This window comes from Engystomops pustulosus, chromosome 7 (assembly GCF_040894005.1).
Source record: "Engystomops pustulosus chromosome 7, aEngPut4.maternal, whole genome shotgun sequence".
NCBI classification, from domain to species: domain Eukaryota; kingdom Metazoa; phylum Chordata; class Amphibia; order Anura; family Leptodactylidae; genus Engystomops; species Engystomops pustulosus.
Window position 1 is genome coordinate 78,753,715 of NC_092417.1, and position 144,179 is coordinate 78,897,893.

At 43.8% G+C, this 144,179-nt stretch overlaps 3 protein-coding genes across 6 annotated transcripts; 2 read left to right on the forward strand and 1 right to left on the reverse strand.

The window, feature by feature from the left end:
• Positions 1-25,352: 25,352 nt before the first annotated feature.
• WFDC1 (WAP four-disulfide core domain 1) lies at positions 25,353-48,212 on the forward strand. Of its 3 annotated transcripts, XM_072117030.1 has the most exons (7): positions 25,353-26,697; positions 39,820-40,015; positions 40,130-40,213; positions 43,101-43,241; positions 44,831-44,872; positions 45,346-45,409; positions 47,837-48,212. In XM_072117030.1, the coding sequence occupies exons 1-6, from the start codon at positions 26,575-26,577 to the stop codon at positions 45,405-45,407; spliced, it is 648 nt and encodes a 215-aa protein (XP_071973131.1). In that variant the 5' UTR covers positions 25,353-26,574; the 3' UTR covers positions 45,408-45,409; positions 47,837-48,212. The 3 variants fall into 3 exon arrangements, with proteins under 3 accessions (XP_071973131.1, XP_071973133.1, XP_071973132.1); XM_072117032.1 differs by lacking the exons at positions 44,831-44,872; positions 45,346-45,409; positions 47,837-48,212 and adding an exon at positions 43,359-43,557 and having other exon boundaries at positions 26,453-26,697; XM_072117031.1 differs by lacking the exons at positions 25,353-26,697; positions 44,831-44,872; positions 45,346-45,409; positions 47,837-48,212 and adding exons at positions 33,447-33,496; positions 43,359-43,605.
• A 7,738-nt stretch (positions 48,213-55,950) lies between these two features.
• Positions 55,951-121,232, forward strand: ATP2C2 (ATPase secretory pathway Ca2+ transporting 2). The gene is made up of 27 exons (XM_072117033.1): positions 55,951-56,256; positions 71,624-71,734; positions 73,665-73,781; positions 74,192-74,281; positions 74,399-74,434; positions 75,029-75,090; positions 76,501-76,609; positions 83,830-83,979; positions 99,365-99,433; positions 99,596-99,671; positions 101,421-101,487; positions 101,563-101,687; positions 103,070-103,167; positions 103,337-103,438; positions 103,627-103,716; positions 104,750-104,851; positions 106,466-106,622; positions 110,357-110,527; positions 110,809-110,906; positions 110,988-111,038; positions 111,153-111,319; positions 113,433-113,501; positions 114,421-114,537; positions 114,657-114,804; positions 115,192-115,287; positions 118,235-118,376; positions 120,879-121,232. Exons 1-27 carry the CDS (start codon positions 55,954-55,956, stop codon positions 120,995-120,997), a joined length of 3,042 nt encoding a protein of 1,013 aa, XP_071973134.1. The 5' UTR covers positions 55,951-55,953; the 3' UTR covers positions 120,998-121,232.
• Positions 121,233-123,429: 2,197 nt separating this feature from the next.
• MEAK7 (MTOR associated protein, eak-7 homolog) lies at positions 123,430-133,932 on the reverse strand. Of its 2 annotated transcripts, none has more exons than XM_072117034.1 (8): positions 133,800-133,932; positions 132,082-132,230; positions 131,517-131,750; positions 131,190-131,337; positions 130,642-131,076; positions 130,406-130,524; positions 129,626-129,805; positions 123,430-123,906 (listed from the first exon to the last, which is right to left on the reverse strand). In XM_072117034.1, exons 2-8 carry the CDS (start codon positions 132,217-132,219, stop codon positions 123,790-123,792), a joined length of 1,371 nt encoding a protein of 456 aa, XP_071973135.1. In that variant the 5' UTR covers positions 132,220-132,230; positions 133,800-133,932; the 3' UTR covers positions 123,430-123,789. The 2 variants fall into 2 exon arrangements, with proteins under 2 accessions (XP_071973135.1, XP_071973136.1); XM_072117035.1 differs by lacking the exon at positions 133,800-133,932 and adding an exon at positions 132,506-132,527.
• Positions 133,933-144,179: the final 10,247 nt, after the last annotated feature.

Sequence of the window (144,179 nt, forward strand, 5' to 3'; positions counted from 1 at the left end):
GAGGGACTGATCTGGCAAGCTCTGTGCAGCGCTGCGTAATTTGTGTGCACTATATAAATAAAGAATTATTATTATTTTCAGTCTAGAACATGGCCAAGGGACGTTTACTTCTGTACCTTGGATTTAAATGTAATAAAGATGCAATATTTAATTACAGAGTACTTTGGAGTTTCACAACTTTTATAATACATGATATGAGTCTCTGTGTCCAGATGTATCAGCAATACGATTATAAACCATGTAGAGAATTCATTGCCGGATGAACCTCCTCTTGCTAATTAAACTGAGTCTCACAGCTGGCAATCTACTCTTTAAAACACAATTCAAAGTCGAACAAGGTTAATGTTAGATCAACACTAGGAACAATTCATTATTGAGGGCAACAATTACGGTAATCTGCTACAATGCAAGGAATGGCAGGTGAAGGAGTGCTACCCTGAATAGCAGTGGGACTTTCTCAGCAGTGGCATGATTAGACTAGATTTAGATTGTTACGAGAAGCCGGACAAGTTTATAAATTAATGGCTTTTAAAGCCATCACAGAGAAGTCTACAAGTTGTGCCCCTTTTGCACCATGATCATCTGCTCCTCCATGATATATGTGTCACCAGTCATAAGCCATTTGTCAGTTTCACAGTATGAGATTACAGCTAAATATGACTTATGTTACATGAACTTGTGTCTCATAATTTAGATAATGGGGCAGATTTACTTACCCGAGCGAAAAAACTCTGAGCACTAGTGGGGCGCTAAAAAGTAATCCAGGAACAAAGTTGTGCGTCCAAATAAAAACAATTTATTCTTAAATCCGCATAAAATAAACAGGCATTAAGATACAATAAAATGCCAATAAAAATGAATATAAAATGTCCCTATAACGCGTTTCGGGTACTATGACCCTTTATCAAAATTACGGACAGTAATCACTGTGCTGTTCTGTGGGTTTTGGAGCATCTAGGCTTCTGGTTACTAGTACGGCTCCTTAAAGTTGAGTGGTATGACAAAGCAGCCCTCGGACCAATAAAAATTGTGCACCCCTGGTCTAGAGGTTCTCACTGCGGCATTTGCTTCTCTTGTCCTGACCTTGAGCACCTAGGGGCTGGACCTTGGGCTGAGGCGAATCAGTGGCTCCAGATGTTTCCTATATTCTCAGCCTCTATAATTAAGCATGAAATGTACAGAGCCATATGGAGAATAATCCTGCACAATCCGGTGTTTTGCTGCTCTAGTCATCCCGGACATAATGGCGAGGACAGGGGCACAGCGCTTCATGTATCAGCACCAAACTGTTACAGATGCAGTAATGCAACAATTTGTCGGTAACATCATCTGCTTCTGGAATCACAGCTGCTGCTGCCCCATTGTGATCACAAATGTTAATGAAAGGATGCAAGAAATATATCTATGAAGGATAACTAAATGCTTTGTACTAATCCTGACCTACACAAACAAGTCAACTGATTCTGATTTACAGGCAGTCATCCTGTTTTTAGCCTTCCACACCTTGTGATTCAAAGTTTTCAGTATGCAGAAGAATTGTTGCTAGGTGGGATTGCATCAGAGACATGGTGGGCTCAGGGATTGTGTCGCTCAATCAGCATCAGAAGCCTACTTTACTGGATACAGTATTATTACCCCCACACTTCATAATATTGGATATAATTAATAGGAGGATAACTAAATTCTCACAGGCCACAGTGATGCTTACCTTTGGGCCACCACACTACTTTGGGACAGCCGCTGCCAAAACATTTTAATATTTTTAAACCTGTCCAAAATGGTAACTTTATCAAAGACCAACAATTTTGCAAATGTCCCAATCAGGTCCAGGGCTCGTAGGCGAGATAGGTCAGACTTCCACCTTCTCTTCATTGTTTGGGGGATAGAAAGCTTGACACAAAAGGGTTGCATGCGACACATATACCTACATATACACACATACCTCTTAAAGCAATTTGCTCTGAAAAGAATGTGCAACGTACGCAAGAAAACTGGCCTAAGCACCTTTTTCTTTTATCATTACTATAATGATTATTATTTTATTATAGTTTTTATTATTTCTTTGCTTATTTTTTTTCAATGTTTGGTTATTATTTTAAGTACTTTTCTTAGTCTATTGTGGGCAGGGCAACTTCCATCTCACCAAATCTCACCATTCTACAGCCCTCTAGCCCTTACTAGCACCAAATTTTTTGGCCGAAATTCGGTTGAACCAGTTCAACCCGAATTTCAACCAACCCGCTCATCTCTAATTACTGGTTTATCATGATTGATTTTGATGGTTGTTTGGGAGAGTGGGTACTACTATGTTACAATCTAATAGAAGAAAGTAGTAAAGCTGATTGTATATAGCGGGTCTAGCATTTACATTGGAGGTCTGGATATAATTGGATGCACTGTTTTATAGAAGCACCTGAAAAACTAGTCGAATTTTTGCCATTATTCACTACACTCTTATCATACAATTGGATTGTACAATCATCATACATTAATATAATACAATCCAGTTATAAAATAATGTTGTTCCCTTTATACAGTCATTAAATTCTGTCAGACAGTGATTCTGGGCTGGATTTGTCCCGCAGATCTACATGAAGGTTTATGGCGAAGAAGCTGTGATACATAATTTACATTTGAACAGAACTTTGAACTGGGAAACCTCTCAGATCAATTATAAATGATCCCCTAACACTGTCCCAATGCCCCCTGCAGGATGCCACCGGCACAGATGTCTTCAAACACAACACTGCATTTCTTATTCCCAGTCCTTATCTTTGTAGAGAGATTCTGGATAAAGCATGAATGGATAAAAGGTGGGAACACAAAACCATTTCTAACATTAAATACATCAGTCTTTTACCAAGCAACCGAAAATGTCTGAACCTCCAATAATTTCCCCTAAGGTTCCTATACATGAAAAAGATTAAGCAGACAAATCATCAAAACCCAACTTAATGCGACATGCAACCTTCCGTTGGTTGAACTTGATGGACAGTACTATGTGCATACCGTTCAATTTCTGGATACGGTCAGGTGCATTTTTTATTCCTTTTAAAGGAAATCAACCATTGAAAAATCAAGCATTATAAGCCAGGGAAGCTTAATCATAGATCCAGGCACCATGACACTTCCTTCTCACTGCACGAGTGCCGAGGAAGCAGGGGGGAGGGTGAGACGGTGCAATAGTCTGTAAAGCCAGAACACTGAGGGGCTAGGGCAGCCCTTCAGATTCATTAGCATACTTTTAAAAGTTAATTTTAGAATGACAGAGGCAATTTAATAATAAATATTGAAAGATTACCACAGTCACGGTGCCTGGACCTCTTAATAACTGTTCCTGGTTTATCATGCTTGATTTTGATGCTAGATTAACCTAAGCCCCTTTACGAAGCTGGACGTAATTGTACTGCACATGCGGCAGGTACGTGCCGACCCCTGCAGTACTATTACATCCTGCTTCTGGCACCGACTCTGATGAGGAAGGGCCCATCTGCACCACTTGCTGGGGAGTCCGATCCTCCAGCAACAGCCTCCAACCTTACATAACACATGTGCAAAACACGTGTTGGCTCAATAAGAGCTTGAACAAGCGATCAGAGGGTCACTTGTTCAAGCCAAGCTGTAAGAAAAAAAGAAAGCTTAAAACAATTAATAAAGGCTTTTAAATAAAAAGAAATAATTAAATAATTAATAAAGTCCCCTAAACACCATCATTCCCTATACACTTTGAATAAAAAGCAAAAAACACAAAATCACAAATAAAACCCACATATTAGGTATTGCTGCATCCATTACAATCTGTACAATAAATCTGAAATACCGTTTATACTTGAGTATAAGCCGAGTTTTCAAGCACAATTTTTGTGCTGAAAATTCCCCACTCAGCTTATACTCGGGTATATAAAAAAAATATAAACTCAGTAGTCAGCATTCCGATGGGCCAGGCAGCTCCGCTTCCATCTTCATGTGCGCGGCAGGTCCACGACAGCTCCATCTGCAGCGCCTCTTCTTTCTTCAGGCCGGCACCAGGACCGTAACGGCTCCGAGCGCACAGCCTGGTCGGCGCACTCTCTGATGTCAGCAGCGGCTAATTATTAGTTATCAAATTATTTTGGTGTTAACAAAAATCAAGAATTTTTCCAAATTTTCAGCAAAAATGCAAAACATTACCCAATTTTTTAATTAACATGAAGTACAATGTGTATGTACATTATGTTAAAGCGTTCCAAAGTTATAACCACTTATAGGGCACATTTACTAAGGGCTCTGCGGACTTTGCACGTTCTTTAAGGTGCAAATTGCTTGCACAGGTATTTAAGAAGTGTCTGCACCCCATTTGTGTCGCACGTGACCTTTATGTGGCGCAGATGCACTATGCTTCCCGCAACACAAATTTCTGCACTGAAGGGGGCGTTACGGTGCTCATTCAGACATCAGATTTAACATTCAGGCACCAGATTTAACACGCAAAGTCTGACAGAAATGTGCTGCACGCCCCATGTTGAAGGTACACCAAAAAAGTGGTGCACTCTGTTCGGGCAGTGCAGGGAGTACCAGATTCATTCATTCAAATGTATAATCTCCCTATTGTGGTACCCTTATTTATAATACCCCTTGTTTATACCCTTTAAAAATAAGAGTTAGCCTTTCTGGGGTTTCCAAGCAAAGTTATCTCTGAGGCCCCCCAATGAAGAACTCCACTGTAAATTGCTTCTGTTGGCATCAATATATTCAGCATCCCTTTACTCCCAAGTTACCCCTGCTAGCTCTTCTGTCATATGTAAATCCACTCTGGCCTTTACTGATACATTGTAACAGCACATCAGCTTCACTCTGATCTGAGTTTCTTATTATTAACTTACATATTACATTAACATTCCCTTTTATTACAGCTACAGGCAGTCCAACTTACAGACCCCTAGTTACAAACAGACCTCTGTATGTTGGTTATTTACTGTACTTTAGTCCTAGGCTACAATAATCAGCTGTAACAGTTATCACATGTGTCTGCAATTCTTTTGAAAACCCCACATTTTTTAAATCCATTTATCAAAGATAATAATAATAAAATAACAATTTTATAATAACAATAATAAATTTAAGCTAATTTGAAAACTAAAAAAAATATATACTTTACATTACAAAAAACATTTTTTTTACTTTAACGCCACCAAAAACTAAAAATTAAAAAAAGGTCCCTTAACTTTTTCATTTTTAATTATCCATAACGCAGCAAAAATTTTAAGGTATTGCACAAAAAAAGGAAGTTATGGCCCTTAAACCAATAAGTGTAAACATTCCTTTGAAATGCTGTGGTCAGTAAAGCCTTTTAAGGCCTGCTCAGAAAGTAGTTAAGATCTTGTACATAACAAGGGGACTACCTGTAAATTTCCAGCACTTATAAGCATACATTTTTTATGTATAAAAGGTCTGGACCTCATAATCATAACCTTTGAAGGAATCTAGAACAGCGACTCCTAATTAAACTACTTCAAACACAGATGAAAATGCAGCCTTAGTATTGTAGGGGGAAATATGTTCACAGCACTGTGCTGCCCTCTAGTGGAATCCTTACTGGTTGCAGTAAAAGCAGCATCTCTGGAGTACCCTATAGCACAACTTACATCCCCTATTATTATTATGTATAGACCACTATTAATTTCATGGTGCTGTATAATCAGCAAGGAATTCACATGCATTACATTAAGACAGGAACAAATGCAAGTACAAATACAAAAACTACAGAGATCTGAGACAAGTGGAAGGAGGACCAAGAGAGGGGTCACATTCTATATCCCCTACACAAATATTTCCTTAGTGTTTATAAATGAGTTTGTATATATATATATATATATATATATATATATACATTTTATTGAAAAAATAAGCAGAAAATTGTAATGGAAATAAACTTGCGTGCATGTAATTATGATATATGTAAGTGATCACAATATGCAGGGCCGGTTCTAGACAAAGTGGTGCCCTGGGCAAAACTAAAAGTGGGGCCCCAAAATAAAACTATTTTATGACCAGTCACAGTCAGCAAGAGGCTCCCTTTAGTATGGTAAAACAAACTGTAATTTTGCAGAATTTTATAGGAGATAGCTGATAGGGAGATTGATGGGCAGCACGGTGGCTCAGTAGTTAGCACTACAGCCTTGCAGCGCTGGTCAACATCTGCAAAGAGTTTGTATGTTCTCTCTGTGTCTGCGTGGGTTTCCTCCGGGTCCTCCGGTTTTCTCCCACATTCCAAAAAATTACTGGTAGGCTGATTAGACTTGTGAGGCCCATTGGGAAGAGGGACTGATATTTTCTGAAAGCAGACACTTGCCCCATTTTCAAAATAGCATCAAAGAGTTTATGGACATAGACGCCTTCATGCAACTTTGATTCGAAATGAAACATTTTACAAAAAAATTCTTAAAATTTGACTTTGATGGCAAAAAAATGTGCTCCAAACAGAAACTATTTACCTTCACATCTCCTTAATGTAATAGATGGACATGTGTAGAGTTCACAAATGTCCCATATTGATATGTTCACATAAATAAATCATCATAATATCACTAACACTGTAATAACTAGATATCTGCTTTTCAGCTACAGAATTCACACAGATCTATCATTGTATGTTCCTTACACAATGGTCACCCAAATAAATAACTATATATCCATAAACCGAGCTAATGAGATAATAAAGTCACTTTTAGATGTGCGCCATTGTATTAGCTGCACAATAACAGAGCCCTCCGCGGATCATAAGAAGGAGAGTGAGAACCTCATAACATAGGTGTAAGTAATGGAGGATGGTGGGAAATAAAAACTTTATTCCAGAACATGTGTGTGTTTTTGGTGTTACATATAACTTTATGGACATGTTCTGGGTTTGAATGTTCATTGTATCAGTCAATTTTCCCAACAACAAAAAACTATCACAAAATAAAAGGGAATAAGAGAGAAAGTGTGTTCTTAGATAGTTCTGCATAGAGAAGGGTTAAAAACATGAATATTAGTTCATATTATCCCTTCTCAAAATATAGCAACATATAAAGTGAATATTTCCATTATCTGGGAGGTGCAGCAGCTCCTGTGTGCAGCAAATGCTCCCTGCAGCCTGATGGCTAAGAATCTGGAGGGGGGGGGGGGTACATTTCAGGGGGCTGTATCTCTGGCTCTGTGAAACATAGAACCTCACTTCTTTTTTCCTATGAAAGAAGAGAGTCTCCTCTTTTATATGAATCTAAATTTGTGTTTCTAAGTTTTAGGAAAATGGAGATAATAACTGTTGAACTGCTGTTGGCAGTGATTTTTATATATAAAAATGGCACCTGATATTCTCACTTTAAACCTGAATATCTCTGGATCCATAGCACCTAGAAACAAAATTCATTTGAAAGAAGAGATTCTCCTTTGCCAACCATAGCGCCGGCCCTGACAATATGCAGATCGAAAGGATAACTTTATTGGAGAAAATGTGGGGGAAAGCTAAAGTGTGGATACAAGATGAGATACAGTTGCGCATACAGGCATAAAGATTCTCTGTGTTATCCTGCGGCACATTTGCCCACAGATGTTTTCGCTTGGCCTGTAGATCCTGCGCACTTGTAGGTTACAGAATATCGTGTCCCAGCTGGCCTAATAAATGCATGATTGCCGATAAAACTGGCAGATAAGCAAGCCGAGAAAGTATTACAGTCTGGTGGAGACATTCCTGGAAAACCCTTGCTGTGTGTAGACGCACATTATCCTGCTGAAAAATTCCACTTGAAAGCCCAGCCGTGAGATGCAATGATATGGCAGCAGGATGTCCTGCAGTTTTCGCTGAGTAGACAGTATCCCTGTCACTACTATAGGTGACTGACAAATGCAATGGTTCCCCAGATCAATAGAGCAGAATGTTGACTAGGGTGTCGCTCACCAACTAAGGGCACATTCACATGTACGTCCCCATAGACGGCAATAGAGGCGCGGCGCAGATGCGGTGCCACACATGTGTTGCACCGATCCGGCCCGCACACCGCAAAAAGATAGAGCATGCTCTATCTTTTGGCGTGTGTGTGGCCGTGCGCCGCTATTCTCTATGGAGGGAGGAGGGGCCGCCTCCTCCTCCTCTCCAGCACACGGCGGTATGCCCGCACGGAGCTGTGTGAATGTACCCTTAAGCAGAAATAAATTCCATACCTTTTTCTTGCCTGACCTTTAGAAATCCGAAACAGAACTTAGATGCATCATTCATTCTGATACAATACTATTCCATAGTCCATGTTTCTCGTTTACGACAGCACTATGTGTCATAGTGACTGGCTTTAAGGAAGACACATTGGGGCACATTTACTTACCAGTCCCTTGCGCAATCCCCGCTGTGCGTTGTCTGACAATCATGGACTCCAGCGCTATTCACTTACATTGTGTCGCTCCCCGCTCAGGTCCGCCGGAGGTCACCTTCTTCCCGGTGCATGTAAGTGCATGGCTTGTGACACAAATTCAAATGTTAAATCCTGCGCTCAGTCACGTGCGCGACTATCCCCTTTTACATGAGGCGCTAAACGGTAATCTTCGGAATATCCGCCGTTTGTGCGGACCCTTAGTAAATGAGCCCCATTGGCCCACATTTATTAAAGCCCATGCACCAGTTTATAAAGTTGGGTAAAGTTGCACTATACCTGGTACAGTGCATCTGAACCTGTGGTAGCGGTTTGGGGTAATAGGGGATATAGTTGGCAGATTAAGATCAAGATCAAGATTAAGGACCTCCTACTCGGGGTAATGTTTTATACAGTAGAAGCAAGATAATAGATAATAGATAATATCTCGTGCATCTTATTTGCACACGCTGCTCCTCCCACTTTGACCACGTGACCCGCGACGCCTTGGACATCACATGATCCCATGATTGACATTGTCCATAACGGCATCATGTTTATTGTCCCTCCCATTTTCTGATCACCTGGTCCATGACGTCACAGAGCGGATGTTTTAAAAGTCCAGTGTTCATTTGTGCATATTAGATCATGACTAAGGCAGTTCCTGCCGAAACGCGTTGATCAATGTACAGCTACGTGTGTCTGCATGTATTTTAAGATCTCAATAAAGGAAGTTTGATTTACTTACCAACCGTCTCCACATATGGTACAGAGTGCTGGATCCCCAACTTGTTTCTACTGTTCGTTTTGGCCTGTGGACAGAGGCCAGCTTCCGGAGGCACCTGCCATGGTTTGGAGTTCGGACGGATTTATTGACACCAAGGATACGGGTGAGCCGGCATTTTTTCTTTATATTTTTTCTGCTATAATGTTTTATACAGGTTCATATATATATATATATATATGTATTTGTATAGGTTATCTATCTTAATGTTATATAATTGTTATGTTTGAAAATAAAATGGCTGCTGGGGCCAAAATGTATCCAATGAGAACACTGGTGCCTGTGTAATTTTGTGGGAGGTGAGGATGAAGATGGAAAGGTCATATTAGCTGGGGGAGGACAAGAGATGGGAGTTTACTATGGACAGAGCAGCTTGACAGGTGTCATGTTCTTCTGTCTGACGCTATACTGAGCTGAGCTGCTAGGAGTTAAAGATGACCTTTATTGTGTAAACGATAAAAAAAAAGCAAACAAACAAAAATAAATTTGTGCCCTCTGTCAGAGCAATGCAGGGGTTGCCAGATACATGAAGAATGTGCACCACAACTCATGAATCTGGTGCACCATGCACACTCCACAGGGAAACTGTACCTAGTGCAGTTTGCACTGTTTTTGATAAATGTACCCCATTATTTTAAAGGACACCTGTCATCAGGTCTCTGTCACCATTACTAGCTCAACACCACTTTTAACCTGGGTTAAAGGGGGCATGGTGAGCCGGGTAGGGGCGGGGGTCAAGTGAGCCACTGACTCACTAAGGGGAGCCGGCTCCTGTAGTTTGCGCACGACACATCACTAATCTGTGTGTAATGTATGGGCTATTGGGGTGTGGAGTAGCCTCCGAAGGTAGTTTACATAAAGACACAATAAAGTTTATTAAACTTTTGGCAACTTGCTAAGAAATTTTAAACTATGTCCAGGGATGTTGCACATATGGGCTATCTACCTCTGGAACTACTGAAAAAAAAGTTGTTTACTGATGGAAGATTTCCATTTCATTAAAAAATATGAACTGAACTGAAAGACAAGGGGTCATTATCGGTGTGTAGGGGTTGTTGTAGAAAAAGGGGTATTATAATATACCTTTTCTGTAGGCATCTTCTTATCAAGACATTAAAAGAGGGCTACATAAAGAGGGGCACTATAGAGGGGGGATGGAGGAAATGGGACATTACATGGGTTAAGGTTAGATATAGAGCATTTGTTGGGCACAGAATTTTTTTTCAAAGACCATGGTAAAAGGGTTAACCGGCCTCTGTACCTGGAAAAAAAATAGGTTCAGCCAGTCTCCCAGATACAAAAAAGTTAGGGAACAATGCAATACAGGACTATGAAGAGTGGCAGATATCTCTCCTGCGCAGGTTTCCTGGAATGTAAATATATGCATGCATAGTGGTAGTTGGGAGTAACACTGTCCTGGTGGATATGAGGGAAGATGCCTCCTGTGGAATGTGAGGAATTCTGCAATCATCCTTCCCTCTATCTTATCCTCTTTCATCTTTCTTTACACTTGAGGCCTCAGAGGACAAGAAAGACAAAACCTCTGTACCCCGCGAGGCCCCAGCTCCAGCAGAGACTTGGTCACCAAATAGGGGGCTCCCGTCTATTCCTACATTGAAATGCAACTCACAGAAGCTGAATGATTGTCCCTGTGCTCACCACAAGTAATTTTTTTTAGGAGGAGAGACAGCTCTCCCGTATACCTGTGTCCTCTTAGCATTGCAATGCTGGAGCCCTTCTTGAAGCTCTATGGTATGCTGTTCCTATTTTAAGCCCACTGTAAGTTTATGACTAACATCTCTTGTCAAAGTTGTGTGTCTTTGCCGAGTTTGTCACAATGTCACTATATGTATGGATGCCCCTGCCAAAACTAGATTTTCAGATTCTTGATATAAACTTCAATGACTACATTGATTCAGGGAAGTAGGGCCCCCTTCCCGCTCAAATAATATACATATTAGTTTACACAGACACATTTATGCACATACATATACATTTATTTACTTATACAGTATTGTCCAAGTAGGGAGGTAGACAGTAGGCATTAGAGATGAGAGATACCAAGTCCTGTTGTTCTGCTGCCCCCTCCCTCTCCCCCAACATTTATGAACATAGCTTTATGCTATGTACTGCGGATGATGTACATTGTTATTTACATATTATGCGGTACAAGTATAATATAATATGTATATGATGGTGTACATCCTCCATTCTTTAGTATGTCTGGTCAGATGCCAGGGCCCCCTGACACTGCGGGCCCAAAGCAGCTGCCATGGCTGCTACCCCTGGTGTTACACCACTGTACTGATTCACAACAAGTGTAGATCTTAAAGGAAACCTACCACCACAAATCTACCTATAAAGGTAGATCGGGTGGTAGGTGAATCAATGGGACGTGAGGATAGCCCTTTTAAGGGCTAATCCTCACGTCCCCGCACTGTTTTATAAACTTTTATTACCCTAATATGTTAATTTACTTATGCGGCTACTGGGGCGTGGAGTAGCCGCATCTGAGGTTACACGAGGCGGCTACTCCACGCCCCGGTAGCCACATTACCCCTCCTACTCACCATGTTCGGCGCGCAGCTGCTCGTAGCTGCGCGCCCTCGTCCGCCGATCCTGCCGTCTGCGCATGCGCAGAACAGCAGGCCCGCGCCTGCGCAGCCCCGGCTTCAGAGCTGTGACCGCGCAGGCGCGGGCCTGCTGTTCTGCGCATGCGCAGACGGCAGGATCGGCGGACGAGGGCGCGCAGCTACGAGCAGCTGCGCGCCGAACATGGTGAGTAGGAGGGGTAATGTGGCTACCGGGGCGTGGAGTAGCCGCCTCGTGTAACCTCAGATGCGGCTACTCCACGCCCCAGTAGCCGCATAAGTAAATTAACATATTAGGGTAATAAAAGTTTATAAAACAGTGCGGGGACGTGAGGATTAGCCCTTAAAAGGGCTATCCTCACGTCCCATTGATTCACCTACCACCCGATCTACCTTTATAGGTAGATTTGTGGTGGTAGGTGCCCTTTAAATATACTTAGGAATTCAAATACATATGATGTTACAAAGTTGCAGAACTTTATGTTAAGTTTTATCTAGAAAGGTTTTCATATGACAGTTGGACATAATGTCCAGCAGCACCAGATAGCTTTGGTTCGGGGTCAGCAGATATAGATGTAAATATGAATCCTGCTGCCAAACTCACGAGACACTGATCCTGCTGTGTGAACTGCTCTAATAAGAAGCATATGATGATGATGATGAATAATGGCCACTGGCTAATGTTGGCGTGTCCAGGGGGGTACAGAATTATTACAGTAAATCATCCCTCTCATTCGTGTACTGCCCAGGGAGCTGGAAGAAAACAGTTTAAATAAGAGGAAAATGCTGCCATATGTGCAGGAGGGACAGGGGGGCGAACGTATGCTCCACTGGAGCTTGGGAGACCTGCAATTTCTTTAATGAGTGTGCGTTCTTTTCAGAAGCAGATTAAGGCTTCCATGGACCCTGGGCAGTATGAATATTATAGCCCCTACAAGTCAGGAAATCACCTCCTATATTTGGTATTAGAATCAGCTTCTTGGAGAATGGAGGATGTGTCCCTTATGCCTGCTTTCAATCTGTGGTTTCAGTACATTTGGAGGACCTTCAAAGGTCCTGAAATGGCTCTGATGTATATGTGTATTGAGAACAGAAACAGATGTACAAAGATTTCATGAGTGAAGGTTCTTCTCGGTGTAAAATTTGGTGTCTGGTTTGTGTGGCCATGGGCCCCCTAGAAGGCTTGGGCCCCAGGCTACTGTCCAAACAGCATGTATTATAATCCCCCACTGGTTCTTTTGCTCAAAACTGAAATATATACCTATATACAGTGACTCCTATATTTTCCTGTATATAGTGGATCCCTTATATACAGCCGACTTAATGTAGTGGTTCAGCTTCTGCAGGCCCCATCTGCTACCCTCACACTAATGAGGTTTCTTGGTAATGAGGCACAGATGACGTTCCCACAGGTCAGAATTGGTCATTACATCTGGTTCTCTATTACCCAGAACAGTGCAGAAAATCTAGAGACAACCAGAGTCGCTCTGGGGGAGTTCAGAGTGGATGTCACATTTTGTACTCACTGCATAAGGTGCACTCAAGGTGCTTGTTTGCTGAGTAACAAATTGCACTTCATAGTGATGGTATTAAATATTCCATGCCATGTACTCGGAAGCGGAAAAAAAAAATTCCAAATGCAGTGAAAATGGTGAAAAAAACGCATTTGCGACATTTTCTTGTGGGCTTGGATATTACGTCTTTCACTGAGCGCCCGAAATGACATGTCTACTTTATTCTTTGGGTCGGTACAATTAAGGGGATACCAAATTTGTATAGGCGCTAATAACTTTTTCTACTTTGGTGTACGGAGCTGTGGGTGGTGTAATTTTTTGCAAAATTTGATAATATTTTCAATGATATCATTTTTAGGACTGTACGATCACTTTTTATAGATTTTTTTATATTTTTCAAAATGGCAAAAAAGTGCCATTTTCGACTTTGGGCACTATTTTCCGTTACAGGGTTAAACGCATTGAAAAACCGTTATCATATTTTGATAGATTGGGCATTTTTGGACGCGTCGATACCTAATGTGTTTATGCCTTTTACTGTTTATTTACATTTATGTCAGTTCTAGGGAAAGGGGGGTGATTTGAAATTTTAGGTCTTTTTATTATATATTTTTTTTAAACTTTTTTTATTTTTATTTTTACTATTTTTCAGACTCCCTAGGCTACTTTAACCTTAGGTTGTCTGATCGATCCTATCATATACTGCCATACTACAGTATGGCAGTATATGGGGATTTTCCTCCTCACTCATTACAATGTGCTATGTGCTATTCATTACAATGTACCCAAGGCTACCATGGAGACGGATCGCCGCTCCCGATGACGTCATGGGGAGCAGCGATCCCAGGTAAGATGGCGGCGCCCATGCGGCGCTATCTTTTTGAGGCTGCCGGCAGCTTTGCCGGCAGCCATCGCTGTGATAACACCCGTGATCGGTGCTAGCACCGATCGCGGGTGTTACCGGTAAGCCTTTGCTGCAATATGCAGTAAAGACTTACCGGCTATGGAGAGGGCTCAGCCCGTGAGCCCTCTCCATGCAGCGCGACCCGACCGCCGCCGTGAACACACGGCGGGCCGTCGCGAACTGGTTAAAGTATAGTAAAAGTTGTGGTGTACATCCTGGCAGCTCTGAGTCATGATCATGACTAAAAGCTGGATGGAAACAATATTAAATGGAGAAAAGTCTCTGGCGGGCACAGTCCCAATGATACCGCCGACAGCCCAAAGCGTGGCCCGACTCTCCAGGGGCAGGGGTGATCACGGCAGGACTTTCCAGCGGTGCTCAATCAATGTATATAAGAAGATATCCATACATAAACATAGAAAGAGATGACGGCACTCACCGGTTCTAAAAGCATGAAAAGCGTCCTTTATTGGTGGGGAAGCATGCAGGGGGGTAAACAGACAGGTTCCAGCAACGTCTTTTTATTGCCTTTGGATGTACACCACAACTGTTAATGTGCTTTAATAAAGCTAATTTTTAATCTACATCGTTTGGAGTGTTGGAGAAAACAACATTTAATGTATGTACCTTACTGACACGGGTTCCTTTGCCTCCTCTCAGCATTCTTGAATATATTTGAACAATACATATGTGGATATGGTAAGCTTACTATTTTTTATACCTTGTTTTTTGTACTATTTGGCTTCAAAAACTGGTCATTTCAGAACACTTGCGTTTCAATGAAAATGCATATGCAATCTGGTAAAGCCCTTCCCGTTGCAGTTTCGGAGGCAGTCAAAGAGTGCTGTTAGATGGAATCAAAACGGAATCAAAACGCAGGGGGCAGGCCATGAACGCATAAGGGTTTGTATGCAAACGCATGCGACCGGAATCCAGCACCCAGTGTCTTGCATTGTCAAAATGCTATTGTCTGACAACATCTGAAAAATACAAAGTGGGAACACAGCCCGAGAGTCTGTACTATACCATGTATAAAAAGGCATATGCCTTAGGGCTTATGCACACAACTTGTCACATTGCACTTTGGGCTCATGCACATGCAGTCCATTCCATGGCCCCTTGGGCGGCAAAATATAGGTCAGGTCCTATTCTTTCCTGTATTGCAGCCTGTGCAGATTTTTTATTTTTGTCATCGGCACCCATGTAAATAATGCAAAAAATATTTGGTGCCCGTTACTAATGCCTTTCAGTTGTGATCAGTCCGAGCTTTTGCTTATTGTGTTTGTATAACTTTTCAAAATCAAATTCAAATGCCATGTGTGAACACAACCTGACTACATCACTGATGTGTTAATGCCATTGTATACAACTTTGTTCAGAGAATAAAACACAGGCCATGTCCAGACATATATTCCAGACCAAACACTGTGAGAGAAACAAGAATCAATGGCATCTATGCAGCTTCCCATGAGACTACTGTCCTGTCCTGTAATGATGTTTTCAGTACAAGACAATAGTCCCGATTGGAGGCTGTGAATCATAACATTATAGTTGTCCATCATATTGTGAGCCAGATCCCTCCTCCCAGTTGAAGAAACAGAGCTAGCACACAACAGCCCCGAGGGCCTTAGGTTGGGGAGAGAAGGGATGTACTTGACACACTTTAGCTAATGATAATCTAGAGGAACTAACCCAATATACAGCTTAGAGCAATTCGGCACTATCTGTAATCTTCCTCCGTACAGAGCCCAGGATCACTTCTGCAATGAGGCGGGATGAAATTCCCACCTCAGGCGGCAGATCGCGGACCCCTATTAGGGCAGCAAATCACCAGTAGTATGGACTTGTCATAAAGACAATTACATTGGTGCCCGTAAGACATTAATGCAATTGAGAGGCAGAGCGGTGCATCACAGACTCATGGTGCACATGATGACATCAGCACATGCGCCGGCCTGTTTCGTGTGGGAGCTGTATATACTGGTGTGCGAGAGCTGTATATACTGGGGGTGGGAGCTATATATACTGAGGGATGGGAGCTGTATATACTGGGGAATTAGATCTGTATATACTGGGGGTGGGAGCTATATATACTGGGGGATGGGAGCTGTATATACTGGGGAATTAGAGCTGTATATACTGGGTGTGGGAGCTGTATATACTGGTGTGCGAGAGCTGTATATACTGGGGGTGGGAGCTATATATACTGGGGGATGGGAGCTGTATATACTGGGGAATTAGAGCTGTATATACTGGGTGTGGGAGCTGTATATATTGGAGGATGGGAGCTGTATATACTGGGGAATTAGAGCTGTATATACTGGGTGTGGGAGCTGTATATATTGGAGGATGGGAGCTGTATATACTGGGGAATTAGAGCTGTATATACTGGGGGTGGGAGCTATATATACTGGGGGATGGGAGCTGTATATACTGGGGAATTAGAGCTGTATATCCTGGGTGTGGGAGCTGTATATACTGGAGGATGGGAGCTGTATTTACTGGGGAATTAGAGCTGTATATACTGGGTGTGGGAGCTGTATATACTGGAGGATGGGAGCTGTATTTACTGGGAAATTAGAGCTGTATATACTGGGTGTGGGAGCTGTATATACTGGAGGATGGGAGCTGTATTTACTGGGGAATTAGAGCTGTATATACTGGAGGATGGGAGCTGTATATACTGGGAAATTAGAGCTGTATATACTGGGTGTGGGAGCTGTATATACTGGAGGATGGGAGCTGTATTTACTGGGGAATTAGAGCTGTATATACTGGGTGTGGGAGCTGTATATACTGGGGGATGAGTTCTGTACATCCTGGGGGATGGAAGTTGAATGTACTAGTGTGTGGGAGCTGTTTATACTGGTTTGTGGGAGCTGTATATACTGGTGTGTGGGAGCTGTATATACTGGGTTCCTGGGAGCTGTATATACTGATGTGTGGGAGCTGTATATACTGGGTTTGTGGGAGCTGTATACACTGGTATTTGGGAGCTGTATAATATGCAGAATGGGTGTGTATATACTGGGTGTTTGGGAGTTGTATATTCTGGGTGTGTGGAACTGTATATACTGGTGTGTGAGAGCTGTATATACTGGGGGGTGGGAGCTGTATTTACTGGTGGTGCTGTATATGCTGGGGATGGGGTGTATATGCTGTGGAGGGGCTGTATATGCTGGGGAGGGGCTGCATATGCTGGGGAGGGGCTGTACATGCAGGGGAGAGGCTGTATATACTGGGGAGGGGCTGTATATATTGGGGGTTGTATATGCTGGGGAGGATTTTGGTATATATTGGCTACAGAAATAAATGGGTCACATGCATCTGCTGTATAATGGGACCAAGGTGTCTGCTTTCAATACTGTATACTGGGGGTTGGGCTGTATATACTGGCTACATGGCTGTATATGCTGTCTACTGGGGTGGTGTGGCTGTGTATACTATCCAAGAAAGATCTGTATATAGGGGCTGGATTATAATTGAACCGGGTGGCCTTATATGGAGTATATATAATAGTACTTAATAGTACTTTTTCTCAGGCAGAAAAAAAGCCACGCTAGTGGAGACTCGATTCTTTGCATTGATCTTCCCTGCAAAACAGCAACTGTAATCATCAGTTCTTTCATCAACAGTTTGGTACTGCTGTTCCCCAGTCAAGCAGGGACATATTTTGGATCAAGGGTTTGAGTTAGCTAGTGCTGGTTCCTGGAACTGTCCCCTTCACAACTCTCAGTGCCCACTTACCTTGGAGGTGGCATAAGGTTGAGAATTCCTGGCTGTGAACCAGAAATTGCGACTATTTCAGAGCTTGTACACCAAAAAAAATTCCATCGAAGCCTGATAAATGCTGTGCATTTTACTGGCCCATTTTTTACCGCCTCAACACAATTCATTCAGGCTGACTTCATCTAGTGTTGATGTCTGTATCCAGTCGGATCACTTATGATTCCTTAAAATCATTGGAAGAAAATTTTAAGACTGTTGGCTGACAACAAGGGACTTATACATCACACATTTTTTATTTAAAATTAGGGTGGCATTTTTAAATTGTGAGAAATCCAGTCACTTCTCCACTCCATATCTATTTTCAAGTCATCGGTGACATGATGTTCATGTGACCGCAGGACATCAGTGCAAGCCCTTTAATCACTTTGTGCCAAGGTCACTATTTAGGCTTGTGATTGGTTCCAGTGGTAAAAAGATGGGAAGGAGAAAGCAATGCTGAAATTAGAGGAATGGGGAAAACTTATTTCCCCCTCATTGCAGTAAAAATCATTTGCACAGTGAAGCAATGACATTAAGAGAAGTCATCTCTCTACAAGATACATAATGGCTGGTATCATTCTATGTGGATGTTATGTATGTATTTTATACAGCAGATCAGCAGCTGGCAGCCTCTTATCTTTAATGGTCCCGGACTGTGACTCCTATTATGTTGCATCTGGCACTGGTTCAGATCCTGTTCCAAGGATTACTCTCCAGCCAATGGCCTTATATGGGTCGGGGCAGTGCAGTCTGGAACAGTCTCAGTTTAGTGCCAAGTTTTAAGCTTGATGTTTGAAAGTAGAAATCTCCCCTATTAAATCAACTGTGATTGTAAAACTAGGAAATAACATTGGCCCCATAAGAGCAAAAGCAAGAAAAGTATAACGTGAGAGCATAGTAAAGAATATGAGACTGCATTTTTCTGCACTTTCCTGATATAATCATATCATCTGTTCTACTCCAGTAGAAAACCAATATGAAAATGTAACTTCTCCTCTACTATTGCAGGTGCCCCCAGTTTTTAACAAGTGCTGTCTTTGTTCTGCAGGAAGCTGCTGGTGTATTTGTACTTTTTTTGCTTTAAAATACAAGCACAAGAGCATACAAATTTTTACTCCGTAGGGAGCTCCCTCGTTATCAAATGCAGTAGCCCCTAGTGATTAGATAAAGTCCTATATTAAAGTTGATCAGTGCCCCCCTTGTAAGGCTGCCTTCACAATAACTGTTGCAGTGCTGGTGCTGCTGTTGGGCTGGCAGACAGGGAGTCCTTGCATCATACTTCAGTCCATGGGATCTGACCCGCACACTGTTCTGATTCCACAGAACACGTTTGGTGGGAAAAAATAGTGCATTAACCCACATGACTTTTTCTGCTAATTAATAAATGTAACATAACAGGAGGTAATCTTCATCATATTGAAGTCAATGGGTATTGGAAGACTTTCCCCATACCTTTTGTTTTTTGTTTCCCTTATGCTCCCCTATAAACAGATAATATAAAGAAATCCACCAAAGCAGGTGTGCTGTTCATGGGCTACAAATTTGTGGTCCGTTTTTTGTGGTTCATATGTTTTTCGGTGCTGGCAAATGATGTACTAGCTTTACCTACCTCTTGAAGAGTCACAATAGACATTGTAGGGCATTTCTTATTGTCTTTGGGCCAGTTTTGGCGACCATATGTATTATATGTTGGCATCACAATTTATCTTTTCCAACACTCACAACTTTTTTTTTCACTCAATTTGGGTGCCACTCTTTAATCCTGACAATTTTTTTCTACACTTTTTTGGTGCAAAATTAAACCAACAAAAAGCAAGTCTACCAACTTCAAAGCCTCTTCTTGTATGTGGTTTGACATTTCTAACACTCATTTTTCTTCTTTCTGGGCACAAAATACATTAAAGGGAACCGTTCACGAGGAATGTCATTTTTAGCTGGTGGCAGGTTCCAATAGCCTCTGCTATTAAAAATGCCTTAGTCATCATTCTGAATCATTTAAGTAGTTTATAATAGTTTATTTTACATAACCTGACTCCCTGCATGCGGTGAGTCCCAGGGGAGGGGTAGCTGCAGCCTTTGTCTCCTTATGCATTTTTCCATTATTGCACACCATCCCCCTGCCTCCCCTGCCTGCTCAATGCACATCACAGAATGCCCCCCAATGGTAACGCAATTAGGCAAATCTCCTCCCTTCAGCTGTTGAATTGCCTTTCAAAACACAATGTAAACACCATGGGGCACATTTACTAAGGGTCCACACACCACATTTCCGTTGGGTTTCCTGACTATTTCCGATTTTTGCTGCATACAATAGGGGTTTTTGGCGCACGCGTTTGGATTATGGCGCAATCGCAGTGACTTTCATGTGACACAAATCAGGGGGGTGGCCGATTCAGAATAAGTGCAGGATTTCAAATTCAAATTGTGTCGCATATAATGCACTCACATACACCGGGGAAGAAGAAGGTGAACTCCGAGGGAGCTCAGCGGGGAAGCGACACATGCAGGATATTGGGCACATGATCTTAGAGAATCGCACCAGACTTCATCCTCGGCGGACAACACACCTCGGGGATAGCAACAGGACCGGGTAAGTAAATGTGCCCCCATGTGTGACCGTACTTTCAGGTGCACATTTACTAAGAATGTAGGAAACTGCAGTAAAAGTGCTCTGCTTGGGGGACATTAATCATAGTGGGTCTCAGGTTCGCCTATTTTTGCGCCTGGTTTGCTCTTCTTTTTGGCTCCTGATCTATGATGGATCTAGTTCTACCTTAGTAAATTCACTTTGGAATTGTCCCAGGTCCGATTCATTTGCGCCTAAATTAGCGGTCTCAAATTGTTAGATCTCATTTGCGAGCAATAATGAAAGGAGACTTAGAAAAGGTGACAGAACGTTCAGGGCTTCATCTCTGCACAAAAAACCTATCATTGTGATGTAACTGCAGGGACTAAAAGTTGCAGAGATGTAAAAAAAAAATTTCTTGCTGAAATGAGTCTTTGCCTTTTTTATTATAATTTACAGTAAATGGAGACTGATAATATTCTCAGATCTGTACAATAAGACAATAATCACTCACAGAGATGATCCCATAGACAATGATGAAGTCGTTACTGGAGAAATTTTACATTTTAAAACTGCTCCGAAGTATTTTCCATGTTGCATAGAGGTTATTCTTCATTTGGGAACCTAAAATGTATGTTTTTAGTAATGAAAAGGGAAGTTTTTTGGAAGTGCACCTGCTCAGAGGAGGTGCATTTTCTGCGCCTATTTTGTGCCTTTTTAGGCGCACTTTTGTGATAGATCCCGTGCAAACATCTGTTTAGGACGCACTCACTATGTCAGATAAGGCGCAGGGACTCAGAACCACTAAGTGCCGAACTTTGCCGTGTTGCCAGAAAATGGCGCATAAATGCGCCTAATTAACTAGATGCACCAGATTTTTGCGCTAAAAGACACTCAAAACAGTCTAACAGACTATGATTAATGTCCCCCCTTGTGTATAATGCTTGATGCGCCAGATTTATTAAGAATGCGCGCCAGAGATCATAAATCTGGCGCTTCCCTGCACTGGCCCAACAGAGTTCACCAACTGTGGTGCACCTTTAACATAGGGCATGCGACAGACTTTGCATGTTAAATCTGGCACACGGTCTGACTGAGCGCCAGAACGTCCCCTAATTTGTGCCACATGGTGACTAGCACAACTGCGCCACTAAATGGTCGCGTGCGACACATTCGTAGTGCAGACATTTCTTAAATACCTGTGCAAGCAGTTTCCACTAGAAAAAACGTGAGAAGTCTGACAGAAAACTAGCACAAAGCCCTTAGTAAATGTGCCCAATGTGTGGTCTGTGTTTTCTATAGCAATGCATTATTGAAGCTTCCCCATAAACTTGAATAGTGTGCTTTTCATTCAAAAAAATGCATGTCTGAAAAAGGCCATTGACTACAGACTTAAGAACAACCAACTTACAGACGACCCCTAGTTACAAACAGACCTCTGGATGTTGGTAATTTACTGTACTTTAGCCTTGGGCTACAATAAACAGCTAGAACCGTTATTAAATGTGTCTGTAGTTAAGCTTTATTGTTAATCCTGTTTCTTATGACAATCCAACATTTTTAAAAATTGTGACAGAGATCGAAAAAAATTTGGTTGGGGCTACAATTATAAAATATACAATTCCGACTTACATACATAATTCAACTTAAAGAGGACCTGTCACCCCCCAAAAATAGCCCCACCAAATATGCCCCCCATAATCCTCTCCCCAGTCAGTTTCTATTTATGCCATTTAAAAAAAAAAATTATGTTGGAAAAGTATGTTTTAATAGATCTGACCTCTTACCAAAAAGAGGTCGGATCCTCGTATCCTGGGCGCTGCAGTCGGCGTTATTCATGAGGGGGCGGCCGACATTCCCCCTCCACGCCCGTCAGCAGAATACCCGGCAGCAGCGCATATATTGCGCAATTGCTGCTGGCTCTATGCGATGCGGCACGCTGACAGCGGCCGCACCATGCTTATTCACAGCACCGGCCCAATGATTATAACATTCAGACGGTGCTGTGAATAAGCACGGCGCGTCTGCTATCAGTGCGACCGCATCAGAGAGAGCCGACAGTGATTGCGCAATATATGCGCTGCTGCCGGCTATTCTTACAGGTCCCCCCTAACAGGGGTGTGCCGGGGGAGTGTCGCCCGGCCCCGTCATGAATAGCACCTACTGCAGTGCCCTGGATACAAGGATCCAACCTCTTATTTGGTAAGAGGTCGGATCTATTAAAACATACTTTCCCAGCATAATTTTTTTTTTAAATGGCATAAATAGAAACTGGCTAGGGAGAGGATTATGGGGGGCATATTTGGTGGGACTATTTTTGAAGGGTGACAGGTCCTCTTTAAGTACAAACCTACAGACCCTATTTTGCATGTAACCCGGGGACTGCCTGTATATACTGCTTTAGTGTTCCCTGAAAGGTCCCACACATCACAAACTCGTGCAGAACGGTAGGTCATTTCCCATTAATACAGGGTATTGCAGGACGGGAATGAGCCATGAGTAAGGGTTGCACCAGAAATGCATTGGAGTTGTCTTAATGTAATCTATTTGGATTCAATAAAAAAGCCTCCAGATTTGCCAAAACTGGGTCTCAAAGTCAGTTAAATCCTTCGTAAGAGCCAGGCAAGGGTCCTTTCCTTTTTGGGACTTCTTGTCTGAAGTCGGAATCTTATAAAGTCTAGCATCCTGAGAACATTTTTCAGAAGCCAAATAATCAGGTGGAATAAGGAGACAGGAAATTGTAATGGTACGAGATATTTTCAAAGCCAAAAGGGTGGTGAGCCACTAACATGCCAATCTGCCCCAGATTAGATTGTTATTCTCATAGTTTGCCCTATGAGGATGGTAGAAATAATAATATATTCTATAAATTCTATAGCGCTTTAAAAATCATAGGAGACATAAACAAATATAATATTACATTACAGAATACAAACATTCATATGGAACAATAGGAGTGAGGGCCCTGCTCACAAGCAATTACAAACTATGAGGATGAAGGGAGAGAAACAAGAACCTGTATAATGGTCCAGCCATTCTTTATAAGGGAACAGTATAAAATAATTTAAGAAATAAAAATTCTGCTGCTTGAACCAGCCATCAGCCGTCATCTTATACACACGGTCCAAAGTGAAAGTGACTGCAGAGAAGCCTGGAGCTTGGTATATATCTGGTGTTTGCCGAATAACAGACGGGAGGAGGACACAGGACGGGTTAGTAAAGGGAGAGTAGACATTTCATGCAGTTAGCGAGTGTGATAGGCTTGGGAGATGGGTTGAAACTTTGGAGGTTGGGTATTAGTCTGAGAGTCCAGGGAAAGGAATTCCAGAGAATTGGTGCAGCTCGGGAGAAGTCCTGGAGACGTGACTGAGAGGTTTGAATTAAGGTAGAGATTAATCTAATATCACAGATCGAAGAGCACAGGTTGGGCACGCTGAGATGAGAGAAGAGAAGTAGTGAGGTACAGCATTATTCAGAGCTTTGTGGATGAGAGTAGAAAGTGAAAATTCAATTAGAATATCTTCAACTGCTGAATAAATACAGTGGCTCCAATGTTCAACAAGTAACAAACAATGTAGTAAGAAAGATGTATTGTTTTAGTAACTGTATTATTGACTGGAGATTGTCTATGAGAATTCAGAGAAGCCTTACTCATCAGAGCCCATCTTTTCTATCGCAAGGTGCAGATGGGGTTAATCCAAGTTTTGGCCAAGAAGGCAGAACTTGTAATTAGTCTTCATTCTGCCAACGCCCCTAACATCACCCTGAACCATTGACTCAGATCGAATTAGATTGATGCCTTCAGTGCAGGAATGTGCCCAAGCATGGGGAGACACCAAAAGAACAGTACATCAAAATGCTTTGCTTTACCATCAGGGCCACAGGAGAAAATCTTTACAGGTATCTGATCGTCGCCCCAAAACCCCAAGAATATAAACTGGATTCTTTGTAACAATGCATGCCCCTCATATTTTAAAACTGCCACTTTCAAATACATAGAACAGACCCTTGTCCCAGTATGTGTAGCACATGCCCCTCACCCAGATTATAGCATCATCTTTTCTATTCTTAAAATATAGAGCACATTCTTCATCCAAAGAATGTAGAGGACACCCTGACCCCAAAACATTAAGAACCCCCGGCATCTCATAAGTTTCCTGCAAACTGAAGATCAAGAGTTAACTGGAGCTAACAAGGAGACCCTGGTTATGGCCCCTGATTGTAGGATCCACAAATAGCCAGTTTTCAGGGGCAGATCCCAACTTGTCATGATCACTGTGTGGATGATGGGGGAAGGGGCCTGTACCTAAGTATTAGGCTGTTTCCAGTCTTGACCTTATTGCTGTCATTTCCTCAATGCTGAAGACCTGTTATTAGTCTGGAGAAACCTCCAGAAATTCTTCTATATGAGACGGGGCTCATAATCCTGGGGTAAAACTGACTACAGACAGAATTCCTCAGGTTAGAACAGTAAAATAATAGTAATGTAACACTGGTATAAATCACTGTAGGTATTTACCAGGCACACCTACCTGTTCTGTAAACTGTACAAAATAACAGCTAGCCATTTTGCTTACAAAGTCTCCCCCATAATGGTCATCCACTGAGAAACAGAATAACCAGATAACCAGAGGCTTTATCTCATCTCTGCCCCAGATGAAGATTTATAACTAACAAATTTCTTCTGAACCATCATCCTACCAACAGAAAGCCATTACTGGAACAGGAGTCCTCAGCACCTTAATCTGCCCAAACTCCCAGCTAACAGTCCACACTCCTGTACCCTCCTCGTTATCCCCACAAGCCGTCCTGTACAAAGCCTCTTCTGCACACTCCTGTAATGTAGAGAGGCTGAAGGATGGGAGGGGGGTATCTGGTACCATCCCACTCCCCTCAGCTGCTTCCAGGCTCCAGGTCTGAATGAAGTTCAGATCCCAGATGTGCAGCAGCTGCCGGAGGAGACACAAGAACCTCGCATAACCCAGTCTGATGCAGGAGCTGACTGCAGAGACCACCGCAGGGGCCCAACGACTGCATCCATGACAGGAACCCATCTACATTAACCAGGACAGGGTCTCACTTACTGCATTCACTGCTTACAACAGCAACTAGCAGAAAGGCCTAACTGCTGCATTCACCTCAGTGGCCCCACTGTATTAAAAAGCACAGAGGCCAATCTGCTGCACCCACCACAGGGGCCCACTGTATCAACCACCACAGGGGCCCCACAGCATAAAACACCGGAAGGGCAGATCTGCTGGACTCACCAAAGGAGACCCACTGCATCAACCACCACAGGGGCCCATCTGCTGCACCCACCACAGAAGCCCATCTGCTGCACATCCCACAGGGGCTCCACTGCGTCAACCACCACAGGGGCTGCACCCACCACTATAGGAGCCCTTCTTCTGCGCCTACCACAGGGGCCCATCTGCTGCACCCACCACAAGGTCCCATCTGCTGCACCCACCACAAGGTCCCATCTGCTGCACCCACCACAAGGGCCTATCTGCTGCACCCACCACAAGGGCCTATCTGCTGCACCCACCACAAGGGCCTATCTGCTGCACCCACCACAAGGGCCTATCTGCTGCACCCACCACAAGGTCCCATCTGCTGCACCCACCACAAGGGCCTATCTGCTGCACCCACCACAAGGTTCCATCTGCTGCACCCACCACAAGGGCCTATCTGCTGGAACCACAGGAGCTCCACTGCATCATCCACTTCCAGGGCCACCTGCCCCTACCACAGGGGGCAACTTGCTCCATTCATCAGAGGGACCTCAAAGTTGCACGACTCAAAGGGACAATACACGAGACAACTGCTCCAGGGGCCCAGCCACCATCCACCCACCACAGGGGCCCAGCCACGGGCCCCTCTTATTTGGCCATTTCTTACACAGACATGTGCCAGCATACAATATAAAAGCCGCACTACGTTAGACTGTAACCCACCCACTTCAACCAAATCCTAACATTACAACCTCCCCTCACCCCGGAGCCCGCACTTGGCCGGGCAGCTGTTCCTAGAAGCCCCGGCTCGCTCCTCCTCGGTATCGCCGCCTCCGGCCGCACAGCTAGGATGTCCGGGGATAGAAGCGCCCTGCTCGGCTGCCTGCTGCTCTGCGCCCTGTGTGCGCCCTGCGCCGCCCGGAGCCTGAGCAAGAGAGCGCTGCACCTGAGAGTCACCGACAACAAGGACGAGGTGGGTGAGGGCGCTGCACCCTATGTATGCATGTTCTGTATGTATGACCTCATATGCACAGGAATATATCACTTATAGGGAGATCAGGTGCACCCACTGTAACTTCTATAGTATTATTTATCAGGACATTATACCAATCATAGCTATGACTCTGTATTACTTTATGTATCTTTGGCATCATTCTGGAAGAATTTTGCTTCAGTTTACTAAGGTTTGGGGGGTATATTTATACCCAGCTTGCCATAGCATTGCATCATCTGGACTGCGTTCAGGCAATGAGCATGGATTTTGGAACACAATTTTAACATGTCAGAAGTAAGTCTGCCAAATGTATCTGCCGAAGGGGGTAGATCCAAACCTGTATGTATTTGGCGCATTTCAAAACGCAATTCATGTGCACCACATAAATGTGACTTCAGTGGACCATTGTGGGATACGTTTCCAAACAAGCCATTTCTGTTTGTTCAGTTTATTACTATTTCTAATGTCATGAACATTTTACACGCCAAGTCCACATGTCAAGGAAATAATGATGTGTGCTAACCGTACTTTCTACAGCTAGCACACTTCACTTCTATGGACTCATGCACACAGCAGGGGATTTCACAGCCCTATACATAAGCCAACTGTGCTAGACGCAGATGGTAGAGCAGGTCCTTTTCTTGCTAGTTTTTGTACCCAAGGCAGTAATTTTCAGTCAGCTGCCGATGACACACTTGCAACAGTCCATGGGACCCTTCTCTGCAGGTAGGCTAAGTCTTACCTGGGGGGAATTTGCTGGGACATCCACTACTGAAAATATTATCACCCGCCTTGTGAATAATCAGCCTCTCTGTAGAGTAATGAGCTTCAAATAATTTGGAAATGGCCTTGTGACCTTCTTCAGCTTAATTACCAGCAAGAAATGATCCTAAGCATTTTGTTTACACATTCCTGAATGCTCCAGTACAGCAAATTTCCAAAACTTCTTCTGTTATATAGGTGGTCACACTTTCTGACCATTAACAGAGAACTTTTGATTAGCAGTATCTTGCAGCTACTAAACTTTTTCAGTCCTAGGAAAAGCAGTAAGGGTAAGGGGATTTTATGCTTAGATCCAAAGCATTTCTTAATATGTGGCAATAGAGCTCCTTTTGGCACCCAAACTCTGTGTTTTTTTGACTGAGATTTTATATTGTGGTGCACAGCATTATAGCGTAACTGTGATTTCAAATAATTTTTAATATTGTGTGGGGGAGGTGTTGTAAACATTTTTCTAATACACTTCATTAAGAAATTCTGCTTTGTGCCCCTTACTTACAATATTATTTCTACTTTGCTAGGGCAAAGCTGTCTACAGGATTGAAGACAGGTCTCTCTATCCTCTCTTCCTCACATAGCTGTGAGTGAGTTATCCCTTCCTGCCTATGCTAAGTTATCTACTCTTGTTCTGTATATATGGACACTGCATAGTACCACTTCTCTTGAGAAGTGGTACTGTGCAGTGTCCATATATACAGAATAAGGACAGATACTGATAATTACACCCAGTATACAGGACAAGAGAAGTGGTACTACTTCTCTTGTCCTGTATACTGGGTGTAATTCTCAGTATCTGTCCTTATTCTGTATATATGGACACTGCACAGTACCACTTCTCCTGTCCTGTATACTGGATGTAATTCTCAGTATCTGCTCTTATTCTGTATATATGGACACTGCACAGTACCACTTCTCTTGTCCTATATACTGGGTGTAATTGTCAGTATCTGCTCTTATTCTGTATATATGAACACTGCACAGTACCACTTCTCCTGTCCTGTATACTGGGTGTAATTCTCAGTATCTGCTCTTATTCTGTATATATGGACACTGCACAGTACCACTTCTCTTGTCCTGTATACTGGGTGTAATTCTCAGTATCTGCTCTTATTCTGTATATATGGGCACTGCACAATACCACTTCTCTTGTCCTGTATACTGGGTGTAATTCTCAGTATCTGCTCTTATCCTGTGTATATGGACACTGCACAGTACCACTTCTCCTATCCTGTATACTGGATGTAATTCTCAGTATCTGCTCTTATTCTGTATATATGGACACTGCACAGTACCACTTCTCTTGTCCTGTATACTGGGTGTAATTCTCAGTATCTGCTCTTATTCTATATATATGAACACTGCACAGTACCACTTCTCCTGTCCTGTATACTGGGTGTAATTCTCAGTATCTGCTCTTATTTTGTAGATATGGACACTGCACAGTACCACTTCTCCTGTCCTGTATACTGGATATAATTCTCAGTATCTGCTCTTATCCTGTATTTATGGACACTGCACATTACCACTTCTCCTGTCCTGTATACTGGGTGTAATTCTCAGTATCTGCTCTTATTCTGTATATATGGACACTGCACAGTACCACTTCTCCTGTCCTGTATACTGGGTGTAATTCTAAGTATCTGCTCTTATTTTGTATATATGGATACTGCACAGTACCACTTCTCCTGTCCTATATACTGGATATAATTCTCAGTATCTGCTCTTATTCTGTATATATGGACCCTGCACAGTACCACTTCTCTTGTCCTGTATACTGGGTGTAATTCTCAGTATCTGCTCTTATCCTGTATATATGGACCCTGCACAGTACCACTTCTCTTGTCCTGTATACTGGGTGTAATTCTCAGTATCTGCTCTTATTCTGTATATATGGACACTGCACAGTACCACTTCTCTTGTCCTGTATACTGGGTGTAATTCTCAGTATCTGCTCTTATCCTGTATATATGGACACTGCACAGTACCACTTCTCTTGTCCTGTATACTGGGTGTAATTCTCAGTATCTGCTCTTATTCTGTATATATGGACACTGCACAGTACCACTTCTCCTGTCCTGTATACTGGGTGTAATTCTCAGTATCTGCTCTTATTTTGTAGATATGGACACTGCACAGTACCACTTCTCCTGTCCTGTATACTGGATATAATTCTCAGTATCTGCTCTTATCCTGTATTTATGGACACTGCACATTACCACTTCTCCTGTCCTGTATACTGGGTGTAATTCTCAGTATCTGCTCTTATTCTGTATATATGGACACTGCACAGTACCACTTCTCCTGTCCTGTATACTGGGTGTAATTCTAAGTATCTGCTCTTATTTTGTATATATGGATACTGCACAGTACCACTTCTCCTGTCCTGTATACTGGATATAATTCTCAGTATCTGCTCTTATTCTGTATATATGGACACTGTACAGTACCGCTTCTCTTGTCCTGTATACTGGGTGTAATTCTCAGTATCTGCTCTTATTCTGTAAATATGGACCATGCACAGTACCACTTCTCTTGTCCTGTATACTGGGTGTAATTCTCAGTATCTGCTCCTATTCTGTATATATGGACACTGCACAGTACCACTTCTCCTGTCCTGTATACTGGGTGTAATTCTCAGTATCTGCTCTTATTCTGTATATATGGACCATGCACAGTACCACTTCTATTGTCCTGTATACTGGGTGTAATTCTCAGTATCTGCTCTTATTCTGTATATATGGACACTGCACAGTACCACTTCTCTTGTCCTGTATACTGGGTGTAATTCTCAGTATCTGCTCTTATTCTGTATATATGGACCCTGCACAGTACCACTTCTCTTGTCCTGTATACTGGGTGTAATTCTCAGTATCTGCTCTTATCCTGTATATATGGACCCTGCACAGTACCACTTCTCTTGTCCTGTATACTGGGTGTAATTCTCAGTATCTGCTCTTATTCTGTATATATGGACACTGCACAGTACCACTTCTCTTGTCCTGTATACTGGGTGTAATTCTCAGTATCTGCTCTTATCCTGTATATATGGACACTGCACAGTACCACTTCTCTTGTCCTGTATACTGGGTGTAATTCTCAGTATCTGCTCTTATTCTGTATATATGGACACTGCACAGTACCACTTCTCGTGTCCTGTATACTGGGTGTAATTCTCAGTATCTGCTCTTATTCTGTATATATGGACACTGCACAGCACCACTTCTCTTGTCCTATATACTGGGTGTAATTCTCAGTATCTGCTCTTATTCTGTATTTATGGACACTGCACAGTACCACTTCTCCTGTCCTGTATACTGGGTGTAATTCTCAGTATCTGCTCTTATTCTGTATATATGGACACTGCACAGCACCACTTCTCTTGTCCTATATACTGGGTGTAATTCTCAGTATCTGCTCTTATTCTGTATTTATGGACACTGCACAGTACCACTTCTCCTGTCCTGTATACTGGGTGTAATTCTCAGTATCTGCTCTTATCCTGTATATATGGACACTGCACAGTACCACTTCTCCTGTCCTGTATACTGGGTGTAATTCTCAGTATCTGCTCTTATCCTGTATATATGGACACTGCACAGTACCACTTCTCGTGTCCTGTATACTGGGTGTAATTCTCAGTATCTGCTCTTATTCTGTATATATGGACACTGCACAGCACCACTTCTCTTGTCCTGTATACTGGGTGTAATTCTCAGTATCTGCTCTTATTCTGTATATATGGACACTGCACAGTACCACTTCTCCTGTCCTGTATACTGGGTGTAATTCTCAGTATCTGCTCTTATTCTGTATATATGGACACTGCACAGTACCACTTCTCTTGTCCTGTATACTGGGTGTAATTCTCAGTATCTGCTCTTATTCTGTATGTATGGACACTGCACAGTACCACTTCTCTTGTCCTGTATACTGGGTGTAATTCTCAGTATCTGCTCTTATTCTGTATATATGGACACTGCACAGTACCACTTCTCTTGTCCTGTATACTGGGTGTAATTCTCAGTATCTGCTCTTATTCTGTATATATGGACACTGCACAGTACCATTTCTCCTGTCCTGTATACTGGATGTAATTCTCAGTATCTCCACTTATTCCGTATATATGGACACTGCACAGTACCACTTCTCTTGTCCTGTATACTGGGTGTAATTCTCAGTATCTGCTCTTATTCTGTATGTATGGACACTGCACAGTACCACTTCTCTTGTCCTGTATACTGGGTGTAATTCTCAGTATCTGCTCTTATTCTGTATATATGGACACTGCACAGTACCACTTCTCTTGTCCTGTATACTGGGTGTAATTCTCAGTATCTGCTCTTATTCTGTATATATGGACACTGCACAGTACCACTTCTCCTGTCCTGTATACTGGATGTAATTCTCAGTATCTCCACTTATTCCGTATATATGGACACTGCACAGTACCACTTCTCTTGTCCTGTATACTGGGTGTAATTCTCAGTATCTGCTCTTATTCTGTATATATGGACCCTGCACAGTACCACTTCTCTTGTCCTGTATACTGGATGTAATTCTCAGTATCTGCTCTTATCCTGTATATATGGACACTGCACAGTACCACTTCTCTTGTCCTGTATACTGGGTGTAATTCTCAGTATCTGCTCTTATCCTGTATATATGGACACTGCACAGCACCACTTCTCTTGTCCTGTATACTGGGTGTAATTCTCAGTATCTGCTCTTATTCTGTATATATGGACACTGCACAGCACCACTTCTCTTGTCCTGTATACTGGGTGTAATTCTCAGTATCTGCTCTTATTCTGTATGTATGGACACTGCACAGTACCACTTCTCTTGTCCTGTATACTGGGTGTAATTCTCAGTATCTGCTCTTATTCTGTATATATGGACACTGCACAGTACCACTTCTCTTGTCCTGTATACTGGGTGTAATTCTCAGTATCTGCTCTTATTCTGTATATATGGACACTGCACAGTACCATTTCTCCTGTCCTGTATACTGGGTGTAATTCTCAGTATCTGCTCTTATTCTGTATATATGGACACTGCACAGTACCACTTCTCCTGTCCTGTATACTGGGTGTAATTCTCAGTATCTGCTCTTATTCTGTATATATGGACACTGCACAGCACCACTTCTCTTGTCCTGTATACTGGGTGTAATTCTCAGTATCTGCTCTTATTCTGTATATATGGACACTGCACAGCACCACTTCTCTTGTCCTGTATACTGGGTGTAATTCTCAGTATCTGCTCTTATTCTGTATATATGGACACTGCACAGCACCACTTCTCTTGTCCTGTATACTGGGTGTAATTCTCAGTATCTGCTCTTATTCTGTATATATGGACACTGCACAGTACCACTTCTCTTGTCCTGTATACTGGATGTAATTCTCAGTATCTGCTCTTATCCTGTATATATGGACACTGCACAGTACCACTTCTCTTGTCCTGTATACTGGGTGTAATTCTCAGTATCTGCTCTTATTCTGTATATATGTACACTGCACAGTACCACTTCTCTTGTGCTGTATACTGGGTGTAATTCTCAGTATCTGCTCTTATTCTGTATTTATGGACACTGCACAGTGCCACTTCTCTTGTCCTGTATACTGGGTGTAATTCTCAGTATCTGCTCTTATCCTGTATATATGGACACTGCACAGTACCAATTCTTTTATTCTGTGTGCTGGATAGAATTCTTATTCTGCAGAAGCAGCACAGTTCTACTTCTTTTCTGCTGTATCTATGAACACTTCACAGTATCTTCTCTTGCTCTGTATGCACAATATTACTAATACTGAATGTATGGACACTGCACAGTATAATCATTTGTATAAAAAGAAAACCCCATATGTACAAAATAAGTTAAAGATTGTAGTGAGCCGCATGGATCCAACAGGAAATGCGTCAGTGCTGGGGGGATCGCGGCACGTGCGGACTGGACATCTGTTACTTATGACGGGCTGGTATGCGCTTCTCCCCGGTAACTATTTAGGGCTCATTCGCAGCTGCCTGTTACAGATCTGTATTAAGCACTTATTTATCTCTGAAATAATATTACCAGTACATTTGAATACATTTATTTCAGTCTGATAATGGGGTTATAGATCACACTGTGAGGTTTAGTCATCAGACCCATAGTCAGCTGCATAGCTTCAGGCTTCTCAATGAGACCTAATGTTAGCATAAGTACATTTTGTGCAGCCCCCCTTATCAGGCAGAAAGGAAGGAGTTAAGTGCAGCATCTGCAGTGTGTCTGTCCTGAGAAATGAACTGTAATATACAACATATATGAAGGCTGTATACAGTAAATCAATGTTGTGTACATCCAGATATATACAGAGAGCCAAGGGGTCATAGGGGCTTACAACATATGGGAAACATTCTGGCTATGTAAAGGCAGTCCTTGAGTTATGTACAAGATAGGTTCTTCAGGTATATGGATAATTATAGCTCCAGACAAATTTTTTTTTTTGCCCCACATGACAATTGGATTTTCAAAATTTTGTGTTTTCATGGGAACAAGGATTATCAATGAAGCTTCATTACAGACACATTTGATAACTGTTACAGCTGATCACTGCAGTCTGTATGTGACTAGGGGTCGTCTGTAAGTTGGGTGTCCTTAAATAGGACCTGTCAATTTGATTTGGGACCCTAAACCAACTGCAGATCCTTATGGTCCCAAATCAACCTGTATGTCATATTTGCATGACCTCAATAAAAAAAAATAAACATTTATACTTACCTGGATGTGAGTCTAATGAGGTACCCACACCAGCAGATCCCCCGCCGGCACCTCCTCTCGCGTGAAGTGAAGCTGGGACAATATCCTGACTTCATTACACATGCGCCATACCTACAGCACTTGCATAGTGTAGCAGTGGTGTACTATGCCGGCTTCGCTAGCTGCAATACATAGGCCCCGGGAGCCTCAAACAGAAGGTAAGTATAACTGTTTGGGGGTTTTCTGTGCGACCATGTAGGGAGTGACAGGTTCCCTACAAGTCAGGGACCACCTGTAATGCACACACTACTATCTAGGAAGAGGCTTCATGGTTCATGAATAGAATGCCACAATAGTAGTGGAGTTAGATTGATGTGCCATTTATTCTGCAGAAAGCTAGATGACGAGACATTATGTCCTCCATCTCCTTTATATTTTTCCCCTGTTCTCCATCCTCATATTGTGGCCCCTGCCCTCCATCCCCCTAATATTGTGGCCCCTGTCCTCTATCCCCTTTACATTGTGGCCCCTGTCCTCAATTCCCCTCATATTGTGGCCCCTGTCCTCCATTCCCTTCATATTGTGGCCCCTGTCCTCCATCCCTCTCATATTGTGGCCTCTGTCCTAGATTAGAAGTGGCTGAAAGGATTAGAAGTGGCTGAAAGTATTCACGATTAGGATCCTCCTAAAAGTCCTCCCCCAATAAGACCAGGGGCCTTTTTAATTTGTATGTTGTATAACATCGTGTTTAGGTCAGACAAGAGGTGGTGGACAATGTTCACTTTTTTACTGTTTTGTTAGGAGATCATCCGGCATTAGCTCTGCCTGTGTCTGTGATCCTTCTCCCTCTCTCAAAAGAGTTCAGATAAGGACACGCTCCTGGTGACATGAAAATATTGGTAATCCTGGCAGTGCCAGGAACCGGTTGGCAGGGCACAATTCTGTGGGGCATCCGGCCGGCCAAGTAAATACAAAAATTTTCCATATGTGACCTTAGTAGCTGACTGGTAACATAACCCTTTGTCTTTTTATTGCAGCACTGGGCAATTAGTACACAATTTGAGAATCATAAATTCTTTGCATTCAGTTGGAGAAATTGCACTCCTTCCACCATCTTGGGTTGCTTGAAGCAGTATCTATTTTGCACTTGATGATTTTTTTTATTGGTTTACTTTATCCATGGATACTTTATCCAGATATCATTACCAAAATCATGTGAAAATAAGTTGAGAAGGATCACCTACGCCACAACCATCCTGGTTTTGCAGGCCAGTCCCAGTTTTCTAAGGCTATCTCGCCATCCTGGGCGGTTGGGTGATACAGTGAATCCTAGATATCTACTCCAGGAGGCAGGGTTATTTCCTACTAGCACCACACATGTCTGCCTTTCTTCTTCAGCAGACATGTGTAGAGGAAACACCTCCTTTAGGCTGGCTACACCCCCCCTGATTCAGCTTCCCCAGCAAAAGAAGAGGAAGCAGGACTCCTGTGGGGGAAGGTGAGAAAGGTAAGTAACAAAGGGGCCATATAATATAAAGGATATGGAGGACAGGGGCCATAATATAAGGGGGGTGGAGGACAGAGGCCACAATATGAGGGGGATGGAGGACAGGGGCCACAATATGAGGGGAATGGAGTACAGGGGCCACAATATGAGGGGAATGGAGGACATAGGTCACAATGTAAAGTGGATAGAGGACAGGGGCCACAATATTAGGGGGATGGAGGACAGGGGCCACAATATTAGGGGGATGGAGGACAGGGGCCACAATATGAGGATGGAGTACAGGGGGCCACAATATGAGATGGATGGACAATAAAGTTTGGAGGACAAGGGACAGAATGTAAGGGGGGTGGAGGACAGAGGCCACAATATGAGGGGGATGGAGGACAGGGGCCAAAGTATGAGAGGGATGGACGATAAGGTAAATGATATAAGAGGGATGGAGGACAGGGGCCACAATATGAGGGGGGTGGCGGACAGGGGCCACAATATGAGGGGGATGGATGACAGGGGCAATTATATGAGGGCGATGGAGAACAGGGAAACTATATAAAGGGGATGGAGGACAGGAGCGACAATATGAGGGGGATGGAGGACAGGTTCCACAATATGATTGGGCTGGAGGACAAGGGCCCTAATATAAGGGAGGTGGAGGACTGAGGCCACAATATGAGAGGGATATATAACAGGGGCAATAAAATGTAGCAGGTGGAGAACAGGGACCACAATATAAAGGGGATGGTGGACAGGTGCCATAATATGAGGGGGATGGAGTACAGGGGCCACAATATGAGGGGGATGGAGTACAGGGGCCACAATATGAGGGGGATGAAGGACATGGGCACAATATGAGGGGGATGGATGACAGAGGCCACAATATGAGGGGGATGGAGGACAGGGGCCACAATATGAGGGGGATGAAGGACATGGGCACAATATGAGGGGGATGGAGGACAGGGGCCACAATATGTGTGAGGATGAGGACTGAGGCCACAGTATGAGAGGAATAGATAACAGGGGCAATAATATGAAGGAAGTGGTGAACAGGGACCACAGTATACAGGGGATGGAGGACAAGAGCAATAATATGAGGGGGATGGAGAACAGGGAGCACAATATAAAGGGGATGTAGGACAGGGGCCATAATATAGTGGCGGTGGAGGAAAGAGGCCACAATATCTGAGGGATAGATAACAGGTGCCATAAAAGGGATGGAGGACAGGGACCAGAATATAAAGGGGATGGAGGACAGGGGCCATAATATGAGAGGGATGGATGACAAGGACAATTATATGAGGGGGATGGAGAACAGGTGAACAACATAAAGGGGTGGAGGACAGGAGTGACCATATGAGGGAGATGGAGGACAGGGGCCACTATATGAGAGGGGTGGAGGACAGGGCGCATAATATAAGGGGGGTGGAGGACTGAGGCCACATTATGAGAGGGATAGATAACAGGGGCAATAAAATGAAGTAGGTGGAGAACAGGGACCGCAATATAAAGGGGATGGAGGACAGGGGCCATAATATAAGGGGGGTGGAGGACAGAGGCCACAATATGAGAGGAATGGATTACAGGTGCAATAAAATGAAGGAGGTGGAGAACAGGGACCACAATATAAAGGGTATGGAGGACAGGGCCATAATATAAGGGAGGTGGAGGACAGAGGCCACAATATGAGAGGGATGGAGGACAGGGGCCACAATATGAAGGGAATGGAGGACAGGGGCCACAATATGAGGGGAATTGAGGACAGGGGCCACAATGTAAAGGGGATAGAGGACAGGGGCCACAATATTAGGGGGATGGAGGGCAGGGGCCACAATATGAGGATGGAGAACAGGGGAAAAATATAAAGGAGATGGAGGACATAATGTAAGGGGGATGGAGGACAGGGGCCCTTACTATGAAGGGAAAGGAGGACAAGGGCCACAATATGAGGGGGGGGGGTGGACAGGGGGCCATGATATAAACAGGATGTAGGACAGGGGCCACAATAAGAAGGGGATGGAGGACAGGGCTCTTAATATGAGGGGGGTGGAGGACAGAGGTCACAATATGAGCGGAGTGGAGTGCATCGACCACAATATGAAGGGGATGGAGGATGTGGCCACAATATGAGGGGGTGGAGGACCAGGTGCCACAATATGAAGAGGATGGAGGGCGGGGCCACAATATGAGGGGGGTGGAGGACATGGGCAACCATATAAAGGGGATGGTGTACAGGGGCCACAATATAAAGGGGATGGTGGATAGGGGCCACAATATAAAGGGGATGGAGGACAGTATGAGGGGGGTGGAAGACAGGGGTTCATGATATAAAGGGGATGGAGGACAGGGGTCCATAATATAAAGGGGATGGAGGACAGGGGCCACAATTGGAAGGGGATGGAGGACAGGGCTCTTAATATGAGGGGGGTGGAGGACAGAGCTCACAATATGAGCGGGGTGGAGGACAGCGACCACAATATGAAGGGGACGGAGGATGTGGCCACAATATGAGGGGGGTGGAGGACAAGGTGCCACACTATTAAGTGGATGGAGGACAGGGGCCACAATATGAGGGGGATGTAGGACATGGGCAACCATATAAAGGGGATTGTGTACAGGGGCCACAATATAAAGGGGATGGTGGACCTGGGCCACAATATAAAGGGGATGCAGGACAGGGGCCACAATATGAGGGGGACATTGGCAACCATATAAAGGGGATAGTTTACAGGGGCGACAATGTAAAGAGAATGTGGGATAAAAGCCACAATATAAAGGGGATGGAGGACATGGACCACAATATAAATGGGATGGAGACCAGGGGCCACATTAAAAAGAAGATGGATGAGAGAGGTCACGGTGTTAGAGAGGGCTCATGTGGAGGAGGAGCAGAAGAATTACAGAAAGCTAGGCCATAATAAGTGTGTGTGGGGGGGAATAAAAGTGTTCACTAAGTGAGGACCAAAACCAAAGAAGGAGTGGGTACCGAAGCAGTTGTAAGAATGGTAAGCCACAGAAAGGGGGCATACTATTAAAGGCACCCTGTCAGCACTTGTACCTCTCCAAATCTAAAAACAGAACCTTGTCCCGCAGGTTGGAACTAATCAGAGAATGTTTTTATAAGTGGGCAATGTTGCTTCATTTCTCAAAAAAAAACCTGTTATTCTTTCCCAAGATGCAGTCAATGAGAAGTGGTAGCTCGACCATCCGCTGGCCGTGCTAAGGACTTCCAACCTGCTGGACAAAGTACTGTTTGTGGATTTGGATGGGTAAACATGGTGACAAGTTCCTTTTAAGAGAAGGCCTTATATGTTGCTGAGTTGTATTAGTGGGTATTATACGGTTTGGCAACAAAAAGGGGGCATTATACTATGTGGGGATCCATTAAGGTTGATATTATACTATGCTTGGGATGAGTTACTTTTAGAGGCTGCAAAATCTGACTTGTCTCTGCTCATTTTCACATAACATTGGATGAGATTTTTTATTGGTAGGAGTTTGGATTAGATTTCACATAAAAGAGGGAATTCTAGGAAGGACATTTAGAAGTGAATTTGTTGGTGTTTGTATTTCATTTGATTTGTACGCCAATGGATGTCAATAGCAATTGCTGCCTCAGGAGTATTGCTGGGAGGTGGAATGGCAATGTGCACCTGTATCCCCATAACAGGGACAGTCCTGCTGCTGATCCCAGAGTTAACAAAGTAGTTAGTGTTCCCAGCAGTGTCCAGGGTGAAAGCCAGCCCTCTAAGCCCTGCACAATTTGAAATGTTTTCCTTTGGAATATTAGGAGGTAATGTAAATATAGCCCATCCAGAGCAGATGGTCCCATCCTGTCATGTGAAATTCCTGTGATGTTACTGGTAACTTGTTCTACAGCACCATCTACATGACAGTTGTGGGAGTGCAGGCAGATCTGATCACACAGACTTCAGAATATGACTACATACAATTGTGAGACAACCCATGAGCAAAATTTTCAGTTATAGGGAATTACCACACCCCTGCCCTTTCTTCTTCCTTTGTTGATATCTCATATAAACATCACATCCCCCTGACATGTATCCCCTTTTCTCTCCAGGATTATGAATATCCGCTGCACCCCCATAATACCAACTACCAGAAGAATGACCGGTGCCCTCCCCCGCCACAAACCCTTCCAGAGCGAGCCTGTGATGTTCTGAGTTGCAGATCTGACTCGGAATGTGAACGCCATAAGCGCTGCTGCTTTAATGGGTGCATATACGCCTGTCTGGAGTCCGTGCAGCCCCCACCAGGTACCACACCACATTAAACGCAACTCAAAGTTGGCTTTGCACAACAATTTTGGGGGCTTGTTGACACATTGGTTTATTATTCACTAATAGTATTCACTACTTCTGTCATTGCAGTGCTAGACTGGCTGGTACAGCCCAAACCTCGCTGGCTGGGAGGGAATGGCTGGTTACTGGATGGACCTGAGGAAGCACTACAAGGTACACTCCACACCACAAAGAATTCATGATTGGAGGTGATGGTGTCTGCTGACTTTCATGCGTGGTGACATTAGTTAAACTATTGATGATAGATTATGGTGGATGAAGACTGGTGATGGGTGATGACAGCTGATTGTTAGGAATGACTGGTGATGAATAGTGATGATGGGTGAAAATAAATTAAAATAAATGATGGGTGATAATAAATCACTTACTATCACTTTCCCTGACTCCCCTGTCTCTGGTATGACCCCCATTCCCCTCAATGTATTTTTACCACTATCCCCATAGCAGTATGACTAAGTACTTCCCATTGGGGGTTGCATCCAGTTAATCCTGAAGCACAGGCAAGTGATTTGAAATGACTTTGTCTCCTACTGACTGATTTGGCAAACTCCGTGAAGCGTTGCGTAATCTGTGAGCGCTATATAAATAAAGGATTTATATTATTATTTGGATCATTTTTGGCATAAGCGGGAAAGAAATCAAGGACCCTAGACCTAAGCACTAATGATAGAAGAGTTGGTAATCTCAGGGTAATTTCCTCCCTCCACCCCAACCACAAGTTCCAATGAGAATGATTTTTCCTTCCTGAATACTGGAGAGAGAATGTAGAAAAAAATACTCTGGTTCACATTTTTCAAAAACAGTGCAAACTGCACTAGATGCAGTTTGCCTGTGGAGAGTTCAAAGTGCGCCAGATTCGTGAATTGTGGTGTATTTCGTCATAAATTTGGCACACACCGCACTGCACCGACAGAGTGCACCAACTTTTTTTGGTGAACATTTATCAGAGAGCGTGCAACACAATTCTGTTGGTCACTGCATCATAAATGTGGCGCACAGTCCAGATGCGCACTGGAATACCCCTTTCAGTGCAGAATTTTGTATGGTACAGTGCAGACACTTTCTAAATACATGTGCAAACAGTTTGCACTGAAAAGAACATACAAAGTCAGGCAAAAACTGGTGCAGGCCACTGTCTCAGGAAGTTGAATATCATATATACACCTTTTTGGGACCTCTTTTTTTTCTTACAGAACGGGTGCATAACCCCACCCTTGCTCTATCCCTATATTAACTATATAATCTCTCATCAAGATGGTTTGGTGCAGAGAGAAAAGTCACAACTCTCCCTAATATATGCTCCACCCCTGCAAATGTACAGAAAAATTACTACTAAACAGCAGTGGCAGCCTAGATATAACAGAACCATTAGAATATATTTCACACATCTTCTGTTACACACATCTTTGCAGAGAAATTATGAAGTCCCATGCAACTTTGAAAGTCCCCCTGACTCACCTGTTCTTTATTAGGATTGACCCCCAACTCCGCATGGATGACCATGTCCATGTCTCAGTAATCTCCTTGATTGCGACCCGGGCAAGAATTGGCTTGGCCATTATGAGCTGCTCAATACACCATAGGTCAGTGATGGCTAACCTATGGCACTGGTGCCAGAGGTGGCACTCGGAGCCCTTTCTGTGGGCACTCAGGCCATCACCAGAGATGACTCCAGGTATCTTCCTGCAGTCCCAGACAGCCCAGGACTTGCTGTGCACAGAGCTATTTTAATGTATCAGCTGTACCTGGGACTATTTCCTGCTTTATTGGTGTCCTCAGGTGCCGGTATCAATGAAAACTGTGACAGAGAAGGGAGTATAAATCACAAATTACATTTCTGTGTTGGCACTTTGCGATAAATAAGCGGGTCTTTGTTGTAGTTTGGGCACTTGGTCTCTAAAAGGTTCACCATCACTGCCATAGGTGGTAGTGGAACAGACTCAATGCATCGATGACGCAGGTGCTTCCCACTCGATCTCCACAATGACCTCTCAAAAGGTCATCTTTTTAGGCATAGTTTAAATATTTTGCTACGACCTGTCTGGGTCTCTTTATTGACTCCTCAGGTGTTCAGGGGCACACAGTTTAGAACAGCTTAATGAAGGTTTAAAGTAGAATATGACAGTTATAAACTGCTCCAGAATTTAACCTGGTGCAGCAAAAAACTAGTGTTGTCTGACTTTGCACTTGCAGACCCTGCACCACATTTATATGTCCCCCCCAAGGTGAGCTATCTAATTTTTGCAAACCATCAGGTATTTTTGAGAATGAGAAAAAAAACAAAGAATCAATGAATTCCATGCTAATTTGAAGAAACACTTGACGGATCTAATATTGACACGAAACTGACTGAAAGGAGGCAATTTTTTTTTTTACAGGTACGCAATGGACACACCTTTGCGAATAAGCCCTTAAAAAGCGGTATTCCCATCTGGGCATTCACATTTAATTAAATTCATTTGCCATATGTAAACATTTCTTCAATTGGATGTTATTAAAAAAATGTTCCTGTGTGAAGATAATTTCTCATAAACAATGTTGTCCCTTAGAAATGAGATAGCTTCCTCGGATACGACCACCTCACATTTTGGTAGCCGTTGCCAAACATGCACTATTGAGCTCTGCCTGACCACATGGATTCAGCGATCATTACCACAGGACGGCTATGGGACCTGCAGTAACTCCCAGACCTTTCATATACAAAAACTTTTTGTTTCTTTATGCAATCACCGGATATGAGGTGGCCGTATCCAAGGACACAGTCTTGTTTCTAAGGGACCAAATGACTACATTTACAAGAAATTATCTTCACACATGAACATTTTTTTAATAACATCTATTTGAAGAAATGTATATATATATATATATGGCAGATTAATGAAACTGAATGTGAATACCCAGACGAGAATACCCCTTTAAGTGAACTGGTGTATGACTGATGTGTGACTGGTGATGGTTGTTGATACTGAGTAGTGACTAATGTTGCTAAATAATGAATGGTAATGATGGTAATGGTAATGTTGGTCTTTCCTAATAACAGCGGAGGCCTGCAGCACAACAGAAGACGGGGACGAACCGCTCCACTGCCCCACCGGGTATGAATGTCATATAATCAATCCTGGCAGCCCAGCAGAGGGCATCCCTAATAGAGGACAGTGCATCAAGCAGAGGGGCAACTCTGGTCAGTATGAGAAGAAGCTGAATGATAACAAATATTAGCTGCAATTATGTATATTATTGTTATTACCCATCTTTTCGAGTATCCTGAATGTTCCTTATGTATCACTTATATCCTTAGGTTATGCAGCAGAATATGATAGAGGTGATGTACAGCATTGTTGTTATGGATGGATGTATTCAGGAGGAAATTTGTGTGGTAACTCTTGTGCAAGCTGGATTAGTGGAAATATACACTCACTGGCCACTTTATTAGGTCCAACTACCTGTCCAACTGCTCGTTAACACTTAATTTCTAATCAGCCAATCACATGGCGGCAACTCAGTGCATTTAGGCATGTAGACATGGTCAAGACAATCTCCTGCAGTTCAAACCGAGCATCAGTATGGGGAAGAAAGGTGATTTGAGTGCCTTTGAACGTGGCATGGTTGTTGGTGCCAGAAGGGCTGGTCTGAGTATTTCAGAAACTGCTGATCTACTGGGATTTTCACGCACAAGCATCTCTAGGGTTTACAGAGAATGGTCCGAAAAAGAAAAAACATCCAGTGAGCGGCAGTTCTGTGGGCGGAAATGCCTTGTTGATGCCAGAGGTCAGAGGAGAATGGGCAGACTGGTTCGAGCTGATAGAAAGGCAACAGTGACTCAAATCGCCACCCGTTACAACCAAGGTAGGCAGAAGAGCATCTCTGAATGCACAGTACGTCAAACTTTGAGGCAGATGGGCTACAGCAGCAGAAGACCACACCGGGTGCCACTCCTTTCAGCTAAGAACAGGAAACTGAGGCTACAATTTGAACAAGCTCATCGAAATTGGACAGTAGAAGATTGGAAAAACGTTGCCTGGTCTGATGAGTCTTGATTTCTGCTGCGACATTCGGATGGTAGGGTCAGAATTTGGCGTCAACAACATGAAAGCATGGATCCATCCTGCCTTGTATCAACGGTTCAGGCTGGTGGTGGTGGTGTCATGGGGAGGGGAATATTTTCTTGGCACTCTTTGGGCCCCTTGGTACCAATTGAGCATCGTTGCAACGCCACAGCCTACCTTAGTATTGTTGCTGACCATGTCCATCCCTTTATGACCACAATGTACCCAACATCTGATGGCTACTTTCAGCAGGATAATGCGCCATGTCATAAAGCTGGAATCATCTCAGACTGGTTTCTTGAACATGACAATGAGGTCACTGTACTCAAATGGCCTCCACAGTCACCAGATCTCAATCCAATAGAGCATCTTTGGGATGTGGTGGAACGGGAGATTCACATCATGGATGTGCAGCTGACAAATCTGCGGCAACTGTGTGATGCCATCATGTCAATATGGACCAAAATCTCTGAGGAATGCTTCCAGCACCTTGTTGAATCTATGCCACGAAGAATTGAGGCAGTTCTGAAGGCAAAAGGGGGTCCAACCTGTTACTAGCATGGTGTACCTAATAAAGTGGCAGGTGAGTGTATGTTGTCATTTAGCCTTCCCAGAAACAAAGCAGAGTTTTCTGGTTGAAGAGTGCTGCATAAGGGGTAAGGTCCCTATGACCCACCACCCGGGAATTCTTATTTCATTGTTGTCTATTTCTGCTTTATTTCAGATGGGAGGAACCTGAGACTTAAATATCCCAAAGATTATAACGGTAATTATTAAAACTGCAATCCTTGCTCCATGGCGTTGTCATTTACTGCCACTTTCTTCATGATAATGGCCTGCTGCAAAAACATTTCCATGTTTGTATAGGCTGCATGTTAGTTATCAAAAGACTTTTTAAGGTACATTTATGAAATTGCTTAAAAATAAAAATAGCCTTTTATAGCAACCAACCAAACCACAGCTTTCATAGCCCTGTTGTGATTTGTTGTTGTGGGCCTTTTGTATACAGAGTCAGACAGTTTCATAAGTCTGTCCCTTTGTGTTTCAATTCCTCGCTGTTCACACTTGCATCAGGGCTTTCCCTTGCACTTTCCATTATACAAGAGCGTAGTGGAAGTGTAAAACCAAAGCTTCTTCTATAGACCTTTTGTTGCCCATTGACTTTCTGAACTCTTATAAACTATTATAATTAATGAGGTAATAGTATATTGGAATACATGGGACATCTCTGTGTTTCAGGTGGGAATTATAACAATGTAGTAGTCGCAGTTGATAAACAGACACAGAGGCAGATCGGATAGTAGTAAGTACACTAATTTAATACTCTTTCACTAATTTCAGTTATTTTACTACTTCTTCACTTCATTAACTTGCTTCATTTTGATGTTTGTATAAGAAAAAGTTCAGCAAAAATTAATTTTATGTTTTAATTCATCTCAGGGGTGTAACTAAGGGGCAGGGCCCTATAGCAGACTTCTGTATGGGGCATCTCTTTAAAAAATATGCATATCTGTATACTCACAAATGTGAGTTACAATTACACATTTATACACTCATGTATACACACATTTGTATACTTATATACATGCAGCATATAAACACCATATGCACACAGACAGCATAAACATACATGCAGTATACACAAACCACATATACATACTTACATACAGAATATACACATATACATAGAGTACTGTATAGACACATATTGCAGCTTATACACACATATACATCACATATAGACACACATAAAGCAAATACAAACATACATACAATATCATATACAGACACGCAGCATATATACACACCACACACACAGCATATACACATCCAATACCCCAGATGTTGGGGCCCCCTGACATCGCTGCTAACCCTGTGGTCACGCACCTGATTCATCTCCATTTTCAAAACTCTTTGCTGAAAAACTATACCACTACCTAATACTTATCATGCTTCATCCTCAAACAGTTTGTTATATGTGACATATACTGATATATTGGGGCACAGTTACCAGTCACGATCCCGCGGTGCATTGTCCGACGAGGATTCGGGTCTGCCGGGATTTACTAATATCGTACGCCCGGTATCCAGCAGGTGTCGCTACTGCGCCGAGGTCCACTGGAGTTCACCTTCTTCTTCCTGGTGCATGTAAGTGCGTGATCTTGCGACACAAATCGTTTTTTAAATTCTGCAGTTTTTCCGAATCCGTTGGGTTGTCCGACGGCCACCCCTCCCCCCCCCCCCCCCCCCAATTTCTGCCACGTGAAAGCCAGCGCCAATGCGCCGCCATCCAATCGTGTGCACTGAAATCCCGGGGGAATTCGCCGCAAAACGGAAATATTCGGGAAAGCCGATGAAAGTGTGGTGTACGGACCCTTAGTAAATGAGCACCATTGTATCAATATGAAGTCCAGACTGAGAATTGTCTACATTTGACCTGACTGTAACAAACACTTAGCCGTGTGAAGTATTAGGATGAGTTCTCAGCCTTTTTAATAATATATATATGTATCTTAAAGGGGTTTTCCCATGAAAGAAAGTGATCAAATTTAATTTAATTTTAACCTCTTCACGCTTTGTGTCGTACATGTACGGCGGAGATGTGTGGAGGCTTTATGAATAGGGCTCACGGCTGACCCCTCTTCATACAGAGGTGGGGTTTGCTGCATATTGCAGCAAACACCCACCGCTAATACTCGCTATCGGTCATGGATATAAACCTTTCTGATGCCACTAGCAAAGCTGCTGGCGGTATTTAAAAAACCGGCAGCGCATGGGTACCATCATCTTTGTTGCGATTATCAATCCCCCAAACATCATTGGGAAGCGGCGGTCGGTTGCCATAACAGCCAAGGGTACATCAGACCCGAGGCTGTCTAGTTTCTGCACTTTCGTTGCAATGAGCCAGTGGCTCATTGTAATGAATACTATGCAAAAATGCCATATACTGCAATACAGTAGTATTGCAGTATATGGTAGGAACAATGAGACCATCTAGGGTTAAAATACCCTAGTGGTCTAAAAAATAGTAAAAGAAAGTTTAAAAAAATAACAAAATAAAATTCAATGTTCTTTTGCAAGGGTTGTAATTTGAACTTTTACTTTTTTTTTAAATGTTTTTTTTTTTTTACTTTTTTTTTTAGACCCCCAGAGTGCTTTAAACCTAGGGAGTCTGATTGCTCATCTGATTCTCTTATATGGAGAATTTGCTATTGATCTGGCACTCTGTTATAGATCTGCAGTAATGACAGCTTCTCCAGTCTTATAAAGACTTCAGGCTGCCATGGCAACTGATCGTCGCTCCACAATTATGTAATGGGAGCAACGCTCAAAGTCAATACGGCAGCGTTCAAAGGGTTAACTTTGACTGCCGCTGCAATATGCAGCAACACCCTACTATTATGAAGAGGGCTCAGCCTGTTAGCCCTCTCCGTCCTCCATTCTAGCACTAGTTGGTGCACTTATAACGCTGACATACGATATATATGTAAATATACAGCATCTATTGGTGGGATTTGTACCAGAATTGTGGTGCACCTTGGCACATTGTAAGCCATGCCCCATTTCTACTGAAGCATATTCATACTACAGCATATTCATACTACATATTGCACACAATAATTCTGGGAGAAATAAGTCTAATTTATGTCACATTTAGATGAGATAATATCCTGTGATGTATAGGTGTTGTCAAAGTCTGATTGTTGTCATTTATCTCCTGTATCTCCAGGTAGTCAGTGACCTCCCATAGCGGGAGTATCAGTCAGCTGACCCCGCGCAGTCATCAACCACGAGGAGCCTTTTATTCCTGCAATAATTGTAGTTAATAACCCCGGTGCTACAACTGTAGAAACCAATTACTTCCATCTTCCACCACCAATTAGATGAAGGACAGTGACCTGGAACTTGCATAACTGAAGAATCACAAAACCCCCAAAAAAATGAAAATGATAGAAACTGAAATGCACTTAAAGTAGATTTATATTGTAGTTTTTTTAAAGCAATAACGTCCCAAGGAGGAGACGGGACAATAACCACCAAATATTGTACTTTGTATATGGAGCTCTGCTCCTAATTTGATTAAAGTTGTTATGTTTGGTCATTTTGCCATGGAGTCATGAGTCATGTTTAAATAGGAGTTTATGCATTTAGGGTGTATATCAACAGTTATAAAATATACTGCCACAAAAAAGAGGTAATCCTGGCCGCTACAAATGATTGCAATAAATACCTAGCAAAACGGGCAAAAATTAGTACATTACACAGTGTAATGAGTCACAGGCTTATTATATGTCTCCTGGAAAAAAGATGACATAAAGATGCTCCATATGCCAAATGTCAAGTTATTACTTTTGAGATGGCTGGAAGGGTCTTCTTCCAGTACCTAGGTATGAGGTAGTGCGCTACACTAAGCAGTTAGAGGAGCAGTGTGTAGGTACATCCAGGGTATGGAGTAGAGACCCTGCCCCGGACTGATTACTCGTTAAGTGCAGTTATCTACTCCGCGTTTCTTGTTATTAATTAGCAAGCAGCTCTGAGCAGATTAAGCTTTATTATGCAGCAAGCAAATATCATAAACATCCAGCAGATGTCAGCAACACTAACATGTCCATAATACTCGCTGCTGCATGACAATTCAGAGCCATTACAATTACAGGCAGTTACGTACAAGATAGGGTCTGTAGGTTTGTTCTTAAATTGAATTTGAATGTAAGTTGGAACTGTATATTTTATAAATGAAATCCCAGACAAATATTTTTTGGTCTCTGTGTCAATTGGATTTTAAAAATGTTTGCTTGTCATAAGAATCAGGATTAATACAACAGAATAGTTTGCCCTTTTAGGACTGCCAAGGCAATTTATACCTTATTTACAAATCTGTCCTAAGAAAAAAGCCTCATCGGTCAGGCCTAAAACTTAACTTTTATTAAATATTCAAGGTAAGACTGAACCAAATTATATCACATTTACTCTTAAAATTACATGGTTGGACTGCTGTCATAACTCTTAAAGTATTTAAGGTAGATGTCTCCTCACTGTATTAGTCTAATTATTGGATATCTGCAGCGATCCTATTGATTTAGCTTTTGGCTGCTAAATCAATAGGATCGCTGCATAGATTTGTAAATAAAGAATCAGGATTAACAATAAAGCTGAATTGCAGACACCTTTGATAACTCTTATAGCTGATCATTACCCCTTACCCCTGTTCCTGACAGTAAGATCCGGCCTTGGATCCTGCCAAGGTTCCGCTACCTGAACTAGCTGATCTTACCGCCATCATTGCCCAGCAATCCCAGCAGATTGCCGTACAGGGCCAGCAACTTGGACAGGTCACCGCCATGTTGCAGCAATTGTTGGCTACTCAGCAGCAGTGTCAAGTTCCTGCGGCACCTCCTGCTACACCGGTTAATCTGCCATGCGCAGAAACCCAGGCAGAGACTCTCCATGCCATCCAAGTATGACGGTGACACCAAGTTGTGCAGAGGCTTTATCACCCAGTGCTCCTTGCACATTGAACTATTGCCTAACCAGTTTGTCACAGAGCGGTCTAAAGTGGTTTTCATGATCAGCCTTCTCTCTGGAAAAAACCCTGGCTTGGGCTACTCCCCTCTGGGACAAGAAAGACCTGGTCACAGCTAATATCACCACATTCCTTGCTGAATTCTGGTCTGTCTTTGAGGACCCAAACCGGGCGTCATCAGCTGAGACCACCCTGCTGAAATTGCGCCACAGGAATTGTCTGTCGTTGACTATGTGGTTCAGTTCCACACCCTAGCTTCTGAGCTAACTACCCCTGTTCCTGACATCAAGCTTATTGTGTAGATAGCAGAACCAAGATTACTAAATACATACCAAAACTAAGCTGACAAAAAAAACATTAGTACCAAGCTTACTACATAGACACAGGATCAGAACCAAGCAGAGTGAGGCTGACAATGTTATATTGCACCATATTTAACACATTGGGGGGTATTTTATAGAAGAGCCGGAGAGCATATACTCACTAACTATACACACATAGAGCATTTAAACACATTTATATACATAATATTAAATAAAAACAGAATATACACACCATATATACAGCATATACACACATACAGTACCATATACACCAATTCAGCATATAGTAGCAGCATACATACAGTATATACACACCACACACACACACACACACAACATATACAACAGATGCTGGGCCCTGCTGACACTGTGTGACCCATAGCAGCTGCTATAACTGCTACGACTGTAGTTACGCCCCTGCAATCAAATATCAGCTTTCATTTTCCCAAAGGTACTTATAAAGTTAAAGCTGAGCTCTGATTGGTTGCCATGAGCAACAAGAACAGTCGGTCTTTCCCTCAGACACGTCTGATAAATCTCCACCAGTGTCTAATGCTGGATGATTGTGAGCTCATTGGTAATACCATACTTACTAGAAATCTGGTGACTGACAGATGACATCTTTAATCAGAGAACTTATTTTGTTCTTCTACCTGGCCACTATGTCTTCCAACTACAACTTATCTCTGCAGATTTAGCAACACAAAACTTTTAGCACCTTCTTAATACAAACTTAAGGTGAACCTGTATGCAAGGAGCATTTGCATAACAATATTTTTATGTGTTATAACTTACCTTGCACCCTGACTTTGGGCTTTGGTTTGGATGCATTTAAAAAAACAACATGTGACTTGTCTGTGCTGTAGACTCCTCAGCTCTCAACCCCCACCTTTGTGGTCCGCCCACTGATATCAGCTTACCAGGCTGTGAGTTCTGTGAAGGAGCAGGAAGCAGGAGTTATAAAAGGGCTTAAAGATGGGGGCTAAGAGCTGAGCAGTCTGCAGCATAGACAATTCACATGTTGTTTTTTTAACTGCATCCAAACCAAAGCCCAACCCGTGGGACTACACAGATGATTCTGTCAGGATGCAAGGTAAGTTATAACACACAATGAAATTTCAATATTTCAACTTAGAGAAAGCAGAAAGGCATAATTGCAATGCAGCTGTAATGAGCTTTTGCAACCTATCTTTAGTGAAAATGAGGTCCCTGGTATCAGGTTCCCTTTAATACTGTTCTGCTGATGCTATAGATATCACTATTAGGCCCCTACAGTAGCAAATATAGTTACATTGCCCACTTACTGTAGCCAATACATCAACAACGCTCCCACAGAATCAAATATTTTAACAGTGCCTTTACAGGAGCCAAGACAGGAATTGTGCCCCCAAAGAAAACAATAAATTAAAGGAAACCTACCATTTAATTTCATGCATTATGAAACAAACATACCTTGAGACTGCTGTAGCTACACTGATGCAGGATTATATCTTGGTTAATCCCTGTGCTGAATGGTTTTGACGAAAAAACAGATAAACATATGATAATGAAGCTGTCTCGCTTCTATGGCCAGTTCAGCGCCTCTCCTAGCACGTGAGTTTTTCTCTGCAGGAGAGAATGATGCAATCACTGTTCTCCCTGCAAGAAAGAATAATCAATTGTTGCGTTCATCCTGTCACAGACATAGGAAGGTAGAGTTGTAACAAAATGACGCACAATGTGGTCTATATATAGGCTCCCATTCTGTGTAAGACCTCCCATGTCCGAGACAATAGGACATCCCTTTAAGGTATTCCCTTGTGTATCTTCGGTAGGGCGTAAAAAGTAGCCCTTCTGGGAAATTTTGGTAACATAAAGTCATATTTATCAATAAGACCTTCTCTCGTCCAAATTTCTCTGACAGATCCCAATATAGGTTTCCCTATCCAGGATGACAGTGCCCCCACCCCTTGTATGAGGGTTTGATCACAATACTGTCATCATGGCAAAGGTCCTCAAAATGAGAATTTTAATTAGACATTAGGCCAGTTTCACATATGTATGTTTTCAGCTGACATACCAGCATTTATTAAATACTGAAATACAAAAGACAAAACCCAGAAATCCATAGAAATGCGTAAACACAGAAATTGTGTATATCATCACACATTGAATATAACACAACAAATATAGCAATAGTCTCAAACTACCCTTACCTTTTAGGTTGTAAAGAAATATATAGATATAGGAATATAGCAAAGTCTTACCAAAGTAAAATCTTTTTACTATAAATATTTTCACCTATTTCTAAGTCGTCTATCCAGCAATGTGATTTCTGTGTTTTGTCTTTTGTATTTCAGTATTTGATGATGGCTGCTGCGACAACAGAAAACGTTCATATGTGAAACTGGCTGTATGTCTTAATTAATATTCTCAATTCTCGCATATTGGTGTGCATGGATTTTTTTTACACCTTTTTTAATTTTTATTTTATCACTTTTTAATATTTTTTTTACTATTTTTCAGCCCCCCTAGGTTAATTTAGCCCCTTAACGATCTGTGCAGATCTGTAAGTCACACGTTGTCCGGCAATCTTTGGAGAGGGCAAATGGGCTGACCCCACTTCATACCCGGATGGTGTCTGCAGCATATTGCTCCAGTAACAACCGCGATCGGTGCTAGCACATTGCAATGGTGTTTGCATTGCCATCACTGCCGGAAAAGCTGCTTTTGGCGTCAAAAAGATGGCGGCGCCTATCTTGGTGAAGATCGTTGCTCCCTGTGAGGTCATCGGGGAGGCGGCAATCTGGTCACATGACAGTTTCAGGTCATACAAAGACAAATCAGACAAATTCAAATCACCCGCCTTTCCCTAGAACTGATATAAATATAAATAAACAGTAAAAAATAAACATGTTAGGTATCGTTATGTTATGTCCGATCTATCAAAATATTAAAATGGTTATTCCTGGTGTTTAAACCCATAACGGAAAATAGAGCCAAAAGTTTAAAATGCCACTTTTTTGCCATTTTGAAAAATATAATAAAAAAATCAATAAAAGTGATCAAAAGGCCTGACAGTCCTAAAAATGGTAGCATCGAAAAACGTCATCAAAATTTGCAAAAAATCAAAAGTCAGAAATTTTTATAAATGTATTAAAACATTGTAAAACCTATATAAATTTAGTATCCCTGTGATTGTACCGACCCAAAGAATAAAGGTCATTGGGGCATTTCATTTGGGGTGCACAGTGAAAGCTGTAAAATCTAAGCCCACAAGAAAATGGACCAAATGCATTTTTTTCACCTATTTCATTGCATTTTGAATATTTTTCCTGCTTCCAGTCCACGGCATGGAATATTAAATCCTGTCACTATGCAGTTCAATTTGTTCACCAGAAAACAAGCCCTCACACAGATCTGTACTTGGAAAAATAAAAAAGTTATGGATTTTTGAAGGTGGGGAGTGAAAAATGAAAACGTAAAAACAAAAAATGGCCTGGTTAAGGGGTTTACCCTAGGTTGTCTGATGAGCCTACCATAAACTGCAATACAGTACGGCAGTATTCAGGGATTTCCCTATCATTTATTACAATGTGCAAATCGCACATTGTAATAGATCATCAGGAATGAAACAGGATCAGGCCTTGTAAAAGCCCCAGGCTGTTATGGTGACAACATCATGGGGAGCGATGATCAAGACAAAGATGGCTGCGCCCACACACTATTATGAGAGAAATCATGTTATGTCATATTTCTCTTCAGAGGCCATCGTGTTCACCCAGTCGCCATCTTGTTCACCCAGATACCATCTTGTTCACTGTCAGCCATTTCATGATTGAAACACCATCTTATGTAATCTGTTTAGAGATAGTATTTGTCCTTGCTGCTGTTTTCCTTGTTCTCTGCAGTGACTGAAGGTCATGTTTTGACTAGTAGGGGGCCTTCACAGTACATTTAGTGATAAGATCCTACTCCCTTGAGAACAAGGTTTCTATAAGAAACGATAAATAGAGTGATTTTGGGAAAAGTGACCTAAGGGGAGGTGCTCAAAGTATATTCAAGCTAGCCTATAGTATTTCTGTACTTTATCAACTTTCCACACCATTTGCAAAGTATTTCTGTTTTCTATACACACAGCTACGCAAATTGAATAAGATGTAATTGAGTACAGTTTATCACCAGGTATCTGTGTCTTTCTGTGTTGCTTATCCCAGCGCTGGGAACAAAGACCTATATCATTTTGAGATCACCTTACAACTTAGGGAGGGTAGTTGGAGCCCTGGATAAAATTTCTAACACCACCTTTTGACTGCCACCGGCGGCTTCGCATGTTTGTACCATGGGTGTTAGCAATTGGCGTTTGCTGCAATATTAAATAATGAATTGAGGGAGCCCAGTATATTAAGGTTGTGATCGTAGTGCTAGCACAGGGGGGCTGTGCCTCGGTCTGAGCGCTTTTGTGTTTGCAGTGAGCAATCGCAAGTTTCACTGGAAACACTAATGAGATCAGGAGGGGGCACCGCCCCTGCACTAGCGGTATTTGTGACCGTAACTTAAATTTATTGGGGGCCCAGTATATTAAATAATTAAAGTGGCCAGTATATGTCTGTTTGACGAGAGCCCTCTTCATAGATACTTAACATGCCGTAATAGTACAGTGTAAAGCATTAAGAGGTTACTGGACCACCTTATATATTATATATACTGGGGACACAATGAATTTTATACATACCACTAGTTCAGAGGGCCATGCCTCGGTCTGATCTCATTAGCGTTTTCAGTGAAACTTGTGATTGCTCCCTGCAAAAGCAAATGCATTCGGACCAATTAACGGCCCCCTGCGCCACTGCTACAACCACACCCTTAATACACTGGGCTCCCCCTCAATTAATTATTTAATATACTGCCTCCCATTGAACTATTTTATATATTGGCTCTCAATGAAAGATTTAATATGCTGAGCCCCCCCCCCCTTAATTAATTATTTAATATTCTGGCCCTCCCTCAATTAATTATTTAATATTCTGGCCCTCCCTCAATTAATTATTAAATATTCTACCCCACACCTTTATTTCTTATTAAATATTCTGGCCACTCCTCAATTAATTAATAAATAAGCTTGTCCCCCTCCATTAATAATTAAATATTCCCCCCCCCTCGATTAATTATTAATTATTCTGTCCCCCCTCAATTAATTATTAAATATACTGCCCCCCCCTTAATTACTTATTTAATATACATGCCCCCACAATTAATTATTTAATAATACCCTCCAATCCCCCCCCCAGCAATTAATTATTTTATATATTGCGCCCCCAGACCCCAACATGTTTTTTCTGCTTTTTCTGGGACCAGCAGAACACTGATCACTGGTGCTCTTGGAGTGTCAGATCAGGGGCCCCTGGTGCGGGGCCGGAACAGGTGCTCCAAGAGCGCCAATGATAATCCGGCTCTGAAGATCCAGCTGGTAGAAAGTAGAGCGGTACTGGTCATACCAAAGAGACAGGAAATATGTACAGAGATGTCTCCTATAATCATATACTATGATTATTAATAAGGAGGGCTGGGGAGAACCAGTATCTACCACTATATGGTCACTGTGTGGTGGAATACTGGGACACCTGGGTTTGGGGCCCACTTGGGCGAGCTTTGTCCAGCCTATATGAACCCCTATATGAACCCCTAGCTACACCTCCAGTGTGAGGGATCTACTGGGAGTTCAGGACACCATTGTATAGGGGTCATATATTTTCATTGCACTAAAATGTACATACAAAACCTGTTCACTTCCATATATAATGTATGAGCTATTCATTCCAACTCACAATATTTTTTATCGTTTACTTATACTGTTCATTCTTGATGTCCATTCTTTGTAATATGTCCCTCTGTTTTGATACTCTGCAGGCATGGCCATGTATTATATACTGATGTGATGGAAATGATGCCCTGCACTGGGGCGGATGATCTGCAGACCCCTCCTTGGGCACCACCGCAGCCTCAGTGCAGCCTCCGCACATGCGCGGTGCAGCCGGTGATGAGGAGCTGCTCTCCCGTCCTCCTCCTCCTCCTCCGGGCATGGCTTCCTCCTCCTGTCCCCAGTGCTCGGGTTGCGGGATGGGCAGGCACCTGCTGGAGGAGGGCGGGGCTGCGCTCACCTGTCCCAGGTACAGTCCGGAGACCCCCGCCCCTCTCCCGCCGGACCCGCCGCTCGTCTCCCCGGGGAACATGGGGGGGAAGCGGCTGCAGCGCCTGATGCACAATGTGCGCCGCCTGCCCCATAAATACCATCTGCTGGGGGGCAGCGAGCTGAAGGCAGAGGTAAGGAGAGCGGGGCACTGATTACACCTGCGGTATACACTGTATAGGTTATGTGTATACAGCACAGGGATACATGGTGTATATAAAGGTATACAAAGTGTATGCTATATACAGAACAGGTATAAGGAGCTATGGTACTGATACATTCTATATGGTGATGTCACATATGGAGGTATGCTACTAATACACCTATTGGGAATAATGTAACCTTATACAACCCTCACTGTATACAATGTGTCACCATTATACCAGTGATACATTGTAATTGGAGGGTTATATATAGGTCTATGGCAGTGCTATGTTTGTATATGGTGAAAGAGGTATGCTACATATCAGTATAATAGCAATACAGTGAGATTATATCTAGATCTATAGTGATATGGTGATGCATTGTATACGGTAGGATTACACATTCATGTATTATTGGCATATGTTTTGTGAAATTACATTTCCAGGTACTATAGCGATACATTGTATATAATAAGGTTATACACAGGGAGGTGCATCAGTTGTGTATATGGTGAGATTATATATTATCTTATTTCCTATAAGGGACCTCTTCAGGGGAAGCATTCTTTCTCTTTTTCTCCACTGAATAATTTTGTTTTATTTCCACCGTTGCCAGCCTGGTGCCACATATGGTAGTAGGGTAACAGGGTTGTAATATTTCGGAGTAGGACACAAAGATTTATAATGTATGAGAATGAAGGACAGACAGTGATAGTTTAAAAATAGCGGATAATAGATTTTAGGCAGCAAGAAAATAACAGAGTTATAATGGAGCCATCTTGTTAACACTGACCAAATGGCATAAGGGTTACTTCTAGTGACTCCTGAAGAAAGTGTAATAGTGGTTATATGTGTTATATGTGAGGTTATATATCAGATGATCTGTAGAACAAATGCAATAAACCCTGGATATATTGGGCATTTGTGCTCCAGAAAAGTGGGGGATTGGGTACAAAGTGGGTTCAGGTAATGTCTAAAACACCTCCTTGCAAGCCCCCAAAATATGTATAGTCTTCCGTTCTGCCTCAGTATATTTTTAGCACACAGGAAAGCTGCGTAACAACTATGAGCGATCTTTGTGGTCTGTTCCTGAACGTTGTCTTATGTCACATACACTGGACCAGTGTTAAAAAGCTATGGCTCCTTAATTCTTGTGAAACTAACAATTATCTCTGGCAGACCTAAATGCTGGGGACAATAATATCTCTCCTTCTGGAGCATTATAGCTTGCTGATACAATGCATGTAGCATTTGTGCACTCACCTGAATATTGAAGCAGTATTCACATAATTCATTGTTTATAGCTAAATAATCTACAGGGGATCACTGTGTTCCCCAGGAAAGCAGTATATCCACATATCTGACCAACTTAACCCCTTGGCGCCAGTGGCCTTTTTCCTTTTTGTGTTTCAGTTTTTTGCTACTTTACAGAACTTTGTAATTTTCTATTTACAGAAACGGGTGAGGGGCTATTTTCTGTGTAAAATTGTAAAAAGTGTACTTCCTGGTATTTAATATTCTCTGCAATGAACTGCGAAGCAGGAAAAAAATGCTAATGCCATGAAATTGATGAAAAACGCATTCACGCCATTTTCTTGTGAAGTTTGTTTCTTAGGCTTTTACAATGCGCTTCAAATAACACTTCCACTTTATTTCTTTGATCACAGAGATAACAATTTTTTACAGATGGTATTATGTTTTAATACATTTAAAAAAAATCTTTTGTACAAAAAATGTCTTCCTTTTGCCATTTTCTGATACCAATACTTTGGATATTACAGGGTTTCAGCGCTTCTTTCAGTTCTAGGGAGAGGGGGTGATATGAAATTTTTTGTAAAAGGCATTGAAATGGTTAACACTTTGAGATTGGTGCTGCATTATAAAGCAAACACCCAGAATGTATGAAGAGGACTGAGCCCTCTTAATACAGGCGGTCCCCTACTTAAGGACACCCGACTTACAGACAACCCATAGTTACAGAGGGACCCCTCTGCTTCAGTATAGTCCCAGACTGCAATGACAGCTATAAGGTGTCTGTAATGAAGCTTTATTGATAATCCTTGGTCCAATTACGGCTAAAATGTTTAAACTCCAATTGTCACTGGGACAAAAGAAAAAATTTGTCAAGAACTACAATTATAAAATATACAGTTTCGACTTACATACAAATTCAACTTAAGAACAAACCTCCGGACCCTATCTTGTATGTAACCCGGGGACTGCATGTATACAATTTACTGCACTGTTACGTAAGTGTACATCACATGTCGATAAAGTGTTACTCTACTTCACCCTCAAGTTATTGGCCGATCAGACCAATTTCCAGGATTTCATAGGTCTGCCCCTAGATGCCCAGTACCTGCCAAGTACCATTGCGCTGTTCCTGGCAAGAGGCAGTTTGCCATTGCTATGTCACCCCTGCCATATGTCAGCATGCCTATTACCATAGCCTTAGAAAATGTTATTTGGGTTAATGGACATTCTGTTCCTCATTGCTCCTCCATGTTAGAGGCTCAGATCTGCTGTTATATTTTTCAGATAGATCTGTGGTCAGTGGATAGCTATTGTTGGCATGCTGCTGCATTACTCAAGCTGTTTTGCCTGACGCCCCCTGCCCAGGACTTGTGAGAAAAGCTGCGTTGTGTTTATCTGGGAGAGAATTAGGAGATGTGACAGGTGGCCTCATCCCCCTCAGACTTCTCATGACTGAGTTTTAGCTGGGTCAGGTGTTCCCTGCACATTTTACCTGCTTCCACTACACAGATTTTACTTTCTTAGGGAAAAATAAAAGACATACTGTCTATATTGTCACTATCCACTTTGGAAAGCCCAGCCTGGACCTGGTATTTTGACCCATTATCTAGCAGAAAATCAGTGTCAAATTGTGTGAACTAGCTCTTTGATTGGGTCAGCATTTACAGGGTGCCAGGGCACTGAGAGACATTGGTACATGCCCTACCTCACAGATAATGTTTCAATCCTGTGATCACCATCCATTGCTTTGCCGCGTATAGAGTTACCTGTAATTACCTGCTAGTGCAATAGATCACTGATCTTAAACACTTAACCCTAGTCATGCTTGCATTACGAACCCCAGGGCTCAGATGTCACAATCCATCAACTGCAGCTGGTCTCTAACAATTGCGTCTTCAGTCACCAACTACAGTTCATTCCTTTACAAAAAGTGTGAGTTCAGTGGCACATGGCCATGTTTGGTCCCTGAAATCTGGCCACTGGCGTAAAAGTCACCCTCTTCTGTTTAGGCAACTCGGGACAAGATGGTGGCTCTCACAAGCTATTCCAGACCTCTGAATGGGAATTGTTCCTACCTGTGAAACCATTGGGGGGCAGTATTTCAGATTTGGCTCTGTATTCTGGGCAATGGTAGAAGCCAGAGACGTGTAACACAAAAGAGGTCAATGCTACTGTAAAGATTGTCATTGGCTCAGTGTTTGGCGCTGAGCAACTTCCCTAATTCCATAGTTACTTATGACAGTTGCCACAACACATTGGCAAGATGGAGGAAAGTGGCTGAAAGCCCTGCATCCCCTACTCCTCTAGATAAACCTGTTCTTAAACATATAAAATAACTGTGAGAAAAGACACAGGGAAGGGCGGCCACCACATTTGATGACGTCTAGTTTCCATTTTATTGTGATTGTCTTATGTGATCTGAACATCAGAGATTACCAGGTTATTTATTTTAGAAAATACTTTCACAGAGGAGTTATTAAAGGTTATTTCTTTTTGACGACCAACTCCTAGAGCTCTCATAGGGTTAATCTTTCAGCTATCCTACAGTCCTGGACAAAGACGGAACAGTGCGCATTAAGACCATTAAGGATGATGGGAAAGCTGGGTGACGGCACATTAGATATCTACTGCAATAGATGTTTCACATAACACGTTGGCAGATATCTTATCAGCGTGTAATTGCTCCATAGGCAAGCACAATGAATTTCTGGTTTTCAGAGTTATGGCGTATCCGTGCCATAACCCATTTATGAATAGAGCTGGTGTCCACCATGTATACAAGCCTTTCATTCTAGCCTCAAGTACTGTGGGAAAAGGGGAAAAAAGGGAAAGTGTGGAGTGCTAAATTAGTGATAAATTAACTTTATTATAACTACTTTAAAATGGTTACTATTGTGTGTTAATAAACATGTCCCTGGATGGGAAAAAGGCATTGGGGGTCATTTACTAAGGGCCCGATTCGCGTTTTCCCGACGTGTTACCCGAATATTTCAGATTTGCGCCGATTGTACCTGAATTGCCCCGGGATTTTGGCACACGCGATCGGATTGTGGCGCATCGGCGCTGGCATGCACGCGACGGAAATGGGGGTGCGTGGCCGAACGAAAACCTGACGGATTCGGAAAAACCGCCGCATTTAAGAAAAAAATGTGCCGCGAAAATGACACTTACCTTCACCAGGTATAGGCCGGTGAATTTCAGGGCATTCCAGCGCGCCTCCGGGGAACTTCAGCGCAGCAGCGCCACCTGGTGGACGGCGGAGGAACTACCTTAGTGAATTTTAACACTCCACACTTTCCCTTCTTTTCCCCTTTCCCCACAATACTTGAATCAATTTACAGTGGTAGACACTGGGGGTGTTTTTGCTCTTATGAACAGACAACATTACTTTTTGTCCAATTTCATTCTAGCCTCACATGTTTCATTCCAGATTGCAGTTTGTGTTTGACTTGTGGGTGTTAAGTTTCTGAGAATCGGCATCATCCTTCAGAAAAGTTTTTTCTTTTTGTTTGTGAACAGCAGGTTCCATGTGCCCTGGACAGAATGGAAAGGACTTGGGAGTGCCACCACAAGAGGGTCAGCAATGTCACCTTCTATATTCTGTCACACTATACCCACCAGCCTTTATTTAGTATTACCCACTCCACGTTACCGTTACCTTACATCGTACTTCTATGTACTAACTGGGCCATGACTACCAATTCACCCGGAAACCAATGTTTACCAGCTTTATGGCTCATCATAGAGAAGGATTATGTCTACCTTATTGTCTGTGTAAACAGCTGGATGATGGCGTTCTGCATTGCGTCAGTCTATTTATGTGTCTGCTGTAATTAGTAGTGTAAACTGGGATATGAGAAGTGGTAAAGGGTTAGGTCTTTCGGCCACTAAACTTAAAGGGAACCTGTCACCAGGGACCTCATTTTCACTAAAGACAGATTGTAAAAGCCCATCACACCTGCAGTGCACATCTGCCTCTTTGCCTTTTTTAAGCATTTGCATTACTATATAATTGTGTGTTATAACCTCCTCTTGCTTCCTGACAAAATCCTGGGGTAGTCACAGGGGCTGGACTTTGGTTTGGATGCATTTAAAAAAACAACATGTGGCTTGTCTGTGCTGCTCACTCCTCAGAGCTTGGGCCCCACCCCAAAAAAAACAACATGTGACTTGTCTGAGCTGCAGTCTGTCTCCATGTTTGTGCTCCTGTACAGCTCCTCCTCCTGCTTCTTCTCAGAGGTCACAGCCTGGTCAGCCTGACATCAGTGGGGAGGGACAAGCTGTACAGGAGCACAAACATGGAGGCAGCCTGGAGCTCAGACAAGTCATATGTTGTTTTTTTGAAATGCATCCAAACCAAAGCCCAGCCCCTGTGACTACCCCAGTATTTTGTCAGGATGCAAGAGTAAGTTATAACACACAATTATATAGTAATGCAAATGCTTAGAAAAAGGCAGAGAGACATGTTTGCACTGTAGGTGTCATATGCTTTTACAATCTGTCTTTAGTGAAAATGAGGTCCCTGGTGACAGGTTCCCTTTAAAGCAGTAATGTCAATGGGCTATACAAGTGGAATCACATGATATGTACAACCAAGCTGGTTGACTAAAGATTTCTAGTTTCCTCATGTTTAGGCTACATGCACATGTCCCTATGTATTTCAATGGCCAAATTCACATGCCTTTTGTTTCCAGCAGTGGCGTAGCTTTAAGCTGATGGGCCCCAGTGCAACATGTGTGCTAGGCTCCCCAATTATAATCTATTGTTTATTGTACTAGTCTTCTTATATAGGAAAGGTACTCCATATGGGTCACCTATGGCTCTTGAGCCCAGTTGCAACTGCACCCCCTCCAGTTACACCCCTGCTTTCCAGGGTCCCTATGCAGAAGCCCACTGCCCAACTCACAAATCATAAAGCAGGTCCTATTCCTCTGTATTTCTATTGTTATCAGTGTATGAGAGGTCCTCACCCATCAGTAACACGCAGACCGTTGTTTAGGGTCCAATATTGCACATGTTTGAATGAAGGTAGCCTTATTGTGGACCTAGTATGAGCGGTGAACTGATTTCTACCTCCTTACATAATACACTATAGGATGAGGATAAAACTGCCATGGCCAAGTTCAGTTTCACCTGGAAATATATAGGGGGACATGTATCATAGTTTATTTTTTCCCTTTGGTGTATAAGTGAGACATTTGGCAGCTCTTTTTTGCGCCTTATGTATGATCATGTCTTTTTTCTTGTCATACATTTTCAGTTTTGCCTATACTGGCAGGCGCAAATTTTGGCTTCTTTTTGAGACTTTTTTTTGTAAATATCTCAAATCAACATGGACACAAGCCACGTGAGGGGGTTATACAGGAGAGGACACTACTGTAAATTTTGGATTTGAGGCTGTGTCCTGCATTTTTAAGCACTCTAGTTACACCCCATAGAGATAACGACATATGAGGCTGCAGTCACACATGATGTTAAGGGTCACACGTGGCTTTTTGGTTACGTTTTGAACAACTGACGTTACAACAACTGAGGAAAGGTGATTTGCCTAATTACATTAATGTTAACATGTACATTTGCAAAGCGCACATGTTAACACACGGTTAATGCATGTGTTATCACATGCGTTACCGTCATGTTTACATTTGTAAACACAAATGTTAACAGTAATTTAATTAGGCAAATCACCCCTCCACAGCTGTTGTAATGTGTTTCAAAATGCAACCAAAAAGCCATGTGTGACCTCACCCTTAAATAAAAAAAATGTAAATGCAAAAATGTATAAATTAAAAAAATAGGATAATGTTCAAAATTTTAAACATTTAAAGCATGTAAAATAATTCCAATAAACATGTTAAAACAGGGTCCATGAAAAAAAAACCTTCCTTTGCACCTGCCCTGGACCAGGTGCAGATTTCCGCATAAAAAGTATTATTGTTATTACTATTATTATTATTAAAAAGTTGCAAAATTAAGCAAAAAAAAGTAATACATAAGTGAAAAGTTGCACGGAACATAAGTAAAATACATAAGGCACTGCACAAGGTGCAGACCAAGGTGTGCTGGAAATACAACAGCAAAAGTCGCAAAAATGAGACAATTTAACTAGCAGAAATAAAGATACATGTCCCCCATAGACTCTTCAGTGTGCCCTGTAGTACAGCACATGCGATCACCATGATTTGTGATTCCATTCTATATTAGCATATTAGGGGCTTGTTGCAGATTTTGCTGATATTGTTTCCTTTCTCTACTGTACAGGTCATCTCTGTCTTGGGGGTCTTCATCTTATCAAAGAGGGTCCAGAGTCACAATGTAGTGAATAAATAGACTCACGTACAGCAAACAGTTAAGGCCATATTCATTCCGTGCCAGCTCCAGGAGCAGGAACAATGCCCCGAGTGTACCTGCACCACCACATGCCTGCACAGCTCAGACCTTGTAATTATTTCCCCATTTTTAGGGAAGGTGCTTATTTCCAGGTGCCAATTAAGTGTGAGTGTCAGCACGACACCCCCGATGCTGTATGGTGACAGAAGTAGGTCACCGGCAGGAGGATGTGGGTTGTGATGAAGGAAAAAGGACTGACTGTAATGAGGTTTTATCTGTTGGATCTTCTGACTATCTGCCCCTGGTAGTGCAGGTTCACAGTGAGTGTCTTTGTGGCACTTATCTCATCCCCAGATTATAGCAAGCATAACTCTCATTTTGTGATTTATGCTGAAAGCTTAATGCTCCAAATTTATTAAGAGGGGCATTCTACTCTAGTATATTTCACGTTATAGAAAAAACGGACCTGAGAGATTTCTACTCCAGAGTACCGATAAGGCTTACAGGACACTAGTTATGTGGGGTCATTTATGACAGGTTTGGTGTAAGAGGACAACCCTAGCAATCTATGTCAGACCTGGCAGCAGCTCACTCCCAAGTCTTGAGTAGGGAAAGTAACATTGCAGAACCAGATATGTACAGCACTGCTCTCACAGTAGCGAGTATTGTCCTGCTTCTCACTTTCTTTTATAATTGTTTATTTCTTGTTAAAGGCACAATGCTTCAACATATTTACCCTTCTGTCGTTCTAATGTCATAAATAGTCATTTCAAGGAGGGAGGGCCAGTCTTAATCACTGTTCTGATGCCTTAGATTATGTGCCACCAAGATTGAGTACTCAATGGGCTCCGCCTGCACTGGTTGGAGACAGATGTGACCATCTAAGGCCTTTAATTGTGGCACATGTCACGCCGGCGGTCCTTACCCTGCCAAGGACGTATCTTATACAAAATGGCCAGAAATGCCTTGCAATGAAAGGGATTGAAAGCAGCAATCAAGCACCGGTCTTAATAAACTCGCCACTCTGTGTGTACGTTCCTAACAATTTCCATTGCCTGATTGTTTTAAGTGAATAGAAATACTCATGTTTATATCCAGGCAAATAAAAAATCCTGGATTAGTCCAGCATGTGCGACTTATGACAATGTTACAATACAAAGATAACAATCCAAGTTTACAGTAAAGTACAGTGGTACCACAGTGGATAATAAAAGTTCATCAGTTTTATGTACCCCAAAATTGTGGTTTTAAAAGAAATTCAACAGGACCTCATATGGCTAGAAAAATGTAAAAAGTTGTGTGCGAAGGAGTTAAACCCTTTCCAATGCACGCCATAAGTATGGCACGAGTCTTGGAGAAAACTCATGGCTGAGCCCTCTCCATACCCAGTAAGGCCCCTTCCACACTAGCGTTGCATTTCACGTCAGGGTGCAATGCGTGAAAAACTGATGTTTTTGGCTGCGTTTTTGTTCCATTTTTCCTTGGAGTCATTAGCGTTTTTGCGTTTTTCACGCGCGCGTTGTTCGCGTTTTTTTGCGTTTTTTTGCGTTTTCGGTGCGTTTTTCACGCGCGTTTTTTATGTCAATGGGACTTTTTCAAAGGGACCATGGTTCGGGAATAAAATGTTTTATTTAATTGAAAAAGAATGTCTTCATATAAGTTAGCAGATGTATGCAAACATCTACAATCTATTCTTCACTGTTCCGCGCGTATATTATCTCCCGACAAGTTAGCAGATGTGAAGAACAGTGAAGAATAGAATTAAAACAGTGAACACAGTGAACACAGGATCATTTAAGTGAAAAACACAGTAAAGAACACAGTGAAGAATAGATTACAGATGTTCGGCACATCTGCTTACTTGTCGGGAGATACGCGTGGAGCGGTGCGAACAAAATAGCATGTGAAGAAGACATTGCAGATGTATGGAAACACCTGCAATGTGTTCTTTACACACATATATATTGTTCTTCACATGCTATTTTGTTCGCACCGCTCCGCACGTATCTCCCGACAAGTAAGCAGATGTGCCGAACATCTGTAATCTATTCTTCACTGTGTTCTTTACTGTGTTTTTCACTTAAATGATCCTGTGTTCACTGTGTTCACTGTTTTTATTCTATTCTTCACTGTTCTTCACTGTGTTTTTTTTAATTAAATGCTCGATCTCGAGCAGGGGAATTATTCATGTCACCTAGGAACCCATCCATTTAAAACGCATTGCACTCGCATTGCACTTGCAATGCTTGCGAGTGCAATGCATTTTTGATGCGTCTCCATAGACTTGAATGGGGCGGGAAAAATGCGTGTGAAACGCAAAAGTAGAGCATGCTGCGATTTTGACGCGCGTCAAATCAAACGCAAGCACGCGCGTGAAAAACAACGCAAATGAGGAAAGACCCATTGGAAACAATGGGACAGAGTGCAATGCAAGTTCTGCGCGTCAAAAGCACGCGCAGAACTCGCGCGTGAAAAACGCTAGTGTGGAAGGGGCCTAAGTCTCTGCTGCATATTGCAGCAAACACTTACTGGTTACACCAGCGGGGGGAGTAGCGATTGGTTACCATGACAACTTCGGGTCTTCGCAAAACACAAGGCTGTCTGGTTTTAACCTATTAATTACAAAGTGCACATTGTAATGAATGAAGAGTATGGCAGTATATGGTAGGATCAATCAGACAACCTAGGGTTAAAGTACACTAGGGAGTCTGAAAAATAGTAAAAATAAAACAAATGAAAAAAAATTATATACAAAAACCCTAAAAATTCAAATCACCCCCCTTTCCCTAGAAGTCAGATAAATATAAATAAACAGTAAAAATCATAAAAACATTAAATATCCCGCGCCCAGAAATGCCCGGTCTATCAAAATATAATAACGGTTTTTCACTGCGTTTTACCCCGTAACAGAAAATACCGCCCAAAGTCGAAAATGGCACTTTTTTGCGATTTTGAAAAAAAAAAATCAAAAATTCAATAAAAAGTGATCAAAAGGTCATACAGTCCTTAAAATAGAAGCATTTAAAACGTCATCAAAAGTCTCAAAAAAATGACACCACCAACAGCTCCGTACACCAAAGTATGATAAGGTTATTAGCGCCAGAAGATGGCAAAATTTTTTAAAAAAATTTGTACAGGAGGTTTCAATTATTGTAAATGTAAACATTATGAAACGTATACAAATTTGTTATCCCTTTGATCGCACTGGCCCAAAGAATAAAGTAGACATTTCATTTGGGGCGAACAGTGAAAGCCGTAAAATCCAAGCACACATGAACACAGTGCAAATGCGATTTTTTTTTTTCACCAATTTCACTGCATTTGGATTTTTTTTCCCGCTTTCCACTACATGGCATGGAATATTAAATGCCATCATTATGAATTTGTTACGCGGAAAACTTGCCATCACCGAGATATTTACATGGAAAAATAAAAAAAGTTATAGATTTTTGATGGTGGGGAGTGAAAAATGCAAAAACAAAATAGGGCTAGGTCGTTAAGGGGTTAATAATGACAAGCAGCTTTAATAGTTTTGGACCAATAGTTACTGATAAGATGTAATAGAGGACTGGGTGATAGTTGGACATTTGCAGTCAACCACAACCGTTCCCTCCCCAGCCCACTTGTCTTTCAGGTTTCTCTACTTCTTCTCTAGTTGGTTCAATAAACCAGTTGCATTCCAGCTTCACCTACCCAGAGATCTGACACCATTGATATGTGCTGTGACCTTAATGTAGGATGAGTCACATATGAGCTCAGAGCTTTTGCATTTAGTGAACTAAGGCGGTTCATTGACTATGCTCAGTAGGAACAGATGAAGAATGCAACTTGGAGAAATCATATAGGTCAGTGACATCTGATACAGTCCAGTTATCGGCAGAAGATATCTCTATGTATCTGTTTTGCTACTAGGCCTTGAAATCTGGGATGACCCGATGGTTCCCTGCAACATAACAAGACACCATCATTATAAATGGCCCATAATGGGGCTGCAACCCTGGTATAGATTTGGCATAGAGTGGGGCCCTGGAGGTTGAAATTACACCTCTGGTGGACAGAATAATGTTTTGCAAAATTAATAAATCATTATGTTACTGATAGGAGGTAGAAGAGGCAGAACAATATTCTGCAGATCTCTAGAAAGTGCGGTAATAATCTATAGAATATAACACTGTGTATTTGTATATCACTGATAATCTGCAAGAATGGGAGAGAACACAGCAATGTTCTGCAATCTTGAGAGGTTAGCAGAATAATAGTCAGCAAAATATATCACTTTGTAACAATCAGGAGGTAGAAGGAACATTTTGTAGATTTATAGTTTAAAATTCATTGCTTCTAAACTACAGGGTTATCCAATGGTTAGGAACCATGTCTTGGGCTGTTCTCCAGGTGTTTGATATTTTGTGACTTCTTACACAGTATCAAACACAAAGGATTAGAACATTCCATCATGAGGATCTCCCAGTTATCGCAGTACAGGGAGTGGTTAGAATGTAAGCATTGTTCTGCTTGAATGTGGCATCAGTGGCCTGTATAGAGCTTCTAAATTGATGTCACTAGTTCACTGCCTCCTAATAAAGATCGAATGTACTCTCTATCCTGAGGAATCTGTTTCATGCGCCCACGTTCACACATTGTGCTTTGGAGGCGTTTTGATATGCATTTCAGTAGTAAAACACCTCCTTAAACTTACATGCGTTTAAACCTAACCACTTGAGTTTAGAAAGTAGAAAGACGTGTTTTGCGACCTGTTTGATAGGGTTAACACCTGTTTGTTAGGGTTAACAAGGCAAAACAAATGTTGTTACATACTGTTTAGGTCTAAATGCACATGCATTTGGGAAGGCGTTTCACCCGATGCACTAAAATTACAGAACGGAAGCAACCTGTACAAATGGAAGTCACTCTGTTTAACAGTACAGACTTGTTGCAGGTCTGTAAAAATTTTCACCAGTAAAAAACTTACGTTGAAACCTGCTTTTCATGACTTACAGGTATGTGGCAACTGTTTTTCACTGATCTTCATAAACTATGTCTATGAGTGATCCATGAAGAACCGTTAAGACTAGGACATACTCTACTCTTCTGGCCTGCACACATACACTATGACGTGGTGGAGTCATTTGTTAAAGGGTCCCTCTGCTATGGACATTTCTGTAAAGGGGGCATCTGCTGTGGACATTTATGTAAAGGGGGGCTCTGCTGTGGACATTTCTGCAAAGGGGGCATCTTCTGTGAACATTTCATTAAAAGATGAGCACTGCCATGGACATTTCATTAAAGGTCGCTCTGCTGTGGACTGTTAAGGAGGTCGCACTGGTTTCGGACGCCATCTTGACTACTGTCCGCCATCTTAGATACAGCGGCCACCTTGGGGGGGGGGGGTATGCTTCCCTTTTAGAAGCTATAGAGTTAAATGTTTTAATTCAGCTATTTTTCTCTAATTGTCGGGATCAATAAATTTTAATAATACTCAAACAAACAACATCCCTCACTCCAAGACCCCTAGCAGACGTCTGAAAAGGTGAAAAATCACCAGCCGGCATTTTTCCAAACGTCTGGCAGGACGCCCCAAGCATGGTCAGTTTTTATCCTACAAAGCCCCACAACAGCTTTTATGGTTGCCAACAGCAATCAACTTTCAGGGACTTGAAGGGAATATAATTTAAAATGGCCGCCACTGAAAAATAAACTGACTTAAGATGGCCGCCACTGAAGAATGGTAGGGCGTGTCATCTTCTCTAACCACCAGATACAGGGAGGAGTCTGGATTACAGGGGCCATTTTTCACTCCAAGGAAAATATAATTAAATCTCTTTTTCCTCAAATTCTTTCCACATCAAAAACTTTGAAATGTCCCTTATCGCCTGTCTCTTTCTTCATTGGGCACTCTGAAGGATTCCTGTCACTCTGTCCTGGTCCGTCCTTCAGTCAGAGGCTCTAAGTGTCTGTTTGCAAAGTTTTCTCACTTGTACAATCATCAGATCATCTGACACATCCCAAAACCTTCAAACCTTCAATACTTTTTACTTAAAACCCAAAACTACCAGCCCTTATGTCCGATCATGTCAACTTGCACTTTTCCATGAGTCCTACTTAACTCAACAACCTTTTGTCTACTTACATCATGCCAATCTTCTGTCTACATACATCTCTTTGTCTGCAATGCACTTGGCTCAATTCCAATTCACAACTCATCATAAATGCCTACTACTGCAACACAACCAAACTTGTCCCCACAGACACAGCGAATGCCAACACCTCGATTTACTGACCCCAAAGAAACTAGATACCAGACTTCCACAGAGGACTCTACACCAAGTCAACTCTGACCTGTCACTACTCTTTCACCGACTACACCAAGTCCACTCTCTTACCGACTCTTTACTAAGTCACTACTAGTTCTTACAGTCCCACGAGGCTGTTCAGACTCCCAAAAAAAAGAAAGCTAAACACACACTTGATCAGAGCGGGTCTCCGCTGCACGTGCACAAATTGAGCTCTATACCTCTATGGGCAACCCTATTGGCACCAGTCAAACAGTACTATAGACACTATGATAATCACAACAGAATATCTCCCACTCTCCCACTCTAGCATTGCAGACATCTAAGGGTTACTACTTCCCGTCTCACTGCTTCAGCTAACATCACAGATTGTCTGACCATCCGTCACTGTCCAGTCTCTGTCCAGTCTGTGTCCATCACCTTACAAAGTGGTTCTTTGCCAAAAACTATGAGCTTAGGTTACAGTGAACAACAGTGGCAAATACATAACACAGAGACAGTCTTATCCAGTCCGTCCAACTAGTGAACCAGAAGTGACATATCAAGGTAGACAAAAAAACAGCTTACCCTGAGAGCTCTCTGGTCAGTTCTGTTCACCAAGCCGGCGGGGACCCTTCACGGAGGCTGTCTCGGTGTTGTTGTTGCTTACTCCTAAGCCCACCCAGAAAAGGACGCCAAATACTGTTAGGGATATTTTATGCAGGGCCCCAACAGCCCTCTTGACTTTTGTAAGGTGAGTCCTAATTAACCCTTTGAGGGAGAATGAGATAGCTGCCGGCAGCGAGCTGACAGAGTAAATGCAAGACACAGTCGGTCTTCCGATGCACTCATATCAAACTGTTTATTTCAAACAGATACAGCTATATTTTAACACATAGAGATCAGCATTTGGGGTGTTGATAAGGCACTTAGATTCTATTGGCCATTATGTTTTTTTACCAGCACATTCTGGGAAAAATGACTAGGCCTTGTTTACAGCCATGCTTATCTACACAATGGCTCCTAGAAGCTTCTTCATAACCAAAATAAATAACAAGAATACAGAGGCCCGAAGGACAGTAAGATATTCCAAGGATATTGTGAAAAGGCAAACAACAGTTTAAATGAGAAAAATAGCTGAATTAAAACATTTAACTCTATAGCTTCTAAAAGGGAAGCATACCCCCCCCCCAAGGTGGCCGCTGTATCTAAGATGGCGGACAGTAGTCAAGATGGCGTCCGAAACCAGTGCGACCTCCTTAACAGGACATTCCATTAAATGGGGACCAGTACGGGCTGTAGTGGTGTTGTTGGAGATTAGCCCTCGGGACACGTGGTTGGCTTGAACGTTTTTGGGGGCCCTAGTCATTTGAACAGCCCAGGGCCCATGAGTCACTTGATATGTATAATAGTATATTATTTCTGCCACTTGGTTTCTCTTGATCAGGCGGGATAAAGTCTTGAAGCATTGGTGTATACATGGCTAATTTTCCCCATTACCACAGGTAGATGACCAGTGTGAGTTGAAATTGGTGGGACAAGAAGACGATGTCATCCCGTTACCTGCCAAGGAAGCAAGCCGGTTGGATGAGGACGAGCTTATAAAATATTTAAATGTGAGTCCCTAAATTTCCCACAAATGGTCCCTATGTGAAGTCTTCATCAAACAATCACCCCCTTCACCTAAGCATACTCATCTATAGCGAAATGTTATTTCAACTTTTACTTTTTAGATGTAGAGTTGGAGTTGGTGACAATTTCAAAAAATGGACCAACTACACAAACTGATAATAAGTTATAAAAGTTATGAAATTTTCTATAAATGTCTGTTCTATTTCTGTTGTAAGGATTTAGGCTAAACAACATTTGTTGGTCCAAGGGTCATACTGTCATACTGCCACATCAGTAACCAGCACCCTAGATGCACCAACGAGAACAGTACAGCACAAAATGCCAACCCAGAAATTATAAATGCCACAGTACACAAATAAATACCACCCCAGCAACCAAATACTGCATTCACGTCAGACAATAATAGTACACACCCCAGAGCCCACAATTAATACCGGAGACCTCCAGAGCAGACAAATAATACTGGAGACCCATAGCAGATAATATTACTAGAGATCCCATAGCAAGCTAACAATACTGGAGACTCCCAGAGCAAATACTAACAATGGAGACTCATTGAGCATACAAATACTAACACTGGGGACCCCCAGAGCACACAATAATACTGGAGACCAGACCCCAAGAGCAGACAAAAATAAATAAATCCTGTCCTTTCCTGACTCCTCTTCTGCTCAATGCACCACACTGAAGCTTCTTCTTTCTTCAATGTGCTGCACTGCTTTGTGACCGTGCTAGTTGTATGTGCCGGCATTGGGACCTGGAGCAGAATCACGCCAGGAGCAGGAGAGGGCCCAGAAGCAGTACAGTACAGCCAACAAGTACTTACCACACTGAGGTCTTCTACCGCTCCCTGCATCACTCTGCTCTGTCTCTGTACCCTAACACATACAACCAGTGTCATGAGTCAGGACACAGTGGCAGGAGAGGACATCAGAGAAGTGAGGACTTCTCAGCTACACTCACTGCTACCCAGCCTTCTGCACCAATGATCTTCCATCAGTTATGGAAGCGCTCTTTGTGCTCTTTGCATGTGGCTATAGTTTATGTACATGCCCATTGGTGAAGCTCCTCCGCTACAGATTAAAGGAATAAGGCACTGGGACAGAATGCCTGCTTTCATCTCAGAACTACTGAGGGACCAGGAAAACGGGATTGTGGAGTCGGTGACCATTTTGTGTAGTTGGAGTTGAAATTTGGGATATTGAGGAGTGAGAAGTTTGGATTACCGACTTCACTGCCCTGCTTTTTATGTAAGGTTGGCTGTCATTTTACATGGCACCTTATTTTCATTATTGTCTTTATGTTTTGCCGGAATGTGTTTCACCAGCAAGTAACTTCACCTCAGGAATTGTGGTGTCATAGTTTAAGGTTGTAGAATCAGTAGCCAATTTAAAGGAGAACTCTACGGGGTCAGGGCAAGCGGCAGAGATTGGCAAGTCCAATCCGAGGTCAGCAATGGGAGGTCCAGGCAGATGGGAACGGGAACACAGGGACACCGGACACAGGAACTCAGGAACACAGGAACACAGGAGCAGGAACACACAGGAATGCAGGAATATCGCTGGGGAGCTTTCTCTAAGACGTAGGCACAAAGATTTGTCAGGGTGTGCAGGGAGAGGCAGATTTAAATAGAATCCTGGGAAATGGCCAGCGCCAATTAATGGTTCTCAGGCCCTTTGAATTTTCTGAAGCCGCCCTAGGAGTTGGGGACGCACGTGCACGGACCACGGACGGGGATCCGGAAGGGGGATAGGTGGAGTCGTAGCGTGGGCACACGGAATGACATGGGTGCGCCAAGGATCACGGGAGCACCCGTGACAATGTTCTGCACTGTATTTGCCAAAAATGCACCCACATACTTATATGCTGCTGTGATAACACGTGATAACATTATAATGTCACCTCTGTGTCCAGGTGGATGTTAACACGGGACTGCCTGAGTGCTCAGTACTCCAGCGCCGGGTGAAACATGGTTGGAATGAGTTTAAAGTGGATAATTCTGATCCTGTGTGGAAGAAATACCTGGGACAGGTATGATCTTTATAGCTTCTTAAATAGCTCATAAAATGATAGACTGTATTCCTAGATCATTATTACATCATATTTCTCAGTGCTGGGAGATATTTACATTTATAGTTTTTAAATTCTTTGTTGATTTAAAGGTTATTTACCTTTAAAATTATTCAGCAATAGACACTGACACATTTTTTTAGTGACAATGATATGGATCTTAAAGCTGATGGATATTTTGGCTCTTACTCCATGCTCATCCACATGACTGCCCCCAATCAGAATTCTCTGCACAGAGCCGGTCGTGTTTCAGTTCATGCATTAGTGGATGATAAGAGATGCTCTGCGGTTATAGATGAGCGCTGACTGTCTCCTGAGAACTGTGTGTACAATTCTCGCTTTATACATGATGGTTTTTTTATTCTTTAAAGTTCACAAATCCACTCATCCTGCTGCTGCTGGGTTCTGCACTGGTAAGCGTGATAACCAAGGAATATGAGGATGCTGTCAGCATCACTGTGGTAAGTTAAAGGGGCCAGCATGGTACCATTAAATAACTCTCCCTAGATACCAGGATTGATAGATCTTTTGTCTGTAACGTTTCTTTAAATGCATTTTACTATCTTGCTTTTCTGCAGGCCATATTAATCGTGGTGACTGTGGCTTTTGTGCAGGTATGAATTGCTCAGTTGAGGGTGGGTATTAAATGGTGGGTGCTCCTGATATTGACACACCTGCACACATGATCCCATGATCTCATACTCTATGTTTTCATATTTATTGCTGACTCCTATACATCTCCTTGACCCTACCTAGTGTGCCGCTTGCCCTCACATTTTTATTAACAAATGTCAGAATGTAGAGGCTTCTACGTATAACTTGTTTCCAGATCAACATGCTCCAGAATATAAAGCTTTCTATAGCTTAGCTGCATCCTGAGCCAATATCTTGTCGCCCTTCTGCTTAATTTAGGGGCTCATGTAGTTTACGGGGTTTCAAGTCAAACTGCCTCCGAACCCTTTATCATATTACTCCTATTCCCCGAATGTGAATGCTTCTAAAATGGAGCTGCTGATGCCATAGTTATGTAAAATTTAAGATTAAGATTCCCATAACAGTATCCCCAAATATACAAGTACAACTTCTGTTTATGGCTGTTCCCTTAGAAGAACATAGTGCAGGCAAGGGGTCCTTACTGTACATCATTACACTTGATGAGAGATGAAAGTGAGAGTTGACAACCTGATGTGATTATCTTATGTTGGCAGGAATATCGCTCAGAGAAATCACTCGAGGAGTTAAACAAACTGGTTCCTCCGGAATGTAACTGGTAAGTCCACAGTGAGTCTCAATGTTTTAATAAATTAAAGAACTGGTTAGAAAATATCCACAATGGCCTAAACTTTTCTTAAAATTTTCTAATTTCTAAGATGTCCAAGTGTTGTTAGGATCATTTCACACAAATCCTGCATAGGTTTGTCTAATTGCATTAAAACTCATTATAGAGAGATTTCTCATTAAGCAGGATCTTGTTCAATTTTTTAATACTGTTTTGCACATCCCATTTATCAAAGTTGTCTATACAGCTTAATAACTTTGGCACATCAGGTGTTAATACCTGCAGTGGATATGTGACTTTTTAGCAAAAAATTTTAAAAATCCTATGTTTTATCTATGCCAAGAGAACGCAGGAGTAGATTTGTACCTAAATTTGTGACTTTTTGAGAAGTCTGACATGCCCATCTGGATTCACACAATGGCTCGCATGTATTAACTGGGCTGCATCAGTTTTCTGGAGCAGTTTGCACATAAATATATGTATTTATGTACAGTTTCCTCCAGTATTGTGTCGCGGCTGCACTGTGTCTGCCGTGACACAATTCCGTTCCTAAAGGTGCGTTCCGTTGTGCATTTGCATCAGCTGCCACATTTATGTTGGTAAGTCTGACATAATTGTCCACAGCCCATTAAACTGAGGTAAAAAAAACTAAACTGTACCAGAAAAAAACTGGGCACTTACAGTATGTATGTATTGCGCGTGCAAGGTGTGCCAGATTATTGAAGACCGTGTGCTGGTCCTCATTAATTTGGTGCACTGTGCAAATTATTGGTGCCGTTTGCCTCACTAATAGTAAATGTGGAAGTGGAGTGGAGTTTGGAAAAGTCACAAAAACATCTCAAACCTGACTCAAAATGAGCAGATGGCATAATTGTGAGACATTTTGAAGAAACATCAAAACGCATTGCAGGTGCAATGTATTTTTCCCCAATCCCTTACTGTTGTCAGCAACGACTACATACCATAAAGAATTTTTTTATCCTGTTGGCAACTTTTTAAAAATAAAATTCACTAAAGAACTTAACCTCTCAAATGCCACATGTATTAAAAATTGAAAAATAACTAAGATATATGTGACCCGCAGAAAAGTGGAAAAAGATTTTAAAAAGGCATGCAAACTGAGCCAGACATAAGATGCCAATGTCTCACTGACAGCAAGCCAAGATCTTGAAAATTGTTTAAAGTATATTAGAAAGTTATACAACTTTTCTTATAAGTATCATTTATTTACTAACCCTTTAGTGAACATATGAGGCTTTCCCATGCAGTCCAATTGTATACTTTCTGTATTGTCGACACACACTATTTGCTCTAGTTTGTACATTAGTTGCTTTCTGTCCAGTTGTCTTCCTCTGCAGCAGCTCTCTGTACAGAAGTTTCCTTCTTTTGTATTGTTTCCAGTCTCCGTGATGGGAAGCTACAGCACCTGCTTGCTCGAGAACTGGTTCCTGGAGATGTGGTATCTCTGACAGTCGGTGACCGGGTTCCTGCAGACATCAGGCTGATAGAGGTAGGTCTGACTGTGTGATTAGACAAATAGAAGAGACAATTATTTCTGTCAAACAAATGGAAACATATGACAAAGTTTTATAAATAGCACACATTTTGTTTAATTATTTGTTTCTAATTTTTCTTTTACTATAGTGTAACTGCAGATTATCCAGTATACGTTTATACCACCTAGGTAGTTGGCTGACTTAGCAGGATGTTTGTAGAGGCTTTGTCGTAGTGCAGTTCCTCGGCTGGTCACCTGGATGAAGATATGCAGCAAACATGTAGATAAATTTTACTTGTACCTCATCTACTTTATGGGTACTGTACATTGCAAGGGGTTCACTATTGGCAAGTTCTAAACTGGTTTCCAGCTGATTTCTACAAGTATCAGGTTTGCTTCAGAGAGGCCACATAGTATCTGGCAGCATTGTAGTATGACATATCTGACAAAGTCAGTTTCAGTTTTCTCCTGGTTAGATGGAGGCTGTCCAATTGGTTGGTTCACTAGCTTACAGGCTAAGCACTGGGTTCTCCATCTTAAGATTCTATTGAGAACACGCTGCTGACTTGTGCAGCCGAGGCAGCAGAGCTGATACAGCTTTCAAGAGGATTTCCCAGCACTGCAGACCACTGCAAGGTGAAAATACATCTCCCTCTATTGAGGGTGTTATTTTTATAAATGGAAGATTATTCTCTTATGGATAAGGTCCTCCAGACTCTTCCCTGAAGTCAGGTGTAGGGAGAGATAAGGATAAGGAAATAATCCATTGCCAGATGAAGGTGGTAGCAGCTTTCTCCCCTTTTCAATGGGATTTCAAAGGCATATTTACATAGATTACAATATTCCAAGAACATTGATAACATTCATGCGATAAATAAACAACTCTTGAATGGTGGATAAAATTGACCACAACCTTTGTATAGTTAACCTTAACTACCAAATAACTTAGTAACAACTTCAACATCATAAAAACTTAACATACTGCTCAGCCATAAGCTTCAATGCATAAATTCAAGGGGACCCTGACTAGGGACCCTTAATAAATACTAGTTTATATAGATAAGTAAATAATCTAAACTTTTCCACACACAGTGTGAAGCCTACATAGCAACAAGTCCCAGCAAGGCCAGGGGCATACATGTGGTTTCAACCTGAATTTGACATCAGGACATCTATGGTAGCAATTTATATTTGATTAGTCAGCAATGTATGGCTGCAGGCACAGCTGATAGGAAGGAGTTAAGTCCCTCTGAGTTCCTTGTGAAACAATGGCTCCTTATTCCTTTCAGAAGGATAGTTATATTTGGAAAGTCTTACAAGTCCTAGTGTCCTTTCATCTCTTTCACAAGTTGCCTCGGTTGCTCGGAGGCACAGATCAGCTCGGAGCACCCGCTTTATTATATCTGTGCCAGTATAAACACTTAGGTTTCTTAAATCTTTAGAATCTAATTCTGTATTGACGTGTTGAATATAAGGTGGCAGTGGCAGGGGCAGCTTAATAACTGTCCCCTAGAATTACATTTTATGGGAAACACACTGCCACCCTGGTATAGAACCTTCAGCCCTGTTTTGTCCCCAACGTTAAATGCTGAGCTCTGATTGGTGACTTAGAGAGCTTCCCTTTTATATGTAACAGGTTTGATAAGTGATTGTGTTAGCTGTGGGGCACCATGACCCATATTGGAGAGTGGTTGATAGACTAGTGATGCAGTTGTCCATTGTTAAAATTAAAGAGAAAACCTTGTATTTTCTTCTAGGCTCCTTCTATCCCATATGACATTTGTAAAGGAGAAATAATTTTGCTAACTGTAATCATAACTGTGCTAATCATTGTGTCATGCCACCCGAGTCTTCAGTCCTGCAATTAGTTATGTAATATGGGATTGTGGATCTCTGTCACCTCTGTGCTATTGCTGGTAAGATGGTATTACACAGGCGCAGTCTCTGCACTTTTCATACACAAAGGAAATATTTCCAGTTAATGATATAGACAGTGGCATTTTTAAGCAGTCACCGTGACAAATCCTTCCCGCATGGTTCAGCTTATGTTTGCTTTTTGATCTTGAGATTTCTACTCTGTGTGTTGGCTATTATTTCAAGCCGCTCTGTGTACAGGACCTGGCTATTATCCCAGCTGCTCTGTGTACAGGACCTGGCTATTATCCCAGGGCGCTCTGTGTACAGGACCTGGCTACCCTGTTTCCCCGAAAATAAGACATGTCTTATATTAATTTTTGCTCCTAAAGAGGCACTAGGTCTTATTTTCAGGGGATGTCTTATTTTTCCATGAACAAGAATTTACATTTATGATTGAACAAAAAATCTATTTCTTAAACATCCTTATGACTCTCCAAACTCTGAATTTCATGCTGTATTTCTTGTGACTCCATTTCTATTAGGAATTCTTCCCTATGTCACAATCTTCTGGGGAGAGCTGCTTCAATGACTGCTGCTAGGTCTTATTTTCAGGGGAGGCCTTATATTTCTAAGCCTGAACAATATTGTACTAGGTCTTATTTTCAGGGGATGTCTTATTTTAGGGGAAACAGGGTATTATCATAGGCTTCTCTGTGTACAGGACCCAGCTATTATTATAGACTGCTCTGTGTACAGGACCTGGCTATTATCATAGACTGCTCTGTGTACACGACCCAGCTATTATCCCAGGCCCCTCTGTGTACAGGACCTGGCTATTATCATAGGCTTCTCTGTGTACAGGACCCAGCTATTATTATAGACTGCTCTGTGTACAGGACCTGGCTATTATCCCCGGGGCACTCTGTGTACAGGACCTGGCTATTATCATAGACTGCTCTGTGTACACGACCCAGCTATTATCCCAGGCCGCTCTGTGTACAGGACCTGGCTATTATACCAGGCCGCTCTGTGTACAGGACCTGGCTATTATTCCTGGTTCGCTCTGTGTACAGGACCTGGCTATTATCCCAGGCTGCTCTGTGTACAGGACCTGGCTATTATCCCCAGGCGCTCTGTGTACGGGACCTGGCTATTATCATAGGCTTCTCTGTGTACAGGACCCAGCTATTATTATAGACTGCTCTGTGTACAGGACCTGGCTATTATCATAGACTGCTCTGTGTACACGACCCAGCTATTATCCCAGGCCGCTCTGTGTACACGACCCAGCTATTATCCCAGGCCGCTCTGTGTACAGGACCTGGCTATTATCATAGGCTTCTCTGTGTACAGGACCCAGCTATTATTATAGACTGCTCTGTGTACAGGACCTGGCTATTATCCCCGGGGCACTCTGTGTACAGGACCTGGCTATTATCATAGACTGCTCTGTGTACACGACCCAGCTATTATCCCAGGCCGCTCTGTGTACAGGACCTGGCTATTATACCAGGCCGCTCTGTGTACAGGACCTGGCTATTATTCCTGGTTCGCTCTGTGTACAGGACCTGGCTATTATACCAGGTCGCTCTGTGTACAGGACCTGGCTAATATCATAGGCTTCTCTGTGTATCGGACCCAGCTATTATCATAGACTGCTCTGTGTACAGCACCTGGCTATTATCATATGCTTCTCTGTGTACAGGACCCAGCTATTATCATAGACTGCTCTGTGCACAGGACCTGGCTATTATCAACGTGGCGCTCTGTATATAGGACCTGGCTATTATCATAGGCTTTTCTGTGTACATGACCCAGCTATTATCATAGACTGCTCTGTGTACAGGACCTGGCTATTATCCCCAGGGCGCTCTGTATACAGGACCTGGCTATTATTCCTGGTGCGCTCTGTAAACAGGACCTGGCTAATATCATAGGCTTCTCTGTGTATCGGACCCAGCTATTATCATAGACTGATCTGTGTACAGAAAATGGCTACTATCCCGGGGTGCTCTGTACACAGGACCTGGCTATTATCCCAGGCTGCTCTGTGTACAGGACCTAGCTATTAACCCAGGCTGCTCTGTATACAGGACCCAGCTATTATCCCAGGCTGCTCTGTATACAGGACCCAGCTATTATTCCAGGCCGCTCTGTGTTCAGGACCTGGCTATTATCCCAGGGCGCTCTATGTACAGGACCCGGCTATTATCGCAGGCTGATCTGTGTACAGGACCTGGCTATTATCCCAGGCTAATCTGTGTACAGGACCCAGCTATTATTCCAGGGCGCTCTGTGTACAGGACCTGACTGTTACCCCAGGCTTCTCTGTGAACAGGATCTGGTTATTAATCCAGGCTGCTCTGTGTACAGGACCTGGCTATTACCCTAGGCCGCTCTGTATACAGGACCTGGTTATTACCCTAGGCTGCTCTGTATACAGGACCTGGCTATTATCCCTGGCTGCTCTGTGTACAGGACCCGGCTATTATCCCAGGCCACTCTGTGTACAGGACCTGGCTATTATTCCAGGCCGCTCTGTGTTCAGGACCTGGCTATTATCCTAGGCCGCTCTGTATACAGGTCCTGGTTATTACCCTAGGCTGCTCTGTATACGGGACCTGGCTATTATCCCTGGCTGCTCTGTGTACAGGACCCGGCTATTATCCCAGGCCAATCTGTGTACAGGACCTGGCTATTATCCCAGGCCGCTCTGTGTACAGGACCTGGTTATTACCCTAGGCTGCTCTGTATACAGGACCTGGCTATTATCCCAGGGTGCGCTATGTACAGGAACCGGCTATTATACCAGGCCGCTCTGTGTACAGGACCCGGCTATTAACCCAGGGCGCTCTGTGTACAGGACCCAGCTATTATTCCAGGCCGCTCTGTGTACTGGACCTGGTTATTATCCCAGGGCGTGCTATGTACAGGAACCGGCTATTATACCAGGCCGCTCTGTGTACAGTACCTGGCTATTATCCCAGGGCGCTCTATGTACAGGACCCGGCTATTATCCCAGGGCGCTCTGTGTACAGGACCCAGCTATTATTCCAGGCTGCTCTGTGTACTGGACCTGGTTATTATCCCAGGGCGCTCTATGTACAGGACCCGGCTATTATCCCAGGGTGCTCTGTGTACAGGACCTGGCTATTATACCAGGCCGCTCTGTGTACAGGACCTGGCTATTATTCCAGGCCGCTCTGTGTTCAGGACCTGGCTATTATCCTAGGCCGCTCTGTATACAGGTCCTGGTTATTACCCTAGGCTGCTCTGTATACGGGACCTGGCTATTATCCCTGGCTGCTCTGTGTACAGGACCCGGCTATTATCCCAGGCCAATCTGTGTACAGGACCTGGCTATTATCCCAGGCCGCTCTGTGTACAGGACCTGGTTATTACCCTAGGCTGCTCTGTATACAGGACCTGGCTATTATCCCAGGGTGCGCTATGTACAGGAACCGGCTATTATACCAGGCCGCTCTGTGTACAGGACCCGGCTATTAACCCAGGGCGCTCTGTGTACAGGACCCAGCTATTATTCCAGGCCGCTCTGTGTACTGGACCTGGTTATTATCCCAGGGCGTGCTATGTACAGGAACCGGCTATTATACCAGGCCGCTCTGTGTACAGGACCTGGCTATTATCCCAGGGCGCTCTATGTACAGGACCCAGCTATTATTCCAGGCTGCTCTGTGTACTGGACCTGGTTATTATCCCAGGGCGCTCTATGTACAGGACCCGGCTATTATCCCAGGGCGCTCTGTGTACAGGACCCAGCTATTATTCCAGGCTGCTCTGTGTACAGGACCTGGCTATTATCCCAGGGCGCTCTGTGTACAGGACCCAGCTATTATTCCAGACCGCTCTGTGTTCAGGACCTGGCTATTATCCCAGGGCGCTCTATGTACAGGACCCGGCTATTATCCCAGGGTGCTCTGTGTACAGGACCCAGCTATTATTCCAGGCTGCTCTGTGTACTGGACCTGGTTATTATCCCAGGGCGCTCTGTGTACAGGACCTGTCTATTATCCCAGGGTGCTCTGTGTACAGGACCTGGCTATTATCCCAGGGCGCTCTATGTACAGGACCCGGCTATTATCCCAGGGTGCTCTGTGTACAGGACCCAGCTATTATTCCAGGCCGCTCTGTGTACAGGACCTGGTTATTATCCCAGGGCGCTCTGTGTACAGGACCTGGCTATTATCCCAGGGTGCTCTGTGTACAGGACCCAGCTATTATTCCAGGTTGCTCTGTGTACTGGACCTGGTTATTATCACAGGGCGCTCTGTGTACAGGACCTGGCTATTATCCCAAGGCGCTCTGTGTACAGGACCTGGCTATTATCCCAGGCTGCTCTGTATACTGGACCTGGTTATTATACGAGGCTGCTCTGTGTACAGGACACGGCTATTCACCCAGGCCGCTTAGTGTAGAGGCCTCGGATATTATCCCAGGCCACGCTTTGAACAGGCCCAGACTACCGTATTTTTCCTGTCCACACTTTGTGTAGGATCCGGCTATTACCCAGGCTGCTTTGTGTAAGCTGCCTAATGATATGTGAGGTAAAAACTGAAATAATAATATTTTCTGATATATTCATGCAGTATAAAGTTTGAGTTTGCTTATAATACCATCTAACCCTCCAGAACACCTGTGTATCCTCAGTAATGACTGGAGAAATATGGGTGAAACAATCACCACTAAACTGGAAGTTACAATATTATTTCATGTTGTGTTATATGGCAATATATCATATTTTGTGACAGTACATAATTGTAGTAAAGTACATAAAATAAATTCCCATTTTAATAGGTTAAGGTTGCTAGTAAACATAGCCCTATAACAAAGTCCTTACACTTTTCTAACTTTTATGGCCAGAGTTCAGTGTGAAATCACAAGGTCACAGTGGTTAGAGTCTGCCTAGTTGACTCTGTCACACAAAGGCATTTACAACCTGCCCCTCCTCTGTGTCAATACAGTACAACAAACAGAAGAATGGACATAAATAGAATTATTACCTGCGGTGTAAACAGAGGAGATAAGAAGCAGGATCCCACAGGGCCGACAGGAAACTCTCACTAGTTATAGTGTTCTGCCCTCTCTTAGATTAACAGGAATCCTATCTCAATAGGAGGAAATCCCTATGGCCTTCATAAATACAAGCCTGTATAAATATGTAAAGTTTATAGAGGATTAGTCAAAATGAGGCCTTAGGAATCCTCTTGGAATAACAGCCCATTGTGTAATGGTAAACACTAGGCTTCATTAGCCCAAAGATAGAGAAATCTTCATTTCTAGGTCTGGCTGTAGTACATGCACTGACTCAAATCCTAACATGTAATTTTAATTTTATATCTCTCTTTCTCTCTTATCAGACAACTGATCTTCTAGTAGATGAATCTAGTTTTACTGGTGAGACAGAACCATGCATCAAAACTCATGGACCAGTGGACGAGGCAAGTGGCCTTACAACACTCAGCAACATTGTATTCATGGGCACACTGGTCCGATATGGAAAAGGAAAGGTAAGAACCAATATCAAACAACTTATTTCAGCATTCACTGAAGAACAGCAGTGACATCACTGAGATTACATTCTATCCATTCACTAGAGAGCAGCAGTGACATCACTGAGAATACAACCTATCCATTCACTAGAGAGCAGCAGTGACATCACTGAGAATACAGCCTATCCATCACTAGAGAGCAGCAGTGACATCACTGAGAATACAGCCTATCCATACACAAGAAATCAGCGGTGACATCACTGAGAATACAGCCTATCCACTCACTAGAGAGCAGCAGTGACATCACTGAGGATACAGCCTATCCATTCACTAGAGAGCAGCAGTGACATAACTGAGAATACAGCCTATCCATCACTAGAGAGCAGCAGTGACATCACTGAGGATATAGCCTATCCATTCACTAGAGAGCAGCAGTGACATTACTGAGAATACAGCCTATCCATTCATTAGAGAGCAGCAATGACATCACTGAGAATACAGCCTATCCATTCACTAGAGAGCAGCAGTGCCATCACTAAGAATACAGCCTATCCATTCACTAGAGAGCAGCAGTGACATCCCTGAGAATACAGCCTTTCCATTCACTAGAGAGCAGCAGGGACATCATGGAGAATACAGCCTATCCATTCACTAGAGAGCAGCAGTGACATCCCTGAGAATACAGCCTATCCATTCACTAGAGATCAGCCGTGACATCACTGAGAACCCAGCCTATCCATCCACTAGAGAGCAGCAGTGACATCACTGAGAATACAGCCTATCCATTCACTAGAGAGCAGCAGTGACATCAGTGAGAATACAGCCTATCAATTCACTAGAGAGCAGCAGTGACATCACTGGGAATACAGCCTATCCATTCACTAGAGAGCAGCAGGGACATCACTGAGAATACAGCCTATCCTTTCACTAGAGAGCAGCAGTGACATCACTTAGAATACAGCCTATCCATTCACTAGAGAGCAGCAGTGACATCACTGAGAATACAGCCTATCCATTCACTAGAGAGCAGCAGTGACATCAGTGAGAATACAGCCTATCCATTCACTAGAGAGCAGCAGTGACATCAGTGAGAATACAGCCTATCCATTCACTAGAGAGCAGCGGTGACATCACTGAGAATACAACCCATCCATTCACTAGAGAGCAGCAGTGACATCAGTGAGAATACAGCCTATCCATTCACTAGAGAGCAGCAGGGACATCACTGATAATACAACCCATCCATTCACTAGAGAGCAGCAGTAACATCGCTGAGAACACAGCCTATTCATCACTAGAGAGCAGCAGTGACATCCCTGAGAATATAGCCTATCCATACACTAGAGAGCAGCAGTGACATCCCTGAGAATACAGCCTATCCATTCACTAGAGATCAGCCGTGACATCACTGAGAACCCAGCCTATCCATACACTAGAGAGCAGCAGTGACATCACTGAGAATACAGCCTATCCATTCACTAGAGAGCAGCAGTGACATCACTGAGAATACAGCCTATCCATTCACTAGAGAGCAGCAGTGACATCACTGAGAATACAGCCTATCCATTCACTAGAGAGCAGCAGGGACATCTTGGAGAATACAGCCTATCCATTCACTAGAGAGCAGCAGTGACATCACTGAGAATACAGCCTATCCATTCACTAGAGAGCAGCAATGACATCACTGAGAATACAGCCTATCCATTCACTAGAGAGCAGCAGTGACATCGCTGAGAACACAGCCTATCCATCACTAGAGAGCAGCAGTGACATCACTGAGAATACAGCCTGTCCGTTCACTAGAGGGCAGCAGTCACGTCACTGAGAATACAGCCTATCCTTTCACTAGAGAGCAGCAGTGACATCACTTAGAATACAGCCTATCCATTCACTAGAGATCAGCAGTGACATCACTGAGAATACAGCCTATCCATTCACTAGAGAGCAGCAGTGACATCGCTGAGAACACAGCCTATCCTTTCACTAGAGAGCAGCAGTGACATCACTGAGAATACAGTTTATCCATTCACTAGAGAGCTGCAGTGACATCACTGAGAATACAGCCTATCCATTCACTAGAGAGCAGCAGTGACATCGCTGAGAACACAGCCTATCCATCACTAGAGAGCAGCAGTGACATCACTGAGAATACATCCTATCCATTTACTAGAGAGCAGCAGTGACATCCCTGAGAATACAGCCTATCCATTTACTAGAGAGCAGCAGTGACATCACTGAGAATACAGCCATTCCATTCACTAGAAAGCAGCAGTGACATCACTGAGAATATAGCCTATCCATCACTAGAGAGCAGCAGTGACATCACTGAGAACCCAGCCTGTCAGTTCACTAGAGGGCAGCAGTCACATCACTGAGAATACAGCCTATCCTTTCACTAGAGAGCAGCAGTGACATCACTGAGAATACAGCCTATCAATTCACTAGAGAGCTGCAGTGACATCACTGAGAATACAGCCTATCCATTCACTAGAGAGCAGCAGTGACATCGCTGAGAACACAGCCTATCCTTTCACTAGAGAGCAGCAGTGACATCACTGAGAATACATCCTATCCATTTACTAGAGAGCAGCAGTGACATCACTGAGAATACAGCCTATCCATTTACTAGAGAGCAGCAGTGACATCCCTGAGAATACAGCCTTTCCATTCACTAGAGAGCAGCAGTGACATCACTGAGAATATAGCATATCCATCACTAGAGAGCAGCAGTGACATCACTGAGAACCCAGCCTATCCATTCCCTAGAGAGCAGCAGTGACATCACTGAGAATATAGCCTATCCATCACTAGAGAGCAGCAGTGACATCCCTGAGAATACAGCCTATCCATCACTAGAGAGCACTAGTGACATCACTGAGAACCCAGCCTATCCATTCCCTAGAGAGCAGCTGTGACATCACTGAGAATACATCCTGCCCATTCACTAGGGAGCAGCAGTGACATCACTGCGAATACATCCTATCCATTCACTAGAGAGCAGCAGTGACATCACTGAGAATACAGCCTATCCATTTACTAGAGAGCAGCAGTGACATCCCTGAGAATACAGCCTTTCCATTCACTAGAGAGCAGCAGTGACATCACTGAGAATATAGCCTATCCATCATTAGAGAGCAGCAGTGACATCACTGAGAACCCAGCCTATCCATTCCCTAGAGAGCAGCAGTGACATCACTGAGAATATAGCCTATCCATCACTAGAGAGCAGCAGTGACATCTCTGAGAATACAGCCTATCCATCACTAGAGAGCACTAGTGACATCACTGAGAAACCAGCCTATCCATTCCCTAGAGAGCAGCTGTGACATCACTGAGAATACATCCTGCCCATTCACTAGAGAGCAGCAGTGACATCACTGCGAATACAGCCTATCCATTCACTAGATAGCAGCAGTGACTTCCCTGAGAATACAGCCTGTCCACTCACTAGAGAGCAGCTGTGACATCACTGAGAATACATCCTACCTATTCACTAGAGAGCAGCAGTGACATCACTGAGAATACACCCTATCCATTCATTAGAGAGCAGCTGTGACATCACTGAGAATACAGCCTATCCATTCACTAGAGAGCAGCAGTGACATCACTGAGAATACATCCTATCCATTCACTAGAGAGCAGCAGTGACATCACTGAGAATACATCCTATCCATTCACTAGGGAGCAGTAGTGACATCCCTGAGAATACAGCCTATCCATTCACTAGAGAGCAGCAGGGACATCATGGAGAATACACCCTATCCATTCACTAGAGAGCAGCAGTGACATCAGTGAGAATACAGCCTATCCATTCACTAGAGAGCAGCAGTGACATCAGTGAGAATACAGCCTATCCATTCACTAGAGAGCAGCGGTGACATCACTGAGAATACAACCCATCCATTCACTAGAGAGCAGCAGTGACATCGCTGAGAACACAGCCTATCCATCACTAGAGAGCAGCAGTGACATCCCTGAGAATATAGCCTATCCATACACTAGAGAGCAGCAGTGACATCCCTGAGAATACAGACTATCCATTCACTAGAGATCAGCCGTGACATCACTGAGAACCCAGCCTATCCATACACTAGAGAGCAGCAGTGACATCACTGAGAATACAGCCTATCCATTCACTAGAGAGCAGCAGTGACATCACTGAGAATACAGCCTATCCATTCACTAGAGAGCAGCAGTGACATCACTGAGAATACAGCCTATCCATTCACTAGAGAGCAGCAGGGAAATCTTGGAGAATACAGCCTATCTATTCACTAGAGAGCAGCAGTGACATCACTGAGAATACAGCCTATCCATTCACTAGAGAGCAGCAATGACATCACTGAGAATACAGCCTATCAATTCACTAGAAAGCAGCAGTGACATCACTGAGAATACAGCCTATCCATTCACTAGAGAGCAGCAGTGACATCGCTGAGAACCCAGCCTATCCATACACTAGAGAGCAGCAGTGACATCACTGAGAATACAGCCTATCCATTCACTAGAGAGCAGCAGTGACATCAGTGAGAATACAGCCTATCCATTCACTAGAGAGCAGCAGTGACATCACGGAGTATACAGCCTATCCATTCACTAGAGAGCAGCAGGGACATCTTGGAGAATACAGCCTATCCATTCACTAGAGAGCAGCAGTGACATCACTGAGAATACAGCCTATCCATTCACTAGAGAGCAGCAATGACATCACTGAGAATACAGCCTATCAATTCACTAGAAAGCAGCAGTGACATCACTGAGAATACAGCCTATCCATTCACTAGAGAGCAGCAGTGACATCGCTGAGAACACAGCCTATCCATCACTAGAGAGCAGCAGTGACATCACTGAGAATACAGCCTGTCCGTTCACTAGAGGGCAGCAGTCACATCACTGAGAATACAGCCTATCCTTTCACTAGAGAGCAGCAGTGACATCACTGAGAATACAGCCTATCCATTCACTAGAGAGCAGCAGTGACATCACTGAGAATGCAGCCTATCCATTCACTAGAGAGCAGCAGTGACATCGCTGAGAACACAGCCTATCCTTTCACTAGAGAGCAGCAGTGACATCACTGAGAATACAGCCTATCCATTCACTAGAGAGCTGCAGTGACATCACTGAGAATACAGCCTATCCATTCACTAGAGAGCAGCAGTGACATCGCTGAGAACACAGCCTATCCATCACTAGAGAGCAGCAGTGACATCACTGAGAATACATCCTATCCATTTACTAGAGAGCAACAGTGACATCACTGAGAATACACCCTATCCATTCACTAGAGAGCAGCAGTGAAATCCCTGAGAATACAGCCTATCCATTCACTAGAGAGCAGCAGTGACATCACTGAGAATACAGCCTGTCCATTCACTAGAGAGCAGCAGTGATGTCCCTGAGAATACAGCCTATCCATTCACTAGAGAGCAGCAGTGACATCACTGAGAATACATCCTATCCATCACTAGAGAGCAGCAGTGACATCACTGAGAATACATCCTATCCATCACTAGAGAGCAGCAGTGACATCACTGAGAATACATCCTATCCATCACTAGAGAGCAGCAGTGACATCACTGAGAATACATCCTATCCATCACTAGAGAGCAGCAGTGACATCACTGAGCTTATAGCCTATCTATTCACTACAGAGCAGCATTGACATAAACCCAATCAGAATGTAGTCTGGCGCTTGGTCCAACTGAGCACCAGAACGCTACCTTATTTGTGTCGCATGAAGACTAGTGCAGCTGCGTCACAAAAGGCAGATTGCACTTGAAAAAAACGTGCAAAGTCCACCAGAAAACTGTCGCAGAGCCCTTAATAAAAGTGCCCCGTGTGTTGGTCTTCAATAATCTGGTGCACACTACTCTGCATTTTAGTGAGGCAAACTGCACTTAGTGCATTGGGACTAGAGATGAGCGAACATGCTCGTCCGAGCTTGATGCTCGGTCGAGCATTAGGGTACTCGAAACTGCTCGTTGCTCGGACGAATACTTTGCCCGCTCGAGAAAATGGCAGCTCCCGCCGTTTTGCTTTTTGGCGGCCAGAAACAGAGCCAATCACAAGCCAGGAGACTCTGCACTCCACCCAGCATGACGTGGTACCCTTACACGTCGATAGCAGTGGTTGGCTGGCCAGATCAGGTGACCCTGGGATAGACTAGCCGCTGGCCGCGCTGCTCGGATCATTCTGTCTCTGGATGCCGCTAGGGAGAGAGCTGCTGCTGGTCAGGGAAAGCGTTAGGGTGTTCTATTAGCTTACTGTTAGGCAGGAGTGATTCTCAAAGAACCCAACAGCCCTTCTTAGGGCTACAATAACGTTCTACTTTTTTTATTTTAATTTGCATCTTTTACCATTTTGTGAGGAATTAGCAGGGGGACTTGCTACCGTTGTGTTTAGCTCTTAGTGGCACACATATCCATAGCAAAGACCGAAGTGGGAAAATTCAGTAGGGGTTGGATTTCTATTAGGCAATAACTCAGTGTCATCTCATCTGGCATAGTAGTGTGCTTCCTTTGATACTTGGCTAGAAAATAGCCATAGGAGAATACAAACAGCTTCTTGAAGCCTACAGTAGCGTTCTATATATTTGATTTCTGGTTGATCTGCTGGTGGCTTTAGTTTCTGCAGTGCATGTACTTGCCAATTCTGAGCAATTTGTAGTGAGACTTGCGACCGCTGTGTTCTGCGCTTAGTGGCGCACATATCCATAGCAAAGGCTGAAGTGGGAAAATTCAGTAGGGGTTGGATTTCTATTAGGCACTAACTCAGTGTCATCTCATCTGGCATAGTAGTGTGCTTCCTTTGATACTTGGCTAGAAAATAGCCATAGGAGAATACAAATAGCTTCTTGAAGCCTACAGTAGCGTTCTATATATTTGATTTCTGGTTGATCTGCTGGTGGCTGTAGTTTCTGCAGTGCATGTACTTGCCAATTCTGAGCAATTTGTAGTGAGACTTGCGACCGCTGTGTTCTGCGCTTAGTGGCGCACATATCCATAGCAAAGGCTGAAGTGGCAAAATTCAGTAGGGGTTGGATTTCTATTAGGCAATAACTCAGTGTCATCTCATCTGGCATAGTAGTGTGCTTCCTTTGATACTTGGCTAGAAAATAGCCATAGGAGAATACAAACAGCTTCTTGAAGCCTACAGTAGCGTTCTATATATTTGATTTCTGGTTGATCTGCTGGTGGCTTTAGTTTCTGCAGTGCATGTACTTGCCAATTCTGAGCAATTTGTAGTGAGACTTGCGACCGCTGTGTTCTGCGCTTAGTGGCGCACATATCCATAGCAAAGGCTGAAGTGGGAAAATTCAGTAGGGGTTGGATTTCTATTAGGCACTAACTCAGTGTCATCTCATCTGGCATAGTAGTGTGCTTCCTTTGATACTTGGCTAGAAAATAGCCATAGGAGAATACAAACAGCTTCTTGAAGCCTACAGTAGCGTTCTATATATTTGATTTCTGGTTGATCTGCTGGTGGCTTTAGTTTCTGCAGTGCATGTACTTGCCAATTCTGAGCAATTTGTAGTGAGACTTGCGACCGCTGTGTGCTGCGCTTAGTGGCGCACATATCCATAGCAAAGGCTGAAGTGGGAAAATTCAGTAGGGGTTGGATTTCTATTAGGCACTAACTCAGTGTCATCTCATCTGGCATAGTAGTGTGCTTCCTTTGATACTTGGCTAGAAAATAGCCATAGGAGAATACAAATAGCTTCTTGAAGCCTACAGTAGCGTTCTATATATTTGATTTCTGGTTGATCTGCTGGTGGCTGTAGTTTCTGCAGTGCATGTACTTGCCAATTCTGAGCAATTTGTAGTGAGACTTGCGACCGCTGTGTTCTGCGCTTAGTGGCGCACATATCCATAGCAAAGGCTGAAGTGGCAAAATTCAGTAGGGGTTGGATTTCTATTAGGCAATAACTCAGTGTCATCTCATCTGGCATAGTAGTGTGCTTCCTTTGATACTTGGCTAGAAAATAGCCATAGGAGAATACAAACAGCTTCTTGAAGCCTACAGTAGCGTTCTATATATTTGATTTCTGGTTGATCTGCTGGTGGCTTTAGTTTCTGCAGTGCATGTACTTGCCAATTCTGAGCAATTTGTAGTGAGACTTGCGACCGCTGTGTTCTGCGCTTAGTGGCGCACATATCCATAGCAAAGGCTGAAGTGGGAAAATTCAGTAGGGGTTGGATTTCTATTAGGCACTAACTCAGTGTCATCTCATCTGGCATAGTAGTGTGCTTCCTTTGATACTTGGCTAGAAAATAGCCATAGGAGAATACAAACAGCTTCTTGAAGCCTACAGTAGCGTTCTATATATTTGATTTCTGGTTGATCTGCTGGTGGCTTTAGTTTCTGCAGTGCATGTACTTGCCAATTCTGAGCAATTTGTAGTGAGACTTGCGACCGCTGTGTTCTGCGCTTAGTGGCGCACATATCCATAGCAAAGGCTGAAGTGGGAAAATTCAGTAGGGGTTGGATTTCTATTAGGCACTAACTCAGTGTCATCTCATCTGGCATAGTAGTGTGCTTCCTTTGATACTTGGCTAGAAAATAGCCATAGGAGAATACAAATAGCTTCTTGAAGCCTACAGTAGCGTTCTATATATTTGATTTCTGGTTGATCTGCTGGTGGCTGTAGTTTCTGCAGTGCATGTACTTGCCAATTCTGAGCAATTTGTAGTGAGACTTGCGACCGCTGTGTTCTGCGCTTAGTGGCGCACATATCCATAGCAAAGGCTGAAGTGGGAAAATTCAGTAGGGGTTGGATTTCTATTAGGCACTAACTCAGTGTCATCTCATCTGGCATAGTAGTGTGCTTCCTTTGATACTTGGCTAGAAAATAGCCATAGCAATAGGATAGGATTGTTTGGTTCTAAAAACTCAAAAAAAAACAAAAAACACAAAAAAAAACAAAAAACACAAAAAAAAACAAAAAAAAGTAAAAAAAAAAAAAAAGTTATAACTCTCATTTTAAAAATGTTTAACCCCAGGGCTAGGGGTAGAGGACGAGGGCGGGGACGTGGGCGTCCAACTACTGCAGGGGTCAGAGGCCGTGGTCCTGGGCGGGGTGAGACACCACCTGCTGATGAGGGAGCAGGGGAACGCCGCAGAGCTACACTCCCTAGGTTCATGTCTGAAGTTACTGGGACTCGTGGTAGAGCACTGTTGAGGCCAGAACAGTGCGAACAGGTGATGTCGTGGATTGCTGACAATGCTTCGAGCAATTTGTCCACCACCAGTCAGTCTTCCACGCAGTCCACCCATGTCACCGAAATCCCCACTCCTCCAGCTCCTGCACCTCAGCCTCCTCCCCCCCAGTCTGCCCCCTCCCAGGAAAATTTGCCATTTGAACCGGCATACTCTGAGGAACTGTTTTCTGGACCCTTCCCACAGTCACAAACCACTTGTCCGGTTGCTGCTGAGCAATTTTCCGATGCCCAGGTTTTCCACCAGTCACAGTCTGTGGGTGATGATGACCTTCTTGACGTAGTGGAAGTGTGTAAAGAGGTGTCCGACGATGAGGAGACACGGTTGTCAGACAGTGGGGAAGTTGTTGTCAGGGCAGGAAGTCCGAGGGGGGAGCAGACTGAGGGATCGGAGGATGATGAGGTGACAGACCCAAGCTGGGTTGAGAGGCCGGGTGAACACAGTGCTTCTGAGACGGAGGAGAGTCCTCGACCTGAACAGGTTGGAAGAGGCAGTGGTGGGGCCAGACGGAGAGGCAGGGCCAGAGCTGGTGCATCAGCGCCACTGTCAACTAGTGAAGCTCCCGTGGTGAGGGCTCTTGCGGCGAGGGCTAGATCTTCAGAAGTGTGGAGGTTCTTTAAGGAAACACCGGATGACCGACGGACTGTGGTGTGCAACATTTGCCAAACCAGGCTCAGCAGGGGTTCCACCACTACTAGCTTAACTACCACCAGTATGCGCAGGCATATGAATGCTAAGCACCCCACTCAGTGGCAACAAGCCCGTTCACCTCCGGCCGTGCACACCACTGCTCCTTCCCCTGTGTCAGCTGCTAGTCAGCCCCCTGCCCAGGACCCTGCCACAAAAACCCCATCGTCGCCTCCACGATCCTCCACAGCATCCACCAGCGTTCAGCTCTCCATACCCCAGACGCTGGAGCGGAAACGCAAATATAGTGCAACCCACCCGCACGCCCAAGCCCTTAATGTGCACATCTCCAGATTGCTTAGCCTGGAGATGCTGCCCTATAGGCTAGTAGAGACCGAGGCCTTTCGCAACCTCATGGCGGCGGCCGCCCCTCGGTATTCGGTCCCCAGCCGCCACTACTTTTCCCGATGTGCCGTCCCAGCCCTGCACCAGCACGTGTCAGACAACATCATCCGTGCCCTGACCAACGCCGTTTCTGACAAGGTCCACCTGACCACGGACACGTGGACGAGTGCTGCCGGGCAGGGCCACTATATATCGCTGACGGCACATTGGGTTAACTTGGTGGAGGCTGGGACCGAGTCTGACCCTGGGGCTGCTCATATACTGCCGACGCCGAGGATTGCGGGGCCTACCTCGGTCCAGGTGTTTCAGGCCTACTATGCCTCCTCCTCCTCCCACCCCTCCTCCACCTCCTCCTCCGAACTACCATCCGTGGGCACGGCGCCATCAGTCGGTAGCTCTAGGCACAGCAGCAGTGCCGTCGCTAAGCGACAGCAGGCGGTGCTCAAACTGCTGAGCCTAGGCGACAAAAGGCACACCGCCCAAGAGCTATTACAGGGCATCACGGCGCAGACTGATCTGTGGCTGGCACCGCTGAACCTCAAGCCGGGAATGGTTGTGTGTGACAACGGCCGTAACCTGGTGGCGGCTCTGCAACTCGGCAGACTGACACATGTGCCATGCCTGGCCCATGTGTTAAATCTGATAGTGCAGCGTTTCCTCAAGACATACCCCAATCTGTCTGATTTGCTCACGAAGGTGCGCCGCATCTGTGCGCATTTCAGGAAGTCCAGCCCAGATGCTGCCACTCTCAGGGCAGCGCAGCGCCGCCTCCAACTGCCCGCTCACCGACTGTTGTGCGACGTGCCCACGAGGTGGAATTCAACACTGACCATGTTATCCAGAGTTTACCAGCAGCGCAGAGCGATTGTAGACTGCCAGATGTCAACTTCCACCAGAACTGGTAGTCAGGTCAGTCAGCTTCCTCAAGTCTACAATGAGGAGTGGACGTGGATGTCTGATATCTGTCAGGTGCTGAGTAACTTTGAGGAGTCAACACAGATGGTCAGTGGCGATGCCGCCATCATCAGCCTCACCATCCCGCTGCTTGGCCTGTTGAAAAACTCTCTGGTCAGCATGAAGTCGGAAGCTTTGCGCTCGTCACAAGAGACGGGGGAAGAATATTCCCTTGTTGATAGCCAAAGCACCCTGAGGTCTGTTTCTCAGCGCATATCGGAGGAGGTGGAGGTGGAGGAGGATGAGGAGGAAGAGGAGGAGAATGTTGGCGAGACACAAGAGGGGACCATTGTTGAGTCCTTCACTGTTCAGCGTGTATGGGCAGAAGAAGAGGAGTTGGAGGAGTTGGAGGAGGCGGAAATGGACAGTCAGGCCAGTGAGGGGAGTGAATTCTTACGCGTTGGTACTCTGGCGCATATGGCAGATTTCATGCTAGGCTGCCTATCCCGTGACCCTCGCGTTCAAAGAATTTATTCCAGCACCGATTACTGGGTGTTCACTCTCCTGGACCCACGGTACAAGCAAAATCTTGCCACTCTCATCCCTGCAGAGGAAAGGAGTGTGAGAATGCATGAATACCAGCAGGCCCTGGTGCACAAGCTGAAACAGTATTTCCCTTCTGACAGCGCTAGCGGCAGAGTGCGTAGTTCTGCGGGACAAGTAGCGAGGGAGAGTAGGCGAGCAGGCAGCTTGTCCAGCACTGGCAAGGGTACGCTTTACAAGGCTTTTGCCAGCTTTATGTCACCCCAGCAAGACACTGTCACCTGTCCCCAGTCTCGGCAGAGTAGGGCTGATCTTTACAGAAAGATGGTGAGGGAGTACGTAGCTGACCATACCATCGTCCTAAATGATCACACAGCTCCCTACAACTACTGGGTTTCAAAGCTGGACATGTGGCACGAACTGGCGCTGTACGCCTTGGAGGTTCTTGCCTGCCCTGCCGCTAGCGTCTTGTCCGAGCGGGTTTTCAGTGCAGCTGGTGGCATCATCACCGATAAGCGTACACGCCTGTCGACTGACAGCGCTGACAGGCTGACGCTTATTAAAATGAATAAAGGCTGGATTTCTCAGAATTTCCAATCTCCACCAGGTGAAGGAAGCTCAACCTGAATAATTGATCCACTCCTCCTCCTCCTCCTCATTTTCCTCCTTCTCCTCCTCTTTGTACAGTAAAGCAGAGGAAAATGGCTATTTTTTGACAGGGCCCACTGGCTCTTGCTATACTTCATGCATTTAATTTTTCTGGAGGGCCACCTACCCGGTCCTCTGTTTGAAACAATTTTTGTGAGTGCCACATACAGGCACTCAATCTATTCCATTTTTCTGGAGGGCCACCTACCCGGTCCTCTGGTTTGAACAATTTTTGGGACTGCCACATACAGGCACTCAATCTATTCCATTTTACTGGAGGGCCACCTACCTGCTCCTCTGGTTTGAAGAATTTTTGGGACTGCCACATACAGGCACTCAATCTATTCCATTTTACTGGAGGGCCACCTACCTGCTCCTCTGGTTTGAAGAATTTTTGGGACTGCCACATACAGGCACTCAATCTATTCCATTTTACTGGAGGGCCACCTACCTGCTCCTCTGGTTTGAACAATTTTTGGGACTGCCACATACAGGCACTCAATCTATTCCATTTTACTGGAGGGCCACCTACCTGCTCCTCTGGTTTGAACAATTTTTGGGACTGCCACATACAGGCACTCAATCTATTCCATTTTACTGGAGGGCCACCTACCTGCTCCTCTGGTTTGAAGAATTTTTGGGACTGCCACATACAGGCACTCAATCTATTCCATTTTACTGGAGGGCCACCTACCTGCTCCTCTGGTTTGAACAATTTTTGGGACTGCCACATACAGGCACTCAATCTATTCCATTTTACTGGAGGGCCACCTACCTGCTCCTCTGGTTTGAAGAATTTTTGGGACTGCCACATACAGGCACTCAATCTATTCCATTTTACTGGAGGGCCACCTACCTGCTCCTCTGGTTTGAAAAATGTTTGGGACTGCCACATACAGGCACTATCCAAATTAAATTGTCTCCATAGCAGCCTCCACACGTTGTCTCCATTGCTACCTCCAAAAGTCGTCCATATAGCTGCCTCCATACATCGTCCCTTTATCAAACGAGGTGTGTCAGGCAGAAATTTGGGTTGTTTTCATGGATTCCACATCAAAGTTGTTAACTTTGTCGCCACCCTGCTGTGTTATCCACAAAATATACTGGCAAACTTTTACCATTTAGGGATATTATTTCAGCGCTTCTTGCGCATCTGTTTACATTCCCCTCACCCGGCATATCCTAAACTTATAAGAACGCTACTACACTTGATCTTATACAAAAGGTTCTTAGAAGTGCTGTTTGGGGAGTAGCCTAGAGACAGGGGCTTGGATTGGCGAAAGCTCGCCTGGCAGCGGAACGCCAGCTCCATGCGCATCATGCGCTTCTTGCGCATCTGTTTACATTCCCCTAACCCGCCATATCCCAAACTTATAAGAACGCTACTACACTTAACTTGGTGCAGGCTGGGACCGAGTCTGACCCTGGGGCTGGTCATATACTGCCGACGCAGAGAATTGCGGGGCCTACCTCGGTCCAGGTCTCAAAGGCCTACTATACCTCCTCCCACCCCTCCTCCACCTCCTCCTCCTCCGAATTACCATCCGTGGGCATGGCGCCATCAGTCGGTAGCTCTAGGCACAGCAGCAGTGCCGTCGCTAAGCGACAGCAGGCGGTGCTGAAACTGCTGAGCCTAGGCGATAAAAGGCACACTGCCCAAGAGCTATTACAGGGCATTCCACATCAAAGTTGTTAACTTTGTCGCCACCCTGCTGTGTAATCCACAAAATATACTTGCAAACTTTTACCATTTAGGGATATTATTTCAGCGCTTCTTGCGCATCTGTTTACATTCCCCTCACCCGCCATATCCTAAACTTATAAGAACGCTACTACACTTGATCTTATACAAAAGTGCTGTTTGGGGAGTAGCCTAGAGACAGGGGCTTGGATTTGCGAAAGCTCGCCTGGCAGCGGAGCGCCAGCTCCATGCGCATCATGCGCTTCTTGCGCATCTGTTTACATTCCCCTCACCCGGCATATCCTAAACTTATAAGAACGCTACTACACTTGATCTTATACAAAAGTGCTGTTTGGGGAGTAGCCTAGAGACAGGGGCTTGGATTGGCGAAAGCTCGCCTGGCAGCGGAGCGCCAGCTCCATGCGCATCATGCGCTTCTTGCGTATCTGTTTACATTCCCCTCACCCGGCATATCCTAAACTTATAAGAACGCTACTACACTTGATCTTATACAAAAGTGCTGTTTGGGGAGTAGCCTAGAGACAGGGGCTTGGATTGGCGAAAGCTCGTCTGGCAGCGGAGCGCCAGCTCCATGCCAAGATCCAACTAACATAGTTTTAACTGCAGCACCTTTAATCTACTACTAGTTCACTGCCTCCATACATGGTCCCCTTATCAAACGAGCTGTGTCAGGCAGAATTTTGGGTTGTTTTCATGGCTTCCATGTTAACTTTGTCGCCACCCTGCTGTGTAATCCACAAAATATACTGGCAAACTTTTATCATGTACCGATATTATTTGAGCACTTCTTGCTCACCTCCTTTGGTTCCTCTCTGCCACCCATTGGTTTGAAGCCTGAGTCCATTTAGGGTATGTCGCCATGACACTCTCTAGCCTGCTGCCGCTGCCTCTGCATGCCGTCCCCTATAGTGTCAGGGTCAATTATTGCATGTTTTAGATACTATCTAGCTTCATTCTGTCACTCTGTCATGGCCATGCTGTTGCCCATAATTTTGGCATAATGGTGCGTTTAAGCAGCCTCAGAGGCATCCATGCATGCTGCCCCTGCTGTTTCCTGTCCATTTCCGTGGTGTTTCCATCCTTTTCTGAGGTTCCCAGGTGTTTGGCCAAGCTTCCCTGTGCAGAGCCTTGGTCCCCTTGAAAAATGCTCGAGTCTCCCATTGACTTCAATGGGGTTCGTTATTCGAGACGAGCACTCGAGCATCGGGAAAAGTTCGTCTCGAATAACGAGTACCCGAGCATTTTAGTGTTCGCTCATCTCTAATTGGGACACATTTTCTAAGGTTCTTGCACCAGCTTTCTTTTGGACTTTGCACATTCTTTTTAGTTCTTTTGGATTTTTACTGTCTTCTGTTTGTTTCTCAGGGACTTGTTATCTGTGTCGGGGAGAAGTCGCAGTTTGGAGAAGTGTTCAAGATGATGCAGGCGGAGGAGGTTAGTGCCCTCTTCATATCTCCTGCACATGATATTTGTGATTAGTGCACTGATATATTGGGCTCACATTAGTACCAAACTTTCCCCAGTGACCAGCAGGAGAGTGCCAACTGAGTCTAAGAGGTTGATTGTTGTTGCTGATGACTTTCTCTTGGGTTTCAGACTCCTAAAACTCCTTTGCAGAAAAGTATGGACAAGCTGGGGAAGCAACTCTCATTCTTCTCATTTGGAATAATAGGTGAGCCAAATCATCCATAATATTCATTTTTTTTCTCCCTGCTCTATTACTTATGATTGAGAACCAGTCCCCAAGCATCTCCTGTAAGTATAGACAGGGGCTGTGAGAAAGAAATATACAGTCGGTCCCCTTGTTAGGAACACCGACTTACAGACGACCCCTAGTTACAAATGGACCTCTGGATGTTGGTAATTTACTGTACTTTAGCCCTAGGCTACAATAAACAGCTATAATAGTTCTTAAAGGTGTCTGCAATGAAGATTTATTGTTAAACCTAGTTCTTATGACATTCCAACATTTTTGTCACAAAGACCCAAAAAGAATTTTGCTGGGGTTACAATGATAAAATATACACCTTCGACTTACATACAAATTTAACTTAAGAACAAACCTAAAGAACCTCTCTTGTACATAACCCAGGGACTGCCTGTACACTATTTGTTCTGTCAGTGAAACCTGCATTGTAGCTGGTGCAAGATGTATAGCATCATTGGGACACATTTATTAAAGTGTTTGCACCAGTTTTATGTCTGACTTTGCACTGAAAAGAATGTGCAAAGTGCTTGCACATTGACACAAAATACTGCACCTAAAGGGTGTGCTGGTGCCTGTTCCACATTTATTACAATGACTTGACAGAATTGTGTTGCACATTATGGGGCAGATTTATTTACCCGGTCCATTCGCGATCCAGCAGCGCGTACTCCGCGGTGGATTCGGGTCTTCCGGCGATTCACTAAGGCAGTTCCTCCGACGTCCACCAGGTGTCACTGCTGCGCTGAAGTTCCTCGGAATGCACTGAACTTCACCAAGCCTGGCCGAGTGAAGGTAAGTGCGCGTCCAGCGACACTTTTTTTTTAAATGCGGCGGTTTTTCCGAATCCGACGGGTTTTCGTACGGCCCCGCCCCCCCATTTCTGTTGCGTGCATGCCGGCGCCAATGCGGCACAATCCTATCGCGTGTGCCAAAATCCCGGGGCAATAAAGGGAAAATTGGCGCGAAACGGAAAAATTTGCGTAACCCGCCGGTAAAACGCCATTCGGGCCCTTAGTAAATGACCCCCTATATGTTAAAGCTGGTGCACAATTCCAGAGCAGAGTGCGCCAGATTAGTGAAGAACATGCACCAGTATTCAGTAATAGTGAGGAAAACTGCACATAGTACAGTTTGCATTACTTTTGATAAATTTGGGCCAGTATCTTGTGCATTGCGGGTGCAAGCTGTAATGTATCTGGGGAACTGTGGATCTGTGTTGTATCTGGTGCACTGTGGGTAAGTGTTGTGTCTAGTGCACAGTGGGTACATGTTGTATCTGGTCCACTTTCGGTAGGTCTTGTATATGGTGCACTGTGGGTACGCGTTGTATCTGGTTCACTGTGGGTACGTATAGTATCGGGTACAATGTGGGTACGTATAGTATCTGGTGCACAGTGGGTAAATGTTGTATCTGGTACACTATGGGTACGTATTGTATCTGGTGCACAGTGGGTAGATGTATATGGTAAACTGTGGGTATGTTTTGTATTTGGTGCACTGCAGTTATATATTCTTTTTGGTGCAGAGTGAGTACGTGTTGCATCTGGTACTCTGTGGGTATGTTTTGTATGTAGTGCACCGTGGGTAGGTGTTGTTTCTGGTGCACTGTGGGTAGGTGTTGTATCTGTTGCACTGAGGGTACGTATTGTATCTGGTGCACTGTGGGTGCAGACTGTATTGAATCTAAACATGTATTCCATGTCTCCCACACAGGGCTCATCATGCTGATTGGCTGGCTGCAGGGGAAACCTCTTCTCAGCATGTTCACCATCGGAGTCAGGTATGTTCCTTTAACTCTTGATATTGGGGTTTTCCTCAGGTCCAGTCTCTGAACTCTCGTGTCATTTTCTTTTAGTTTAGCCGTTGCTGCTATTCCCGAAGGTCTCCCCATAGTTGTGACTGTGACATTGGCCCTTGGAGTAATGAGAATGGCCAACAAACGGGTGATTGTCAAAAAGCTGCCCATTGTAGAGACACTGGGTGAGTGTGGGGGCTGCAGGGTCCAAGATGAAACTATGAAAATCTTTCTTCTATTTGAGTGAGTGTTAGGATAATGAAACACATAAATCCATTTCCAGGATGGGATAAGGAAAACATTGTCTCCTGGCTACCTTGTAGGGTATCCCCCCTAACATCAAGCATTAAACATCAAGCATCATGCATAACAAAAGCTAATGATATGATGCTGGATAAAAGCTAAACCACTAGATCTATTCCATAATTAACAGACTAAAATGTGTTGGTTATCAATTCTATTCACTATTATTTTTTTTATTGTACAAAATATATGGTATTTTACATTTCACCAAATATTCCATGGGGGTCAGTTATCATAGTTATTTTCTTTTTTTCCATTGCGCTTTCTTGGATGTTTTGTGCCTATTCAATAGGATTAAAATAAGTGAAATTGCTGCCTTAGGTTTGCCTTATCCTGCCTTGATGCAAATTGGCTGAATTGCACCAAAAACGCACAAAACTATGCCGACAAAACCTTGATGTTAGCAAGTTTCTTTCACGGAAGGAGGAAAAAGGCGCAAATTGCACCAATTGAAAGGCATCAACAGAAAAAGGAATTGATAAATTTAACAAGTAAATAAGCCTTAAAATAAATTAGACCAAAAAAAAAAAAACAGGAAAAAAAGGAGAAACAAGAACAAAGAGACCGTACTATGATACATTAGACTATGCATAGTGTTTTTTTAATGCATATAAATATTTTTATTGAAAGTTTTCATTTTATCATCAATAAAGTTACAGATATAAGTAAAATAATAACAAAAGGGATGTCACAGTTCTATCTATCTAGCCCCCTCTTTATTTATAAATGTGACTACCGATGTTTGGTTGCGAAGCAGGACATTATAGGTTAGTCTGAAGTACTACATGCATCTGCTCCATAAAGTGCTCCCTTTCTTATGTAACCTTATATCTGTAATGCCTGGCAGGGTGGCTCCGGGCCAGTATTTAGCTATTGTTTTACATGCATAGTAAAACATCTTAGCAATTGCCCTTTTAACCGTCTGTGTGGGAAGCTGCTTCTGAAAAAAACAAAACAAAAAGCCTGGTGAAGTACCCTTACATATGGATTATGTCTGGTATACCCCTATACTTACATGCATGTAAAGTGGGCCTGTCATTGGACCATAGACCAGTATTCAGTTTGTTTCCTACTCCGCTAGTGAATACCACCCACCTCCCCATGTTATACCTGTGGTGCCAGCCTCATGTATATGTGTATATCTCTACACACAGCCAGGGTCTTAATGTCAGGGGAGGGTCACAAGGCCCCCCACCTGTGACCTCACACTTTGTATCTCCATGTATCACTGCTACACATGAATCAGTATTCTTTCTGGTGACAGGTTGCTGCAACGTTATCTGCTCTGACAAAACTGGAACCCTCACTGCCAATGAGATGACGGCCACCAAATTAGTCACATCGGATGGTTTACATGCAGAGGTAGTAAGACCCTCTTTTTTGTACGATTCATTAATGTGTGACACAATATGTGAGCCCATAGGATTGCATTTGAATTAGCGGGTAACACACAGCCTTAGTCTGTAGGGGCAGCTGGTTGCAGCCACTACCACATTTTTGATGGGATCTTGTTCTTTGGATTTCCTTCCAGGTAACTGGTGTTGGCTATGATGGAAAAGGATCTGTTCACTTACTACCATCAAATGATGAAGTCCGAGAATTTACAAATGTCTCTGTAGGAAAACTGGTGGAGGTGAGAATGACAACATGCAATCGTATTTAGTCAGAACAATTCTTGAGACTTGGCAGCATCTAATACACTTGGAGCTGTGTTGCCCATAGTGTTGGCACATAGTATTATAATAGTGGGGGGGAGGTATAATAGCTGTACTTCTGTGTTGTGCTTCTGATATCTTTTAATGCATCTGCTTGTCTGGTAAGGCCGGCTGCGTTGCCAACAATGCCATCATCCGTGGGGACAAGCTTATGGGTCAACCAACTGAGGGCGCCCTTCTAGTCCTAGGAATGAAGGTAAGATGTAACACGTGTTGTTATGGGTCACTGACCCCCTAGTGCTGTGCTACTCAATGTCTTTTCCCACAGTAAATGAATTCTTGGAAATCAGGGGCTCAAATCTAAACTTTGTAAATTGCCCTTGGAAAATGTGACATGACGTGTATATTTGCCCTCAGTTGAGGAAAGGATTATGTGGATCAGTTAGTAATAGTCTTTTGACACTTTACAACACAATGCTGTTACCAGCACCTTCTTCTTCTGCAGTCCATTGAGTATTTTACACATAACTTTATTATGTGCTAGTACACACTTGGTTGGTCTACCTACATCCGTCACACACAGACGCCAGTCTTCTGATGGGCTCTGGCATGGGACTACGTCACGCAATCAGCTTATAGACTCCTCTGGCTACTGTCCTTACTCGCCACCAAACCCCCTTACAGACTCACTCACTATTCTCTCACTTAGGCTACTTAGGCTGGACATGTGCAGGTAGCCTTAAAGCTTAATTGAGCTCCCATAAAACAGAAGGCTAGTCAGTTTCTTCTTCAACAGATGAGGAAACAACAATCCTTGTAGTGACAACCAGGCTAAACCTGTTTAATTGTTTTCCGTCGCACTCCGCTGCCTGGGGCTGGTTATAAGAGTCAATGTTCAGTGTATTCTGTGCATTTTATTATTCTTGTAAACTGCATGGTTCATGAATAGAATGTGAATAGATGTCTTAAGAGTAGAAGAAGTCGGAAGGATGGAGCTCTGTGTTACAATGCGAAACAATGTGCCTTTCAGGATGTGAGGAAAGCTGAGTGACAAGTCTTGAGGGCAGTGTAATGGAGGCACCTATCACTAAGAAACTCACCTGACCAAACATAACACAAGACAACTCTGTGATGCAATTTCTATACGGTTTTGTAATTTCAGAGGGTTCTGTCATAGAATGATGTATAATTGATGCACATCATTCATCAGTATACAGCTCAAAAGGGCAAGGTATAGGCACAATATTGTTACTGCTGTGTACAGTTTACTTTCCTTTCTTGACATTCAGATGGGTCTCGGAAACGCCAGTGAGAATTATATTCGCAAGAAGGAAATTCCGTTCAGTTCAGAGCAGAGGTGGATGGCGGTAAAATGCATGGACACGCTGGAGGTAACTGCCCCTGGCACAGCTACAGTCATGGACAAAAGTTTTGAGAATGATACAAATGTTAATTTTTACAAAGTCTACTGCATCAGGTTTTATAATGGTAATTTGCATATACTCCAGAATGTTATAAAGATTGATCAGCTTCACAGCAATTAATTGCAAAGTCAATATTTGCCTAGAAAATGAACTTTTTCCCCCAAAACACATTTCAACTTCATTGCAGGCCTGCCTTGAAAGGAGCAGCTAACATTGTTTCAGTGATTGCTCCAGTAACACAGTTGTGGGTGTTGATGAGGACAGGGCTGGAGATCAATCTGTCATGATTAAGTAAGAATCACTCCACTGGACACTTTAAAAGGAGGCTGCTGCTTGGCATCTTTGTTTCTCTTCTGTTACCCATGGTTATCTCTAAAGAAACATGTGCAGTCATCATTGCACTGCACAAAACTGGCCTAACAGGGAAGAGTATCGCAGCTAGAAAGATTGCACCTCAGTCAACAATCTATCGCTCTATCAAGAAATTCAAGGAGAGAGGTTCCATTGTTGCCAAAAAGGCTTCAGGGCGCCCAAGAAGGACCAGCAAGCGCCAGGACTGTCTCTTAAAAGTGTTTCAGCTTCGGGATTGAGCTACCAGCAGTGCAGAGCTTGCTCAGGAATGGCAGCAGGCAGGTGTGAGTGTATCTGCACGCACTGTTAGGCAGTGACTCTTGGAGCAAGGCCGGGTGTCAAGAAGCCACTTCTCTCCAGAAAAAACACCAGGGACAGACTGATATTCTGCAAAAGGTACAGGGAGTGGACTGCTGAGGACTCGGGTAAAGTCATTTTCTCTGAGGAATCCCTTTTCCCATTGTTTGGAACATCTGGAAAACGGCTGGTTCGGAGAAGACAAGGTGAGCGATACCACCAGTCTTGTATCATGCCAACTGTAAAGCATCCTGCAACCATTCATGTGTGGGGTTGCTTCTCAGCCAAGGGAATCGGCTCTCTCACAGTCTTGCCTAAAACACATCCATGAATAAAGAATGGTACCAGAATTTCCTCCAAGAGCAACTTCTCCCAACCGTCCAAGAGCAGTTTGGTGATCAACAATGCCTTTTCCAGCATGATGGAGCACCTTGCCATAAAGCAAAGGTGATAACTAAATGGCTCAGGGAACAAAACATAGAGATTTTGGGTCCATGGCCTGGAAACTCCCCAGATCTTAATCCCATTGAGAACTTGTGGTCAATCATCAAGAGACGGGTGGACAAACAAAAACCAACAAATTGTAACAAAATGCAAGCATTGATTGTGCAAGAATGGACGGCTATCAGTCAGGATTTGGTCCAGAAGTTGATTGAGAGCTACCAGGGTTAATTGCAGATGTCCTGAAGAAGGGTCAACACTGCAAATATTGACTTGCTGCATTAACTCATTCTAACTGTGAGTAAAAGCTTTTGTTACTCATAATATGATTGCACTTTCTGTATGTGATAAAAGCATCTGACAAACACACATAAAAAGGGGCAGCAGGTCATGTGAAAATATAATATTTGTGTCATTCTCAAAACTTATGGGCATGACTGTATACATAGAAGCCATTTTCTACACACCTTCTTATTTTAGTTATTTTCTTAGAGCCAGGAAGAAGTTTATTTCATGAAAGGAGCATACGAGGAGGTCATCCAGTGCTGCACATCCTATAACAGCGGTGGGATTTCCATGCCCCTCACACCACAGCAGAAATCCCTGTATTTGCAGGAGGAGAAGAACATGGGAAGCCAAGGACTGCGAGGTACAAGATTCCCGTGTGTTGTGTACAGTGCAGTCATCTTTGATTCTAAAGGTTTTGATGACCACTTAGTGTTTGTTACAATTGTATTTGCTGTGAGTGGGAAACTCTGGGACACCAGATGGATATATTTAATCTCTCCTGATACAATGTAACAAACTGTTATACTTATATACGGGCAGTGCAGGGTTACGTACAAGGTGTTTAAATTTTATAAGTGTAACTCCAGACAAAATCTTTATGGTACCTGTGACAACTGTATTTTTCTGGGTTTTGGGTTGTCATAAGCACAAGGATTAATAATAAATGACATTGCAGTAAATTGGGTGTTAAGTCTGGGACTGTCTGTAGTCATTTTAAGCTGTTATAGGTGTTATAGACACATCAAAGTCTTATGCATATGATAGGATATTAATACACAGGCAGTGCCACCAAGGGTGGATTAAGACTGCCATGGGCCCTGGGCTGTAGGAATATTATAGCCCCTACAAGTGGGGGATTCACTTGTTTCATATGGTACTAGATTTAAGATTCTTGATAAATGGAGGATGCGTCCCTTCTGGCTACTTTCAATCTCAGATGCTGCCAATTAAGGCTGTCGTGTAGACGTGTGGAGTCTTATAGCCATGGATGCTTGGATGCTCCACTAGGGAGATTCTGGGAAAATATGCAAAGTTTTCCATGATGGGATAAGGACAACCACGTCTCTTTTAGTTACCTTGTAAGGCAGCTCCCTTGACATCAAGCATGACCTACAAGAGGCTGATGCGGGATTAAAACCAAACCAGTTTATCTATTCCAGAAGGAACAGACTCCCAACTGTACACAGCACTGTTTCCACCTGATTGGGTATACTCAGTACAGCTAGAGGACCCCATCACTTTATATATAGTATCCTTAAAGTATATATTTTAACATTATGGAGGTAACTCCCTGTGCACTCAGCTGCCGTCTCCCCCTCACTCTGACTCACGTTTTGCTTACTGCTTCTTCAGGAGACGGTAAGCAGTAAGCAAAACGTGCATTGGGGCGAGGGGGAGACGGAAGCTGAGTGCACAGGTAGTTACCTCCACATTGTTAAAATATACAGTTTAAGGATACTATGTATAACATGATTGGGTTCTATGTATCATAGTATATAAGGCTGGAAAAAGACGCAATGTAGAGACATAGAATTAAGCTCTAAAAGGAATATGCTGCTCAGCACCTTATTGCAACAGTTGGTTCGTCCCCTTGATATTTGTGACCATTTTTAATTCACAATGTATGTATAAGTTGGATGTTTTTAAAAATATTATGAAATAAAAATTAATTATTCTTTATTAAGAGTGGTAAAGTTACCTTTATATAGGATATGCCTAAACCTCAGCAGCCTAAGGATATGCTGTTAATTTAGGGACCCCAAAGATTGTTACAGTAAAACCTGTGTGGCTCTGAATGTAGAGATCAAGTAATTATAATCCGTGCATGAGAAGAGAGATTCACACAGACACATCCATGGTCTCTAAGATTTTCTAAGTTATTATTGAACGATTAAGTATTTATCTAGCTTAAGAGGAAGTAGACCTCTTGGATATTATTATTATCTTAATTTGGTCATATTGACGAATATGCACAGATAGAAAGATGGAATATATAACATGTCATGTGAGATTATATACACTCACCGGCCACTTTTATTAGGTACACCTGTCCAACTGCTCGTTAACACTTAATTTCTAATCAGCCAATCACATGGCGGCAACTCAGTGCATTTAGGAATGTAGACATGGTCAAGACAATCTCCTGCAGTTCAAACCGAGCATCAGTATGGGGAAGAAATGTGATTTGAGTGCCTTTGAACGTGGCATGGTTGTTGGTGCCAGAAGGGCTGGTCTGAGTATTTCAGAAACTGCTGATCTACTGGGATTTTCATGTACAACCACCTCTAGGGTTTACAGAGAATGGTCCGAAAAAGAAAAAACATCCAGTGAGCGGCGGTTCTGTGGGCGGAAATGCCTTGTTGATGCCAGAGGTCAGAGGAGAATGGGCAGACTGGTTCGAGCTGATAGAAAGGCAACAGTGTTTCAAATCGCCACCCGTTACAACCAAGGTAGGCAGAAGAGCATCTCTGAACGCACAGTACGTCGAACTTTGAGGCAGATGGGCTACAGCAGCAGAAGACCACATCGGGTGCCACTCCTTTCAGCTAAGAACAGGAAACTGAGGCTACAATTTGCACAAGCTCAAATTGGACAGTAGACGATTGGAAAAACGTTGCCTGGTCTGATGAGTCTCGATTTCTGCTGCGACATTCGGATGGTAGGGTCAGAATTTGGCGTCAACAACATGAAAGCATGGATCCATCCTGCCTTGTATCAACGGTTCAGGCTGGTGGTGGTGGTGTCATGGTGTGGGGAATATTTTCTTGGCACTCTTTGGGCCCCTTGGTACCAATTGAGCAACGTTGCAACGCCACAGCCTACTTGAGTATTGTTGCTGACCATGTCCGTCCCTTTATGACCACAATGTACCCAACATCTGATGGCTACTTTCAACAGGATAATGCGCCATGTCATAAAGCTGGAATCATCTCAGACTGGTTTATTGAAAATGACAATGAGTTCACTGTACTCAAATGGCCTCCACAGTCACCAGATCTCAATCCAATAGAGCATCTTTGGGATGTGGTGGAATGGGAGATTCGCATCATGGATGTGCAGCCGACAAATCTGCGGCAACTGTGTGATGCCATCATGTCAATATGGACCAAAATCTCTGAGGAATGCTTCCAGCTCCTTGTTGAATCTATGCCACGAAGAATTGAGGCAGTTCTGAAGGCAAAAGGGGGTCCAACCCGTTACTAGCATGGTGTACCTAATAAAGTGGCCGGTGAGTGTATATACATATACACAAACACTAGGCTTCAGTCTCTTCTTGGTGCATGATCATGGAATGTGATGTACTCCTCTTCAAGGCCGGGTTTTCTCTTGGAGGTCATACCATACTGATGCCACCCTGCTTAACTTCAGAATATGAAAGTGAGTTATGTCCATCACAACTCTTTGAATAACTTCACTAAAAAATATAGTTATATCCCTAACAGTTCCTTTTAAAAGTGTTAAGGAATTAAAACACAAAGGGGGGAATTTATCAAGCACTGGTGCGTTGTGTGCTAGTGCTTGGTGTTCCGCCTGGCCACCAGGTTACACCAGAGGTTGGATATTTATATGTCAGGCTCTGGAAGCTGTGCAGGCTATAGCTAAAGCGCCAGCCAACTTTGAAACCCTCCCTGGCCACTTGGCATGGAGGTCATGTAAGGAAGGGGGAGCCAGTATAAGCCTTGATAAACATCCCTAAAAAGTAGAGTGTTTCAGAATGTTTCATGATACAGCTGCAGATACTTCCTATATATGAATGAGGGGTCGTTCACTTTCAGCAAATATTTAATATGGTTTGTATAATGAAAAGTTATACAGTCTTCCAATATATAATGGCTCGTGAACCTGCGTGTTCATCACATCACCATGGACAGGTTTCTATCTACTGGAAGTAAGCATAAGTTTTCTATAGCATGAAAGCCATCTAGAGAACGATTAGGAATTGCTACAGAAAGTACATTGGAAAATTGTATAACTTTTCCTTATACATACAATAGAAATTATTTGCTGAAAGTGGACAACCCCTTTAAGATGACAAGATGTAAGCTGCCCTTTGTTCTCCATGATTATAATCAAGTCTTTTGCCTATTTTTCTAGTCTTAGCCTTGGCCTCTGGTGCTGAGCTGGGAAAACTCATGTTCCTTGGTTTGATTGGAATAATAGATCCGCCGCGTAGTGGGGTGAGTGAAGCTGTGCAGATCCTGCTGGATTCTGGGGTGGCCGTCAAGATGATCACTGGGGATGCACTGGAGACTGCCCAGGCCATTGGTGAGCTAAGATCCTATATATCTTCTTATTACATCAGTTCTGTAATAATCCTCTACTGTGCTATGTATTCGAATGGCAGCAAAATGAAAGAGATATCTAGTGGACATATAAGAACTGATGTAAGGTGGGATTAGTGCAATGTAAATTGTATAATGTACAGCCCCATTCTATATAGGGACTTCACACATTCCTCTCTGTAGAGTGCCCTCCTTGGTGCTTGGAGTGAAGTGCCCAGGATACAGTTGGCTTACAGTCTTTAACTCTTCACTCTTGTTCCACAGGCAGGAACATCGGTCTGTCTAATGGACACCTAAAGGCTATCTCTGGAGAAGAGCTCGACCGTCTGGATGAATCAGCACTACCGTCTGTAGTTACCAAGGTCTCCAATTTTGCATTTCTAAATCTAAATTTTAGTTTGTAGTTAGATTCCTGTTCTGATGGCTGTTTGTGAAATCCCCAGGTCTCTGTATTCTACAGAACTAGCCCCAAGCACAAGCTAAAGATCATAAAGGTAACACACCCCACAAGATGCCTCATCCAATAATTTGTAAATCATGTGAAGGGGAAAATCACTCTGAGATGTCCTCTGTAATATATCTGGTTCTCTCATTCTGCACATTTTCAGGCTCTTCAGCGCACAGGGGCCATTGTGGGCATGACCGGAGATGGTGTAAATGATGCAGTTGCTCTTAAGTCAGCCGACATTGGTGTGGCAATGGGAAAAACTGGCACAGACGTCAGTAAGGAGGCAGCAGATATGATCCTGGTGGATGATGACTTTTCTACTATCATGTAAGTTGTACAGATATTCAGATATCACCACACATAAACCATACAAGATTCATTCTTCATTATTTGTACACACAACCCAAAGTAATACCTACAATCACTGCAAAATCTTCCAAATAATGGAGAACTACAAATATCTTGTTGATATTTATATGAAAATAAATTGCTAATCACCAAAGAATGAGTAGTACTGTGGATCTGTAAAAAAAAGGATTTAGTATTTTGCTGTATCAGTATTAGATTGGTTTGGGTACAGCTTCCTGGCACCCCAAAAATCAGCTCTTTGAAGATGTCGCTTCCTCTTCACAGATGCCTCCAAATGTGATATTTATCCCCTAGCCCAGGGATAGGTGTTGAATAAATATATCCCAGAATAATAAAATCAGACAGACTTTCTTGTAGACAAAGTCCAGTGGCACAGCCTTGTATCGTCTGTTCTTTGAAAGTGCATTTGTATTAAAAAGTGTTTTAGCTTCCTCCACATGACTCTCCCTTTAATATACTTTTCATGTTTCATGGAGAAATGTCATTGGGATGATGGGGGTAGTCATCACGTAGAGTCATTCCTTTGAAGTGTTTGCTCAGAGTTAGCAGCTGACACATGTAACATTTCCGTACCATTAAGCAGCTTTAAGATGCAGCAGCGGATGTGTATAGACGGCTAATTGAGTGCAGCGCCGACTGCATACAACACTAGTGGTTTCCGCTTATCCTGCGCTGTCATTAGTTAGGAGGATTTTATATTTGCAGAGTAGACAGGATCCTGTTGTGTCAGTGTTATCATTCAGCCTCTTAGATCTAGAAATTTAGGTTTCCTGCACATGACATGTGCATTTTAACGGGCCGCAAAGAGCCGTCCAATGACAATAAAAAATGACTACATGGGCCACAGGACCTATGTTTTGCCATCCGACCAGAGCTCATGGAACTGAATTTGGACATGTGCTAGCTGTAAAAGATATGGCTAGCATGCATCCTAAAAATCGTAGGCTGCATTTAGGCTTATATTGAATTTTCTTTCCAGGGCCTCCCCCTTAGTGTAATTGGTGGCCATGTTATCACTGATGGTGCACCTAAAGATTAATGTATATATTTTGTACCTTCAAGTCTTTCACATCAACTTATATAGGCAAAGCAGTTAATTTGAATTAGCAGAGTTGTAGTGAAAAGCAAGCAGGAGGAGCAGAGCTGTAATGTAACACATGAGTGAGGAGCAGAGCTGTAATGTAACGCATGAGGGAGGAGCAGAGCTGTAGCGTAAAGCATGAGGGAGGAGTATAGCTGTAGTGTAAAGTATTAGTGAGGAGCAGAGCTGTAATGTAAAGCATGCAGGAGGAGCAGAGCTGTAGTGCAAAGCATGCAGAAGGAGCAGAGCTATAGTGTAAAGCATGAGGGAGGATCAAAGCTGTAGTGTTAAGCATGAGGGAGGATCAAAGCTGTAGTGTTAAGCATGAGGGAGAATCAGAGCTGTAGTGAAAAGCATGCAGGAGGAGCAGAGCTGTAGTGCAAAGCATGCAGAAGGAGCAGAGCTGTAGTGTAAAGCATGAGGGAGGAGCAGAGCTGTAGTGCAAAGCATGAGGGAGGAGCAAAGCTGTAGTGTAAAGCATGCAGGAGGAGCAGAGCTGTAGTGCAAAGCAGGAGTGAGGAGCAGAGCTGTAGTGCAAAGCAGGAGTGAGGAGCAGAGCTGTAGTGCAAAGCATGAGGACAGAGCAGAGCTGTAGTGCAAAGCATGAGGACAGAGCAGAGCTGTAGTGTAAAGCACGCACCCATCGCCTCTTGTTCACACTGAGCAGTGATTGTGGAGTTGTGGTTACTTTTATGCTTCATCCTCTGGAGCCAGCACATTCCAGCTCCGTGGAGAGCACTTTCAGGCCTTGGCCCGCTGCCCATGAGCTGGAGATCCATTTATGTGAGCAATCATCTCCTGGCAGCTTCTAGCATAGTCCAACAAGTAGATTTCAGCAGGTCCTGCAGGAAATTATTGTCTTATTTATAAGAAGTCATTCTGTACTTTCCTTATAGATAATGTGTCTCCTCTTCACATTTTCTGCTTGTATAATTACAATTGTGTTCATTATTATGGACTTATTTGCAATGATGGTGTCATGTTTTCCAGGAACGCCATCGAGGAGGGGAAAGGAATATTCTACAATATCAAGAATTTTGTCCGCTTCCAGCTCAGCACGTAAGTGAGGACTAGGATACAAGAAATCACAAGTGAGCTGGATAGTAAGAACCCAGAGAGATATGAGCTACCGAATGGTAGAGCTGCGGCCATGAAAATGAATGGTTTACATTGATTAGAAGGCGTAGTATTTGTTTTCTCTTGTGAGCCCATAGACTTCTATTGTTGTCAATAGAAAAAAATATAGGAAAGGCTCTAAAATCTTTTCCTCTGACCACAAATCATTGGAAAAACAAGTGTGTGAATAAACCTTGACTAAAACAGTCAGTATGCTATACTTGGAAAATCACAGATGGCATACTGATGTGTGAATAAGCCCTAAGGTGGCATTCACACAGGTTTAACACATTGTTAACGTAACTCAAACTTGTCAACGTGGCCTAATTCTAACTCAGCACAAGGAGACCATAGGGATTGTCCTCATTGTGGCCTGTGATCCCAGTTTGATGCATATTTTATAGATGGGGCGTCTTGGTAAACCTTTTAGAGACCAAGTGCCCAAACTACAACCGAAACCTACTTATTTATAACAAAGTGCAAACATGGCAATTTAGTCAGTAACTTATTGCTCCCTGCCCTGTTGCTGTAGCTTCCAATTGTATCAGTGTCCTGAGGACCCCAATATAGTAGATAAGAGGAGGACAAATTCAAGGTCCGCTGAACCGGAAGAATTTTTGTGCCTGGAGAAGGAGCTACAAAGATAATTCAGATCTGTCCACACCTTCCCACTCCTGCTATAGTCCCTGGCAACGCTGTTGCTTTAAGATCCTGGGCTGCCCAGGAGTGAATGTAGATACCTTGAATCCTCTTTGGTGATGGCCTGGGTGCCACCTCCGGCACTCGTGCCATAGGTTCGCCACCACTGTTGTAGTGTGTCTAGAGGCGCATGTACACCTAACTGCTGTCTGGTCTTTTCCAGGAGTATTTCTGCACTAAGTCTCATCACATTATCCACAATCATGAATCTTCCTAACCCTTTGAATGCCATGCAGATTTTGTGGATCAACATCATCATGGATGGACCGCCGGCTCAGAGGTAACACCAGATACATGTGAACAGACATTGTTGCCACCATGGTCTCTTTTAAACTGCAGCTGTCAATTATGGGTCAATATAACTCCACCTCTATATAATGGATTATCAATTTTTTCTAGTTTGGGAGTGGAGCCTGTGGATAAAGATGCCATTAAGCAGCCACCCAGGAATGCCAAGGAAGCGATCCTCAGCAAAGCCTTACTCCTGAAGATCCTGCTCTCTGCTGCCATCATCATCAGTGGGACACTCTTCGTCTTCTGGAAAGAGGTTGGAACACTGTAATTGTCAGACAATTAGCTGTAAGTGGAAAGCGGAGAAGCAATTAGCGACTAATTTTCTAAACAAAGGGAAGACAGTGGCCCGATTCAGATCATTCCTTCATTAACTAAAGCCATTTCCAGCTCGGGTACAGTGTTTATGGGGTAACAGCCCCACTCATTAACTCCATATACACTGAGGCCACATTCACGTGAGCTGTTGGAAACGCACTGCTAACGCATCCCAAAAGGCAAATGCGTCATGCGTTTCAGAATACAGTGAAAACACATCATGTAAACGTGGCCTTGTATTACAAACTAAACCGCTCCTTTTAGCTAAACCCATGTATGTTGGTCACACAACCTTGTATGAGATGAATTTTTATTATTTGTACAGATTCCTGATGGAAAAGTGACACCAAGAACCACAACGATGACCTTCACCTGCTTTGTGTTTTTCGACATGTTTAATGCTTTGGCCTGTCGGTCACTGGTGAGTGCAGCTCCTACTGTGTCTCTCACAATGTAAGACAGGGTCTTATTTTTTGCTCTGAAAAATGGCTTAGCTCTTATTTTTAGGGTATTATTATTATTGTCTTATTTTATTTTCCATGAACAAAAAACACACAAATCAGTAACAACAACATTTATTCAAATATAATCTCTCCCAGCCCTGAATTCCATTGTTTATTTCATGCGACTACCATATATACTCGAGTATAAGCCGAAACCCCTAATTTTACCACTAAAAACTGGGAAAACCTATCGACTCGAGTATAAACCGAGGGTGTAGTATACAGCTAGCCAGCCCCCACGTAGTATACACCCAGCCCCCTGCCAAGTGCATAAAAAATAAAAAAAACTTAATACTCAACCTCCGGTGTCCGGATCGTTGGCGTGGCTCCCGATCTTCGCCGCAGGTCTCGGCGGCTCCTCTTCTCTCTTCTGTAGCCGGCAGATTGCGTCCATGCGATCTGCCAGCGGGCGCGCACTATGATGCAGCGGTGTCGCTGCTGATGACGTGATCTGCCGGCTACAGAAGAAAGAAGAGGAGCCGCCGGGGCCCGCGCCAAAGATCGTGAGCCTTGCGTTGAAGATCGGGACCCGCGCCAACGATCCGGACACTGGAGGGTGAGTATTAAGTTTTTTATTTTTTACTTGACTCGTGTATAAGCCGAGGTGAGTTTTTTCAGCACATTTTTTGTGCTGAAAAACTCGGCTTATACACGAGTATATATGGGATGTTGTCTTTGAAATCAGTGGCCCTAACTTCTCACGTCTAGCAATTGCACTTTAATTATATGTGCACCTCCTTCTCATGCTGCCTTCAGCTGACAGGATGGTGGATGCACATTTAAAGGAACACTCTAGTTATTTCATGTAAATGCATGGTGCAAGGCCTGATTGGAGGACTATGATTAATCTTGCTAGAATTTAGAGTGATGCCCTGCACAGGATATAATTCAATGACTGGAGTATTCCTTTATAACAGCTTCTGCACCGTGACACATAGTACAAAAATTACTGGTGTAACTTTAAAGAGGATAATTTTCCCTTTAATTTGCCTGCATTCACACATTGCATTTTCATGGTCGAAAACATGTAACAGATGCTGATCTTTCCATCATACCTTCCATTATATCTCTGAGTAGTTTCCACTTGTTTTGGCTTAAAATACTGACACAATGGGGGTCATTTACTAAGGGCCCGATTCGCGGTTTCCCGGCGTGTTACCCGAATATTTCCGATTTGCGCCGATTGTACCTGAATTGCCCCGGGATTTTGGCGCACGCGATCGGATTGTGGCGCATCGGCGCCGACATGCGTGTGATGGAAATCGGGGGCGTGACCGAACGAAAACCCAACGTATTCGGAAAAACCGCCGCATTTAAAAACGGAAAATGTGTCGCTCGGGACGCGCTTACCTTCACTCAGCCGGCCTCGGTGAATTCCGGCGCGTTCAGATGCTTTTCAGCGCAGCAGCGCCACCTGGTGGACGGCGGAGGAACTTCCTTATTAAATCCCGGCCGGACCCGAATCCAGTGCAGAGAACGCGCCGCTGGATCGCGAATGGACCGGGTAAGTAAAATCTTGATCAAATTCTGGCCGTGTGCAGATTCCCCAACTTGATCATTATTTTCCGCACTGAACGTTGCTTTTTCCAAATCACAATTTTGATGCTACTGTACGTTTGCAGATAGCCTTGGACTATGATGAAACGTCAATTTTTTTTTCACGGATGAGGCTGGGGAACCAGGTGTCGCATTTTCAAAGCAATGTTAAACCTTCACTTTTTTTGGCGGACGCGTAGACAAAATGCAAGCGAAGCGGACACAAAGCACAATGGATGCGCAACGGAAACACAGCACCAACGCCAATGTGAAACCCACAACCCACAGCAATTTTCAGTCCCAACATAGTGGGTGGGACTTACCGTATATACTTGTGTATAAGCCGAGTTTTTCAGAACAAAAAATGTGCTGAAAATCCTCAACTCGGCTTATACACGAGTCAATAGCGAGCCCAGCCCTTAAAAAAAAAAATTAAATACTCCCCCTCCAGTGGCCCCGATGTTTGCGCTGCTCCCCCGATGTCCCCGCATCCTCTTCTGTCTTCTATCTTCTTCTGTCCTCTATCTTCTTCTTCTGGGATGGCTGTATACATAAGGGGGAAGGCTGGGCTGGCCGTATACATAAGGGGGCAGGCTGGGCTGGCTGTATACATAAGGGGGCAGGCTGGGCTGGCTGTATACATAAGGGGGCAGGCTGGGCTGGCTGTATACATAAGGGGGCAGGCTTGCAATATTATGGGGGGGGTGTCTGTGATTAATGCATTTCCCACCCTCAGCTTATACTCGAGTCAATAGGTTTTCCCAGTTTTTGTTGGTAAAATTGGGGGTCTCGACTTATACTCGAGTATATACGGTTTACATATTCTATCTAGATGCTGGGAAAAACCCACAGTGGAAGCCTATTTCCACTTGGACATTCATTCCAAAGCAATTACACAATTTGATCCCTGGCCAATTTAGTGAAAGTATTTCACTACTCTGCATTTTTTCCCCATCTTTATTGTCCCTGGCACGGTGAAATATTCCTGGCACAACAGCATGAGCATATTGTGGATTAAACAGTCTGCAGCAAGCTCATTTACCAGTATAGGTTGATGGTGTTTTCCAAGCTTTATGCACAGGTTGCAGTGACTTAACTTATCCTTAAAGGGGGTTCGGGCCTTGCTCAATCCATGAGAGCTGTGGCTGCAGCTCTGCCATCTGGCCAATACTCTTTTGATGGAGCGGTTTCTGTAGTAGATTGGTGCACTGGCACCATTGTACTCAGTTGATGCATCTCTGCCAATGAACTTCTTATGATCTATCCTATGGATTTGTCATTAGTAGTTATATAGACCAAAGAGCCGCTATTTTTTTTTGTCTTTTCCAGAATAAAACCATCTTTGAGATTGGCATCTTTAAGAACCGGATGTTCTGGCTCTCTGTAATTGGCTCCATCCTGGGTCAGATGGCCGTCATCTACATCCCTCCCCTCCAGAAAGTGTTCCTGACACAAAACCTGCATGCATTGGGTAAGTATGGGATGAGAGGGATGATGACAGATAGGATCTGTGGTTATTGGGGTGGGAGTATATTATCATGTGGTGAGGTTATATGGTGGATCATAGCGTTTCTTGCACGCCCCCTGTTCATGTGGATTTTAGTGTAGCAATAAGAGACCTGGGAAAGCTGGGTGACGCTTCCTGCACTTTGATATAGCTATCCTATTTAGCACTAGCGGTGTCCCTGGAAAGCTGAGTGACTAGGACTCACACTCCTTACACTTCCCGTTCGGATTGTCATATGTTTAATCTAAAATTTGAATGGCAGATGTAGTTATATGGCCATACTGGAACCACAAGTTACTGATCAGAATGTGATAATTCCTATTTGGTTGTACTATTCTATTGGACATCCCCAGCTTACATAGATCTAACTACATGTGCAAAAACTTTTTTTGGTCGGAAGGCTACATTGTCATTGTGTTGTACAAGGGGTTGTAATTGTATCCACCACAAGAAAACCCAATTCAACAATACAGCACAAAATTCCATCCCAGACTTGACAACACTATGCGGGCACACTGCAGACTAAATGTTAGGCAATAATGGACACCACAAAACAATAATTGAAACAGGCCTCAGCTTTTCATGCAAGCCTCCACACCATACAATAAATACAGACCCCAGACCAGAAGATAATGCCGACCTCAAACTGGACAATAAATAATATAGACCCCAGATCAGACAATAATTTATTATTGTCTGGTTTAGGGTCTGTATTATAAGCCAATTAGACCAGGCAAAAATCATTAATTGTTGTCTGCTGAAAATAGAACAAAGATGGGGAGCAAGGGATCCCAGTTGTTAGGAGGTCCACAGAAGATGTAAAGCTCTGTGTCAGAAAATGGTCATGATGTAGAAATTGATTAATCCAGCACTCGTCAGAAAAAGCAAAAATTCAATCTTTATTTTCCATGTATTATAAACGCATAAAGCCTATCTTGGACAACACTTTGTCATATGTGTTTCAGGCCTGAATGTGTAGATATTAGCTTTACATATGTATTTTATTTGTATAGAATTCATAAAGAATAAAGAGGGACTTAATGCTTTTCCTGGCAAATGTTCATCATTTTCTACAATAATTAATAATAGAGACAATAGCCTATAATGCTAACCCCAGACGAGGCAACAACTTGTAAACAGATTCTAGTCCGGACAACAACTTCTAATACAGACCCCCAAAGCGGACATCTCTCCACTGGGCACCCTGATACACTGTCCTCTGCACCAGGGGCAACTCTGTGCTGTGCTGGGATCTTGGCACCATCAGCAGGAATTGGCTCCCATATATAACAGGTTTCAGGACCCAGTGCGGCACCAACAGCAGAAGAGGACAGTGGAGTACTTGCACCACTATCCAGGGCCGCACTTCCATCCATGCTATAGAAGAGTCTAACGCTGCATGTGCCTTGTGAACAGATTTTCAGCAAGACAAGCTCTTACCCAGCTTTCTTTTAGAGACCTGTGAAAACCAACATTGCTACAATTACAGTGGTGGTGAATCATTGACCACAATACAGCACAAAATATCACCCCAGAAATGATAAATACCACAGTACAGCAATAAATACCACCCCAGTGCAGCATTCAGTGCAGACATTCAGTGGAGACCCCAGAGCAGATATTAATACTGGTTACCCTAGAGTAGTCAATGAAAATAATAGACATACCCCAGGATAGACAATAATAATACTGGAGTCCCGCCCTCTCCCCAGAGCAGACTAATAATACTTGAAACCCTACCAAACAAATAAATAAATCCTCTTTCCTGGCATCTCTCCTGTTCCCTGCCCCACATTGCAACTTCTTTTCTTCCCCACATACTGCTCTGCTCTGTGTGCGCATTGTATGTTGTATGCACCAGTATCAGGAACCAGACCCAGAGCAGAACTGTGCCAGGAGCAGGAGAGGACCCAGGAGCAGTGCAGTACAGCCCACCACTCCTGGGGCCTCTCTGGGTCGTAACATCGGCATCAGGACACAGAGCAGAGGGGCCAGTGAGGACTTCTGAGCTGCACTCACCTCTACTTGGCCTCCTGCAACAATGTTCGCTCCCATGTTATGGATGTGCTCTTTTGACCAAGACAGTCAGCAGGGTTCAGGCTGCAACTTGAGGCTTGATAAGCCGCATGTGGCTTGTCTGCCGTGGATTGTGCACCCCTTTCCAGGATTTTAGTTGAGATGAATGTGGCTGCACTTTCCATGTACATGCTCAGGAGTGAAGCTGCTCTGCTACAGATCAGAGGATTAAGGCACTGGGAAGGAATCCCTGTATCTATCTCAGCCCTGCTAGAGTGACCAGGAAAACAAGACTGTGGAGTTAAAATTGGTGACCATTTGGTGGAGTTGGAGTCAGAAGTTTGCCTAACTGACTCAACAGTCCTGGCAGTAAAGATGTTAACGACCTACACTTCCAAGAGGAGGGAATTAATTTTTGTTCTAGACTTAAACCTGCCCTCTCTCCCACAGATCTGCTCTTCCTTACTGGTTTGGCGTCCTCTGTCTTTGTGGTGTCGGAGCTGATCAAATTCTGTGAGCAGTGTTGTTGTCGGAAAAAGACAGTGAAAGTCCTGGAAGAGGAAATCTGAAGATGACCATGTTACTGTTGTTGCCCTACTGTTGTTCACAGACACCGTCCCCACAATCTGCACCACGCCGTCCTCTATATTACGTATTTATGTAAAGTCAACACTGCTGTGTGCTGTGCGGGAGAAAACATTTAACAGGCATGAAGACTAGAACAAGAAGTCCGCAATCTCCAGACAGAAAGAAAAGATCATCATCATCTTTTTTTTTTTTTTTTTAATTAATTTACAATTAAAGACTAATCATTTATTTTTTAAAAAATAGAGAATGAGTCACAAATTAATACAACCCTGCACCTGAGCACAACATTGCACCAGTATGCTGGCAGAAACATAAGCACCATTAGGGGGAAAACACATTCTGCAGATCTGTTGCTTCACCTGATTTTGCTGCATGGATTTCTGTAATGTACAATTTGGCCTCTTGTACACAAATGTGTGGTCGCCCAGGCTGTAATTTGGGCGAGCGCACTGCCGGGTGGAGGAGTTAGCACGCCTCACCCCTCTCATCTCCCATATTTTGCACAGCGGCCGCCCAGCTCGGTCACAGTGCGTTGAGACTGGCTGCTCACTGCTCCCTGACTGGGTGCCATAGACATCTTTTGGGGCCCCATACGGTCATATGCATGCCATAGTACACATGGACATTATTAAAGGAAATCTACCACCGGTATATGAGGGTTTTTTTTAGCTGAAGGCACTGGTGGCCTCTGTGCCCTGGAACATATCATGGTTAGGCACAAAAAAATTGTTGCTTTTGTCAAAAAAATCTACTGTAGACGAAATTCAAATGCAGCTCAGGCACTACCTCCATATCATAGCTTACAATCAGCAGTCTGACGAATTATGCACACCTCATCTTTCCCAGGCGTCCTCGAGTCAGCGACGTCACCCGGCTTTCGGCACGTCGCACACATTAAATACTACACTTGTGCGGGCGGCTGTTGCCGGCCATACGAATGTAGTATATAACGGGTGACGTCATCAGCTCTCGGAGGCAGGGGGACGAGGCCAGCAAAAGAGGAGGTGTGCATAATAATAATAATTCGGTGGAACGAATTATAATTAGTTCCGCCAGACGACAAAAGCAACAACAAAAGTACTGATTTTTGTGCCTAACCCCATGTTATGTTCCAGGATAGGCAGCACAGAGCCCACCAGTAAGTGCCTTTAGCAAAAAAAAAAAAACACTCATATATATATATATATATATATATATATATATATATATGACAAATGTGGCCAATCCACATACAGATCTAAACATATGTGGAAAATATCAGAAAGCAGTTTCTTTTTTTCTGGTATGCAAATGCATGTTGCAATCAAAGCCAACAATTAAAGGGGTTATCCCAAGTTTGCAAATGATCCCCTATCCACAGGACAGCACTCCTGGGACCCTACCAATGCCGTTATCACAAATGGGTGGAGAGTCAGACGACCCGTTGTCCTACAGCGTCATTCAATAGAATAGAAGTGTCTGAAATTGCTAAGCAAATCACTTAGCTATCTCTGGCCCTCAAATAGACAGTGAATTGGAGTGTAGGAGATACCAGAGCACTGTGCTGGGCAAGGTCAGACATTGCCATACTAGTAAATATAGTAACAGGATGCGTGTTCATTCTGCACCTCCATCAGTTTATAAGAACAGGACCCCTATCCTACAGATCACTGGGGCCTATTCTCGTGATTGTAGGGGGTCCCAACAAATAGGCTAGTTATTTCCTTTTCTGTGCATAGTTGGTACAACCCCTTTAAGAGGTCTATTGGCTAACTCCTCTATAAAATACATATGTACTAGTGAACTGGGAGAAGGGACACTAAGGAAAACCCATGCCTTTGGCTGGTTTGAATCCACTATTAACATTTTCTCAGCTGCTTATACTTCCACAAATGAAGAAAAACAGATTCAAACCAAACACTTGGAAAACATGCAAAAAAAAAAAAAAAAGCACCAAGAACGCACTGGGGGACAGCACCCTTATTGCAGTTTATTCACCCTGCAGATGAAACTATTGGTTCATCGAGAACCACTGCTTGAACCTTCTCTACCCTAACCACCTGCAGCTGAGAGGCCTCCAGACATGGATGGTCAGGCCTGTCAGATAATACACATCTAATGTGGAAGACAGGCATTAAAGTTCCAGGAGGGTGAAACACTGTAGTATTAACTACATAGAAGGGGAAGGAGTCGTTCTGTAACTTAAGAGGGTGCGTTCACATTTGGCTTTAACACATGCCTTTTGACACGTTTGAAACAGCTGAGAAGGGGAAACTTGACAGATCAACATTGTGTTTACACATTAACATTAACAACTGCATATGTTAATGAAGGTGTTAACACACATTTTGTAAATGCAATGTTGACAGCAATGTAAACAGGCAAATCTCCTCTTCTTGGCTGTTGTGATGCATCTGAAAAAGGAGGAGTCAGATTAACTTGTCTCATTTATTACATTGTAATTAAAAAGATTTTTCCAATAGAAGAAAAGAGCTAATATAGCACCAGGACCCAAAGTGGGAGAATATTTTATAATGTGAAATAATTTAAGTAATAAAATAGCCTTTCTACTATAAAATTGGGACACAGGACAAGTGCCGGGGGTTGCCTTTTCTTTTGCAGCACCAACGCCTCTGAACGTGAATCTGCCGCCATCTCGTGCTGCACATGGATAACTGCAGGACTTCACTTGCCGCGCAGTGTAGCATAGAATTACATTGGTGGCATCAGACAAATTAGGCCTCAGGTGTCTCATATAATACAGTCACCTCCGGTCTCCCATCTGCACCTCATTCTACGTTTCATCATCGTCTTGATCTCTCAGCCCTTCACTCTGCCGTGTCCGTCCAGTCATCTCCAGCAGCGCCTGCGCCTCTGGATCTACATCCAGGATGCTCTTCTTATTCTTAACCTATACAAAAAGGGAAAGTTTTTACATGGGACTGCAAACTTATACGAGTTATACTACAGTCAGACCTGAAGTAACCACCAAAAACAGTTTTAATGGATTGGATTTTTTAAGTTTTCTTGTAATGATCCTTCAAGATTACAATAGCGGAATACACCTTATTTGCTTTTATAACTTAAAGTGGTTGTACAAATTCTGGAACTGCCGGGACCCCTTCACACAAGAACGGGGGGTGGGGGTGGGGGGGTGGTCCTGTTCTCACTAATGGGCGGTCCAACACTTCCCTCACTGTCTAAGTGGCGGAGATAGCTCGCCACTTTCCAACTTCCAACACTCCCATAGCATTGTATAGAGAGGCAGGACACATTTTTGCATTTGCATGGAGCCCGTGTTCACATCACATTTGCAGTAACATTGCGTTTTGTGTGGAGTTCATGTTCACATTGTATTTGCGGTAACGTTGCCTTTACGTGGAATTTGTCACAGTTGAATTTGTCACAGTTGACAGCAATTTACAGTCACAATATCAGCCCATGACTGTGCATTAGTATTGCAGGGTATTATCATGAACAAGTAATCGGATGATTGCTCATGTCCCATGGTGGAACAAAAAAGTTCCACCATGGGAAAAAGTTAACAAAATGTTTTTAAAAAAAAAAAATATATATTATATTGCAATATAAACACCAAAACAAGTTAAATCAGAACACAAACCTCCACACATATAGTATCATTGCATCCGTAATGACCCCAAGAGTGAAAATAAATCATTATTCAACCCTCACAATGAATGCCATAAAAGCCAGTTAAAAACCCACCAAAAAAAAAAAATGATTTAATTCCAAAAAAATGCAATAAAAAGTCATCAAAAAACATTACATTTTGCTAAATTTGCAAAATAAAACCTAAGAAAGGATATATAAAAGTATGGTATCACCGTAATCCTCCTGACGCATAGAATAAAGATAACTTTTTTAGGGTATAAAGTGAACACCAATAAAGTACCATTATAAAATGGTATCACTGGAAAATACCTCGCTCAGCGTTACAAGTAACGCCCACATGTGGGGTGCCTCCAGATTCGGGAGAAATTGCATAAAAACTTTTAAGATGCGTTTTCTCCTTTTATATTTTTGTAATATGTAAATTTTAGGGCTAAATGAATGTATTACCAACAAAATTAGACCACTCCATTTTGTTTTAATTACTATTCAGCGCTAAAAATGTTATTAGTTTGAGGGGTATACTTTTGAAAATGGGGTGATTTATAGTCCGATTCTAATAATTTATATTTCAAACTCATAAAAAATAAAATATCTCAAAAATTTAGAAATTTCTAAGGGGTCTATGATGAAAACAAAGTTGAGAATTTGTAGCCTTTTCTTTTGTTTTTTGGTGGTTGATTTCCAAAATGGGATCACTTTTTAGGGGGTTCTCTTCTTCTGGTATAGATCTGTCATAGGCCACGTAGAACCTGAAATTAGCCCTACAAAAGCAGATTGCCGCCCTTTCCCTTACAAGCCGCACTGTCCTACAGCAGATTGTGACCATGTGCGGTTTTTACAGAAACTGAATAACATACTACGGGGAGCATTCTCTGCTTTAACCCCTTTAAAATAAAACTTTGGGGGCCAATGCAACAATTTAAGAAAAAAATAAGCCAAGGTTAATACTTCCTATAAAACATCTGTTGTGTTAAATGCTCAATATACCCCTTGGCAAATTATTTGAGTAGTGTACCAAAATAGAGTCATTTGTGAGGGGTTTCCATAGTTCTGGTACCTCAGGAACTCTTCACATGTGTAATGTCATGTGTAACATCAAAATCTCCCCTGAAGTGCAATTGCGCTCCTTCCCTTCTGCGCTATGTTATGGGATCATAAAGTGGTTTTATATCCTTATATGGGGTATTGCCATACTCCAGAGAAACAGCACAACAAAATCTCAGATGTGTTTTCTTGGTTTATCCAGCATGAACATGTACATTTTAGGGTTACATGAAAATATTGTCAAAATTTGAAAATTCTAGAACCTCCATTTAAATTAATCCACCTGAAATAAATACTTAATTAAAAACTATGAAAAACTATTAAAAAGCACTGCCCTTATCCCTAAATGTTTCCTTTCCATAGCCACAATATTAAAAAAAATCAGTTTGTAAACTTGTATGCAACTCACCTGATGCGAGTTCATCACAATAAGTGAGTCCTACATATTACTTCCACTGCCTTGCCTCCTTGTTCTCAATGCTAGGCCATGCTGCTATGTGGAACATCGAGAGAGAGCTCTATTACATCATTGGGAACTTCATGTCATGTGAGCAGGGTGATATTATCCAAAGCCATGTTACATTTGCAATGTCTACCCCATGTATGCATCTCATCCCATGAAATGACAGCATGTCTCCATGGAGGCATAAGGAGGAGAAATCCATGGAGGCATGCTGTGATTTCATGAGATCAGATACATACATTGGGTAGATGTTGCAAATGTAACTTGGTAAAGGACCTTAGATGACATCACCCTGGTCAGATGACATTAAGTGCTGAATGCTCAGAAGGGGCCTGGGCCATAGGGAGGAGTAGATGGGAGGAGCCGGTTTAGCAGGACACTCCCCTAAAATGCCAGTTAACATAAAAAAATTGAATTATGGGGATGTAAGGAAAACAATTTTGAGCTAAAAGCAGGGTGTCAGCTAATAGGGATATATGGGAACCTCTCACAATCTGTATTTGTGAAAATGTGTGACAAGCTCCCTTTAAGGGTTAACAATCTCTAAAATAATTGAATCTAAAATTAACTTGAGAAATCTGGAAAATTGCTGTTTGATTTGTAAGCCTCCTAAAATCCTACTAAAATAAAACAGACATGGTTAAAATAAAGCAGACATGGTTAACCCATTCACGCTCTGCGGCGGATATATCAGCCGCAGAGCTATGAAGGGTGTAGGAAGAGGGCTCATATTGCAGCAAAGACCCATCGCTATCACCCGCGGTCGGTGCTTGCACCGATCGCGGGTGTTATCCTTTTCTCTGCTGAATGCCATGATAGGCTGCATGGTTTCTGCAGATTCGTTACTGCAATACAGTAGTATTGCAGTATATGGAAGGAACGATCGGACCAAGAGGTAAGGTACCCAAGAGGGTCTAAGAAAAAAAAAAAAAAAAAAGGTAAAATATTAAAAATTCAAATCACCTCCCTTTCCCTAGAACTGATATAAAATATAACAAACAGTAAAAATCACAAACACAATGGGGCACATTCATCAAGCTGTCTGAAAGTCAGAATATTTCTAGTTGCCCAAGCTCAGTTTTAATTTTACCAGCGCCCATGAATATTTTAAAGGGGAGCTGTGATTGGTTGCCATGGGCAACTAGAAATATTCAGACAGCTTGATAAATCTGCCGCAATAGGGATCACCACGTCCCAAAATGCCCAATCTATCAAAATATAGAAATGGTTACGGACAGTGGTGATGTCCATAACTGGAAATAGTGCCCAAATGTCCGAAAGATTCGTACACCAGAGTATGGAAAAGTTATTAGCGTCAGAAGATGGCAATTTTTTTTTCCATTTTTCGTACACATTTCGCATCATTTTTGAAAAAGTATTAAAACACAAAAAAATCTGTATACATTTGGTATCACCGCGATCGCACTGCACCAAAGAATAAAGTAGAGGTGTTATTTGGAGCGCAGAGTGAAAGTCGTAAAAACTGAGCCCACAAGAAAGTTACGCACATCCATTTTTTTGCAATTTTTCCACATTTGGAATTTTGTTTTCCTGCTTCCCAGTACACGGCATGTTATAATAAATAACATCACGCGCAAGTAAAATTTGTTACACAAAAAAAGAAAAAGCCCTCACACAGCTCTGTACACATAAAAATGAAAAAAGTTATGGATTTTTGAAGGTGGAGAGCGAGAAATGAGCGAAAAAACCCTGTGTCCTTAAGGGGTTAATGTTAGTTAATAACCTCTAACACACACACAATCTGAAAATCACCTTGGTAAGTTTTAATGTTCTAAAGTTATAATTAGAGATGGGGGAAATCGATTCTAACAAATCGGAATTTGTGATCCCTCTCCATGCACCCGCACCCGGAATGTGACATACTGTTACATCACATGTCACGATTCGTTTCGATTCAATTTTTTTTCTGAAAATTAGTCAAACCGGGTCGAATCGAATTTAGGAAAATCTCTAGTTATAATCGCATTTGAAAATATCAGGCTGGGTCCTTAACCCCTTGCCGACGCGTGAAGTGGTTCTCGGGCTGAGCCCTCTCCATAGCCGGTAAAGGTTTTCTGCATATTGCAGCAAACACTTAAAGATAACACCTGCGATCTTAACCAGTCATGGCGATCAGTTGCCATGACAGCATCGGGTCTTCCGAAGACCCGAGGCTGTCTGGCTTTAAAGGGAACCTTCCACCACATATCTGCCTATAAAAGGTAGATTGGGTGGTAGGTACATCTATAGGAAGTGAGGATAGCCCCTTTAAGGGCTAATCCTCACGTCCCCACATTCTTTTGCTAACTTTTATTTGGCAAATATGTACATTTTCTTAAGAGACTACTGGGGCGTGGAGAAGCCGGAGCTGAGGCTACACGGCGCAGCTACTCCATGCCCCAGTAGCCTTTGTCCTCCTAGTAGCTGCGCACCCTCGTCCGAGAATCCTGCACATGTGCAGTGGCTACGGCACAGTGACCGCGCAGCCGCGGGCCTGCTGTTCTGCGCATGGCAAGACGGCAGGATTCGGCCAAGATTTTTGGTAAGAGGAACAAAGAGGTTACTGGGGCGTGGAGTAGCCTCACAGTGTAGCCTCAGCCCCGGCCACTCCACGCCTTAGTAGCCGCTTTAGAAAATTTACATATTTGCCAAGTAGAAGTTAGCAAAAGATTGTGGGGATCCTCACTTCCTATAGATGTACCTACCACCCGATCTACCTTTATAGGTAGATATGTGGTGGTAGGTTCCCTTTAACTTATTCATTACAATGTGCAATTAGCACATTGTAATGAATGACGAGGAAAATCCACATATACTGCCATATGGTGGGATCAATCAGACAACCTAGGGTTAAAGTACCCTAAGGGTCTGAAAAATAGTTTAAAAAGTAAAATTATATATATAATTAAAAAAACCTAAAAATTCATTGCACCTGTCTTTCCCTAGAAGCTATATAAATATAATCAGTAAAAATCATAAACAAGTTAGGTATCGCCTCGTCTCAAAATGCCCAATCAAAATATCATGACAATTTAACCCCGGAACGGAAAATAGTGTCAAAAGTCAAAAATGGCACGTTCTTGTCATTTTGAAATATTTAAAAAATTCAATAAAAAGTGATCAAAAGGCTGTACAGTCCTAAAAATAGAAGCAGTGAGTACGTAATCAAAAGTTGCAAAAAAATTACACCACCCACAGCTCCGTACACCGAAGTATGAAAAAGTAATTGGCACAAGAAGATGGCAAAATAAAGTTTTGTCCACAAGAAAACACAGCAAATGCGTTTTTTCACCAATTTCACTGCATTAGGAAATTTTCCCGCTTCCCAGTACATGACATGTAATATTAATTACCATCACTATGAAGTGCAATTTGTTAAGCAGAAAACAAGCCCTCACACAGCTCTCTACATGGAAAAATAAAAAAGTTATGGATTTTTAAAGGTGGGGCATTAAGAGGATATCAGTACAATAACTACTCTCCCACTCACCTGTAACTCTTCAGACAAATCCCCAAGCCCCCACACCTCCATGGAGTCTATGGAGAATTCCTCTGTGGCAGACAGCTGGGGGCTGTTATATGTTGTGCACCTTGGTTTCGCTTTGCTGTGGCCTTTTCCAAAATTACTGTCTATCCAGAGTCCAAAATAGTCATGCTGTCCCCCCATTCCCTACAGAGACACAGAAAACAGATTGTCAGTAAAGGAAATTCGTACAAACTCTGAATATGCTTTACGCTTGAAATGAAAACGGTTCCCCATGAAGACATACACCTAGCATTTCCTAGGAATCTCACTTTAACTGGTAACTGGTTACTATAGCCTGTGCGCTGCTGATTTTCAAGATGCCTTTGTCAGCATTCTGCATCATTTCAGTACGTTATACTAGATTTTTTTACATTACCTGGCTCCTTGCCAGCAGCATGTGGTGGGTCCCAGGGGTGGGGTAGCTGCAGGCTATGTCTCCTAATGTATTCTTTTATTACTCCACACCATCCCCCTCCCTCCCTTGCCTGCTCAATGCACATGACAGGAAGTAGTAAGGAGTGAGGGAGGTGCCTGGAACTACAGTCCGTTGGTGGAAAACATACACCTAACCAAACATTCCTGTCACTGCATTTATTCCAACATCTCCACTCCCACCGCTAGATTTGAAGATTTACAGACATTTTTCATAAGACACATGTTTTATCATTACAAAACATTTCAACTGATCCCATGAGGATGTGTTTATGTGAATCAGTGGTACATAAGGACCCTGCAGTCACTCACCAGACCATTGGGCATTGTCTGCTGGCTATGATTCAGGTACATGTAATGATCGTTGTATCCTGTATATGTGAAGACATCCAGGCGTGGAGACACAGAAAACAGGAAGCATCTGCTGTCACCTGAGGACAAGAAACCACAATGGACAGTTCAGCAGCAAGTAGAGATCTTAAAAAATGTTGCACAAGTCAGAGATATTGCGACTTTTGCAAGCAAAAGAAAGATAGAGAAACTCTCACCTTGGAATTGGGGCTTCACCTCCCAGTTCTGTGATGCAAATCCTCCAAAGATGAAGCCACCAGATTCCCGAAGAACCAAGAGACTAGGTCCTTGGTCTACTAGGTGGCCACACAGCTGGGAGAAGCTCTCACCATGTACTTGGGTGGAGAAGAGCAGCCGCCATTTGTGCTGCATCTCTGAAGGTAGGTGGGAGTTTAGGTACATGATAGCAGGCAGGTCCAGGAGGCTGGTGAAGGGTGGCGTCTTCCCCCTGCGACAGCGTGGCACCAGGCTACTGACATCTCTCTGCTGTTCTACACTCTGTTGTAAGACAGAGAAACCCAAAGTGATGACTACTCTCAGGAACGTGGAGATCATGGGAACTTTGTAGAGCCAGTCCTCAATGGCTGCCCTGGAGATGGATGAGAGCTCTGGAGCATCCTGTGACTGTGCACCTGTGAGAAACAGCCAGGTTTAGCACCACCAGTATCTACAGCAACGTTATACCAGCAAGCATATGACATCATTGGTAAGGTATAATTAACCCCATGTTCACGGAGCCCATTACCATTGGATTTTAATAACTGTGACATTAGCTGTGTCGCTAGGGTGTGGATTCCTGCATTGCAGTCTGAGGTGTTTTCGAGGCTCCACCCATGGAGCACATTCTGCTTATGTAACAAATGCACTGCGGCTCCAATCAAGTCCTCCAAGAACTGAGAAGAAAAAAAATTGTAGAGTTGATTAAAAAAAATAAATAAATAAAAACACACTCCACCATGAGGAACCCTCTGCTCTCATCCTGATAACCATGAGAATGTAAAGCCATAATCTATTGCCTAGATCCCCTCAGCCTCCAACACTTTTCTGTAGGACAGAAGGTCCCAATACTCACCTGTTGAATTTGTTGCCCCATTACTTGCTCGCTGTTGTCAGCCCTGATCATGGGCAATATAACGGCACTCTTCTCCTCTGCTGTCCCTCTCAGGAGGTCAATGACGAACACAACAAACTGCTCCCTGGTCACCTCTGGATTGGACAATGATGATTTTCCAGTTATGTTCACACTTTGGATACCATGAAAAATACGCTGAGAGATGGAGGTTGGGAGAGAATCACCAATTGAATCCTGGAAGGAAAAAGCAGGGGATCCTGGGTAGAGCATTATTGTATCTGCTACAAGATTGGCCAGACATCACCACAATGTCAGGGTACTACACACAGAAGCGCATATAACATAAGGAAACTGGTCACAAAGCAACTCCCCAAACTCTACAAACGCAAACAATCCGTGCATTGTCCCTTGTAACCATTGTCAGTGAATGGAATAATTGTTATGTACATTGAGAGGCTGATAATCCATCCAGCCAATGGTGGGTCAAATACCTTCTCTTAATATAATTATCAGCCATTCTCAAATGTATATCCCCTGTGGCTGAGGAGACCCTGCAAAGTCTTACCTGGAATGCTGTCAGTCCCACACATTTTTTGCTGGGGTTTCCTATCACGCTGTCAAAGCTCCTCTCTATCTGGGCCTGATCTGCTGCAGGCAATCGTGCCAGCCGTTTCTGGTAGGCGTTGCTGTCTGTGTTCCCCATCTCACAGGACACTGGAAAATGTGCAAGAAACAAATATCAGCAGCAGAGATCAGGGTAATGTGGAAAATAAAAAGACTGACTACAAGCAGTGGTATATATGAAGGGAGGGGGCTGCCCCTGGGCAGCACTCTGCACATACAGCGAGGGGGATCAATAGAGAGAAGTCTAATTGACTGATGACGCCATGATAGACATCACCCCAGGATAAAGATTCACATAATCAATAAGTTACATCAAGTCTTAAGTCACATCACAGCTGTAACCAAAACTGCAGGTTTAATGTTACCATAGAGCGCTGTATGGAGACAAGGGGCAGCTGCCAGGAAGGATCATCAGAAGGATTGTGCCTGCAGTCCTAGATGATGTATGGATGGAAGCTGCACAGTCATTGCTTGGTAAGGACAGTGTCTGTTGTCACACGCTAATCTTTTCCTCCCCCGTGTTTACAGGTGACACATGAGCAGAATGTTTTCTCCATAAATATTGGGGACAATCACAGCTGAATATACCCTGTCTGTCCCTCATACCTGTATACACGCTCCCATGTCATAGCCGTAGGGGTACATACACGCTCCCATGTCATAGCCGTAGGGGTACATACACGCTCCCATGTCATAGCCGTAGGGGTACATACACGCTCCCATGTTATAGCTGTAGGGGTACAGACACGCCCCCATGTTATAGCTGTAGGGGTATACACGCCCCCATGTTATAGCTATAGGGAATACATACACGCTCCCATGTTATAGCTGTAGGGGATACATACACGCTCCCATGTTATAGCTGTAGGGGATACATACACGCTCCCATGTTATAGCTGTAGGGGATACATACACGCTCCCATGTTATAGCTGTAGGGGATACATACACGCTCCCATGTTATAGCTGTAGGGGATACATACACGCTCCCATGTTATAGCTGTAGGGGATACATACACGCTCCCATGTTATAGCTGTAGGGGATACATACACGCTCCCATGTTATAGCTGTAGGGGATACATACACGCTCCCATGTTATAGCTGTAGGGGATACATACACGCTCCCATGTTATAGCTGTAGGGGATACATACACGCTCCCATGTTATAGCTGTAGGGGATACATACACGCTCCCATGTTATAGCTGTAGGGGATACATACACGCTCCCATGTTATAGCTGTAGGGGATACATACACGCTCCCATGTTATAGCTGTAGGGGATACAGACATGCCCCCATGTTATAGCTGTAGGGGTATACACGCCCCCATGTTATAGCTGTAGGGGATACATACACGCTCCCATGTTATAGCTGTAGGGGATACATACACGCTCCCATGTTATAGCTGTAGGGGATACATACACGCTCCCATGTTATAGCTGTAGGGGATACATACACGCTCCCATGTTATAGCTGTAGGGGATACATACACGCTCCCATGTTATAGCTGTAGGGGTACATACACTAGCACATTATAGCTGTAGGGGTATACACATGCTACAGTGCCAGATATGTATTCTCCAAATGAAGGGGGTATTTCCTGTTACAGGCCTATAGGTAGGTAACCCTCACGTTACAGTAATAGACAATTATCCACTTACCTGCCCTAGCGCCTTACTCTAACGCTCCGCCCATGTTTGTCGTTACGTAGGTTGCTCCACCCTCGCGCCCTCCCCCGTCATACTTCTGCAGCGCTGAGGGTTTGTGAATGGCAGTATTGTTATCCAATCTGTATCAGGCTGGTGGCGAAAATCGTTAATCGCCATCTTAGAGACTGGCGGCACATCTGGGTCCTAGCCCCCGACGTTTCATCATTTAAATGTGTCCCTGCGACTGCACGCACATTGCAGGAAGATGCGGCATGTAACAGGTCACCATCTTGTGGAACTGCGATTGCTGCATTCAAATTTCCCTCCCCTGGACTGGTCACCATGTGAGTTCATAGTTCAGGTGCCTTATATACTGCTTATCGCCAGCAAAGATTATCCATGGCCTACAGCAAACGGGCAGCGACCCGTAGGTATCACGTATAGATCGACACATATAGGTCCATATAGCCATTTCCCGCTTTGCGCCCGTATATAGCGATACTGCATCTGTCTCTCCGTTACATAAAGCGGTGTGGTCTGTACAAATAACTTGTGTGTGGTCTGTACAGGTTGGGAACTGGATTGAGAATCAGTCACAAAGCAGCAGTGACCAACGACTGATTCCAGTGTAAGGTCGGCCTAGCGGTAAGTCCCGTACGCATGGGATGAATACGCATAGGACGGACATCCCTTCATTGAGCGAGCAGTTCTCTTAACCCCGCCCCTAATCGGATCACCACGCCCCCTTCAAGTGGTGTGGAATGGGGTGACAAAATGGCTCAGTGGTGTATTAGAAGCTGAGGCTAAAATAAAAAAAAAATTGGAAAAGTTATTGACTTGAATATAAGATGTCCACAGAAGCTGCACCTCATTATTGTAATGTCCTCAGCAGAGTCCCCCTTTAATGAAAAGTCTACAGCAGTGCCCTCCTTTACTGAAATGTTCTCAGCGGATGCCCCCTTTAATAAATTATCCACAGCAGATGCCCCGTGTATATAAATGTTTACAGCAGATGCCCCCTTTAATAAATTATCTGCAGTAGATGCCCCCTTTAATGAAATGTCTACAGCATATGCCACCCTTCAATTAAATTTCCACAGCAAATACGCCCTTTAACGAAATGTCCACAGCAGATGCCCCCCCTTTAATAAAATTCATACATGCAAGAAAAACACATGGAGAGCACTGCTTAAAGGCCCTGGACTGCAGTGACCAAATGTGCAAAATTTACTAAAATGTACTAAATTTGACTTTAGTTCAAACTTGGAGACTGGGGGCTCCAGGGGCTGTGCTCTATTCATGAATAAACCTCCAATGAGACTTGTAGCAGTAGATAAAGTGAATGTCTCTCACCCCTTTTTTGTTGAACCTTCCTGTGTATGTATTTAACCATACTCAAAAGCATCACATGGTGGAGGGAGGACAAAAACAACACCTCACATTTGTGAAAGCGATGGCCGTTTCACGATTCTGCACTTCGTCTGGTACCAAACTACCGTTTTTTTCGTGTCCTTATCTGATGCCCTCATTTAATAACATGTCTACAGCAGGGCCCTTATTGTCCTTCCCCCCCATCTGCTCCTCTTCTTATTGTGCCCTCCCTGTCTGCTCCTCTTCTTTTTATGGTCCCCACTTATGCTTCCCCCTTTTATTGTGCCCCTTCTCTGCTCCCAGTTTTGTGGTCCCCCTTCTGTTAAATAAAAATAAAGAAGGAACTCTCCTTTCTTCTTCCCCACACTGCTGTCCTGCCTCCTCCTCCGCTGTGTGTGTACTACAGCAGTGCCTGGCTGGTGAGCTGTGATGACATCTCTGCGCCTTCCAGATTCCAGGTCCGGTACAGACACGGCAGAGAGCTGATTGCGCTCTGTATCCCAGTAGCAATGCATCCAACTCTATCCGGGGCGGTTGGGAGGTATGAAGTTGTGCTAAAGCACAGTTTTTTCAAGTTTTATTTTAGATGCAGCTTTTGATGTCCAAACCAGGAGAGGAGTGAAATAGGAGAGGAGTAATAGCATCTCTGTGATCTGTTCTCACAACTATTATACACACTTGCTTTTGGCTTTAAAATTGCATCTGAATGTATGAATGCACCCTACAGCTGCAGTCACACGTGGGGTAGCGCATGTGTTTTATAAAACAAAAGATGCATCTTTTTTTTATAAACCTAATTTAATTAGGCAAATCTCCTCAGCAGCTGTATTGCATTACAAAACGCATGCGTTAACGCCACGTGAGAATGCAGCCACAGGGTGTGGCCACACATGAGATTTAACTTGAAGAACCACTTCATCATTGCAGCTACGTACCATAAGGCCGCGGTCACACTTACCGCTAGGCGTCCGTTCCTAACGTGACGCTAGCGCACAGGGGGCGGTACTCGGCCGGAACGCACATGCGTTTCCAGAGAAACGCATGCGATCGGTTTATCAATCGCATGCGTTTCCCTGGAAACGCATGTACGTTCCGGCCGAGTACCGCCCCCTGTGCGCTAGCGTCACGTTAGGAACGGACGCCTAGCGGTACGTGTGACTGCGGCCCAAGTCCAGGGTTGTAATTTCACATTTTGCCACTAGATGTCACCATAATGACTGGTTTCTTAAAGAGGACCTGTCACCCATAAAAAGGCACTAGTGCTACAACAGACGCAGCAGTGATACACTGCTTGCGTCATCAGACACAGCCGCGCTGTACAATAGACACGTCGCATCATGCTGTAAGCGGTCCGGCATGCAGCTCAATAGTCACCGCCAGCCTATGGAATGGGAGGGGGGGGGGTCGGGGAAGAGGCAGCGCTGTGGACCGCCCCCTCATGAATACGTTCGACTGCTGACAGCACGGTACAGCTTTTGTATTGTACAGCGCGGCACTGTCTGCTAGCGTTATCGGAGGGTTCAGGTAAAGCTAGCAGTTCTGTATCTGTTGTAGCACTAGGAGCGACTTACTTTAATAAGCAGCACCTAGTGCCTTTTACAGGCGGTCCCCTACTTAAGAACACTCGACTTACATACGACCCCTAGTTACAAACAGACCTCTGGATATTGGTAATTTATTGTGCTTTAGTCCTAGGCTACAATAATCAACTGTAACAGTTATCAAATGTGTCTGTAATGAAGCTTTAGTGTTAATCCTGGTTCTTATGACAATCCAACATTTTTAAAATCCAATTGTCACAGAGACCAAAAAAGTTCTGGCTGGAGATACAATGATAATATATACAGTTCCGACTTACATACAAATTCAACTTAAGAACAAACCTACAGACTAGAGATGAGCAAGCACTAAAATGCTTGGGTGCTCATTATTCGAGACAAACTTTTCCAGAGTGCTCTTCTCGAATAATGAGCCCCATTGAAGTCAATGGGAGACTCGAGCATTTTTCAAGGGGACCAAGGCTCTGCACAGGGAAGCTTGGCCAAACACCTGGGAACCTCAGAAAAGGATGGAAACACCACGGAAATGGACAGGAAACAGCAGGGGCAGCATGCATGGATGCCTCTGAGGCTGCTTAATCGCACTATTATGCCAAAATTATGGGCAACAGCATGGCCATGACAGAGTGACCGAATGAGGCTAGATAGCATCTAAAACATCCAATAAGTGACTCTGACACTATAGAAGACGGCAAGCAGAGGCAGCGGCAGGCTAGAGAGTGTCATGGCGACATACCCTAAATGGACTCAGGTTTCACCAAAGGAGGTGAGCAAGAAGCGCTGAAATGATTTCCTATGTGAACAAAAGGTTGACAGTATATTAAGTCGATAACACAGCATGGTGGCGACATAGTGACCAAGTTCCATAACGTATCTGGTGAAACACCCGAAAAATGACACAGCTCGTTTAATAAGGGGACAACATGTGGAGGCAGCCATGGAGAGGACTTCCATGATTAAGAGCGACAGTATGGGGCATCCATATTGCGCTGCTATGATTGCAACTTCAGGTCTCCAGCATGGCGGGAACAGATGGGCCGAGTTCTACTATGTATCTGGTGAAACACCTGAAAATTCTGCCTGACACAGCTCGTTTGACAAGGGGACGATGTATGGAGGCAGTGAACTAGTAGTAGATTAAAGGTGCTGCAGTTAAAACTATTAACAAAGGGACAAGAAGGAGGTGGAATGGCACTACTTCGTATGACAAATGTTCATATGTGTAAATTAGTCGGATATATAAACAGGATATGTCAGACTGGTGGAAGGGTGGGTGGTGCTCTAATTCAGGTAAATGCAATGAATTGTTCCAAGTAGAAATAAACAGTAGAATGGCACTCACCCGGATTCTTCCTTAGTTCATTCCATTTTATTAGTGATACTCACGGTGTACATGGCGTGACAAAAACATGCAGGGGGAGGGATGGACGCAGGGACTCACAAAAAAGTAGGGTACATGACAGCTGTTTCGCGCAGCAGCGCTTCGTCTGACTTGCCCATTCCACAACACATAAAGGTATGGCTTTTTAAACCTCCCAAAAACCCGCCCCCATCAATCATGAGCTTCCTATTGGCCCTGAGTGGACTAATTCATAGTCCTATATATTAGGATAATATCTCTCATATCTTCCATTAGTATGTTGAAATGTGTATATAAGTGGTACTTACTGCGTTTAGAATCGTGTGCCGCGTTCGCCTCGTGGTCTGCGCTCGCCTAAGGGGATGGATGGCGGGGCCGCGCCAATCCCAAGATGGCGCCGGCCTCGCGGCTGAACGCCGCTAAGTCACGCCCCTATGGGAGTGGCCAGCGCGTCACCATCGCTCCCCGTCAGCTGACGCAGGGGAGGCGGGGACTCCGCATCGCGATGTAGCGCAGTGTAAGTATCTAAGCCGGTATAATTGCCATAAAACCTGGCGCCGTTATGGAAGATTGTATTAAGTCTCTATCATAGAGAGGATTGAGATAAGGGCACAATGGTGTGTGGGGAGGGAAATGGGTGTCATAATATAGCCATCTGAAACATTAAAATGCCACATAGTGCTAGTGACAAAGACGAACAGTGGATAAATGCGTATGGAAGGATAAACCACAAATTTAAACGCACATCCACTGGTGGAACAAAAAATACAATGCAACTGTTTATGTTTTCTTAAAGTACCTGGGGAAATATTATGAATTTAGAGGGCATATTCCCGTACATTTCTCTTAGGGGGTATATTAGAAAATGAGGTGGGCTACAATACATTGGGGGAGGCGGGGGGGGGAGAGGGGAGGAGGATGTTTTATTCTCTTATCTGGTTTAGAGAAAAACACTCATGTCTATTCTATCATTTAGCCCTGAAGGTCCTAGGGCCCCTGTCTGTAAAATCCATCTCCCTTCTTTTTGTAATAGGAGGCGCTGTCTATCGCCCCCTCCTCGTAGCACTGGGATTCGTTCTATGCCTGCAAATCGTAAAGATTTAGGGTCAGAGTTGTGATGCATTCTTACATGTTCTATAAGTTTTGGGGCTCCGTTGCCTGTTCTTAATGATCTTATATGTACAGAAAAACGTGTGTTAAGTTTCCTTATAGTTTTACCTATATAAAATATATAAACCAGATAAGAGAATAAAACATCCTCCTCCCCTCTTCCCTCCCCCCCCCCCCGCCTCCCCCAATGTATTGTAGCCCACCTCATTTTCTAATATACCCCCTAAGAGAAATGTACGGGAATATGCCCTCTAAATTCATAATATTTCCCCAGGTACTTTAAGAAAACATAAACAGTTGCATTGTATTTTTTGTTCCACCAGTGGATGTGCGTTTAAATTTGTGGTTTATCCTTCCATACGCATTTATCCACTGTTCGTCTTTGTCACTAGCACTATGTGGCATTTTAATGTTTCAGATGGCTATATTATGACACCCATTTCCCTCCCCACACACCATTGTGCCCTTATCTCAATCCTCTCCATGATAGAGACTTAATACAATCTTCCATAACGGCGCCAGGTTTTATGGCAATTATACCGGCTTAGATACTTACACTGCGCTACATCGCGATGCGGCGTCCCCGCCTCCCCTGCGTCAGCTGACGGGGAGCGATGGTGACGCGCTGGCCACTCCCATAGGGGCGTGACTTAGCGGCGTTCAGCCGCGAGGCCGGCGCCATCTTGGGATTGGCGCGGCCCCGCCATCCATCCCCTTAGGCGAGCGCAGACCACGAGGCGAACGCGGCACACGATTCTAAACGCAGTAAGTACCACTTATATACACATTTCAACATACTAATGGAAGATATGAGAGATATTATCCTAATATATAGGACTATGAATTAGTCCACTCAGGGCCAATAGGAAGCTCATGATTGATGGGGGCGGGTTTTTGGGAGGTTTAAAAAGCCATACCTTTATGTGTTGTGGAATGGGCAAGTCAGCAGAAGCGCTGCTGCGCGAAACAGCTGTCATGTACCCTACTTTTTTGTGAGTCCCTGCGTCCATCCCTCCCCCTGCATGTTTTTGTCACGCCATGTACACCGTGAGTATCACTAATAAAATGGAATGAACTAAGGAAGAATCCGGGTGAGTGCCATTCTACTGTTTATTTCCACGCAGTTAAAACTATGTTAGTTGGATCTTGGGATGGAGCTGGCAGTCCGCTGCCAGGCGAGCTTTCGCCTGTCCAAGCCCCTGTCTCTCGGCTCCTCCCCAAACAGCACTTCTAAGAACCTTTTGTATAAGATCAAGTGTAGTAGTGTTCTTATAAGTTTGGATTATGGCGGGTGAGGGGAATGTAAACAGATGCGCAAGAAGCGCTGAAATAATATCGGTAAATGATAAAAGTTTGCCAGTATATTTTGTGGATAACACAGCAGGGTGGCGACAAAGTTAACAAGTTTGATGTGGAAGCCATGAAAACAACCCAAAATTCTGCCTGACCCAGCTCGTTTGATAAAGGGACGATGTATGGAGGCAGCTATATGGACAACGTGTGGGGGCAGCTAAAAAGACGACGTAGGTGGTCCTCCAGAAGAATTAAATACATAGAGTACTATAGCTAGAGCCAGTTGGGCCTGGCAAAAAATAGCAAGTTTCCTCTGCTTTAGTGTACAAAGAGGAGGAAAAGGAGGAGGAGTGCATAAATTATTCAGGTTGAGTTTCCTTCACCTGGTGGAGAATGGAAATCCTGAGAAATCCAGGCTTTATTCATCTTGATAAGCGTCAGCCTGTCAGCGCTGTCAGTCAACAGGCGTGTACGCTTATCGGTGATGATGCCACCAGCTGCACTGAAAACCCGCTCGGACAACACGCTAGCGGCAGGGCAGGCAAGAACCTCCAAGGCGTACAGCGCCAGTTCGTGCCACATGTCCAGCTTTGAAACCCAGTAGTTGTAGGGAGCTGTGTGATCATTTAGGACGATGGTATGGTCAGCTACGTACTCCCTCACCATCTTTCTGTAAAGATCTGCCCTACTCTGCCGAGACTGGGGACAGGTGACAGTGTCTTGCTGGGGTGACATAAAACTGGCAAAGGCCTTGTAAAGCGTACCCCTGCCAGTGCTGGACAAGCTGCCTGCTCGCCTACTCTCCCTCGCTACTTGTCCTGCAGAAGTACGCCCTCTGCAGCTAGCGCTGTCAGAAGGGAAATACTGTTTCGGCTTGTGCACCAGGGCCTGCTGGTATTCATGCATTCTCACACTCCTTTCCTCTGCAGGGATGAGAGTGGAAAGATTTTGCTTGTACCGTGGGTCCAGGAGAGTGAATACCCAGTAATCGGTGCTGGAATAAATTCTTTAAACGCGAGGGTCACGGGATAGGCAGCCTAGCATGAAATCTGCCATATGTGCCAGAGTCTCAACGCGCAAGAATTCACTCCCCTCACTGGCCTGACTCTCCATTTCCTCCTCCTCCAACTCCTCTTCTTCTGCCCATACACGCTGAACAGTGAAGGACTGAACAATGGTCCCCTCTTCTGTCTCGCCAACATTCTCCTCCTCATCCTCCTCCACCTCCTCCGATATGCGCTGAGAAACAGACCTGAGGGTGCTTTGGCTATCAACAAGGGAATCTTCTTCCCCCGTTTCTTGTGACAAGCGCAAAGCTTCCGACTTCATGCTGACCAGAGAGTTTTTCAACAGGCCAAGCAGCGGGATGGTGAGGCTGATGATGGCGGCATCGCCACTGACCATCTGTGTTGACTCCTCAAAGTTACTCAGCACCTGACAGATATTAGACATCCACGTCCACTCCTCATTGTAGACTTGAGGAAGCTGACTGACCTGACTACCAGTTCTGGTGGAAGTTGACATCTGGCAGTCTACAATCGCTCTGCGCTGCTGGTAAACTCTGGATAACATGGTTAATGTTGAATTCCACCTCGTGGGCACGTCGCACGACAGTCGGTGAGCGGGCAGTTGGAGGCGGCGCTGCGCTGCCCTGAGAGTGGCAGCATCTGTGCTGGACTTCCTGAAATGCGCACAGATGTGGCGCACCTTTGTGAGCAAATCAGACAGATTGGGGTATGTCTTGAGGAACCGCTGAACTATGAGATTTAACACATGGGCCAGGCATGGCACATGTGTCAGTCTGCTGAGTTGCAGAGCTGCCACCAGGTTACGGCCGTTGTCACACACAACCATGCCTGGCTTCAGGTTCAGCGGTGCCAGCCACAGAACAGTCTGCGCCGTGATGCCCTGTAATAGCTCTTGGGCGGTGTGCCTTTTATCGCCCAGGCTCAGCAGTTTGAGCACCGCCTGCTGTCGCTTAGCGACGGCACTGCTGCTGTGCCTAGAGCTACCGACTGATGGCGCCATGCCCATGGATGGTAATTCGGAGGAGGGGTGGGTGGAGGAGGAGGCATAGTAGGCCTGAGAGACCTGGACCGAGGTAGGCCCCGCAATCCTCAGCGTCGGCAGTATATGACCAGCCCCAGGGTCAGACTCAGTCCCAGCCTACACCAAGTTAACCCAATGTGCCGTCAGTGATAAATAGTGGCCCTGCCCGGCAGCACTCGTCCACGTGTCCGTGGTCAGGTGGACCTTGTCAGAAACAGCGTTGGTCAGGGCACGGATGATGTTGTCTGACACGTGCTTGTGCAGGGCTGGGACGGCACATCGGGAAATGTAGTGGCGGCTGGGGACCGAATACCGAGGGGCGGCCGCCGCCATGAGGTTGCGAAAGGCCTCGGTCTCTACTAGGCTATAGGGCAGCATCTCCAGGCTAAGCAGTTTGGAGATGTGGACGTTGAGGGCTTGGGCGTGTGGGTGGGTTGCACTATACTTCCTTTTGCGCTCCAGCGTCTGGGGTATGGAGAGCTGAACGCTGGTGGATGCTGTGGAGGATCATGGAGGCATAGATGGGGTTTTTGGGCCGGGGTCCTGGGCAGGGGGCTGACTAGCAGATGACACAGGGGAAGGGGCAGTGGTGTGCCCGGCCGGAGGTGAACGGGCTTAGTGCCATTGAGTGGGGTGTTTAGCATTCATATGCCTGCGCATACTGGTGGTAGTTAAGCTAGTAGTGGTGGAACCCCTGCTGATCCTGGTTTGGCACAGGTTGCACACCAGAGTCCGTCAGTCATCCGGTGTTTCTTTAAAGAACCTCCAGAAAATCTAGCCCTCGCCACGGGAGCTTGACTACGTGAAACATTTGGCGCTGATGCACTGGCTCTGGCCCTGCCTCTCCGTCTGACCCCACCACTGCCTCTTTCAACCTGTTCTGGTATAGGACTCGCCTCCGTCTCAGAAGCACTGTGATCACCCGGCCTATCAACCCAGCTTGGGTCTGTCACCTCATCATCTTCCGATCCCTCAGTCTGCTCCCCCCTCGGACTTCCTGCCCTGACAACAACTTCACCACTGTCTGACAACCGTGTCTCCTCATCGCCCGACACCTCTTTAAACACTTCTTCCACTACGTCAATAATGTCATCATCACCCACAGACTGTGACCGGTGCAAAACCTCGGCATCGGAAAATAGCTCAACAGAAACCGGACAAGTGGTTTGTGACTGTGGAAAGGGTCCAGAAAACAGTTCCTCAGAGTATGCCGGTTCAAATGCCAAATTTTCCTGGGAGGGGGCAGACTGGGGGGAAGGAGGCTGAGGTGGAGGAGCTGGAGCAGTGCTGATTTCGGTGACATGGGTGGACTGCGTGGAAGACTGAATGGTGGACAAATGGCTAGAAGCATTGTCCGCAATCCACGACATCACCTCTTCGCACTGTTCTGGCCTCAACAGTGCTCTACCACGAGTCCCAGTAACTTGAGACATGATGAACCTAGGGAGTGTAGCTCTGCGGCGTTCCCCTGCTCCCTCATCAGCAGGTGGTGTCTCACCCCGCCCAGGACCACGGCCTCTGACCCCTGCAGTAGTTGGACGCCCACGCCCCCTCGTCCTCTACCCCTAGCCCTTGGGTTAAACATTTTCAAAATTAAAGTGTAAACTGTAAATTTTTTTTGTGTCACCGGTTGTCTGCAGCGCTTGCGGC

Coding starts and splice junctions, on each gene's coding strand:
- MEAK7 (XM_072117034.1), bottom strand. CDS start 132,219: ATGGGGAACACAGACAGCAACGCCTACCAGAAACGGCTGGCACGATTG. Junction 131,751..132,081: donor TGGGACTGACAGCATTCCAG/GTAAGACTTTGC, acceptor TTTTCCTTCCAG/GATTCAATTGGTGATTCTCT. Junction 131,077..131,189: donor ACAGTTATTAAAATCCAATG/GTAATGGGCTCC, acceptor TGTTTCTCACAG/GTGCACAGTCACAGGATGCT.
- ATP2C2 (XM_072117033.1), top strand. CDS start 55,954: ATGCGCGGTGCAGCCGGTGATGAGGAGCTGCTCTCCCGTCCTCCTCCT. Junction 71,735..73,664: donor AGCTTATAAAATATTTAAAT/GTGAGTCCCTAA, acceptor CTCTGTGTCCAG/GTGGATGTTAACACGGGACT. Junction 99,434..99,595: donor AGATGATGCAGGCGGAGGAG/GTTAGTGCCCTC, acceptor CTTGGGTTTCAG/ACTCCTAAAACTCCTTTGCA.
- WFDC1 (XM_072117032.1), top strand. CDS start 26,575: ATGTCCGGGGATAGAAGCGCCCTGCTCGGCTGCCTGCTGCTCTGCGCC. Junction 26,698..39,819: donor TCACCGACAACAAGGACGAG/GTGGGTGAGGGC, acceptor TTTTCTCTCCAG/GATTATGAATATCCGCTGCA. Junction 40,214..43,100: donor ACCTGAGGAAGCACTACAAG/GTACACTCCACA, acceptor TCCTAATAACAG/CGGAGGCCTGCAGCACAACA.